General features: G+C 44.3%; 1 protein-coding gene across 3 annotated transcripts; it reads right to left on the bottom strand.

The window, feature by feature from the left end:
- Positions 1 to 5,915: 5,915 nt before the first annotated feature.
- On the bottom strand, positions 5,916 to 73,997 carry MGAT4A (alpha-1,3-mannosyl-glycoprotein 4-beta-N-acetylglucosaminyltransferase A). 3 transcript variants are annotated; one of them, XM_084900351.1, is made up of 17 exons: positions 73,895 to 73,997; positions 69,148 to 69,444; positions 49,742 to 49,909; positions 47,893 to 48,033; positions 41,292 to 41,383; positions 38,750 to 38,883; positions 29,016 to 29,062; positions 27,161 to 27,274; positions 25,663 to 25,738; positions 21,861 to 21,975; positions 19,162 to 19,292; positions 15,738 to 15,845; positions 15,423 to 15,616; positions 11,838 to 11,916; positions 10,864 to 10,930; positions 6,133 to 6,245; positions 5,916 to 6,004 (listed from the first exon to the last, which is right to left on the bottom strand). In XM_084900351.1, exons 5-17 carry the CDS (start codon positions 41,311 to 41,313, stop codon positions 5,978 to 5,980), a joined length of 1,227 nt encoding a protein of 408 aa, XP_084756477.1. In that variant the 5' UTR covers positions 41,314 to 41,383; positions 47,893 to 48,033; positions 49,742 to 49,909; positions 69,148 to 69,444; positions 73,895 to 73,997; the 3' UTR covers positions 5,916 to 5,977. The 3 variants fall into 3 exon arrangements, with proteins under 3 accessions (XP_084756477.1, XP_084756476.1, XP_084756478.1); XM_084900350.1 differs by lacking the exon at positions 41,292 to 41,383; XM_084900352.1 differs by lacking the exons at positions 38,750 to 38,883; positions 41,292 to 41,383.
- Positions 73,998 to 122,483: the final 48,486 nt, after the last annotated feature.

Below are 122,483 nucleotides of genomic sequence, written 5' to 3'. Positions count from 1 at the left end.
AGGCCCTAAATATCTTTAAGAGCATTTTCTCCGCTAAAGACACACACACTTCTCGAGTGAAGAGGCCCGTATTCATTGGAGCTGTATAGAGCACACGGTGCATGAGTGAGTATCTGCATCCTACAGAACCACCACCGGTTTCTTTCAAGGTCTTCTAAAACCCACAGAGAGGATCCACTGCTGTCTTCTAATTGAAAACAGTTCAAATCTATTATTATATCAGTGTTACAACCAATAAAATTTGCTTCATGAAGTCTTACCTTTTTTTTTTATTAGAAGGAATCTTGGATTCAGCATGGATTTTTAAACATCTTTATTTCAAATACACATGATTGGTGTGGCACAAACAGGGATGAAAGGCACAGTCAACAGGACCAGTTATTAAGTTATAGCAGCAAATTTGAAAATAATCTTCCTTTGAAAATTTAACAGGTACCTAAAATATTACTACAGGTGTTAACCCATTCAACCAATGCCGACATTGTCAGGAATATGTACAATACGTAAGGAGAATACAACTTGGGAAACCAGTTCCTCAGGCAGCTTCTCCAAGGGGAACATCCAGAAACATCCCGATGCAAACACCTTTCCCAGCAGTGTCCTCGGTGAGAAAACACTTCGTTTCTCATTCCATAATGAAGCATGATTATGTTTAATCAGCTGACTTCTAAATCTCCTAAAAAACACTACTGTCTATACTTAAATGAAGAGTATCAAATCTGCTGGCAGTGCATCTTACAGTACTGGCGATATCACCATTTTTAAGGCTCAGAAAATGTATTCAAAAGATGTTTTCATCCCATTTCAGCAAACACTGAGCATTACAAATAAATTGTGAAATGCTCATCACACGAGTACCGAACCTCTGATTCCAGGGCAGTTTGCTAGCTACTAAACCAGGAAGTGCTAGCAGCAGGGGACACGTGCAATAGCTTCCTGACATCTGAGGACTCCCCACAACAAACAGCCCAATTACACACAGACCACATTTTTACTGCGACAGGAACAACACTGGGAGTGGCACAAAGTACAGTTCATTCACACAGTTTATTTTCCTGAATGGTGTCTCATAAATTCTGAACTCATACACTGGGGAGTGCCAGGTTCATATCCGTCCCTTTGAAAATGACCTAGTTAGTGCCCACACTGGTGAGGGGACTGGTTCCAGTGAGAAGGGTTTATATATAGAGATTGATGTTACAGACACAGTAACAAATCCTCTTTTTTGAAAAATATACAGTGGAAAATAGTCTTGTCAGTATGGTATATCCACATGCATTAAAGAAAGCATACTAGTTATGGCATATATCTGTTAAGATTAAAATTTACAACAAACTTCTACACTATATACTGCTACATAGTTTGGAAAAGTTTTCTATAAAAGAAAGAGATGTGATATGTAAGTTCCCTCAAAACACTAAGATATGTTTATGACCCCAATTTCTGACCTCTGACAGTGTTAGCCTCTCATTTCCCCCCCCTTTATTTTACTTACATCAAAGGTAAGTATAGCATTATACTAAAAATAAGCACAAAAATTAATGGACAAACAAAAATAAAAAATTTCACTAGCAATTAACAGCTTGGAAGTAGAGATATTTTGGAACATATTTGCCAAGTACAAAAATTTGGTTGGCACTATAGGATTTGACCTGTGCTTAGTAAGTTTTGGTTTAAAAAAAAAAAGTACTTCAATACAAAGTAGAGTGATCATATGCTCTCTACATAAAGGCAGAAGGATTTTTCCTAATTTAGTATCTTATTTAAAATACTACTGTTCATTATTCTTAAATATACACTGACAGGCTCAGCAGAGTAAATCAGCATAAGGTAATACTTTTTCTAGGAGAAAGATTCCTTATACACTGCTGGATTCCTTCGACTCCTAGCAGTTCCTTTAGAAGTACTACTAAAATGCTGTAAGTTTTTGTCAAATTTCCAATGAAGCCAGAGCTCTGGCATAGAAATCCCAGATGAGGCCCAGGAGTAGGATTTCCTCATGCATTTGCCAAGAACCACCACTATACTAGTCTGAAGATTTTCCCTCTTCACCTTTTACTCATTGCTACCTAACACATCACCACAAATTGAGAAACTCATTTCGTATCTCAGAAGTCCAGGCAGCTGGACTGAGTGCTCAGCTCAGGGTCTCAGGCTGGAGTCAAGGTGTGGACAGGCTCTTCTCTGCTGGAGGACCCACCTGCCCACGTGGTCTGGCTGCTGGCTGTGCCCACTCCCTGGGCTATGCCAGTCCCTTCCCCTCGCTGCCAGCCGAGGCCTCTCCACTTAAGGCCACGTGCTTTTCTCCTAGGGTGCCTTCCATCCTAAACCAGCAAAAGATGCCTCCTCCTGTTTGGAATCTCTGACTTCATTAGCCTGAGAAAACTCTGCTTACGGAGTTCATGTGATAAATAATGTGATTAACAATGACACCTGATTATTGAATGGTGCAACCATTGCTTTGAAAAGCCACATCTTTGTTCAAAGACATCTCTACTGGCTGAGTTAATGTACATGTTCTTGTCTGTAACAGACGTGTCTGTGTGCTAAATAACCCACTGCATTCTCTTTCGCCAAAGCTTTTCAATCTCACGGCTTCACACCATTGCTCTTTCTGTCCACAGAGTATGGCACAGGACATGCTGTAAAGAACACTGAGGAGGAGGACAGAGAACACAGGAATCTTGGCTCTCAGAATGCTAGCAATAGGTCCTCGGCCCCTTACCCACAATAACCATTTGCACTATGATATATTCTGCATGTCTACTTTCAACCTAATTAACAAAACTCATTATTCTGGTCTCTACATTTCCTATTAGTGAGCTCAACTCAGTGCTGGGCAACAGGTTTCTGCAGGGCAGGAAATGTCGGTGCCCGTGCTGCCCCCCAGGGGCACCTGCCACAGGTGGCTCCTGAGCCAGGTGAGGGGGGAGCGAATGGCTTGTTGGTTTAAGGAGCCACCATGTGTCTAGTGGCCATTACTTGGAGAGTGACTGGTTCTGTGAAATACACACAGATGCCAGATCCGTGCCTCACTTATTTATGGAAGTCCTCTCTCACCAAAGTGGGTCCGTGTCCTCTCAAGGCCAATAGTCTACTCTCAGTTCCAGGACTCCTCACCGCTGATCTGTCCCAACCCCTCACTCATTAACACAGCTCTCAGGACTCCACTGTCACTTCCTGCTTGAGGAAAGCATGGCTGCTCTGTCCGGTGTAGGGCTCGGGGAAAGGAGAGAGCAACTAAAAATGAGACCAGGCGCAGCCAGCATGGCTTAGTGGTTGAGTGTTGACCTATGAACCAGAAGGTCACGGTTCAATTCTGGTAAGGGCACATGACTGTTGTGGGCTCGATCCCCAGTGTGGAGTTTGCAGGAAGCAGCTGATCAATGATTCTCATCACTGATGTTTCTTCCTCCCTCCCTATTCCTCTCCCTCCCTATCTGAAACCAATAAAAACAAAAATGAGCCTAGGAGCACCTGCTGCCGCAGAGCACATGTAACAAGTACGAGTTTCAGTATTGCCCTCAGGAGCTTGAATTTGGTCAGAGAAACACATGCACACACATATACATGCCCCATAAACAATCCAAACCTCCAGAGCTGAGTGAGCATGTGAATGTATGGCAAGGACAGTAGGTGCAGGGAGTTGAGAAGGAAGGGGCTGAAACAGCTGGTCCCTCATCCAGAAGCTGCCTGCGCACCTGCTGTGTGCCAGGCACTACTAGGCACAGCTGACGACTCAGGGAGGGGCACCAGAGAGGCCTGGGAAGAAGGACAGGAGGGATGAGCTAGTCCTGGAGGACAGTGAGCAGGAAAAGGCTCCGTCTGAAGGCTGAGACGTCTGCATAGGCCAGGGGTAACAGGAAGTGCCCCTCGGGACCTCCAGAGGCTTTTCCCTGCGATCGGAGTTGGCTTCTCGGGGAGCGGGGAACGAGGGGACTTCTAACCGCCCCTTAGATGCTCACCTCTGGGAATCTGCTCCGCAGTCATTAAGTATGGTAAGCTAGTGCCAAATTTTATAATGAAATATTATTTTCAAATGAAATCTGCCTGTAAGAAGTCAATAGTAAGATTTTTTAAATGTAAGACACAAAAAAATGTTAACTGTAGTTTGACATAAAAATCATTGGCAACATGTGACTTTTAAATAAAGAAAAGCCAACATTATCCAAATGCGGAGCAATGGACACTACTCACCAGCGCCTCCCAACCTCTGCCGCCTCAGACTGCAGGCTCCCTGGGGTCAGGCGCCAGTGCCTCCTGTGAGAGCTTGGAGCCATCCCCCCCAGCCGTCACCTGTTGGGAACTGATGTTGATAATTCAGAAAATCTTAAAAATAAAATACCCTTGTAAAGACCACTGATTGCTAAGGATGGTAAAATTTTTGTTATAGTATGTTTCAGAATTTGGAACTGCATGTTTAAGAATAATACTCTTTAGATATGAATTTACTTGTAAGTTCTAATACAATAGGAAAAATCATTTTGGAAAAACATACAACTGCTACAATATCTTTCATCAAAAACCAGTATCACAATTTTGTTTTTCTTTAATATTAAACCAGTTATGACACACAATAGCATTATCTAGAAAACATTTTGTCAAAACTCATGATTGCAGGTATATAAGGATCAATAAGAAAAGAGAGAATGGAATGAGTGAAATCCATGGTGATTTGAGTTGAAGGCATCATCCCTGCACATTGAAACTTATCAGACTGATTTTCTGTGGCTACACACCATACACAACATAGTAAAACAAGCCTCGAAAAGGACACTGGTTTACAAATCTTGGCTTTAAGGAATGACTAATGCCTTTGAAATATTTTGCTCAAGATCAGCAATTACAGTAGTCCCCTCCTTATCCACAGGGGATATGTTCCAAGATCCCCAGGGGATGTCTGAAGCCACGGCTAGTACCAAACCCTATACATATATGTATGTTATGTTTTTTCCTGTACATCCGTACCTATGATAAAATTTATAAATTAGGCACAGGAGGAGGTTAAAAATAACTAATAAAAGAACAATCATAACAATAGGCTGTAATGAGAGTTGTGTGACTGTGGTCCATCTCAGTGTCTTATTTGCTGTACTCGCCCTCCTTCTTGTGAGGCAAGATGACAATGCCGGCGTGACGGCATGAGGGGAGGTGCGGAACGGACACAGGGGTGATCCCCGTCCCAGGTGGGCCGGAGGGGCCGGGATGAGACTGCATCACCCCCTCAGGACGGCGCACAATTTAACACGTATGAATTATTTATTTCTGGAACTTTTCATTTAATATTTCTGGACCACAGCTGACTATGGGAACTGAAACCGTGGAAAGCCAAACTGCAGGTGCTACTGTCAAAAAGTACTTCTGTTAGGAAATCAGCCTAGAATCACTCTGAAATGGCAGTGAATTTGAAAAATGGCATTAACTTATGTTTGCATTTCCAAAGGAAAATACAGAAAGAACTTAAAAAAGCAAAGTAATTGTATTTCAAAAAAAGTATTGATTCAAAAATTTACTGCACAAAAATATGTACTTAAATTGTTTCTAATAAATTAACTCCATAACATTTTATGTATATTTATATATTTATATATAATCCCTGATAATCTATAAAAGAGGGTCTATAATAGTAAAATAAATGAATCTCAAAAGTACCCCCTTCATAAAATGTATTTAACATTTTTTCTCAAATTTAAGGAATGTAACAATATGTACAACTCTTATGTATTAGTATAATACCTAAGTAGTACAAGTCATATTATCAGGCTGTCGTAACTGGAAAATGTTTGAGTGGAGTTAAAATTGGAGGACAGCTTAGGTTTGAAGGAATATATCATCCGTGGAAGAGTCACTTTCCAAGTGGAAATGACAAGCGTCTACAGTAGGTTCACAAGAGGTAGTGTTCAGTAAAAAAAGTACATGGTTCACTATCTTTAATCAACAAACGTACAGAAAAACGTATTGGTCTCTCAGGAGATGCTCAGGTGGTGACTTTTTTAATGTGAATCTGAAATACAAAATTGTGAAGAGTACGGTGAGCAATTAATTTTCATTTCCAAAAAGGCCTTAAATATTAAATCAAATGTTAAAAAAAAAATGTAGACTAAGCTATTTCACTGATGTAGACTGCCTTACCTCATTGAGAATGGCCCAAACAGCAGAGTTCTGAATAACGGAAAGTCGGAAGGCTGCAATGGGGTTTAGGCTGGGATCCACCATCCCTTCTGCAACACCGTTCTCGAATTTCCCTTCAAAACAGAAACGGACACCGTGGGTGGCTGGAACAGGCACCGGCCTTCACTGCTAAAGCAGGAAAAGACAGCGCCCGCTTCCTTATCACTAAACCGGCAGCAGAGGCTTCGAGGGAAGTCTCCACCCCGGGCACGGGGGCATTTTTCCCTTCTTCCTGTTTTTATTCAACTTCAAATTTTTTCATGCGTAGAAGCAATTCATCTCAGGAGGCAGAGCTACATTTTTTCTTATTGTAAATTAAAAACAAAACAAAAGTATATTTTGGCATCATGTTTTAACACAGGTTTTTAGCAAAATGTGACTTACTCAACCCTTACCAAAATAGACTACCATCCTTTGGTCCAGCCACTCTGAGAGTTACGGCACTAACAACCAATTCCAGTGCTTCACACAGACATCCACACAGTGGCTGGCCTGGAGCAGGGGCTCAATCTATGTGGATTCTTCCCGAGGTCACATACAAAGGAATTAAGAAGTAATGCCTTCTCTAGAAATTACAATATAAAACCATTAAAGATAATAAACTAGAAAAGCTCTCCCATAAGAATAAGGACCAAGAAAGCCTATAAAAAGTCATTTGTACTCAATTTTTCTTGCCAAGAGGAATAATATTCTTTTTAAATAGAAAGCCAGAAAATGCTATTGAAAAAGTGGCAGGAAATGGTCTGCTCTGAGCCACATTTCTCTAAGCCAGGGATGCAAACTGTTTCTATAAAGGCAGCAGTCACTATGGGAGGAGGGAGACTGAGGATACCATGTAGGTACGTATGTAGAGAGAACACAAATATCCACAAATGTGTGTTGATGAAATTAGATGTAACAACAACAGAGAACCATTTTCTAATACAGGTGTGCTAAGGAGAATATAATTTGTTTTGGGGTGATAACATTTCAATGAACTAGAATTCAAAGTCAGTATCCTTATCATTAAAAATCAATTGCAAGTGGTCATCTGTTAATATGGATCAGTAAAATTTTACATATTTCATCCTGAATATTTCCTTTTACAACAGCCAAATACTGACATTAATCCACAAGCACATGATTTTAATGGAGCAGTCATCACTTGGAAGGTATGTATGGAATTCCACTATATTCTTCTCTATTTGACTTATGACATATCATTACTTTCAATGAAAGTGGCTTATGGAAGCTCCTCAAGTAGCTTGTTACCTGTCCTTCAAATAATGCTGTCATCAGTGACTTGACTACAATGTAAGTTTTGCATATAAGCACTGGTTTGTCTTGTAGTTTAAGGCTGGATTCATTACAAAATATCAAACCTGCAGCAAAAATTAACTTTCAGAGAGATAACATGGTGGAGGCAGTTCTCTCATGGAAAAACCCTGGTCCTGAGCTCAGGATTACACCTACAATCACTGCCAGGCCCCCGCCTGCTGTGTAGATGGGACACTGGTTCCCGTTTCTGAGAAGGTGCAGGGAATTATGAGGGAAGTCCATGAGTGAGTGAGTTAAGGAACTCACAGTTGGTAAATGTGTTTTACCTGCTTGCCTAATACGAGCTACTCAGAAATTCACTTCGGCTACAGCTTCCTCTGAATTTTTCTTTTGGGGAAGGAATTCTGCTGTGATGAAATATTCCATTTTGTTTTCTAATTTTTCTGGCCATTGCGTTCCCGTGAGCTGGGATATTGTCGTGAGGGCTTGGTATGGAGATGCATCCTTCAGCATAGCTACTGTGTCACTACACCATCACCACACTGCCACCTAACGTGGTGAAACAACCACGTTCCACGCCGTTAAAAAGCACTCAGAGTCGTCCTCTGTCCTGCCATGGTGGGTAAGCGCTGGCAGTCATTATTTCATGTCTCGTTACAGTGATGTGTGTGGCACTCGCAACACTGTCAAGTCAGAAATGCGACGCTGCTACGGCAGCGTGTCAGGCAGTGGGTCAGGCAGCGGGGCAGGCAGCGTGTCAGGCAGCGTGTCAGGCAGCGGGGCAGACAGCGTGTCAGGCAGTGGGTCAGGCAGTGGGTCAGGCAGCGTGTCAGGCAGTGGGTCAGGCAGCGTGTCAGGCAGCGGGGCAGGCAGCGGGACAGGCAGCGTGTCAGGCAGTAGGTCAGGCAGCGGGGCAGGCAGTGGGTCAGGCAGCGTGTCAGGCAGCGGGGCAGGCAGCGGGACAGGCAGCGGGTCAGGCAGTGGGGCAGGCAGCGGGGCAGGCAGTGGGTCAGGCAGTGGGTCAGGCAGTGGGTCAGGCAGCGTGTCAGGCAGCGGGGCAGGCAGTGGGTCAGGCAGCGTGTCAGGCAGTGGGTCAGGCAGCAGGTCAGGCAGCGGGTCAGGCAGCGGGGCAGGCAGTGGGTCAGGCAGCGTGTCAGGCAGCGGGGCAGGCAGCGGGACAGGCAGCGGGTCAGGCAGTGGGGCAGGCAGCGGGGCAGGCAGCGGGTCAGGCAGCGGGTCAGGCAGCGGGTCAGGCAGCGGGTCAGGCAGCGGGGCAGGCAGTGGGTCAGGCAGCGGGGCAGGCAGCGGGGCAGGCAGTGGGTCAGGCAGCGGGTCAGGCAGCGGGGCAGGCAGCGGGGCAGGCAGTGGGTCAGGCAGTGGGTCAGGCAGCGGGTCAGGCAGCGGGGCAGGCAGCGGGTCAGGCAGCGTGTCAGGCAGCGGGGCAGGCAGTGGGTCAGGCAGTGGGTCAGGCAGCGGGGCAGGCAGCGGGTCAGGCAGTATGTCAGGCAGCGGGGCAGGCAGCGGGTCAGGCAGCGGGACAGGCAGCGTGTCAGGCAGTGGGTCAGGCAGTGGGTCAGGCAGTGGGTCAGGCAGTGGGGCAGGCAGCGTGTCAGGCAGCGTGTCAGGCAGCGTGTCAGGCAGCGTGTCAGGCAGCGGGGCAGGCAGCGTGTCAGGCAGCGTGTCAGGCAGCGTGTCAGGCAGCGTGTCAGGCAGCGGGTCAGGCAGCGGGGCAGGCAGCGGGGCAGGCAGCGGGGCAGGCAGTGGGTCAGGCAGCGGGTCAGGCAGCGGGTCAGGCAGTGAGTCAGGCAGTGGGTCAGGCAGCGTGTCAGGCAGCGGGGCAGGCAGCGTGTCAGGCAGCGTGTCAGGCAGCGGGACAGGCAGCGGGTCAGGCAGCGGGTCAGGCAGCATGTCAGGCAGCGGGACAGGCAGCGTGTCAGGCAGCGGGGCAGGCAGCGGGGCAGGCAGCGGGGCAGGCAGCGGGTCAGGCAGCGGGTCAGGCAGCGTGTCAGGCAGCGTGTCAGGCAGCGGGTCAGGCAGCGGGGCAGGCAGCGGGGCAGGCAGCGTGTCAGGCAGCGTGTCAGGCAGCGTGTCAGGCAGCGTGTCAGGCAGCGGGTCAGGCAGCGTGTCAGGCAGCATGTCAGGCAGCGTGTCAGGCAGCGTGTCAGGCAGCGGGACAGGCAGCGTGTCAGGCAGCGGGTCAGGCAGCGGGGCAGGCAGCGTGTCAGGCAGCGGGACAGGCAGCGTGTCAGGCAGCGGGGCAGGCAGCGTGTCAGGCAGCGGGACAGGCAGCGTGTCAGGCAGCGTGTCAGGCAGCGGGGCAGGCAGCGGGTCAGGCAGCGTGTCAGGCAGCGGGTCAGGCAGCGTGTTAGGCAGTGGGTCAGGCAGCGGGGCAGGCAGCGGGGCAGGCAGTGGGTCAGGCAGCGGGTCAGGCAGTGGGTCAGGCAGCGGGTCAGGCAGCGGGGCAGGCAGTGGGTCAGGCAGTATGTCAGGCAGCGGGGCAGGCAGTGGGTCAGGCAGCGGGGCAGGCAGTGAGTCAGGCAGTGGGTCAGACACACTGCCTGACCCACTGCCTGGCACGTGTCACCGGGCTGACATGATTACAATGCCGGTGTTTAAAGCACAGCTGTGTGGCTCTGTGAGGAGCCAGAGGGACCCGCTCCCGCAGGGCCCAGAACGGAGCGCGTCCGGGCGGACATTCACACAGGCGGGCAGGGAGGGCGGCGCTCAGGCTGTCTCCCAGGTCAGGCTCAGCACCGCGGGAACGGGGACCGCAGAAGGCCCGGTGACCACACAGTCCGCGTCACAGATGCTCAGAGCGGGGCTGTGTCCGTGGGAGTCAGCACAGATCTGAAGCCCAAGGCGGGTCAGGGCGAAAGGCACAGGCTCCGGCAGGTGGTGCTGCCGAGACCAGGAGAGACGCTCGGCAGCCAGCCTGCAGCAGGCCGCCGGCCGCGTCTGCCAGTGAGTGCAACAGTGACACGGCAGGTGCAGGGACCAGTACCTGAACCTTTGATCTCAAATCCTAGTTGGGTCAGGATACTAAAACTCAAGAACAAATAAAACTTGGGGTGGACTGGTAACTGTAATCCTAAAGCTGTTAGACATTGGAAAGCGTTTACAATTACGTTAGGCACTCTGACAGGGCGGCTCAGTGAGCTGGAGCACTGTCCTGTACCTCACAGGGTTGCAGTTCGATTCCTAGTCAGGGCACCGACCTATGGTGTGGGTTCACTCCCCAGTCAAGTCATGTACAGGAGGCAATCGATCATTCTCTCTCTCTCACACCGATGTTTCTCTCCCTCCCTTCCTCTCTCTAAAACAAACAAACAAACAAAAATCAATAAACAGATTCTCAGGTGAGGATTTTTAAAAATTTACTTTAGGAATAAGTTCAAAATAAAGGACAATTTTTTGCAAGTTTAAAGTAGGTATTACCTATTCTGAAATAGCCATCTTCTAATCGTTTGTCTTTGGTTTCTTTGCTTATTTCCAAACCTTCACTCTAAAATAGAACAAAGACATTATTTTATTAATAATTTCTTCTATTTAAAACAAAGCTAAATTATTACTATATCTTAATAAGTGTAACAGCAGCATTTGTGGGACAGCTATCTCTAAAAATAGAAAGTGCCATTTCAATCTTGAACCTTTAAAGTTTATCAATGTGAGAGTTCTTTTTCTAACCATCTTCTTGAATCTGTATATAATATACCAGTGATTAGGAAACTTAAATTTCAAATAATTTTAAATTCCAAATCAATTTAATAGAACCCTATTTTCTATTAAAAATATGCACAAGAACTGTGTGTTAACCTGGAAGAAATTTAAGCATTAGAGAAATTTAAGACCAGTACATTAACTTTCTATGTAATCAACAAGCATTAAAACCACATGGTATTTGGGGACTCGATATAAACAGTAGGTCAATATTTAAGTAAAAGGCCGAAACCGGTTTGGCTCAGTGGTAGAGCGTTGGTCTGTGGACTGAAAGGTCGGTCCCAGATTCGATTCCGGTCAAGGGCATATACATTGGTTGCAGGCACATCCCCAGTAGGGGGTGTGCAGGAGGCAGCTGGTCAATGTCTCTCACTCATTGACGTTTCTAGCTCTCTATCTCTCTCCTTTCCTCTCTGTAAAAAAAATCAATAAAATATATTTTAAAATATTTAAGTAAAAGAATGATTTGTTTATTTTCCTGTACAGACTTCCCAGCACTTTCCAATGGGAAACAAAATAAGGCTCATTCTATAAATAAGGCACGAGGTGTTCTATATATTTTTTTTAATTAATATCACTCACCACTGAGGTTCTGCAATGGGAACTAACTTTAATCTCAAAAACCAGAACAGCCCGAACGAAGTCTATTGGTGTTGGCTCTTAAGGAAAATTAAGCGGCAAAGTAGTCCTACCTTAAAAGGCAAAACCTCCACAGAAGTGTTCAGCAGAATGTCTCCTGGATGTTCTTGGTTACCGCTATGGAACAAGTAACTGGAAAGACAAGAATGAAGTAAAAGTGCAGGTCAGACAGACTTCAGCCTCAGGAAGGCGGCTCTCCTCAGGCAGCTTTCTGCGCGGGCTGCAGCGCCAGGACTGTGGTCCCCGCCGCTATGTTCTGAGTGGTTGTAGGGAACTCAGAAACTGGACTGCTGCCTGAGGTGTATGTTAATTCCTCTGTCATAAGGCGCAGGTTTGCTGCTTTATGTACTTAACAGATTAAAAGTGATGACAGTTTTATATAGCTGTTCATACTGCTTCAGATATGTAAACCTGTGGACAGAATCATCAAAGTTGCATCACAATACTGTGTCTTTTGTCAGGAAATTTCCACTAGGACAGCCACTAGTTGTGGCAAGTTCAAAGACTAGTTTCCTGGAGTTGTTTTTTTACTGTCTTTTTTTTTTTGGGGGGGGGGGGAACATCAATTTGTTGTTCCACTTATTTATGCATTCATTGGTTGATTCTTGTATGTGCCCTTACTGGGAATGGAACCTGCAACCTTGAGATGTCACTCTAACCACTGAGGAACCCAGCCAGGACTCAAAGACCAGTTTTATCCAATACAAACTATTTCAGTATTAGTAGAGTAAAAATAAAGTAACTGATTCTAAATAACTGAATTCCATTTGTCAGTGTTAACAAATATTTGAATAATGAATAATTACATAATATATGATAAGTCAAACACTCTCTGGGTCTCAATATACTCTAGAAACTAGTGTGTGGGGTATGTGGAGGAGGGTGGAAACCACATAGGACATACAAAGCGTATCTAAATCTAAACCTAAAACTTAAGTTTAAGTTAAGTGGTTAAAATTTTCAGCTTAACAGTAAAAAGAAAAAACAAAAAACTGATCTAAGACCTGGTGTCTCATTTACTAGAATTTTCACTTTAGCAGGTTGCATTAGCTTTCTGCATCTTAGATGTTTTTTGTTTTGTTTTTTGTTTTTGTTCCTGTTAATCCTCACCCAAGGATATTTCTTTCCCCACTGATTTTTTGAGAGAGTGGAAGGAAGGAGGGGGGTGGGGGGAGGGAGGGAGAGGGAGAGGGAGAGGGAGAGGGAGAGGGAGAGGGAGAGGGAGAGGGAGAGGGAGAGGGGGAGAGGGAGGGAGGGAGGGAGGGAGGGAGGGAGGGAGAGAGAGAGAGAGAGAGAGAGAGAGAGAGAGAGAGAGAAAACATTGATGTGAGAGAGAGAGAAATTGATTGGTTGCCTCCTGCATGCACCCCAACCAGAGCCGGGGGATCAAGCCTGCAACCGAGATCTGTGCTCCTGACGGGAACATACAAAGCAGAAGTTCCCACCACACATGACTATACCAAGAAGTTTGCGAGAACTGACAAAAAGTATTTTACATATTAAGAATATTCAGCAAATAATAGTTATAACATGGTTCTAACAGTTAAGTATAATGTTTGTGGGCAGAGATCACATATGATAAGGTATTGATTTTCAAATGTTAAATGAGTTAGGAAACCCAAATAAGAAGCTTCTTCTAAGCTATACCAAAAATTACTTCCAGCCTTTTTGCGGAGACACTTTTTTTTTAAGACATCTCTGCTGTGGGATATTGTTTCATATAATAATGGGTCATTCAATACCTCAGCTATAGATACAAAAATATGGGTGGGAAGCCACTATAAAAAAAAAAAAGCCAGCAGTAGCTGGTGTGGCTCAGTTGGTTGGACGATGTCCTGTTCACGGAAGGGTTGCCGGTTCCATTCCCAGGGAGAGCACAGGCCCAGGCTGTGGGCTCCGGGATACAGGAGGCAGCCGATGGGTGTTCAGCTCTCACATCAATGTTTCTCTCTCTCTCCCCCTCTGTCTTCCTCTCCTTCTGAAAACCAATTTTTTTTAAAAATCTAAAAATAAAAAATAGAGCCCATGGATATAATCTGGAGTTTGGGTAGACTGATTCAGAGGCATTCGCTATGCAATTATCTATAGTGAAAAACTCAATACCACCTAAAAAGAGTTTAACATTAGAATAAGTAAATGATGATTGAGCCATGCAATGGAGTATTATGCAGCCATTAAAAGGTCTCTGAATCATATATGAGAGTATAATTGAAAATATAAGGTATAAAATTACATATACAACATGACCTCAAAGTATAAAGTATACAGAATTATCAAGAAACAAAAAGGTGCCAATATGGTCACATGGTGTCCTTGGGTTTTGATTTTTCCCTTATTCTTCATACATTTCAAGTTTTGTACAATTAACATATACCATGCTATACAGCTAGAAAACATTTTCCTAATACTTCAGGTCTGCATTGATAGCACAACTTCTACTTTTTCCCAGGTAGCATAGATTATTGTGAAAATGAAAGAGTCTTTGCTTTTTTTCTATCCTAAGACAGAAAATTCATACATGAGTTTCTACTAGAAAAATTCCTCAGTAGGAGCATGTAAATAATACTTCTCCGAGGTTAACTGCAAACGTTTTCGTTGTTAAGAAATTTGATCTCCAATATGAGTTCTCAGGCAGCTCTTCAATGGAATTATTTTTATTTGCTAAAAATAAACCAATAGACATGGCTTGAAGTTATTCTTATTTATCAAGAAGGTGAAAGAAAATTACTGTTTCTAATTCTGTGATGACTCTTTAAATGTGGCAAACGATAGTGCAGATTGCCACTATATAGTAGAAATGAGCATTAAATATTATAACAACAAATATTACATATTCATATAAGTGCAAAATATAATTTTAAAGTATTTTTTATATTTTCCCAGTGATATTTCCCTTGCTTAAAACATTTTCACACTTAAATTCCTCTTTAGAATCAGTTTAGAGCAAGAAAAGAATATGCCAAAAGTCATTTGGAATAATTCTGTTCAAGGACAAAAACAGTGCATATTCTAAAAACCGAATGGGCCTCTCATGAGAACGCCTAACATAACAAACCAGAGCCTAGAGAATTATTCTCTCCCGAGGGTCACATGTAAATAAAGCTACAGCCTGGGCAACACAACCAAAACAGCGAAGTCTGAAGGCCTCATGACTGCTAAATAAGAAACGGGAGAAAGAGCCCTAAACTTTGTATAGTGGACAGAGTGTTGGAACACAAAAAAGGGTTGTGAATTCTTCCATGCTGTATTAAAGGAATCCAGAATTTGCAAAGCCATTGATTAGAAATAGGCATAGTTTGTTAAACTTGTCATTTCAACCAACTGACTGCATAAAACCAACTCAAATCTTAGGAGATATTCCACGATAAGAATGTGAAAACAAATCAGAGATTTTGCAGCACAGTGCTACATAAAAGTATGGAAAAAACTATACTAAATGCATTTTCAGAAATACCAACAGAATTTATCAAATATGCTAAATGCTGCTATTATATCTGAAAACAACAAACCCATGTTATTACCAACTTGTGGGAAATGTATTCTATAACCCAACATCGGGGACCCACTGTCTCCTCACATCTGTTCTACACAAAACACTCCCATCACAGATCACCAAACACGTCTCACTCATCACCAACCTTTCCACACTGACGGGCTTGTCAAACTTAAACAGGATGTAGTCTCCTGCTGTCGGCGTGATGGCCCAGAAGAAGTCCTCTCCCATGTACGTCTTCTCCAGCGTGTGTCCTTGGTAGACCTTCAGCGAAGTAGAGACTTCTGCAGGCGGGTTTACATGGATTTTAAGAAGTAATGGTTTCATGTAATCTTTGTCCTAGGAGGAGAAACATATATGCAATTAAAACAACCATAGCTAATCCTTAAGAGGAAGAACAATGACAATGCACTGAACAACGATTCGAACGCTCATGAGAAAATCAAATGAAATCACCAACCGTAAGTTTCTGAAGTTTTCCTGTTAGCGAAGAATGCAGACCAACATGCTGAAAGAGGGAAGGTCTGAAACGAATTCGTAGATTTGCTTTCTGTCTATCACAATGTTTCTAAATATGAGGGGGGAAAATCATGTTAGTGTTACATTATAAAGTGAAATCTTGTCATCTGAAAACTGAGGAGTGCTTTAGTAAATATTGAAAATAAATTTCATATCATATTATAAATCACATTTTTTAGGTTGCTCATTGAGGCATTAGTATTGTAGAATCGCTCTCTATTTGATAAACAGACAAGATGCAGAAATTTAAAATAAGCACATCTCAGGGAAGAGTTAAGGATTTAATTTCAATCATTTCTCACACTATGTCAATATAGACTTGACTTTTAGTATTAAAATGCAGAGAGAGAAGAACCTAGATGGCAGCATAAATAAATACCTGTATTTGCTACCTTCCACAAAAAAATGGAAAAGGATCAGTCAGAAATTAAGCATACACTGACTGAACTAAAGAATAATATACAGGGATTCAACAGTAGACTAGAGGATCCCAAGAATCAAGTCTATGATTTGAAATACAAGGAAGCAAAAAAACAAACAAACAAACAAACAAAAAAAAAAAACCCAACCAGAAAAACAAAAAGAAAAAAGAATCCAGCCCTAACCAGTTTGGCTCAGTGGATAGAGCGTCGGCCTGTGGACTTAAGGGTTCCAGGTTCGATTCCAATCCAGGGCAAGTACCTTGGTTGTATGCACATCCCCAGTAGGAGGTGTGCAGGAGGCAGGTGATAGATGTTTCTCGATCATCAATGTTTCTAACTCTCTATCCCTCTCTGTAAAAAATCAATAAAATATATATATATTTTTAAAAAAGAATGAAAAAAGAATCCAAAAATATGAAGATAGTGCAAGGAGCCTCTGGGACAAGCATACCAATAATCTCAACAATAAAGATTTTTAAAAAAGATATAAAAAATGACAAATATGGATTATTAATAAAAATAAATTTCTAAAAAGCAAAAATATTAAAATGCCCAAATTATAAACTAGAGATTTGGGTCATATAGACAAAATATGTAAAAGGTAACATAATTAAGTTTTTGCAACTAATTAAAGGGACATTTGGTTGTGTGAAATGTAAGGCAATAACTTGGCTATAAGCAAGTAAACAGTATGAAAAGTGACACTGGCACATCATCTCAGCACAGTTAAGGAATCTGCTTCAACTCAAAGTGCCTCGGAGCTTAGACTTCAGATGCAACCTGACATCAGACTGATCAGAGCATGAGACACTCAAGGCCAGCAGGGCTCTCAATGGCTGTTCGTTTGGAGCCACGGCTAACTGGTCATGCTTTCATTAACTTCATTTTCAATGACTTTTTAAAATAAATTTTAGGTCAAGAACATATTAAAAACGACATTTATAAAATATTTCCATGCCCTAACCGGTTTGGCTCAGTGGATAGACTGTCAGCCTGCGGACTGAAAGGTCCCAGGTTCAATTCCGGTCAAGGGCATGTGCCTTGGTTGTGGGCACATCCCCAGTAGTAGGTGTGCAGGAGTCAGCTGATCTATGTCTCTCTCTCATCAATGTTTCAAACTCGCTATCCCTCTCCCTTCCTCTCTTTAAAAAAAAACAAACACAAAAAACAAACAAACAAATATATATATATATATACACACACACACACACACATATATATATATGTATATATATATGTATATATATATACATTAAAAAATAAAATATTTACACTTTGAAAGACCTCCAATAATTTGCTGGGTATTAAAAGGCCTGATTTTGGGGGGAACCACTGTTCCTCACATCTGTTATACACACACAAAAAATCCATTATAAATTGCATTATGAGTAAGGTGTGAATTGTAACACCAAATGTATTTCAAAAATCACCAGCCTTTCCACATTGATTGGCTTATTGAATTTAGACAAGAGGTGAACATTATTACTAATACTAGAACAGAAGTAAAGGAGCACATTTTATTCACACAAATTCAACTATTCAAGTGGAAGGAGAGAGAGAGGGAAGGGGCAGAACAAAGGGCCTGACGCTGAGGCAGGGGACACGTGTGGGCCAGAAAGGCCAGAGCGGTCAGTGAGCCTCTGGGAGAATGTGAGGTTGCTCTGAAGGCTTCCCAGACCACGCCAAAGAGGCCATTCCAGATACCCGCAAGTCTGTGCAGCAGGGTCTGACATCCGGTGGAAGCAGCTGAAGAGGTACAGACCTCAGAGAAATGTGGCCAGGGAGTGGAAGAACAGACACAACTGGACAACGGGCTGTGGACTTAAGTGCCCCGGTGATTTAAAGGTTTTCGTAGTTTCAATTTTTACTGCCAGAAATTTTAACCTCCAGGGCTCATTTTAGAACCTAGCCATACATTAGATTAAACTGCACAGGACAAAAAAAAATGCAAGCATATTTTAGGAGTGTAAAGATGATGTTAACTTTTTTATCCTATAATAAAAATTCCTGTAATTCACAAAGAAGACACAGGGAAGGCCTTACATCATGGAATGAATGCAGTGATAGCTACCGAAGATAATGTCCTAAAAGTGAATTGGAAGGTAGCATGATAAAACTATTCTAGGAAATATAAGGTCATAAAATCAAATTAAATTTAATGTCTATTTGTTAGAATGAATATTAAGTCAACCATATAACATATGCTTTTAATAAATAGTTCCTGTTATTATATGTCACAATTTATTTATACATTTTTCAGAATGTGTACACTCATATTTTATTTATGCTTACACCAAATAAATAAAAATTTGCTTTTTCAGAGGTACAATTCAAATTGGACAGGAAAAACATCAAATTAATTTTTGCAATAAGATTTCTAAGAAAGTAATTTGATGTTTGAATAATCAAAGCTAACGTCAACGTTCACTTATCCCACCTAAAAGGTCAGCATGTCAGTGTGAGTACTGGTTTCTTCCAAGTATTATAATAAACTGAAAGGTGCTTTTGTGACTTGCCATTGTTTTGGTATAAAATATGACTTCTATGTTATTCCTTATTTCTGGTGTGTAGGGGTCTGATATTGTCCCCAAAGTATCTGAAAAGGGAGAGCTGACAGAGAATCTGAAGGAAATTGAAATAGCCCACAGAGGACAGCTATGACTCACGGCTGCAGCCAAAAGCAATGAGAAAGCAGAGACTAAAGACACGAGAGACGCTGACAGAACTGAAAGGTGGGCTTTACTTATTCATTGGATTTTCCCGCTGCTGTTTAAAAGTCACTCTACTACTAAAACTTTTGTCAGTTCAAAAAAGCAGGCAAGCACTCAAAATGTTAAGTGGAAACACCTATTTAACTGTTCACTCATAAAATCTAGCCCCCTAACAGTCACTTTCATGAAATTCAGAAAAGAAGCTTCTTCGCCTCCTAAGAAATTAACTTACCGCATCTTTTTCAGGGTTGCAGACTTTCACCCAGAGAATGTGGTCCAAGAGCCAGTCAATGGGCTTCTCCTTATAGAACATGAAGATGAACTCCACAATCAGAGTGAGGTCTGGCGCTTGAAACATTTTACCTGAAAAGATATTCCAGCCAACAACTGTAATAGAGAAGACAAGCATCCATACGGCTCCGTCAGGGCAGCCCATACAACAAGTAAACTAAACCCTGTGCTCTTCCAGCCACGAGTCCTTATGAATAACATCCTCACTTGTCTGATCACAACAACAACCTTGCTTTGGGTCAACATGGAGCGACCATCCTTTTTAATAGACGTGTAATAGTCCATGCTATAGTTGTACAACAATTCATTCAACTTGTCTGGCTCACAGGCAGACATATAGCTTGTTTCTCACTGTCTGTGCCAACAACCCTGTACTGATATGCTTCTACTTACATACTTTTCATTTCTGTAGATTCCTGAAAGTTCCTCAAAGGAAGTAGTGAATTCCTGATTTTCTTTATTACAAAATCTATCATATAACTACTGGCTCAAAGGATTCAAGAAGCAAGTCAGAGATTTTTTTCCTTCATGTCTTAATAAGATTCTTCCCATTTAAAAAAAAAAAAAAAAAAAAAGGAATTTAAGAGGGTTAGGTAAAAACAAATTTTTAAAATAAATGCAAAAAACAAGGACTCCTACCCTGTTTCCCCGAAAATAAGACAGTGTCTTAGTATATTAATTTTTTCTCCCAAAGTTGCGCTAGGTCTTATTTTCAGGGGATGTCTTATCTTTCCATGCGCTAGGTCTTATTTTCGGAGGATGTCTTATTTTCGGGGAAACACGGTAGTCCTTCTGTCTTCACTTAAACTTTCACAAGATTTTTTTTTTTTTTAACTCAAATTAAGGTTGAGATAAGTGATCAGCAAAATCAAAGGCTCAGCCTCCAATATTTAAAGTTTTAAAGTACTATAGGAAGTGAAATGTTATCCTCTGGGTGTTTTTTTAAACCTGTAAATTTCCTTCAATTCTTTGATTTTCAACATATTCTCTTTAGTTGGATAATTTAGCAATGTTAGTAAAAAACTTTAAATGAGCATCCTGACTAGTAAAAAAATAAACAAATAAAATAAATAAAAACAAATTAATCACTGGACAGGAACTTCATGTACTACATCAAATATTAGGAATTCATATTATTAGGTCTAGTAATAATTAATGTCGTTTTCTAATACTTTTTAAAATCGAATTTATTTAAACAATACAACAAAATTTAATCAACAATATAGTTGCCGTTGTTTTCTACTACTTGTGCCCAACGCTCAGGAAGCATTTTAATCCCTCTGTTGTAAAATTCTTGTGATTTTGATGCAAAAAATTCGGTCAATGCATTTTTGAGGCATTCTTCATTATTAAATTTTTTTCCAAGAAGAAAGTTTTGCAAAGAACGAAACAAATGGTAATCGGAAGGGGCAATATCAGGAGAATATGCAGGTTGAGGGAGAACTTCCCATTCCAACTGGCGCAGTTTTTCAGCAGTGATTCTTGCAGTATGCGGTGGTGCGTTATCGTGGTGAAGAATTATGCCCTTCCGATTAATCAGCGCGGGTTCTTTTTCTCTTAAAGCTTGGGCTAACCTTTCCAATTGGGCACTATACACTGCACTTGTAATGGTTTGGGTAGATGGTAAAAGTTCATAATGAAGAATTCCTTTAAAATTCCACCAAACACACAACATCACTTTTTTCGCATGCAAGTCAGGTTTTGGCGTGGGCTGCGGAGCCTCATTTTTGTCCAACCATTGAGGCCGCCTTTTCAAATTAACATACAGCACCCATTCTTCATCTCCGGTAACAATTTGCTCTAAAAACGGCAAACGGTTTTGACGAGAGAGGAGCGAACTGCAAATTGTGACTCTTTGATTACGGTTGTTGTCGGTCAACTCATGAGGAACCCATTTTCCAAACTTTTGGACTTTGCCAAGTGCACACAATTGATTGGAAATTGTTTTTTGTGAACAATTTAAAGTTGTCGCAAGCTCTTGTTGGGTAATTTGAGGATTTTGCACCAAAAGAGCTTGAAGAGCTTCTTGATCAAAATTGGACACACGGCCTCGACCACTCTTGTCATCTAATGAAAAATTTCCCTCGCGAAATTTCTCAAACCAACGCTGGCATTTTCTGGTGCTAACTGCATCTTGACCAAGAGCACTACAGATGTTTTTTGCAGCCTCACTTGCTTTTCTTCCTAATTGGAACTCGTAAAGCATGCAGTGCCGAATATGCTCTTCATCCGCCATCTTCTTAGCCCTAGTTTTGCAACAAAAACCAAACCAAACACAAACTTTTTCAAGCAAAACTTGTTAATTGAACTTCACACGTTCTGTAGATACCACGTGTTTGAAGGTTATGTCAATACAAGTCAACGCCAAGCAAGATTTTAAACGAATGTTGAAAAACGACATTAAATATTACTAGACCCGATAGAAAACTGTAACTTGACAGTTTTAAAAGCCAATCTTGCAAAAGCAGTGGCTGTAGAAGAGGGTCAGAGTTCAGCATGCTCACCAGGACCATGGCTGGCTTTGCATGTGGACATGCGGAGGCTGCCTTGTAGAACTCTAGAGTAAATACCACAACCTTAGAAATCTCCAAATCCTATTTTGGGTTTCTGAAAAGTAGATAAATCCAACACTTTTCTTACCAATGAAGCCCAGTTGGGAGAACTCTAGTATCATCCATTCCTCAGAAGAAAGTTGAAGGGCAAAATTTTTGATAGTGTTAAAGTAATTCGGTTTGGCAATAATATCATCTTCAAGCTAAAGAGAGGAAAGATTTAGATAGACAGATCTTCTTTATTACGAAAAATAACCAAACATATTTTATCATGGAAGTCAAGTAAACAATGGTAAAAATGATGAAATTACAAAACTAAATTTTATTAAAAGAAAACAAGGAAAATTAAAAGGAAGATGCACATAGCAAGTCAACTAAACCATTCCCATACTCTGCGAAATAACACTACCAATCCATGGATGACTCCTTTTTGGTCGTTTTATACTGCCCAATCTGAGTTCACACTGCCTTTCATCTTCTCAAAGAAAAATAATTTTGTAGGCCTTTAATTTATTTTTCCTTTTTACATAACATGCATACTAAGTCAAAGAAAGAATCAAAGAAAAATCTCCTAGTTCCCCTTCTCTGCCCTCCACCCTGCTAGCTGGGGTGACCAGTGTTAAAAGTTGGTTGTGCATCAATTCAGCACCTTCTGTGTGGACATAAAGACCCATACACACTTCCTCCAGGCTCCCACCCAACTCTAGGATTTTATTTAAAAAGGAGGCCATACGTTTGTCTCTTCATATACCATGAATAGCTTTCAGGTTAATAAGTACATATTTAAATCATCCTTTTTAATAGACATGTAATAGTCCATGCTATAGTTGTACAACAATTCATTCAACTTGTCTGGCTCACAGGCAGACATACAGCTTGTTTCTCACTGTCTGTGCCAACAACCCTGTACTGATATGCTTCTACTTACATACTTTTCATTTCTGTAGATTCCTGAAAGTTCCTTTTTTACATATTGAAAGATATCTTCAAAATCCTTAAGAAGTTGCAGCAGCTCACAAGGTGCCAGCTAACCCCAGTGCTCTGCCAACACCAGCACTAACTATGCTCGGGACTGTTGCCAGCTCATAGGGCGTTGGCAGAGATCAGCCGTCATGGATGATGCAGACTCCCCCCTCAGAATCTTCTTTCATAGAACTTTAAAGTCACAAGATAATTTTAATATCCTAAGAAAACGTTTCCTTTTCTTAATTTCACATTATCATTTCTAGTTATCTAAAAATAAATAATTTTCATTTACTTTAGGATTTAAAGTTTTCATTTCTTTAAATCCTCTAAGATTTCTTCTCCCTCTACATAACAATAGTAGTATTTGGAAAGATATGATACTGACACAATAAAAGCTCAAATACTTATTGAGCTTTTATTATGTCCCAGACACTGTACTAAACCCTGGGAATACATCAGTGGCATATGGCATCTATGATATGGAAAGTAACAGCAAATAGGCTATAAAACAATACATAGTATGATTCTGCTCTTACGAAAAAGGGTTGTGTTAAATGAATTTATGTGTGCAAAGCATAAATTGTAAAGAGCAATGCCTGACATACGGTAAGCAAGCAATAGATGCTAATTCACAGTTGCTACTGTTACTAAATACTGACCTCTGCTGTTACATACTGACTCTGTTTAGGGGAGTGTTCCTTATTATCCTCTTTCCAAACTCCAACTTTTCCTTAATTTCCTAAACATTTACTTTTCCTATACTTCACGAAAAATCTTTTAAGGTTGCATTAATCCTCTCCTTGGAAAGCAAATTAAAAAACAAACAAACAGTAACTATACTTTTAAGTTCTCTCTAAAATTTCTTGACCATAATGTGTTTATATAGTGGCCCTAGAATAAATAGCAAGGTTCAACTATAGTAATATTTGGGATATGTTAAAACAAAACATTTTGAAATTATAAGACTTCTCTAAGGTATTTCAAGGAAATGTACTCTCCAAATTTAGGATATTGCCTTTTATATGCTCAAATGTTGTATACTGTTATATATTATACAACTAGAGACCCAGCACACAAATTCGTGCATGGATGGGGTCCCCCAGCCTGGCTGGCAAATGAGGCCTATCAGGGGGAGAGACCCCGGGGGGTTGGCTGGCCGGCCCCCCAATCGGGGCCTATGGGGGGAGGGCAGGCTGGCAGGGGGAGGGATCGCAGGAGGTTGGCTATGGGAGCACATTGACCACCAGGGGGAAACTCTTGCATTGAGCATCTGCCCTGTGGTGGTCAGTGCATGTCATAGCGACTGGTTAACTGGTTGGTCTGGTCATTAACAGTCACTTAGGTTTATATACACTGAGTGGCCAGATTACTATGATCTCTGAACACATAATAATCTGGCTACTCATTATATTTGTATCTCAAATGGGTACCAAAAGTATTCTAGCCTTTTGCTGGAGATCAACCACCTATTTGCCCGGAGCTTTCTTTCTATCAACCAATGCAAAAGGGAAAACTGATCAGATGCACGATTATAGTATCTTTGATATCAAATTAATGAGGTACTCAAGTACAGAGTGGCCAGATTATTATGCGTTCAGAGATCATAATAATCTGGCCACTCAGTATATATATAGAGAGATGTTAAGTTCTGACCCTACCATTATTTACATCTCCCTTTCTGTGAACCAAGTAAGAATTCATGCCCATTTGTCTTGTGGATTTTTTTTTATCCTCACCTGAGGGATGAGGACATTTTTTCCCATTGATTTTTAAAGAAAGTGGATGGGAGGAGGAAGGGGAAGAGAGAGAGAAACATCGATTGGTGCCTCCCACACACCCACGACTGGAGGTGGAGAATTGAACCTGCAACCCAGGTATATGCCCTTGACTGGGAATGTTGAACCCCAGACCCTCAGTGCACAGGCCAGCAGGGTCATGCCCATTTGAACAGCTGGCCCAAGGTATAATGTCAAGGGAGACAAAGTCTGACCTTAGTTAAGTCCAACTACCCATGTGATGTGATGCCAGGATTTTTCCTTCTTTCCTCTCCTCCAAAGTCCCTTCCCATCTCTCCCAACTCCCGGGAGCTGCCCACCATTTCCTTTCTGATTCAGGGACCAGAATACCTTTTCTTAACACTTTCATCAAAACTTCATGACCTAATAAACTTTTCATACAAAAAACCCTGACAATCTTAGTGGCTCAGGGGTATTTGCATTTCAAACAAGGAATAATGACCTTTAGTGAAAGAAATGAATTGGGAAACTAAAGCTTAAGTCACTGAGGAAAATGAAATTTGAAAGAAATAAGAGCTTCTTATATTAGTAAGATGTTACCTACCTGGCTAACTTAAAACCCATATCACTATAGATTTACTATTCTAGCCATGCTAATAAAACTAAAATGTCAGTTTTATTACCTAAATGTAAATACACCTTAGCATACAAAAAAAATTCCAACTATACTAATAGAACCACTAAAAAAATGACATGGAAATCCTTCCTTAAATTTTTCATATAATTATTTCTTAGTTCTTTTTAATAGTGGAAAAGGTAGGATGAGAGAGGAGGGGGAGAATGAGAGAGGAGATGGAGGATGAGAAAGGAGAGGGAGATGAGAGAAGGGGGTGAGGGATGAGAGGAGGTGGAGGGATGGGAGGAAAGGAAAGAAGAGGTGAGTGACCTGCCCGCTGTCATACCACTAAGTGGAGAGCTAGTGTTTGTGCAAAACCAGAGAATGGAACTTCAGAGCCCACATTCTCAGTGACTATGAGAGTTGCTTCTGCCCTCAATACAGTGTTATGACCTTAAAGATCTGAGAGGGCTTATGCTTTTAACACACCCTATTTTAATGAAAATAAACCTTTGATGTTATTACTTTTTCTTTAAAAAGGTGAAAAACATTAAAGAAATAACCACACTTACCTGAATGTAATAAGTGCCTTTATCCTGAGCATACATCATTAGAAAACAATAATCTAGGTTTTGCTTTGTTCTCCATCTGAAACAAAAATTTTCAAAAATAAGTTAAGAATCACTCAAAATAGGATTAAATGTATTACATTTTGATATATATTATATGACATTATAATATTCTATAATATGTAATATACTACAGATACAATATGTATATATTTTACATACATGATGTATACACAATATATGTCCATATAGACATACAGATATCTAGGTACACATACATGCATAATATATGCACTTAGAGGAGAGAGTGAAAGCGCATTCACTTTTCTCTAATGAGGCCATTGTCAAAATGTATTCCCCAAAGGACTAATTCCCAAGATGCCATAAGGAAAAATGAAGTCTAATACCAAGAAAGCTTTGGAAGCATACGTATTTCCCCTCGGGAGGTACATTAGTATGCATATAGAGGCACTGAAACATCCAGCAGTAATACATTTGTTGAAAAAAATTGTAATCCAGTATTTTCCCAACTTCCTTGACCACTGGCCCTTTTTTCAGTGACCTCTTGATGTCCCTGGGGACTGGTGCTTCGACAACTGCACTTTGGGGAGCACTGCTCTGGTGCCTAGGACTGTGCTCCACGCAGGTAGCAATTAATAAATAGGCAGGGACGCTTGAAACACCCAAAACATCCTATTACAATTTACAACAGTAAGTTCTCTCAGTGAATCCTGGCAGTCTATAGAAACTGGCTCATTTTAAATAAGAGAGTGGTCCTAAAAGTCAGGTTTTAAAAAAACGCACAACCAGTAAAATGAAAGCTTTAAATCATATTAAGCAAACTTCTCCATGATACAGCTAATAAGACTACCTAGAAATTTTTACTAAATTCAAAGCTAATTTTTGAAAAATAAAAGTGTATTTATTGAGAGACAATTAACCAATTATGGGGACATATCTGTCTTTGGGACAAATGAATAATTCAAGATATACAAATCTCTTCCCAAAATACCGTTTTCCTTTTCTCTAGTTACAGAAAGTCCAAAACTAATACAAATATCTCTTACTTTGTTTTTAGTAACACAATGAAAGTTAAGTCCTTCAGTTTTAGAGAGCCAGAGACAAACCCAATAGACTAATTACTTCATTATAATATAATTTTGCAGAAGAGTATTATTGTTTTTGCCTCTTTATGGAGTCAGCTCTCATTTATGCTGCATACAAATCTGAGATTTCTCTCCGGACTAACTTCTGAGTTATATTGATAGATAATGTGCTCTTAAGAAAACTCGTTAACATCAGAGCAGCAGTAATAAAAATTATAAAGTTTACCAAATTCAACCTCTCATTAGAAACTCCATAGAATTTCCAATAAAGCACTCCAAAATTCATTGGCTCTCATTAATTGGCTAAATCCTAAAACATGTGAAGCTTGATAAGTAAGAACTGCGTTTATCACACATCACACTCACGGGGAGAGTCCTGAGAAGCCCGGGCTCACCTGGCTCTTTCTTTGGAGTCTCCAAACGTGGTCTTTAAGTTTGTCAGGTCAGGGTAATAGCTTCCTGGAGGTGATATGATTTCCACTAGGCCAGAGCTGATTTCTTTAGAAAATCTATCATGAGAAAGGTTAGTTGAGTTATTTTAGCTCTGTGGGATTTTATTTATCTTGATGCTCAACTTACTGTGTTATCATCAGAAATGAACATACTGTGTTCAGTGAAGTAGCTCATCGATAATTTTCCAGAAAAATACAGATTTTTTCTAATAGCACACATTTTTTAAAAATAATGCTTTCAAAAAGTGTAAAGTGCCACTATTCTTAGAGCAGGATGGAAATCCTAGGCCAAATGCAGGTATTACTTTCCTAAAAAGTATAAACTTTTAACAAATCAAATCAAGGTGTCACAGAAAATGGAAATTGAAAAAAAAAAGTAATGAATGAATGTGTGTGCGCATGTGTGCATGTGCGTGTGTGTGTGTGTGTGTGTACAAAAATCAAAGTTCTTTAATTCTCAGGAAGGTTTATTGTAGGTTATGCACTATATGTCATTCCAAACTAGTGTTTCTCACTGAGAGCACTCCTGCCCCTGAAGGGTACACGGAGCAATGTCCAGACATTTGGTTGTCATCATTACGGACAGGACTGACATCTAGTAGAGAGACAGACATTAGGGAGACCGTAAACATACTCCAATGCATGTGAGGACAGTCCTCACAATAAAGAATTATCTAGCCCAAGATGCAAACAGTGCCAAGGTTGAGAAACTGTTCTCAAGTTTTTTAAACCAATCTTACTCAACTGCAATTTCCTTCTCATTTGCATTCTCCATTCTCATTTTTGCATATCTCCACAAAATGGTTGTCTAATTCCCTGTCTTTGCACAAACATTCTTAGTGCTTAATTTGTATTTTTTTCTGGGCATGGTTTTCCTACACATCGAAGAAGAAAGGAATCAATGGGATCATTGCACGTGCCCCACAGACGTGCCCACGGGGCCCCTCTGAAGGGGACTAGTGGTTATTGCTCTGGTCCTATTAAGGAATCGATGCTATATGATAGTACTTATATGAAGGCTGCCAAGTTGTACTTATATGAAGGATAACAAGAAATTGAGCACTTGGGAAAAAATCTAACAAATACAGAGATTAACCCAAAATTATACATATTTTTTTAAGTCTCTGGCTTTAGAACTGATAGACAAATATAAAGCCACATTATTTGTTGGCAAATAATTGTTGCTTCTCTTTTGTCTTTTTAAGTAGAAGATAAGTGTTTAGGGGGCAAAAACAGACAGAATTCAATGAAGACACCATATCAAGACTGATTTCTTAATGTTACTATTAAGACTACCACCAAAGCAGTACTTTAAAAATTAATGATACCTGAAATTCATTAAGCTTTCCATCTGTTGTTACCTGCGATGTGCCTTGCTCACAGTAAACTCACAGTTACTCAACCTTCGCAAAATAGATTAGATTTAGACATAGTTTAGCACTGAGGTTTGAAACTGCTAAATGAATATCTGCCAAAACAGCAGAAAATTTTTGCTTGGTAAACACAGGGTGAACAATTTAAGAAACCTTATATGACTCCATGTTCACTGTACTACAGATTAAAGACTGTTATTTGATAATGTTACATACATATAACATTCAAGTCTTTTCCAAATATACCCATTTACCCCATCAGATAACTGGATGTGCACCTTCTATATGACAATGCAAACTATAGGTGGTCTAATATACACTGAACTCCAGAAAAATGAAATATAAAAGAAGGCAGCATCTTTTAGCAAAAAGCAAAGAGATAATAGTAATGAACATTTTCACTTCCATAATTAAGAAGAACTTACTCTTTTTCCAGGATGGCTATAACACCGTGTACATAATCAATATCTGTCTGGGAAAGAAAAGAAAATTGTACCTACGTTCATTGTTTTTATTTTTTTATTTTACTTTTAATACTGAACTCAAAATCAAATAAGTGAATAAAACATTCATTGAAAACATTACATTAGATTTTCAGGTAAGTTATGGGACTTGCATTTATGTATTCTACTTTATTGCACCACTATATATCACTGAGTATTTACTAATACAGTAAGCAGATAACTAAGGTTTCATTATTTTCAATTGTCTATGTCCAATTTAATAGAAAAAATTAAGCACAAAAACTATTTCTGCTTCTTCTGAAACATCCACACTGTAAGTAATGAGTGAACAGAGTCTGTAAGCAGGCTTCAGGGAACCGTGTGTCCACCAGGAATCATAAAATCTGGCTTCAAGACTCGCTCTGCGCTCACTGACCTGTGTGACTTACAGTAAGCCACTTCTCTGAGCCTCAGTTTCCTACCCTATTTTAAAAATAAAAAGTGGGAGGAAAAATTACCTCAGAGACTGTGACAGTAAGTGATAAAAATGTAACAAAAAGCTGCATTATTATTAAGTTGATAGTAACAACCAAAGTCAAGAGCACTTTAACCAGAGTTAGAAGTAAATATTTATCAGGCCTGTGTACTTAAATATTATATACTGCAAGCACAGATCCAATACCCCTATCAATTTTAAATTCAGTGGCAGCTACATTAAAATGCTCAATTGTTAAATAAATGACACATCAAATCTGATCTATGTTATAAAGACTACCAAAACACTTTAAAATTGAGGGAGGGAAACATAAAGCTTAACCCTGGAAATTACAAAACTTTTATAAGAGTTTATAAGAGTTGTTTTATAAGAGTTTATTTGTTTAACTGGTCTTTATTGTGGATAGTATAACAGGTGTCCTTTTTCCCCCATTGACCTCCTCCACCCAGCTTCAGGCCTTCCCAGCACTATCGTCTGTGTCTATGGCATATCCTATATAATAAAAGCCTAATATGCAAACTGTCCCCTCGGGCAGTCATTGACCTGGAGTTTGACCGCTTACTATGACGTGCACTGACCACCAGGGGTGGCGTGGAATATGGCGGGCGCCAGCGGCACAGTGCTGGCAGTGGAGGTGCTGCCAGCCCTGATGGGCCCTGACGACAGTGGGACTGCAGGGGGATGGTGAAGCAGTTGAGCGGGCGGTGCCAGGTCACGGTGGGTGCAAGCAGGGGCTCAATCGCACTGCCAATCACCCCACAGATGGCAACCAGAAGGCGGCAGGGGGCAGGGCAAGCAGGCAGCGCCAGGCCAAGGCGGGGTGCCAGGCAGGGCTGCAGGGCTGTGAGGCTGGGGGCGCAAGCTAGGGCCTGATCTCCGCAGACCACCTGAATTTTGTGCACTGGGCCTCTAATATTCATATTTTTTTGGTTAATCTCTTCCCATCCACCCCCTTTTCCTCTGACATATGTCAGCCTGTTGCATTGTTTCAATGTCTCTGGATCTATTGTGGACGTCAGTTTGTTTTGTTCATTAGAATGTTCTAATTTTAATTTGTCATTGAAAGTAATTTCTATTTTTATTGTTAAATTTAAAGACTTAGGAGAAGATACAGCCAGAACACAGCCCACAATCCTCTGTACTTCCCCTTCATAAACACAAACAGTAGTGAGCTCATTTTCAATAAATTATCACCCAGTGAGTATCTTACTAACTCATCGGGCTCTAATTTTGGAAACATGATCAAGCCTGGTTTATATGAACTTAAATAAGTTTAGCAACAACCTGAACCTCAAATTGATTACCACTTACTGTGTGCCAGTAACTTGCCTATCCGAGGAAACAGAAGATGAATAGGGCCAGCTCCCTATATCCAGGAGACTCTTCAAAAGGGGGCCAAGAAGAACAAATGTATGTGGATATAGATTTAATATGTCATGTGTCATGAAATTTATGAAGTGCAAGTGCTCCATATCTAATACCATACGTGATATCCTTATGTTGAAAAAATATATTTTTTGCTGACTTGACAGGAAAAAAAAATAGGTACAGCTTCATTCATTCACATCAGACAGCTATTATTTGTGTTGGCTGTTGTCTTTTTATCTTTTTACAATCTAAGGGGAAAGTATTCAGTCCCCAGACTAAATAGTCAGTTATTGCACGTTTTAAACATTCTTGTGGCACACCAGCTGAAAATTGCTGTACCATATATTTGTTTTCTCATCTGTGCTGCTCTCTGATGTAGGTTTTCATTGGGCAGAGGCTTTGTTTTATTCAGTAATAGGACTAGCTTATCACTATGTCAATAAATATTTGTTGAATTACAAGCAAATTTTATATCTCTTCAATTTCTTCCCCATTATATTTGTATAACATTTAAACTAATGCATAAGTGAACATCTTAAAATCTAGCTGAAAAATTACAAGCGAAAATACCACTGATGCACCAACACAGTAATCTGTAGTTTAAAATCAAGAATAGAAACAACAAACAACTATTGTAGAAAGGACTGGTAATTGTGAGAGCTGAAGATAACATAACTATGGATAGGGCTACTACTTATTTCTGAGGCGACTGTACTCCTCAGGTGTGTTGGGTGTAAAAGTTCCAAAGCACTCAGGTAACTAACCCTGCCTGAAAACACTAAATTGTCTCATGAGAAAAGGCTAAGCCACTTAATCAGAGTTCACCCAGTAACACAACATTGACATTATATGCAATTACCAATGAAAATCAGATACAAATCTAGAATACAGAACCTATGGAATACAGCTAACACAGTGTTCAGAAGAAAATTCATAGTAATTCTTATATTAACAAAAAGAAATAATGGAGGAGAAACCAAGACAGCGGCACAGGTAAACATCTGAAATTGCTGCCTCGCACAACAATTTCAAAACGACAACTGAAAACAAAACAGACATCATCCAGAACCACAGGAAGGCTGGCTGAGTGGAAATTCTACAGCTAGAAGAGAAAAGCAACTGAGACTCAGAGGAGGTGCGGAAGTGAAGTGCAGAGGTACGCGGGTACACGCATGGAAAGGGCTGGAAAATGAGCACGCAATTGTCTCTCTCAATCGGGAGGGAGACACAAGCTCCTGACCGCTCTGAACTCCAGTTCCAGGCAAGAATCTGGGGACCCAGACTCCTACGGGGAGAAACTGGTCTATCTGGCATCAGGCGGAACTCAAGGGTGGCTTTCTCTCAGAGGTTCTTGCAGCAATTACCGAGGAACACTGAGACCCAGGGCCTCTTAGGTCAGGGCTGAGGATCAGCCATTGCTGTTTGCTCCGCCCTGTGGATTTCCTGAGACTCTTCCCCACCCAAGCTTTGAGCAGAGGCTTTTGCATATGAATGGCTTGGCCCTTTGCAATCTAAAATTACCTAACAAACTGCAGCTGGGTCAGAGAGGCCCAGAACATCCAAAAGAAGGGCCAAGGCCCATAGCAACTCGCACTGCTTCACAGCTGGGCCTCATCTGGGCACCTCCAAAGCCCAAACAAAGAAGAGGAATCTGCAGATCTCTCAGTAGCTTCTGCTGGGTTACATCAGGCAGAGGCTAAATTAGCACCTCCTTAGAGATCCATGAGCCAGTGTACCCAATGGTCAGAGTGGGACCATCCATATTACAACTCCTCAGATCCATAAGGGACACACTCAGAAGAAAAAGGTAAAGGTAAAAACTATGAACAACAAAAAGACATCATATACATACCTACCAACAAGTGAATCTAAAAATCAAGTGAATAAAAAATCTGAGGAACAAATGGACTGGTGAACATAATAGAATCAGGGACATAGAAAGGGAGCGGACTGATAATTTTCAGGGGGAACAGGGTCTGACAGGTGCGGGAAGAGACTGGACAAAAGTCTTACACCTATGGATGAAGGCAGTGCGGGGTAAGGGCATGGGGTTGGGTGGGGAATCTGGTGGAGGGGAGTTATGGGGGAGGGGGGAAGAGGAACACCTGTAATAATCTGAACAATAAAGATTTATTATATAATTAAAAAAAATAAAGTGCAAGCCTTTGACCAGAAAAAAAAAAAAAAGAAAGAATTAGAAATCAGAGGGAAATAACCCCCAAAACAACAAAAGTCAACTTTGCTCCACTTTGTATAAAGCAAATTTTAAAACTTAAGTAAAATGGATAAATTTCTAGAAAAATATTTTACAAGAAGTCTATATAGGTCTTTATGTTCTAATATAAAAAGTTAATATTATACCATCTATATAGAAATAGTGCGAAAAGAATATATCCACATATGTACACATTAAATATCTCTGAATGGAGATATCTCTGAATGAACAACTATTAACAGTTGTTGCCTGTAGAGAGATAATAGTGACTAATGAATAGCACTACAGAGGAGACTTTTCAAAGTATACAACACACATATTTATAATTTTTTAAGCATGAGATCATATTACCTATCCAAAGAATTAATAAACAGGAAACAATGTTTCCTAGCAAATAAACTATATAAAAGTAAAAAAACAATTTGATCAATTTGATCAATTCTCTGGTTATTCAACTTCTATATTCATTTATAAATTTACTGCTTTGCATATTTCTACCCATAAGCCAACTAACAAGCACTATTAGCCCAATTTAAATAAAAGAATTTTAACGAAGGCATAGTAATGGCCTCAGGCACAGTGACTACAAAATGAAAACTAAAATATGTACAATAGTAAAAAGCACAAAACTAAATAAAAAGCAAACCTTTTTTTATGCTGTATCCTAAACCACTGTGCGCTGGAAACCCTGGGAACTCAGTTTTTCAGACTGCCTTTGGGTGCTTTTCTAACATGATGAAATTTTTATTTCATTAAAGAATCTCAACTTGAATTCTTCGGTTTAGGACCTTAAAATTTAAATATGCCTTTGGAATGTTTTCAGGCAAATTACAGAAACAATGTGAATAATCATCTATAATAAAAGCGAAATATGCTGATTAAACCGGATGTTCTTCTGGACAACCTTCCTGATGAAGCCAGGCGGGAGCCCAGGCAGAGGCAGCTGCCATGGTGGATGGGCGGGGAGGGGGGGGCAAGCCCCTTACACGAATTTCGTGCAATGGACCTCTAGTAATGACATAAAAGATATGCTATGAAAAGATATGCTACCTAAAGTTCTCTTACCAGTCCTAGCCAGTTTCTCAGAGGTTAGAGCACTGGCTCTCAGAAAGAATGCAGGTTAGATTCTGGTTAAGGGCATGTACCTTGGTTGCAAGCTGAATCCCCTGCGCCCGTTGGGGCGCATGCAGGAGGCAACCAATCAATGTGTCCCTCCCACATCAATGTTTCTCTCTCTGTCTCTCCCCTACCCTTCCACTCTCTAAAAATCAATGGAAATATATATATTTGTATGTGAGTGTGTGTGTGTGTGTGTGTGTGTGTGTGTGTGTATAATTTCCCCTTTGGTGAGGATTAACAAAAATAAATAAATAAATAAATAAATAAATAAATAAATAAATAAAGCTCTCTTTCCAAATTCTCAGCAATTTTTATGGTCAACATAATATGGCTGTTATAAATTTGGCAATATTCAATCTGAAAAGTACCTTAAAAATTGATTTCACTTCTTCCACTGGAATAGCATTTAGCCACCTAGCACTGCACATCCATGCTGATTTCATGTTCTGTTTATAGTAATTGAGGTGTTTTTGATAAGTTGTAAGCTGTACCAGTCAGGACCTTCATAGCACTAGAAACTGACTGGCAGAATAGTCAGACACTGAAAGATGATGGGTAGGACTCACAGGACCTCCAGTGAGGCAGAGGAACCAGGCTTGGAAGGTGGCAGAAATAAAGCTGGACACAGCCAGAAATCACAGAATGCTCCCAATGCTACAACTTGCAAAGTCCTCATCAGCTTTCAGTGCCTCTGAATCCTGCCCTTGTGACCCTGGGGAAGACACCCCCCTGCCACCATCTATCACCAGAATGGACTGTCCACAATCTCTGCTTCTTTAGAAAAAGATTTACCTAAATGTTATTTTCTTATTGTTATTGGCATTTAGAAATATAAGTTGATCCTATATTCCACTACCCTGATAAATTCCCATTATTTCTAATCTATATATATAAAAGCCTAAGAGACCATTGCAACTGAATGTACAACTTAACAGGCTGTGTGGGGCAACCAGCTGGCAGGGGTGTTAGTGAAAGGCGACCAAATGACTGAACAGCAGGCTATATATATATATATATATATATATATATATATATGTGTGTGTGTGTGTGTGTGTGTGTGTGTGTGTATACACACACACACACACACACACACACACACACACACACATATATATTTCCATTGATTTTTAGAGAGTGAAAGAGATGTCTGACTGCCAGTTTAGATCCGATCCCCAGGTTCAAACCTAAACCGGGAGTTAGACACTCCCCCCCCCCCCCGCCTCCCCGAGGCATCCAGGATTGGGAAGGGTACAGGCTGGGCAAGGGGATCTCCCTGCCCTGCACATAAATTTCATGCACTGGGCCTCTAGTAATTTAATAATTTGGGTTTTCTGTGTGAACTGGAAATAATAAATCTCCACTTCAAATCCAGGGCAGGAATAACCAAGTGGCTGAGCCCAGGTCACATGCCTGAACTAGTAAAGGAAACACCTGACATTTTTAGTTTCAATGGTGGGTGGGAGGAAGTTCCTTCCTCTTACCAAGATTCATAAAATAGGGAATTCTCCAAATATAAGAATGGGACAGGAAAAATAACTTTTGCTAAAACATTGTAGGAAAATGTTTTGTCAGAAATAATCATGAATGATATAATACTATAAGAAATAATATAAACAATGATATAATGCTATAAGAAATCTTATACAGACTATCACTTGCTACTGGTGTTAATGAGACCCAAGCTACCAGACATTTAGGTTAAAACTACTAATTAAGGTAGAATTAAATATAAGAATTCAAAATCTTAAATTGCCTAAAAGCAATTCAATCAACTCTGTAAATTAATTCTTCTTTCAGTACAGATTTTCTTCCAAATATTAAAATTCTATACAGATACATATATAAACACTGTAATTCAGGGGGAGGAGTCTTCAGAGATCAGAATACTGCCCACACCTGAATTTACAACACCTCTCCTTCTGTGATCTGTGCTCCCCTGTACCAACACTGAGTTCAAAAGGCTCAATAACATTATTTTCATGTTAGAGATGAAGAAACTGAGACTGAAGAAAGAAAAAGGACCTGCTCAAGTGGCAGAATCCAGGCCCTGACCTCAGGTCATCCAACTCCAAACCTATTGTTACTACATCTTAGTATCAGATATATGGCTATGGCAAGAGAGTCTTAAATTTTTCTGTACACAAATTTGTCTATATACTGAACACTATTTTTCAAGTGTATAAGGATAGTTTTCTTCTTTTACAGTAATAAGACTTTTTTTCTGAGAAAAAAATCAATATATGTTCATTGTAAAAAAAAAAAAAATTCCAGTTTTTGTATGCAACAGACAGTGGCATGTTCCCATAATTCCAACTCTCAAGATATCTGACTACTAATAGTTGACAGGGTATTACACAAGACCATTTTCTGTACTTATTTTATTAATGCATGTAGGAGCTATTTCCATATGTGTTTACGCTTGAGTAGATTTTCACACTTACAAATGTTACTAGTGAATCAATTTTAGAATCAGAAAGTTGGGTCACAGAGTATACTTTAAATTTTAATAGCTATTGCCAAAATGCTTTATAAGGAGGTTGTATCAATTTCTACTGTATACAATATGCAATTGGCAAATTTAATTACTTAAGATGTAAAATTTCTATAACAGACAAAAATACAAAGTTCATGCAAAAGACAAACATCTAAATATTTCAAATAATTTATTCCTCTCGTATATGAAATTTTCTTACAAATAAAAAAGAGCAAAGTTTATAAAAATAATTTTAAATACAAATGGTGTAAAAACAACTTATAAATCAGCATTTAAACCCATCAGTAAAGAAATCCAAATAAGCAAAGCCATGTATTATTTTTTATCCATCAAGCTGACAAAAAATTTAAAAGCTGATATTATCTAGTAGAGCATGGAATGGGGAAAAAGCTTTCTCGCAGAATGTTGGAAGAGGGATAAACTGGCTCTACTTCTGTTGGGCATTTTGCCACGCACGAACATTTTAATGTGTGTGGACTCTGACCAAACCATTCCACAGTTAGGAATTTATCATACCTCAGTAACTATACAAAGGACACAAAAATTTATGCCATGCTGAAAATAACACAAAAAACTTGGAAACAGTCTAAATGTCTAGCAATCAGAAATTAAATAAAATGTGTTAAAACCATACAATGGAATATTTTATAGCCAGAAAAAAATGATGCTATGATATCTATTCTTAACATAAAAAAAGGCTGTGAGCCCAGCTAGCTTGGCTCATTGGTTGAGTGTCAACCTATGAAGCAGGAAGTCATGGTTCGATTCCCAGTCAGGGCACTTGCTTGGGTTGTGGGCTCAATCCCCAATGTGGGGCATGCAGGAGGAAGCCAATCAATGATTCTCTCTCATCATTATGTTTCTATCACTCTCTCCCTCTAACTTCTTCTCTGAAATAAATAATATATTTTTAAATGCACATATTAAAATATAAAAATACACACACACACACACACACACACACGCCACAGGAAATATTTCTTTTCTTTCTTTTCTTTTTTTAAATAGTAGCTCATTTTTATATTTGATTTCTGAGAAGAAGGGAGAGAATCATTGATTGGCTGTCTCCTGATAGCCCTCCACTGGGGATCAAGTCTACAACCAAGGCATATGTCCTTGACCAGAATCAAACCCAGGACCCTTTAGTCCACAGACCAGCACTCTATCCACTGAGCCAAACCTGCTAAGGCAGGAAATATTTCTTAAGATATATTTCAGAATTATCTAATTATTATATCTGTATGAAGGAATAGCAGCTACTTTGTCATTACACATTTCTGTAATTGTTTTAAATCCTATTATTCTAGAGAACAATTCTTAAGAATTGTTCTATTTTTGTATTAAGAAACACATTAAGAACATTTTCATTTAGAAAGATGGGGAAACACTTGAAAAGTTGGGAATCAATGGGCCAGAACCAACTGATGTCCTAAATCCTTTCACAATCTGAAATTCTATATAATAATTAAGAAAATAATTACTTCAGGGTGATTTTTCTCATTATTTATGAAAAACTTGCTCAAGGTTTATTCTTTCCCTAGAACTTTTGAGGAAATTAAAATACAATAAATATAATATTCCTCATTCTTGTGATATTTTGACCTTTTCAATAATGGATGATGGTTGCATCTTGAGAGTACAGACTCAAGGGGTTGAGAGAATAACAAGATGATAAAACCCATGTCTGAGCTAAACTTTTCTCAGCTTCCTATACTCCCAAAGAACACCAGTGCAAATCTCCAAATTTAGGTCCTGTAACTAGAAAGAGAAACTCTCTGCTCTGAAAGACTTGTGTGTGTGATATTATCCTGAACTATAGCTGCAGTAAAAAAGTTAAGGCAAACATTAAGTTAAGACTTAAATTTAATTATTGGATAGAATATATTACCTAAACTTTACTCACATTTTTTTAAATGCTCATAAAAGTATATTCAAATATTCAATTATAGTTTTAACTCTTATAGATTATAGGTAATAGATTATATAGATTATAGGTGTAAAAATCACAACAATTAAATAATTACCTCTCCTATGAAGACTACTATTACACAATCCAATTTCTCTTCAGGATACAGATTATCAATAAGGGAATGAAGAGTTTCTACGAGGTAAGATTTAACTTCTCTCTTCACAGTAGGAATTCCCATTACTACTGAAACTGAAACAAAATTATAATTACATAAGATTTTACAAAGACAATATATAAAAATACTATTACTTCAAAAATATTATACCTTTCAAACTGATGAAAATAATTTGAGGTATCAAAATATACTACATTTCAGAAAGAAAAATAACCAAAGGATAGAAAGGCATTACCCATAATATTGTAATTCTTTTTCACAGAACTTAAGAAATAGTCCATAAGAAAAAAGAAATAATGTGAAAGAACCGATAAAAATGAACGATATTAAAACTCATATTAAAAAGTGACTGTAAAGTATAAACAACAAGTTTAATTATACAACTAAACCTTAGAAACACTAAGCATATCTTAAAAATCAATGTTCCAGCCCAGCTGACGTGGCTCAGTAGTTGAGCATCAACTCATGAACCAGGAAGTCACAGTTTGATTACCAGTGAGGGCACATGCCTGGGTTGCAGGCGCAATGCCTAGTGGGAGGCAGCCAATCAATGATTCTCTCTCATCATTGATGTTTCTATCTCTCTCTCTCCCTCTCCCTTCCTCTCTAAAATAAAAAAAGAATGTATTTTTAAAAATTAATGTCCCAAATCTCATATATATGATGCACAGGGAAGGCCACATTTTTTCTGTGGTTTCCTTGCCCAAAATGAATAACCTCAATTTAACCATGAAGAAACAAACACAAATTAGGGACTACATACAAAATAATTCATTGGTCAGTACTCTCTAAAAAGTATCATGATCAGGAAAAATAAGAAAGAATGAGGAACTGTCCATGACTGAAGAAGACTAAGATATGATAATTGAGCAAAATATGGGATCCTGGCCGAAACTGGTTTGGCTCAGTGGTAGAGCGGTCTGCGGACTGAAAGGTCCCAGGTTCGATTCCAGTCAAGGGCATGTACATTGGTTGCGAGCACATCCCCGGTAGGGGGTGTGCAAGAGGCAGCTGGTCGATGACTCTCTCTCATCGATGTTTCTAGCTCTCTATCCCTCTCTCCTCCTCTCTGTAAAAAATCAATAAAATATATATATTTTTTAAAAGTGTATGTATATATATATATATATATATATATATATATATATATATATATATGATCCTGAGCTGGATCCAGAAACAAACAAACAAACAAAAAAATACTAATTAAAAAAATGGCAAAATGTGAACACGATTGAAGGTTAAATAACAGTATAACATCAATGTTTATTTTCTGGTTTTGAGCATGGTACTATGGTTATATAAGATGTAAATGTTTAGAGGAACTATATGGAAGTTGTACTATTCATGTAATTGTTTTTAAGTCTAAAATTTCATGTCTACTATTATGCCTGTTTTGAAATGCAAACTTGTCCCTATGTGTGATTAGTATATTAAGGAGCCATTTCAGCATAACACTGATTTCACATTTGTTTATGTGCAACTTCTCCTCTGGAACAAGCACTCACAGGAAGTTGCACCTATTGGAACAGAACTCAGGAAACTGAAAGGAGCATTGTGGGGACGCACAAAATGCACACACTGCCCCAGCTCACTGCCCGCTATGACCACACCTAACCTCTCCTGGTGTGGCCACTTCCTGTCAGGCCTCAGAGCACTCCCTTTGCACCATTTCTCAGAGCTTCCCAGCTGCAGGCCTTCTGAAACCCATTTTAACACACAAACCTGAGGTCCATTACAAGGCAGATACCACATTTATTGTAGCAATTTTCTATTTATTAATCACTTAACAAGTGTAGAATTATGCTACCATTTTTAAGTCTTATATTTTTAAATGTGTAACAGGCAAAATTGTTGAGTGTTGTGAACCTAATCCCATTTTTCTCAGTTTACTGCACAATTCTGCACAGAGCAGTAATTTTTAGGAATGCATATATTGTGTTACAGTAGGACTGTATGTCCCAGAAAGTTTTTAAAAACATCACCTCTTAAGAAGTCTTAGTATACTGCATATTATATATCAGTAGAAAAATACTCTATATATTTTTAAATAATTAAGTATTATCAATTAATTGGAGATACTATAAAATACTTAAAATTCACAGAATTCTAAAGCTAAAAGGAAAGTAAAAGATCATGGATCTACAAGTCTATCACCATGATTCTACAGATAAGAATTGTAAGATCCAAATAATTCAAGAAACTTGCCCAAGTCTCACATTCCTCTCTTCATTTTGGGACAAAGAGTTTACAAGAGCTCAAAAAGAGATTTGCTACATTTTCCTGAACATATTTACTAAACACCTATTAAATGTAAGGCATTATATTAGTGACTGTAATAGAACAGTGAAGAGCATGGAAAAGGCCCCTACCCTCATGGAACTTACATTCTAGAAGAGAAGATAAAATAAAATAAGGTAATATGTACTATACAAATTAAAACATGGCAGTATTAGAAAGAGAGGGGGTTAAGAGGAGGTACCTTTATAGACAGTGAGGGTCATGGAGGGCCGCTCTGGTAATTAATGATGAGAAAGAGCAGAGGAAAAACATTCCAGAAGAAACAGCAAGGCCCTGAAGAGACAATGATCTTAAGATAACTGAGAAAGAGCCAAGATTCAGAGCAGCAGCTAGGGGTCATTTCACATGAAACCTTAAGTTTAGTTTTTAATTCAGAGAAAGCAATTATAAAGCTATAAATAGGGGAGTGACATTATCCAATTTGTTAATTTTAAGTTTACCAAATTTTGTGGAGAACAGAAACAAAAGTGCTAAGAGTAAAAGCATTTTGGGAGAAATCAGGAAGCTATTGCAGTAATTAAAGGAAAAGATGGTAGTTTGAATTAGGGCATTAAAAATGGAGATGAGTGGCTGGATTAGTGGGTGGATATATGGTATCCTCACTAGAGGATACACTTATTGATTTTTAGAGAGAGGAAGAGAGAGACAGAAAGAGAAAGAAAGAGAGGAAGGGAGGGAAAGAGGGAGGGAGGGAGGGAGGGAGGGAGGGAGGGAGGGAGAGACCAAACCCACAACCAAGGTATGTGCCCAGACTGGGAATTGAACTCACAACCTTTTTGTGTACGAGACGAGACAATGCTCCAACCAACTGAGCTACAAGGCCAGGGCTAGGACATATTTTGAAGACCCCTTTCCCCTGGGACTTAGAGACAAAGGAAGAGGAGAACTGAAGGATGACTTAAGTGGATGGAGGATCTTTTATTGAGAACAACACACTGTTTTGAGCATGTTACTCTGAAATGCCTCAAGGCAGGATGAGTTACCCTGGAAGCAAATTTCCATATACTTCAACCTACCTCAAAATTTAAATTAAAAACATTTTAAATATTTAGAACACAGATTAAAAATATATCATCTGCCGGGACCGGTTTGGCTCAATGGATAGAGTGTCGGCCTGGGGACTGAAGGGTCCCGGGCTCGATTCCGGTCAGGGGCATGTACCTTGGTTGCGGGCATATCCCCAGCAGGGGGTGTGCAAGAAGCAGCTGATCGATGACTCTCTCTCATCGATGTTTCTCACTCTATCTCTCCCTTCCTCTCTGTACAAAATCAATAAAATATATTTTAAAAAATATATATGTATCATCTATGATACAAAACATTCCTAAGAAATGTTAACTCATATGGAGTTCAAAAATTCTGTGTATGGAAAAAGCAAAAATATATGCTGACCCAAAGTATGCAAACACAAACGGTATTAAAGTTATAATGCAAACTCTATTCCCTACCACTGTCTTGAGTTGTTTTGTTTCTGTTTTAAGTTTAGATGGCATGTTTAGAGAAGCACCTGATATACTGTTTTGGAGCTGAAATTTAAATTCTTTAGTTTAAAACAAGGCACTCAAAGACTCCAAAAACACTAAAAATGAAAGTACTAATTTCAGCTAAGCTTTCAGAATTAGAGTATCCACGCTTGTGGTATTTCTCAAAATTACCACACACACACAAAAAGACAGTTTTTCCTGCCTTCTGGTCACAGGTAGGATTGCACTTCCTGTCCCTTAGGGTTGGGGAGAACAGTGGGAGGGGGTGTGCCTAGTAACAGTGAGTCATCCCACAGGTAAGTCAGGGGCTGAGCCCCTGGTACTGCAGAGTGAGGGTTTTCAGAGCTGTCCTCTCTCCTCAGCAGAGCAACCAGTAAAGTTCAAGATGCTGACTGCTCTGTCTGCCTGGATCTCTGAGTGACCAATGATGCACAAAGCCCTGCCAACCCTGGTGGACATACTTTGAGCAGTAAATAAACAAATAACTGTATTACTTTACCCACTGAGATTTGAAGTTGTTAATTGCCCTGGTCCTGTTTGATGAAATGTCCTTCTATGGCTTACAATCTAAAAATGTATGCATACTAAGGGATAAGTAAGAGTTCAGAACTAACACGGAAGCAATGAGAACAATACAGACATATCGTCCTTTTGTGGAGGAGCAAGGCGGACCAAGGAACAGAACAGGAAGGGAGACAAAGGGTTGTTCTAAGTTCTTTGTCCCAGTAATTCATCATCCAATATTTCCTATTCAAGTATTAACTGCACCTATAATACATCGATTATGTAATAGACTATCTAAAATATAGTCATAAGATAGGTAAAGCTGTTGCCTCATGGTGTTTATAATTTGACAGAGATAGCAACTGATATTATTTCCGTTTTCTTCAACTTTTCTGGGAAGTTTACAAATTCTGGTATTTATTTCCTTTGTGATAAAAAAAACTAAGGACAATCTTTATTTGGCATTCTGAATCTTCAATTACTAGTCTACCTTCAGTTATAACTAAATTGCTTTTCTTTTTCAATATTCATTGCTAATCAAACATTTTTATCCTATCTTGTTTCCTCTGGTTTGATTTTAGTCATTTATTCCCATTTCTTTCCTTATAGTCCATGACAACAGTTTTATCTCTATTGTCCAGTTGCACTTTCTCTGTCTTTGTTGGCTTCATCTTTCTTTTTCCTGAAAACTAACTGTTCTATAATAGGTCCTCAGTTCTAGGTCTTGGGTGATATCATCCACCCTTGTATCTTCAAAAACCAGTTATTTGCAAATGATAAATCATAAAATTAAACCCAAATTTAATGTATGGTCTTGCTTCGAAACTAATATTACAAAACATTTGTTGTCCTTTACCACATGAATAGTACCAGCAACCCAGTTATATAATCCATAAATCTAGGTCCTATCCCTGATTACTTACTCCCTTACCTTAGCCCACAAAACCGTCCGCCACTATGTCCTCCCATGCATATATCCCCATACATCCCAAACAATTCGTAAATCTTCTTCTTTCCATCCCTACTACTACCACCACCTGACCCAAGCTCACCCTCTCTCAAGTGGATCACTACGATAGTCTGTTACTGAGTCCTTTCACATCTACTCTTCTTCCCACATTTTCAATCATTTTTCTCATTGCATCAAATGTGAGCTTTGCAAAATTTAAATCTTATGAAGTCATCCAAAGTAAGTCCTGCTTAAAACCCATCAGTGGCTTCTTTCTGCTTTTAGGATAAAAATCCAAAACCCTACAATTGGTCTGCAAGGTCCTGCATGGTAGGGTCTCAACACCTCTCTAGTCTCATCTTGTTCCATAATTCCCATTACTCTATAATTCATCTACAGTGCTGTCTCCATTTTCTAGACTATTCCATGCTCCCTTCCTTCAAGGCTTTTGTAGTGCTTTTCTCATTTTCTGGAATACTGTATCCTTTTCTCACATGTGGTGGAATACTGCCCCGTTCCCCAAGAAACCCATGCCAATTCCTGGGATCTGTGAACATATTGCCTTATGTGGCAAAAGGGGCTTTCCAGAGATGATTAAGAGTCTTCAGATGGGAAGATTATCCTGTATGGCCCACGTGAGCCTAATGTACTCACAGGGGTCCTTATGAGAGGAAGGCGGGAGAGTCAGAATGAGAGGTAATGTGACAATGGAAGCAAGGGAGTCAGAAAGTGTGTTGAAGGTGCTGTGCTTTGAAGATGCAGGAGGGGCATGAACTGATGGATGCAGGTGATCTCTAGGAGCTGACAAAGGCAAGGATATGGGCTCTTCCCTAAAGTTTCCCGAAGAGACACGTCCTTGTCAACACACTTACTTTCTGGACTTTTGACCCCCAAAGCTATAAGATCATAGACTTGTATTGTATTAAGTCATTGGGTTTGTGGTAATTTGTTATAGCAGAAATACAAAGCAAATACACCCATCTGTAGCAGGAACTACATATTCTACTGATCTCAGTTCAAATGTATTTTTAAAAACTTCCCCACAGTCCTTACTTAAATCAAATGCCCTTTATGTACATACTCAACACATCCTTTATGTCACCAATTAAAGCTGTAACTATGCAACTGTTTATATAATTGATTATTTAACTAATGCATTTCCTTTGAATTGAAGTTCCACAAGATTAGGGACCCTGTCTAATTTTTTATACCAAAGTTCCTGGCTAAATGCCTGGCACACAGCAGGTGCTCATGGGTTTTTTTATTTCAGCAATTACGTGAAGAATGGCCTGCTGACCTCTACCAGCCAATATGCCATTGTGGCAGGTATCTAAGGAGGGTCTTTCTCAGCCATCCTGCTCAGCACTGAATAGGCCCTTCATCTGAAGACCTGTGTGTTTAACTCAAAGAACTGTTCCTCAATTATGTATTTGATTATTTCTTCTCTGTTCCTCAATTATGTATTTGATTATTTCTTCTCTTCACTCTCTTCATTCTCTCCTGAAATTCCTATTAGACAGATGTTCAAACTTTTGTCTGCCCCAATTCTTTGCTGCAGTCTGGAAGAACTACACAGCTCAATTTTTCTGATCACTAATTTGACCTTCAGTTGTGTCTACTTTGATTATCAATCCATTTATGTGAAAATTTAAAATATAACCATTCAAGTAAAAACACAAAGATTTCTAGCTAATCCTTTTATAAAAATCAGTTATGAGTTGACTTCTCTCTTCCCTCTAAAAATATATTATTTTTGGCCCTAGCCAAGTAGCTCTATTGTTTAGAGTGTTCGATTCCCAGTCAGGACTCATACAATGAATGCATAAATAAGTGAAAGAACAAATTGATATCTCTATCTATCTCTCTCTTCCTCTTTATCTCTCTCTAAAATTAATCAATAAATAAAAATTAAGAATATACATTATTTTTATTTTTAAACTACATTGTAATTACAAATTCATTTCCTTGAGTATTAGGTCATTCATGATGTCAATTTTCTGAACTACTTGGAAAACCTAGTTTACAAGATGGCCTTTTACCCACCTGTACTTGCTTGTTCTGTGTACTGCAGCCTGCCTCTGCAAATGCTGTGGGAGGACTGAATGTGGTGGGGGAGGGCTGTGAGAATTCTAGAGGAGGAGGAGCTGCCTGGAGCACTATTCTCCCTCTTCACTCCTCGAAGGCTTAGCTAAGCTGGTGTGAGTATTGTTCCTTATCAGTCTGACCACTGAAGAACAGGATCTTTAGCAAGAAGCACTTTTTCTTTCATCTAAAAACTAACTTCTTAGTATAAAGTCCCTAACTAGGTTTTTGGGTTCCACAAAATCCCAGAAGTTATACACAAATTTACTTTTTCTATGTGCATTTTTAAAGTAGAAGTCTTGACAGCTTTCCTAGGCTATCCAAAGGGTTCTGTGACTATAAAAGTGTTAATAACTATTGCCTAAGGGATTAGGAGGGAGGTTTGTTTTTTTAAAGTAAATGTGAGAATTTTCTTTTTTATCTTTGAGTTGTCTTATTTTTCTATTTCCCAAAAATAGAGTTAGCTTGATAAGAATGTTAACTGGCCCTCCCTGGTTTGGCTCAGTGGATAGAGTGTTGGTCTGTGGACCAAAGGGTCCCAGGTTCGATTCCGGTCAAGTGCACTACCTTGGATGCAGGTTCCTTGGGCCCTAGCCCTGGTCTGAAGCAACCAATCAATGTGTTTCTCTCACATCGATGTTTCTCTTTGTCTTTCCCTCTCTCTTCCACTTTCCCTAAAAAATCAATGGAAAAATATCCTCAGGTGAGGATTAACAACAACAACAAAAAAGAATGTTAACTACAGGAAAGCTGGTTGGCCAAGATTTCATTTTATTTAAGATGGATAAAATTATAAGCAAATGGGATGGAATAAGTATCTTCAAAAGGAACAGAATGTCACATTTATAAAATAAAAACAGACTACTACAAAAGAATATATTTGTGATTCTATAGTTTTAAATTACTTTAAAAACACTTGTACTTTCCTTCAGTATTTTTATTAATGATTAATGAAGTCTAAACCAACAGGTTCACTAAATGGCTTAAGGCATCTACCTAAATAGTGATTATTAAAGGGAGAGATACAATTATCAGCTTCAGAAATAATGATCAATGTTCTAAAAAAATACTTTTGAGTATGCTACACATCTCTTTAGTCTTTGTTTATCTAGTACCTTCTAAAAAATATTTCTTAAATTGTAAATATTTCTTAAATCATAGTCTGAACACATTCTTTTAAGATTTATCATCTCCTCTGGAAGACAGCAGCCTGCCTCTGCAAATACCGTGGGAGGGTCAGGATATGGATTAATTTTAATATTCAAAATAAAAAATGACAAAGATTTTACCATAGCTGGTTTGGTTTAATGGTTAGAGTCTTGGGTTTAGTTCCGGTCAAGGGCATGTACCTAGTTGCAGACTCCATTCCCAGTCCTGGTCAGGGTGCATGCAAGAGGCAACCAAACCATGTGTCTGTCACATCAATGTTTCTCTCTCTACTCTTTCCATTCTCTCTAAAAATCAATGAAGAAAAAATATCCTCGGGTGAGGATTAACAACAAAAAGACAAAGGTTTAAACATTTTTCTGCCCAGAGATGGAGCTTGAACTAGATTTCTCATGTTCCTTTTCAGCTCTACTAATCTTGTCTATGGATAAAAATGTCCAACTCCTCTTAGCATAAACTTTAGAATGAGTCCTAAGTTACTGTGCCCAGAAAAATAATTTTTATTCTTTGACCTGCCAAACTTCTGACAATGTAATACTCCAATACACACATTAAGACTAGCAGTACAACTACAGTAAGAAACCAAATGAACATACCTCCTGTTCTTCCATTACCAATCTGCACAGCAGGTTGAAGGCTTCCTTCATTTTGCAATAAATGAGGCAAATGATAATAAATACTTGGCACGCGGAGAGATTTTTTGCCTGTTAACTCCTTTAATAGCTTTAGGGTATTATCTGAAACACAGAAGTGTAATTATTGCACAAGACACCTTACCTACAGAAGTTTCAGTTTTTACAAACACAGCAGTAAAATTTATGAAAACTAGAACTAAAGAATTTTCTTTCCTAATTTTATACTTTGGTGAATGGGATCTCCATTTGAAGTGAAAAAGATGCTTTTGCAATAAAATTAAATATTAACATTAAATTTTGGTGATAATGTGATAAATGTTTCAGCTATTCAGAAAAAATCAAAAACCCTGAAACATCTCTGTCCTGTTATTCAATAACTTCCCTTTTAGGAATTTAACTTTTATGCATTCAATGAATATTTAGTGATTATCTATTTTGTTCCAGCCACTGTGCTGTGTTGTTAAAATTCAATGGTCATCAAAACATAGATCTTGTTTTTAAGAAAGGCATAATCTAATGAAAATAACATAAGAGCTACCAGAAGTGTGATTGATTAGTATGCAAAGATGTTTATCACAGAGCTATAAACTGGGACAGAAAAATCTATTTGCCTAATTATTAGAAAGTGTTTAATATATTACAGTAAGTAATTATCTGATAAGTTATACAGCCATTAGAAATGGTATTTTTGGAGAATATTCAATGACATAGTAAGTTCTAATACATAATTTCAAGAGTAAAAATCAGGCTATAACAACAACAATTTTGAAGAAAAATATTCATAAAAAAAGACTAGACAGAAACAAAAAAACAGTTAACTGAAATCATTTGGCAGAAAACTTTATTACTTTATTTTTATTACTTATACCATTCCATATTTTTATTTATTTTTAATATTATTATTTTTTTAATCCTCACACGAACATGCTTAGAGAGAAGAAGGAAGGGAGTGAGAGACTGATGTGAGAAACATCAATTGGTGCCTTCCGTATGTGCCCGAAAAGGAATCGAGCTTTGCAACCCAGGTATATGCCTTGACCAGGTATCGAACCGGCAATCACTCAGTACACAGGATGACGCTCAACCAACTGAGCCACTTTAGCTAGGTTACCATTCCATAATTTACATGTTACTGTGCCATATACAATTTCAAAATCAGATGGGAAAATGATTAAGCAGGAAAATTTTAAAGTAAGGTAAGGTAGCGAATCTTAAGACAAGAGAAATTAATGGTAAAGGATTAGAACGGATTATGCTAAAAGTACATTAATCTTGAAATAGTATGTAAATTTTAAAGCAACTGATCATACACATATATCAATTTGATTATTAGAAGAATGGTACAGAAACAGAGAGATTATTGGCACTCATCATATTCTAACCAGAAGTTCTCAGAGAAAAAAGTCAAATATCTCTAAAAGTACCCTTTATAAAACTTAATATTTTTTTTTCTTATAAGGCAGATCAAAGCTCAAAAAGATTCTCCAGAGTTCATGTGAGGTCCACACAAGTCACAACATAAGCATGTATAAATACAAAATTACATTTTTATCTCATTTTGAATATGATTTTAAAAACACTATTATCAATGAAACCTACACAATTAAATTTTAACCCATTAATTACTCTCTTAAATTAATAAAAACTGCTTTATAATTTACCATAATAGAAAATTTTCTGTGATGATTAATCTCTCTAAAAAGGGTAACAAATGTTAGCTGATAAGCTACTCTATAACTTTCAAATAAAGTATTTCACAGAACCCTCTAAAAATATAATCTTCTTATGAAACTAAAAATATACTTTTTACCTGAAAATGTATTCAATGTGTCCTTACTTCCATTTGTCTCTGCTCCTACGCGCCTGAACTGCTGTACAATGGCATTTAATTCAGAAGAGCGCTGTGAGATTCTGTGTTCAGCTATCCGAAGACGTTCTTTCAAAGCAAGAAATTCTCGTTGATAAGCAACCAGTTTTTCTAGAAGCAAACCCAAAAGTTATTAGTGTATTTCTAAAAAAAAATACAACAAACAACATAAAACAGAACTGAAAATAAAAAGGATCCCTGATGAGTTATATAACAAAGCACCATTAAGTGTGCTCTTAGTATCTGTCAGAATGTGAACATTTTAGAAATTAAAAGATAGGGAGAAAAAGACAAAGTTTTTAAAATTAACACTTCAAGAATAATATTAACATCCTTTCTCAAAAGGCATAAACAACTGTAAAGATGTAAAAAGACAGGGATGAGGGATTGAAACTGATGATAATATATCTCATGGATATATTATCTAGAAGCCCAGTGCATGGGCTCGTGCACTGGTTGGGTCCCTCAGCTTGGCCTGAAGGGATCGGGCCGAAGCCAGCTCTCTGACATCCCCCAAGGGGTGCCGGATTGCAAGAAGGTGGTTCTCGGGTGACACACCCTGGAATTGGGCTCCCTCCACTCTGGTTCCGGTGTGTAACCCAAGAACCGAAACTGACAAGCCACCGCAGCTCAGAAGTTCCTGCACTGAGCATCTGCCCCCTGGTGGTCAGTGCAAATCATAGCTACCAGACGGACAGTTGAATAGTTGGACAATCACTTAGGCTTCTATATATGTAGATGGCATAATAAATATATCCTCTTATAGCACTACCCTGAACTCACCTGATCTCGTCTGATATAGCACAATTATTAATTTCCACAGGCTAAATGTTTCCTCTGTACTTCCTATTCTGCAAAGATTTCCCTAGGCCAGACTTTAGTCACATTCCTGATCCCTAAAAACTTAATCAGGTAATGTAAGATGATCCTAGTTGAAACCCATTTATTTTATTTGATTTTTATTTTTTAATCTCTAGCTAGCTGGCTTCACTCTTGTCTAGCTCAATACACTATCATAATAGTTAGTCTTTTTTAAAGAAATCTTTACTGTTGAAATACACTAACCCTCAATATTCTCTAATAGGTCTAGTCTTTTAAAAAAATATTTATTGTTGAAAATATTACTTATGTCCCGTTTTCTCCCACTGCCCCTTATAGCCTGCCCTTACACCCCACTCCAGGCCTCCACCACCCTATTGTCTATGTCCATATATGCATACAAGCTCTTTCATTGATCACTTCCCACCCCCCCCCCCCCACTTCCACCTTCCCTCTGAGATTCAACAGTTTTATTCCATGCTTCTGTGTCTCTAGATCTAATTTGTTCAACAGTTTATTTTGTTCCCTACATTGCACAAATAAGTGAGATGATGAGATACTTGTCTTTCGCTGACTGCTGACTGGCTTATTTCACTTAGTATAATACTCTCCAGTTCCCTCCATGCTGTCTCAAAGAGATCTTTCTTTTCTATGCTACATATACCATGGTATAAATGTACCACAGCTTTTCTATCTGCTCATTTACTAATGGGCACTTGGGCTGACTCCAGATCTCAACTATTACAAATTGTGCTGCTATGAAGATAAGGGTGCATACATTCTTTCTGGTTGATGTTTTGGGTTTCTTAGGATATATGCCTACAAGTGGGATCACTGGGCCACATGGCAGTTCCATATTTAATTTTTTTTATGAAACTCCATATTGTTTTTATAATGGCTGCAAGTCTGCATTCCCACCAGCAGTGTACTAGGGTTCCCTTTTCTCCACATCCTCGCCAGCACTTGCCATTTGTTGATTTGTTGATGGTAGCCATTCTGTCAGATGTGAGGTGATACCTCATTGTCATTTTATTTTGCATAGTGACTGCAAGTATTTTTTCATATGTCTCTTGGCCATCTCTATGTTCTCTTTGGAGAAGTGTCTATATAGGTCCTTTGCCCATTTTTTAACTGGATTGTTTATCTTCCTTTTGTTAATTTGTTTGAGTTTCTTATATATGAGTTATAAATTTCGGAAATTAACACTTTATCAGATGGATCATTGCCAAACCTCTTCTCCCATACAGTGGATTCCCTTTTCATTTTGTTGATGGTTTCTTTTGCTGTGCAAAAGGTTTTTATTTTGCAGTCCCATTTGTTCATTTTTTCCTTTGTTTCCTCTGCCCTAGGAGATGTATCCGCAAACACATAGCTATGAGAGATGTCTGAGATTTTGCTGCCTATAGTTTCTTCTGGGATTTTTATGGTTTCATATCTTACATTTAAATATTTTATCCATTTTGAGTTTATTTTGTGTGTGGTGTAAGTTGGTAGTCTAGTTTCATTTTTGTGCATGTACCTGTCCAAATTTCCCCACACCATTTACTGAAGATACTGTCTTGAGGCCATTGTATACCTTTGCCTCCTTTATCAAGTATTGATTGAGCATAATGGTTTGTGTGATTTCTGAGGTCTCTGTTCTGTCCCATTGAAATATATGTCAGCTCTTGTGCCAGTATCAGGCTGTTTTGACTATAGTGACTTTGTAGTATAAGGTCATATCTGATATTGTGATCCCTGCAACTTTGTTCTTCTTTTTCAACATTGCTGAAGCTATTAGGGATCTTTTTGGTATCCATATAAATTTTTGGAGTATTTGTTCTAGATCTGTGAAATATACTATTGTTAATTTAATAGGTGTTGCACTGAATATATAAATTGCTTAGAATAATATGGACATTTAAATGATGTTAATTCTACCAATCCATGAACACAGTATATTCTTCCTCTTGTTTATATCTTCCTCTGTCTAATTTTATCATCATCCGGTAGTTTTCCAAGTATAATTCTTTTACCTCCTTGGTAAAGTTTATTATTAGGTATCTTAATTTTGATGTTGCTATGGCAAGTAGAATTGTTTATTTAGTTTCTGAGCATTCATTACTGGTGTATAAAAATGCCATCTATTCCTGGCTGTTAATTTTATATCCTGCTACATTGCCAGATTCCTTCATTAAATACAATACTAATGGCCCGGTGCATGAAATTCATGCACTTGGGCAGGGGCACACGCCTTGAGGTACCCAGTTGAGCCCCACTGGGCGGGAGCCGCAGGCTCAGGTCCTCTGCCCCAGCCCAGCAGAGCCTCAGGTCCCTGCTGATTGCTCCTTAAGGCTCATTACAGGAACTCAGACTCTGCTGTGGGTGCAGCCATCTTGTGTTACAGAGACCCCGCCTCCTCTGTGGGCACCGCCATTTTGTGATGGTTTAATGGTCAATTTGCATATTCCCTTTTTATTATATAGGACTAGAGGCCTGGTGCACAAAATTTGTGCATGGGTGAGGGGTCCCTCAGCCCAGCCTGCACCCTCCCCAATCTGGGACCCCTAGGGTGATGTCCAACTGCCGGTTTAGGTCCCTCTCACAATCAAGGACTGCTGGCTCCTAACCACTCACCTGCCTGCCAGTCTGATTGCCTGTAACTGCCCCTCGTGCCAGCCTAGTTGCCCCTCACTGCCCCCCCTTGCTGAACTGGTCACCCTATGCAGCCTGCTTTTCGATCATTTGGTCACCCCTCACTGCCCCCCCCAGCTGGCCTAGTCATCCCACACAGCTTGCTGTTCAGTCGCTTGATCACCCCTCACTGCCTCCGCTGCCGGCCTCATAACCCCACGCATCCTGCTGTTCGGTCCTTTGATCGCACCTCACTGGCCTTCCTGCTGGCCTGGTCACCCCATGCAGCCTGCTGTTTGGTCGTTGTGTGAGGGCATCCCCACCAATTTGCATATTACCCTTTTATTAGTACAGATAGCTAGAGACCTCGATATACCACTTTCAATAATGGATGGAACAACTTCACATAAAGTTAACACAGAGAAGACTTGAAAAGTACTATAAACGAGCTGGAGCTGACATTCATCTATAGAACACTCTACCCACAACAGAACATACATGCTTCTCGCTCTGGCTGGTGTGGCTCAGAGCACCGACCTGTGCACTGAAAGTTTAACACTTTGATCTTAGGTCTGGGCATGTCAGGGAGGCAACTTCTTGATGTTTCTCTCTTACGTCGATATTTCCTCTCTTCCTCTTCCTTCCTATTTCTCTAAAATCAAGAAAAACATTTTTAAAAAGAAACAATAGAAAAGATCAATAAAACTAAGAGCTAGTTCTTTAAAAAGATAAACAGAATTGACAAACCTTTAGCTAGACTCGCCAAGAAAAAAGAGAGGGCTCAAATAAAATGAGAAATGAAAGAAAAGTCACAACTAATACTACAGAAAAACAAAAGATCATAAGATATTACAATGAACAATTACATGGCAATGAATTGGACAACCTAAAAGAAATAAATTCCTAGAAAAATACAATCTTCCAGACTGAACCAAGAAAAAAATACAAAATCTAAATAGACCAATTGAATTAAAAAGATTGAATCAACAATAAAATAGAAACCTTCCAACAAACAAAAGTCCAGGACTAGAAGGCTGCAGTGATGAGATCTACCAAAAGTTAAAGAAGATTTAATACCTGTCCTTCTCAAATTCTTTAAAGAAAAAAACTGAAGAGAGGGGATGCTTCAAAACTCATTCTCCAAGGACAGCATTTTGCTAATACCAATACTAGAAAAAAGATACTATCAAAACAGAAGAAAATCACAACCCAATATCCCTGATAAACAGAGATGCAAAAACTCTCAACAAAGTATTAGCAAACCTAATTCAACTAACTGTACATTATGAGGATCATATACCATGATCAAGTAGGATTTATTCCAGGAATACGAAGATTATTCAACATTTGCAAATCAATCAACGTGATACACCACATAAACAAAAGGAAGGATATAAACTCATCTGATCCTCAATAGATGCAGAAAAAGCATCTGGCAAAATTCAACATCCATTCATAATTAAAAAAATCTCAATGAGTGAGTATAAGAGACATACTTCATTATAATAAAGGCCATCTATGACAAACCCACAGCTAACATCACAGTCAATGGCAAAAAGTTGAAAGCTTTTCCTCTAAGATCAGGAATAAGACAAAGATGCCCACTCTCGCCACTTTTATCCATCATAATACAACAATTAGTATAGCAAGAAAAAGAAATTTTAAAAAATCCAAAATTTTTAAAAAAGGAAATAAAACTGTCATTATTTTCAGATGCCCTGATACTATATATTGAAAACTCCACCAAAACAACAACAACCTGTTAGAATTATTTTATTCCAAAAAATTATACAGGTACAAAATCAATATAAAGAAATCTGTAGCATTTCTGTTGGGAGGTTTTTATTTATAAACCAATAATGAACTACCAGGGAGAAAAATTAAAAACAATCTCATTTACAATTGTGCCAAAAAAGAATAAAATACCTAAAAATACCTTTAACCAAGGAGATGAAAGACTAGTACAGAAAACTATCCTATATAATAAATGGGTAATATGCAAATAGACAAAAGAGCAGAACAATCAAACAACCAATCAAAGTGTAATATGCTAATGATATGCTAAGGCTGCTAAATCGATCCCTATGATGTGCACTGACCACCAGGGAGCAGACAGTCGAACGGTTGACCAGTCACTATGATGTGCATTGACCACCAGAGGGCAGATGCTCCCACTGGTAGGTTAGCCTGCTGCTGGAGTCCAGCTGATTGGGACTGAGTGGGATGGGCCAGACATCCCTGGAGCCCTCCCACTGTCCCTCCACAACCCGATCATGCACCGGTGGGGGTCCCTCAGCCTGGCCTGCACCCTCTAGCAATCCAGAAGCCCTCGAGGGATGATGCACAGCTACTTTCAACCTGATCTCGCAGGCCACTCCCTTGAAAGGGTGCCAGAGGCAGGGCTGATGGAGTGCTGCTGCAGCAGTGTGAGCCTCTCCTGATCGCAACCGATTGGGTGCGAGCCTGTGGCAGGCACAGTGGGGCCGGGATGAACGAGAGCAGCAGGTAGGAGCTGCAGGCAGCATTGGACTGCGGGTTTCAGTCTGATCCCTGCAGGCCACCCAGAGGGACCCCACCCGTGCAAGAATTCATGCACCAGGCCTTTAGTAAGACATAATGAAAATTGATGACACAAATAAATGGAAAGAGATTCTGTGATCATGGATTGTAAGAATTAATATTAAAATGTCTATACTACCCACAGCATTCTATAGATTTAGAGCAAATCCTACCAAAATTCCAAAGGCATTTTTCACAGAATTAGAACAAATGATCATAAAATTTGCATGGAACCACAAAGATCCCAAATTCCCACAGTAATCTTGAGGGGGGGAAAAAAAACACAAAACCATCATGCTCCCTGTTTCAAACTATTTTACAAAGCTATAGTAATCAAAATAGTATGACATTGGGTTCAGTGGTAGAAGCAATGACTCATGCATCAAGAGGTCACTGTTTTGATTTCTAGTCAGGGCACATGCCTGGGTTGCAGGTTCAGTCCCCAGTGGGGGGGATGCAGGAGGCAATCGATGATGTTTCTCTCTCATTAATATTTCTACCTCTCCCTCTCCCTCTCCCTTTCTCTCTCTCTCAAATCAATAAAAACATATTTTTTTAAAAACAGTATGACAATGGCATAAAAACAGATACATAATACTATGAAACAGAATAGCCCCCCAAAAAACTATACACACACACACACACACAAATTTGTAATATATACATACATACATATATATATATATATGTATATGTATATGTATATATTACAAATTTATGTTGTAAATTAATTTACAAAAAAGAAGCCAGAACATATAATGAAGAAAGAACAGTCTCTTTAGTAACGAAAATTAAAAATAGAATTTCAGCCGAAACCGGTTTGGCTCAGTGGATAGAGCATCAGCCTGCGGACTGAAAGGTCATGGGTTCAATTCCGATCAAGGGCATGTACCTGGGTTGTGGGAACATCCCCAGGAGGGGGTGTGCAAGAGGCAGCTGATCCAGGATTCTCTCTCATCGATGTTTCTAACTCTCTATCTCTCTCCCTTCCTCTTTGTAAAAAAAGCAATAAAATATATTTAAAAAAAAAGAAAGAAAGAAAAAAAGATGCACACAGCCAGAAAGAAAGAAAGAAAGAAAGAAAGAAAGAAAGAAAGAAAGAAAGAAAGAAAGAAAGAAAGAAAGAAAGAAAAAAAGAAAGAAAGAAAGATAGATAGATGCGGGTTTCAGCCTGAGGGTGAAGGGATGGAAAAAGGTTTTTCAGGAGAATGGAAATTAAAAAAAGCTGGGATAACAATATTTATATCTGAAAAATTAGATCTCAAAGTGAAGGACATAAAAAGAGATAAGGAAGGTTACTTCATAATACTAAATGGAGCAATCCAACAAAAAGAAATAACTCTGGTAAACATATACACACCCAATACAGGCACACCCAAATACATTTAAAAAACAAAACAAACAACAAAAAAAAAACTCCTGGAGGATATTAAGGGAGAGATTGACAGCAATACAATCATAGTAGGAGACCTTAATACCCCACTATCACCATTGGACAAATCCTCTAAATAAAAAAATCAGCTAAGAAACATCAACCCTAAATGACTCACTAGACCAGATGGAATTAATTGACATCTTCAGAACATTTCACCCCAAATCCACAGAATAAACATTATTCTCAAGTGCAGTGGATCATTTTCAAAGATAGACCATATACTGGGTCACAAGCAAAGTCTCTTCAAATTCAAGAGGACAGAAATCATACCAAGTATCTTAGATCACAGTGGCATAAAACTGGAAATCAACTACAACAAAAACAATCCAAAGAAATCAAACACCTGGAGACTAAACAGGATGCTATTAAACAATGACTGGGTTACCAGAGAGATCAAAGAAGAAATAAAAAACATCATGGCAACAAACAACAATGAAAACACAACAATAAAAAAATCTATGGGACACAGCAAAAGCAGTCTTGAGAGGGAAGTTCATAGCTCTACAAGCCTACTACAAAAAACAATTAACAATGCTAATAAATTACCTAACCCTACAACTCAAAGAGTTAGAAAAAGAGCAACAAAGAAAAGCCCAGTGGAAACAGAAGGAATTAAATAATAAAGATCAGAGCAGAGATAAAGGACAGAGAAAAAAAAATACAAAAGATCAACAGAACCAAGAGCTGGTTCTTTGAAAGGATAAACAAGATTGATGGACCTCTAGCAAGGCTCACCAAGAAGCAAAGAGAGAGGACCCAAATAAACAAAATCAGAGATGAAAGAGGAGAAATAACAACAGAAAACACCAAAAAACAAAGGATTGTTAAAAGTATACAATGACCAGCTCCATTCCAACAAAATGGACAACCTGGAGGAAATGGACATATTCCTAGAAAAATACAACCTTCCAAAACTCAATCAGGAAGAATCTAAGCAGCTCAACAGGTCAATAACTATGGAAGAAGTTGAAGCAGTCATCAAAAAGCTTCCATCAAACAAAAGCCCAGGGCCAGACGGCTTCACAGGGGAGTTTTACCAAATATTCCAAGGAAGAAATGAAACCTATCCTCCTCAGACTACTTCAAAAAATTAAAGAGGAAGGAACACTTGCAAGTTCACCCTAATACCAAAACCAGATAAAGACAACACAATGAAAGAGAATTACAGGCTAATATCCCACATGAACACGGATGCCAAAATCCTCAACAAAATTCTAGCTAATCTCCAAGATCTACAGGGAACTTGTACAACTTAATAAAAGGAAGATAAATGATTTAATAAAAAAAAATGGGCAACAGACCTAAATAGAATCTTTTTGAAAGAAGACAGAAGGAAGGCCAAGAGACATATAAAAACATGCTCAAAGTCACTAATTATCTGAGAGATGCAAATCAAAACGACAATGCGGTACCATCTCACACCTGTCAGAATGGCCAACATCAACAAATCAACAGATGACAAGTGCTGGGGAGGATCCAAGAAAAAGGAACCCTCGTGCACTGCTGGTGGGAATGCAGACTGGTGCAGCCACTGTGGAGAACAGTATGGAGTTTGCTCAAAAAACTGAAAATGGAGCTCCCATTTGACCCAGTGATCCCACTGCCAGGAATATATCCCAAGAAACTAGAAACACCAGTCAGAAAGGATATGTGCACCCCTATGTATAGCAGCACAATTCACCATAGCTAAGATTTGGAAACAACCTAAGTGCCCATTAGCAGATGAGTGGATTAGAAAACTATGGTACATCTACACAATGGAATATTATGCTGCCATAAAAAAGAAGGAATTCTTATCATTTGCAGCAGCATGGATGGACCTGGAGAGCATGTTAAGTGAAATAAGCCAGGCAATGATAGAAAAATACCACATGATCTCACACATTTATGGAAAATAAAGAACATTATAACCTGATGAAACAAAAGATAGGTACAGAGGCAGAAAAGCACCGAAGAGACTGTCAGATTACAGCGGGAAGGCTGGGGAGTGTTGGGTAGAGGGGGAAAGAGATCAACCATAGGACTTGTATGCCCCATATAAGCCCAACCAATGGACACAAGACACTGGGGAGATGGGATGAGGGCATGAAACAAGGGGTAGGGGAGGCCGGGGGAAGGTCAGTGGGGGGAAAGAGAGACATATGTACTATTATATGTAATACTTTAAAAAAATAAAAAATAATAAATGTTAAAAATGTAAAGAAATAAAAACTCTCATACCCTGCTGGAGGAAATGCATAATGGTCCAGCTGCTTTGGAAAATTGTCTGGCAGCTCTTCAAATGAATAAGCGCAAGTTATAATATGGCCAAGCATTTCCACTCTTGGGTAAAAAATACCCAAGGAAAATGAAAGCATATGTCCATATAAAAACATGTACATGAATGTTGTATGTTCCCATGGACAGGGATCTACAACTTCTTGCTCAGTCTTGCCCAGTTTTGGGATTGTGTCTGACCCAAGGAGGAAGGTCATTAGGAGTCCTACCCCATCAGCAAGTAAGACATGTAAATCACTCCTGTTCCATTTTCACAATACCTGCTTTCAACCTTTTTAACTTGTCCATGCCAAATACTTGGAATTCTGCTCGTTTTTATATGGGAATCCTGTATGCCCTGGAACTGGTACTCTGGTCAAAACTCCAGCTTCCCTGGTTGGGCTCCTAACATCCTCCCAAATTCATACCAATCCCATGGACCAGCTCTCATATTGTGGTAAAGGAAGACCTATGACAACCTAGATACACCCCTGGGAACTGTGATGACCAGCTAAAATCTGAGACAGTCTAGGAATCCCATTTGCCAATCACAATGAGCATCTCACAATTCCGAAGCAAATACTCTGCACCCGTGCCCAACTCCATGGCGGCACTTGCAGCTGTCTACCTGACATACTCACTGCCCCTCCTCTACCTGAACCGCCTTCACATTTACTCCTCCTCTGTGACTGTCTCAAAAATCAGTCTAATCTATTTTGGTCAATAGACCAGTAGCAAGACACATTATTTCTGGAATCTTCAGAGATTAAACTTCAAACTTCATTCTATCACTTAATGTCTGACCATGCCAAGTTTCTCAGCCACTCTCCATTGCTTTCTTCACTACAGAAAGGAGGTAACAATAGTGCTTCCCAGGGTTATTATGAGGATTAAAAGAGAGAATATACAACATGTGGCATGTGTGTAACTGTACAAGCACAGCGTTGTTTATTGCTTCTTTCTCAATCTGATGGTACATATTTTTTGCAGGCATTTTCCCTACCAACCCTTTAGCTTGTCAAAGGTGTGAAGTTTCTTATTCCTTCTCGTATCCATAACATAAAATATTACAGTGCTAGGCATAGGATAGATACATAAAAGAAACCAATAAATAAATGAAAAATAAAAACTACTAGTCCAGCAATCTCAATGAGTAAGAAAACAATACTTTCAAATATAAAAATCAGAGCACATGGTTAATAGGTATACTGGAATATCTGAAATTAGGTCTGCTCAGGAAAATCCAAGTTGTTTGACTGCTAGAACAATCTAGAAAGAATACAATGCTCAGAGGTTGGGTAGTTACATAAACAATAGCATTACAACACAGGAGATTTTATATACCTATAACAGGTCCCTGCTGATACCTGAAAGAGTCTGAACAAAACACTAAGCAGCCAAACAGAGCAGAAGAGTATGCGTGGAAGAGTTACAGAGCTGTTCAAGGAGTGAACATAAAGGAGCAGAGACTTTGTGTGTGTGTATCTAAACCACATGGTGAAAATATCCTATGTTTTTAAAATTAATTTTGAGTCTAAAAATAGCTTAATAAAAAAACTGCCTATAATAGCTTTATATAAGAAACAAAACCAATGGAACAGAGATTCAAAAACTTTTAATCCTTTAAATAACACAGTGATAAGAAGGGTCAAGTTTCTCCATTACTGTAACTCTCTGAATAGGTAAGTTTTATGATTCAAAAAAATATCTATAAGCCCTTCTATGGTTTCTTTATTTCATAATTAGACCTAAAAGAGTAGTCATCTGTTTTGTTTATATCAGAAACAATCAACAGCTGAATTAACCACCATTCTCCCTACATAAACATTCTTCCTTTAGTACAATAAAAAAAATATTTAATACATAAATTAGATTATGCAGGGAAATAAATTGGTGGCCAAATAGGCAGATGTGCCCTGAGCCTTATTCCAAAAGGAGCATCTAAATCAAATAACAGCCACCCAAAACTGGTGAAGTAGACACAGCCGGCAGACAATTAGCAGCTAGGAAGGGCAGAGGACGCCTGGAGAATGGCAGGATCGAGGATCTGGGCTGGAGAGAGTTGCAAGGCCTCTGAGCCAAGAGGATCAGAAGAAAGCTGCCCAGCACCAAGTCCGTGTCCCTTGGGTAAATGCGTAACATCTGACTGTGGAAAGGATGTCCACAAGGCTGCTAGTGATGGGGGATTCTAGATGTAAGGCCAAGCCAGGAGATGTTGAGCCCAGAGTGGCGGCCAGTACTGGGACAGTCCTGATCTGCCGGACCAACCAGCCATTTTTCTCCTGAAAACCAGCCCCTCCCAGTGGCCTCCAGAAAGGTAATACAGTCACACCCAAACTCACTCTGAGTGGTACAAAGGACACAAAAACTCTGAATGGCACCAAAGAGCCCTCAGGAACTGGGCTGAAGAGAGGCAGTTCAGTCCCAGAAAGCAGTACAGCACCACCCCCACCTAAAGCCCCGTCAGAAACAGCACTTGAGAGATTAAGATTGAAAGCAGGCATCAGGCTAAGTGGGCAGACTGGTCCCACCTGCTTGCAGTCTAGGCTGCAGAGATAAGACACAAACAGAAGAGCAGTGGTTTTCTTGGAACTTCAACATGTTACTGGCTACCTAACAGGAAACTGACAAGTGGCAGACAGAGAGTGGGATCTTAAACCAGCCTTCATGGGGCATTAAAACTTGGCCAAAAGGAACGATACTTCACTTTTTTTTTTAACCTTTTATTTAAAAATTTTTCCTTAATTTTCTTTTTTATGGCATTATTTTTTCTTCATTCAATTTGTATTTTTATGTTTATTTTATTTTATCTTATTTTATTATATTTAAAAAAAAATTTTTTTCTTCTTACCCACTCATTCTCTTCCTACCTCCTCTATACTGAACTGAGGTTCTCCCATACTCATTCAATTCCTTACCTTACTTTCTGTATATAAACTCTGCTTCTACAGATTCTGCCCCTCCCCACTTTTTTTCTGGGTGTTCGTTGTTTGCATTTTTTGGTTTACCTGTTTATTCTGTCATTTTTTTCTCCCCATATGTTTATTTTCTTCCTTTTTCTTTTCTTTCTTTTCTCTCTTATTGATTTTTATTTTCTTGATATTCTTTTTTCTTTCTTTTCTCTCTAATTCTCTTTTCTTCAGTGGTCACTTATATTGGGGTTATCAGTGTTGTGAGTATATTTGTGTTTTGTTCCCTTTGTGTCGTGTCTTATAGAATATGTGGTAGAGAGTGAGCCACATAACCAGACACCCTGAGAGGAGACTCCATCCACAAACGGACAATAACACTCAAGACCCAACTACACCGAGAGAAACTAAATATCCCAAATAGGGGGCATCCCTACATTACCAGCCCAGAAGATCAGAGAGATTGCACCACTGGGTCCCTTAAAACATTTACTATCGATACATAAGACAAAAAATCTGGGTGGCATAGCAGTTTAATCTAATACATAGAAACAATCACAAAGGAACAGCAAAAATAGGGAGGCAAAGAAACAACCCCCATTTGAAAGAAAGGAGGAATCATCAGAAAAGAAAATAAAACAAAATGGAGACAAGCAATTTGTAAGAGAAAGAATTCAGAGCAATGGTTATAAAGATGCTGAAAAGGATGGAAGACAAAGTCAACATGTCTAAGAATCAAGAGAAAATGAAGACTGATAAAAGCTGCAATAAAGAAGACAATGGAAAGTTTCAACAGACTAGAACAGGGGTCTTCAAACTACGGCCCGCAGGCCACATGCGGCCCGCAGAGGAGTCTGATCCGGCCTGCCAGGTTTTTTGGGCAGTGAGCGCAGCCGAGGTGTTACAGTAGGAATTAGTAGTTCATATAGTCCGGCCCTCCAGCTCTCTGAGGAACCGTGATCTGGCCCCCACTTTAAAAAGTTTGAGGACCCCTGGACTAGAAGAAGATGAGGACTGCATCAGCAAATTAGAAAACAAGGTAGAAAAACCACCAAAGAACAGCAGCATCTGGAGAGAAAATTTAAAAAGCAGGAACAGAGTCTAAGGGAGCTTTTGGACAACACGAAACAAAATAACACCTGCATAATATGGGTGCCAGAGGAGAGGAAACTGAGCAAGGAATAGAAAACATGTTTGAAGAAATAATGACAGAAAACTTCCATGATGCTAGGAAGAAAAAAGCCATACAAGTCCAAGGAGCACACAAAGTTCCAAACAAGATGAACCCAAAAAGACCAACACCAGTTGGCAAACACCAACAACAAAGAATCTTAAAAGCTGCCAAAGAGAGACCGAAAGTTACACAAGAGATCTCCCATTACACTATCAACTGATTTCTCAACAGAAACACATCAGGTCAGAAGGGAATGGAATGAAATATACAAAGTCATGGAAAGGAAGTGGCTGAATCCAAGAATACTATACCCAGCAAGACTATCAATCAAAATGGAGGGTGAAATCAGGAGCTTCACAGACTAAAAAAGACTAAGGGAGTTTATCACCACCAAACCATCAATGCAAGAAATGCTAAAGGGTCTGCTGTAAAAAGAAGAAATAGAAAACAAAGAAGAAACACTGGCATAAAAAATTAAAATGGTGACAAACAAGTACCTATCAATAATAACCGTAAACATAAATGGATTAAATACTCCAATCAAAAGGCACAGTGTAGAAAACATGACCCATATATTTGTTGTCTACAGGAAACCCATCTCAGATCAAAGGACTCACACAGACTGACAGTGAAGGAATGGAAAATATTTTTCAGGCAAATGGAAATGACAAAAAAGTAGGGGTAGCAATATTTATATCTGACAAAACAGACCTCAAAGTGAAGGCCATAACTAGAGCTAAGGAGAGCCACATCATAATCCTAAAGAAAGACAATTCAACAAGATGATATAACTGAGGGACTTTTAATAACCCATTGATACCACTGGATAAATCCTTCAAACAATAAATCAGCAAACAACAATTCTAAGTGACTCACTATATCAAATGGAACTATTTGACATCTTCAGAACATTTCTCCCAAAGCTATGAAATATACATTAGTCTCAAGTAAATCCGCCACCTATTAGGACATAGGCAAAGTCCTTCAAATTCAAGAAGATAGAAATCATATCAAGCATCTTCTTAGATCACAATGGCATACACTTAGAAACCAACTACAATAAAAAAAAAAAAGCAAACATTTGGAGGCTAAATAGCATGTGCTTAAACAATGATTGTGTTACTAAGATATCAAAGAAGAAATAAAAAACATTCTCGAAACAAATGACAATAAAAATATGATAATCCAAAATCTATGGGACACAGTGAAAGCAGTCCTGAGAAGGAAGTTCATAGCTCTACAGACCTACCTCAAAAATAACGAGAAAAAATGGTAATAAATTATCTAACCTTACAACTTAAGTTAGAAAGAGAGAAGAAACAAACAAACAAACAAAAAAAAGGCCCAAAGTGAGTAGAAGGAAGAAAATAATAAAGATCAGAGCGGAAATATATGACATAGAGACAAAAAAAAAAAAAAAAAAAAAAAAAAAAAAAAAAGCAAACACACAATACAAAAGATCAATGAAACCAAGAGCTGGTTTTTTAAAGGATAAAAAACATTGATGAATCCCTAGCCAGGCTCACTAAAAAACAAAGAGAGAGGACTCAAATAAAATCAGAAATGAAAGAGGTGAAATAACAACCAACCCAACAGACATACAAAGGTTTATAAAAACAAACTGGGCAACCTAGATTAAATGGACATATTCCTAGAAAAGTACAAGTTTCCAAAACTCAATCAGGAAGAATCAAAAAATCTGAATAGGCCGTTAACTACTAATGAAATTGAAACTGTAATAAAAAACAAAAACAAAACTTCCAGCAAACAAAAACCCTGGACAGGACAGCTTCACAGGGGAATTTTACCAAACATTTAAAGAAGAACTAACACTTATCCTTCTCTATTCCAAAAAATTCAAGAGGAAGGCATACTTCCAAACTCTAGGAACCCGGCATAACCCTAATCCCAAAACTAGACAAAGAAAATTGCAGGCCAATACCCCTGATGAACATAAATGCTAAAATCCTCAACAAAATTCTAGCAAATAAGATCCAGAATTACATTAGAAAGATCATACACCATGATCAAGTGGGATGTATTCCAGGGATGCAAGGATGGTACAATATCTACAAATCAATAAACATTATACATCACATAAACAAATCAAGAGGGGAAAAATCATATGATCTTATCAATTGATGCAGAAAAAACATTTGACAAAATCCAACACCCTTTCCTGATAAAAAAAACTCTCAACAAAGTGGGAATAGAGAGATCATACCTCAACATAATAAAAACCTTATATGACAAACCTATAACCAACATCATACTCAATGGGCAAAAACTAAAACCATTTTCCATAAGAACAGGAACAAGGCAGGGATGCCCACTTTCACCACTCCTGTTCAACATAGTACTGGAAGTACTACCCACAGCAATCAGACAAGAAGAAGAAATAAAAGGCATCCAAATTGAAAAAGAATAAGTAAAACTGTCATTATTTACAGATGACATGATACTGTACATAGAAAATCCTAAAGATTCCATCAAAAAACTACTAGACTTAATAAATGAATTTGGCAATGTAGCAGGATACAAAATTAACACACAGAAATCCATGGCTTTTTTATTCACCAATAATGAACTCACAGAAATAGAAACTAAAAAATAATCCCATTTACCATTGCACCAAAAAAATTAAGATACCTAGAAATAAACTTAACTGAGGAGGTAAAAGACCTGTACTCAGAAAACTACAGGACGTTGAAAAAAGAGATAGAGGAAGACATAACCAACTGGAAGATCATACCATGTTTATGATATTGATAGAGTCAACATCCCTAAAATGTCCATTCTCCAAAAAGCAATCTATAGGTTCAATGCAATTCCCATTAGAAACCAACAGCATATTTCAAAGACCTAGAACAAACTCTACAAAAAATTGATACGGAATTAAAAAAAAGACCCCAAACAGCCCCAGTAATCCTGAGAAAGAACAAAGTTGGAAGGATCACAATACCAGATATTGAGCTATGTTACAAAGCCACTGTCCTCAAAACTGCCTGATACTGGCACAAGAACAATGGACCAATGGAACAGAACAAAGAACCCAGAAATTGACCCAAGCCATTATCCAGGGGTCTTCAAACTACGGCCCGCGGGCCACATGCGGCCCGCAGAGGAGTCTGATCCGGCCCACCAGGTTTTTGGGCAGTGAGCGCAGCCGAGGTGTTACAGTAGGAATTAGTAGTTCATATAGTCCGGCCCTCCAGCTCTCTGAGGAACCGTGATCTGGCCCCCACTTTAAAAAGTTTGAGGACCCCTGCATTATACTCAATTAATATTTGACAAAGGAGACAATAAACATACAATGGAGTCAATGGTGTTGGAAAAATTGGACAGATACATGCAAAAAAACAAAACTAGACCACCAACTTACACCATACACAAAAATAAACTCCAAATGGATAAAGGATTTAAACGTAAAACAGGAAACCATAAAAACCGTAGAGGAATCCACATGCAGCAAAATGAGACGTATGTGGTAGCAATATCTTTACTCATACACCTCCTAGGACAATGGAAACTAAGGGGAAAATAAACAAAAAATAAACAAAAAAACATCAAAATAAAAAGTTTCTGCACAGCAAAAGAAACCATCAACAAAACAAGAAAGCCCACTGCATGTGAGAACATATTTACCAATTTTACCTCAGATAAGGATCTAATCTCCAAAATTTACAGGAAACTCATACAATTTAACAAAAGGAAGGTAAACAATCCAATCAGAAAATGAGCAAACTATATACAGAAGAGGACATACAGAAGGCCAGGAGACATATGAAAACATGCTAATTATCTAAGAGATGCAAATCAAAATACCTGTCAGAATGGCTATCATCAACAAATAACAAGTGCTGGCAAGGATGTGGAGAAAAAGGAACCCCTGTGCACTGCTGGTGGGAATGCAGAATGGTGCAGCCACTGCGGAGAACTGAAAATGGAACTCCCATTTGAGCCAGTAATCCCACTTCTAGGACTATATTCCAAGAAATCATAAAGGATATATGCACCCCTATGTTCACAGCATCACAATTTACAATAGCTAAGATTTAGAAATAGCCTAAGTGCATAGCAGCAGATGAATGAGTTAAAAAACTGTGGTACATCTACACAATGGAATACTATGCTGCTGTGAAAAAAAGATGGAACTCTTACCATTTGCAACAACGTAGATGGACCTGGAGAGCATTATGCTAAGCGAAATAAGCCAGTCAGAGAAAGATAAATATCACATGACCTCACTCATTTGTGGAATATAATGAACAACATAAACTAATGAACAAAAATAGAGCCTGAGTCATAGCAGCACCAAACAGATTGTCCAACCTAAGAGCGAAGGCAGAGCTGGAGGTAGGGGGTGTGGGTGAGGGGGTGTTGGTAAGAGATCGGACAAAGGACTTGTATTCATGTATATGAGCATAACCAATGGGCACAGACAGTAGGGGGGTGAGGCATGTGCTGGGGATGGGACGGCTGGGGAGAGGTCAATGGAGGGAAAAGGAGACTTACATAATACTTAAACAATAAAGAATTTAAATAAATAAAATAAAAAATACATAAATTAGTTCACAAAGGTCTTCAAGTTTTTCATTCATTTGTCCCCAAAGAGTTCCCCCCAAATTAGAACCCAATACACAGAAGAGAAAAACAACACATTTGCTCAAGCACAGAGCATATGTTCTTCATTTATATTAGCTTGTTTTAAACATATCTCACAGAGGTGTATAAGTATCTAAATATGCATATCTATATACACACATCAGAAAAAAAATAAGTCATGAACCCATCGTTTCAGTTATCTTTGTAAAAGTCAATAAAATAACACCAGCAACAGCATTATCAAATAACCAGGTGATGATGACTGCTATCACTGGACTCTAACAAACCAAATATGCACTCAACACGTCCATCTTTCTTGCCATCAGCATTCTTTAGATTATTATAAGGTAAAAAGTATGGGTAGAAATTCACTCAAATAATTTCTCTTAAAAAATTTAATTATCTCTGAATATAGTTCCACTCACTGAACAGATAACCTTCCTTTAAAACACAGTTCAAAAGTCTAACACAATTAATTTAAAAAAAATTTTTGTTTTCTAATCAGAATTTCTCATCTACTGCATACTTTTGTCTAAAGAGCAATCCGTCAACACGTGCACTTTAAATCATTAACTATACAGCACAAAATAATTAGTACAATCAGCATGTAAATTTCATGGAGTTGCTGATTGAGTTCTCTTAGGCATTTTATAAAACACCCAGTACAAGGATGCTTATTAAACATTTATGATGTTTAGTAATAAAAAGTGTGCCAAAACAAAAAGTATTTGTTATACAACTTGGCTGTCATGTATAACATAAACCACTGATCAGTATCTGTTTTTCCAAGTGCAAGAAACCAAAAACAAAACAAACCCCATTCAAATTAGAAAGTCTGTCTCTTCTGTCCAAGAATACTGTTTCATTTTTATGTCAGAAAGAAACTGTCAGACAGCAAGCAATATGCAGACTGTTGGGGCATTAAACCTAAGTATTTATGTATCATAAACAAAGCACAAAGCCTAAAATACTTCCTTACCTTTCCCATTTTGCCATGTAGAATACCAAGATAAAGTAAGGAATGAAGTGATAAATGCTAAAATGGTGGCTACAGTTCCATTTCGGAGCCTCATCTCATTTCACCATCACACTGGTTCATACATTTACGAAGTCAACTGAATCCACTGCTACTCCTGGCTCCGGGCCAATGAGAACAATCAATGAGAGAGGCTCATTTCAGACGCTCTGCAGAGTAAGTTTGACAGCAACACCAGTCACACCCGCTCTTCAGAATTGTCTTCACGGTCTTCTTAGGTTGATGTCTCAGGTCTTCTTCCTACCCAAGAGGAAATCAGGAAGAAAAAACTTGTTCAGAATCGCAAAATATTGGTTTCTTCATTTATTGGTCCCACCATTACAAACAGACTGTTGGCGGGGCTAACCTGTATCTATCAATAGGAAGATTATTCCCGCACCCTCATTAATATAGTACGGGTGACAGGCTTCTCTTCCTCAGGGGGGGAAAGCATCAAACTATTCCCTCCTTGTTGGTTTGGTTTTGTCCGAGAAAAGAAAGTTATGATTACTCATTTAAGAAGGGAAGTTGTGGGGCTCATTAAATATACAATAAACCAGATTCCATGCTGAGAACACTAATGATCACACAATGGTTCCTGAGTAACATAACCTTCACTACCCTCAGTTTTCCTACAGCACAACAGCTGTTCTAAAAAACATTAAGAAAGTGACAGACTACAACGTACACAATCCCTGGGTCCTGGCTCTGGCTCCATCATTATTCACATGGCAAGGTATGTCCCTTATATAGGCCTTACCTCTCCATTCACAAAATGTAACCTGTCCCGGCTCCTCTTTCACATGTTACCATATCATAAAAAGGTTACAATTATTATTGTCATGTATCATCATCAGAGAACAAATGTAGTATTTTCTGTGATTAATCTACTTCCAGGATGTAAATTGGGACTGTTTAGGGGTTAAAAAAAAAAAAAAAAAAAAAAAAAAAAAGGCAGCCATCCACCCAGGATACTGAATGACAGAGAAAGAACCCATTACTTATCATTGCTTTAACTCTGGAAAACCAGGTGATCTAATGAAACTGTAGAAAAAAAAAATGGAATCAAATGAAGTCCTTAAAAGTACTTGAGCATAACTGCCTAGCACAAATAGGTTCTCAATAAATGTTAACTGTATTAAAAATAAGACCAAACAAACAAACAAACAAACAAACTCCAGCCAGCACTGGTTCAATCCACTCTGCATAGCAGGTCTCATTCCCTGGGGGCCTGTCAGGCACTCAGATGTGCATTGATTCCTGGTGGCCTCCAGGGGACCAACCACAAGATGCACTTCACAATATATCAAATGACACTCTGGCGGGTGAGTTAATGCATCTCCAAAAAGGCCTACCAAGCCCAAGGGACATTCCCTCAGTAGAAGGACATGGTTGGTTAACGTGGCCATTTATAGGCAATTCTGAAACAACCATCTCAGCTACTTTGTAAAAGTGAACATTGCTAGCAATCTCTTCTAGTGAAAAAAGGTCACTAGGGCATTGTATTAGTAATAATAATAGACACTACAACTCACTGAGTGTTTCCTATATGCTTGGGCCATTTTATGTTTTAAATCTTCACAAAATCCTATGAGGCAGGCATTATAAACCCTATTTTACATCAAGAAAATGAGCCCAAAGACAGCCCTCATTTGTAAGACTCCAAAGTCTATGCTTTCTTACCTACCAGACCCTCTGCCTCTCAGACTCAGCCACCTGCACCTAGACAGGAGCCTCCCAAGTCTCAGGTTACAGAAGAATGTCCCCAAGGTGTTAATTTTTACCCAACAGTTTAAATGTGAAAGTAAAAATATTTTATATTCTATAACAAACATGGATCTATTATGAAATAAGCTGCAAAATTAATAAGAAACCTCAACGTTTTAACTCAAAACTTTAAAGAAACTTCTTCCTGTAGTCTTGGCTAACCCCTTCCCTATCGGGTGCATAAACCCGTGCCCGCCCACACCCTCAGGCATGCCTGTTAACCCTCCTCGCCAGCAGCTCTAACTGTGGTATAATATTCTAGAAGCAAAGAACTACCCCACCCCCACCACTATCACTACCACCACAACCACTTCCTTGCTTACTCTTACTATCTGAAAACGAGAACTCCAAAGATATTCTCACAAGTTATCACTGTTTTGGAAACTCAGTTGTCACCTTCTACGGTAAGACAAGTTAACATTAAATGACCCCATGTCTACAGTCCAGAATTTAAAATCTTCATGGTGATATTCTATATTTTCAACTAAATTCCATCAAATGTCTAATATCTTGTTTTATATCAATAAGCACTCAATAATGAATTCTCATGATAAAAAGAGAAGTGAATTATATAACTTCTAACTTTAATCCTGCTATGACATTATATAAAAATGTGTATAACTTTCTGTTGCTATATACTTAGTTCTACCTAAGTGCAGAAAGGATCTGTCCTGGTAAAAGATTTAAAAATGTATAGGTTAGAGTAAACATTCAATTAATAATTATGGGGAAGTAGAGAAGCAGAAAAATCACAAAATAAAGGATAATTAAAAATAGTTTTATTAAATACAAATAAAGCTCCTATGATAAAATTCAGTATAAGTAGGTAGGGACAATTTAAAGTGAATGAATTCTAAAAGCAAAGTATTGATAGATTACAGATATACTCTTGAAAAACATAAGGAATATAATTTATTGTTTCCGGGAAGTTATTAAGCTCCGGTTTAAAGATGATATTTATAATGAATTCTAATAAATACTAAGACCTGGGATTCCGGAAGAGAACTACCAGAGCATTTTACTCAGGAAGAGTGTAGTCGCACATTTTTACTTAGGGTTTACAAACTAGTGAAGTTGAACTGCACAGTGTTAAATGAAGCAAAACTAATTATCTCCGAACTCTTTTTTTTTTTTTTTAATGTATTTTATTGACTTTGAACAGAGAGGAAGGGAGAGAGAGAGTTAGAAACATCTATGAGAGAGAGTCATCGATAAGCCGCCTCTTGCACACCCCCTACTGGGGATGTGCCCGCAACCAAGGTACATGCCCTTGACCAGAATGGAACCCGGGACCCTTCAGTCCCCAAGCAGACGCTCTATCCACTGAGCCAAACCGGTTTCGGCATGATCTCCGAACTCTTAACCAGAGGAGGCAGTTCATAAACTGGCCAAACCCCCAGGACTGACTACGTCAAATAAGAGACAATGTGACCCTAATATTTTAAAATGTCCACATTCACAAAAATTTTATTCTGAGACGATCCCTTTACACATATGAATCCTTAACAACAAAAAAGGGGTGGCTAAAACTACTAATCATTTTCTCCATCCTGACCAAAATGAATGGAACTTTCAACTGTAGATCTTAGGCTGGGGGAAAAAAAAGTGTTTTATTAACAGATCTCCAAGGACTGCAGTCCTGTATTTTATTATTAGATGATAAATTACTTTAAAGTGTTCTCTGAAATGTTCAATGTCCCATGGCTGAGTATACGTCTGCTGAACATGACTGCTTGAAGAAAAAGGCACAATCGTGAAATCTAAGATGTAAAACTCACAGCAATGACGTTGAAATTCATGTATTTTACTTTTTATAAAAAGATTAGCATTTTTTCAATATAGCTTATGTACTTTCATCATCCAATGCGTTTTCAGACTTACACGTGTGAGCTAAAGAAACCAATGCCACGATACATACCCTGGTTAGTAAAACTAGTTTTTAAAACCTTCAGAAAAGGAAGCATAAAGCACACAACGCATATTATTTGATTCTAAATTTAGGTCCTACGTTCAAACGAACAGCGTTGTCATTAGAGCAGAATTCGTCCAACAGCAAAAGCACAACAGCAAAATACAGGGAAAGCATCGAGCACGGACACCGTGCCCGCTCCTATTTCGCAACCCGGGCTGTAGGCAACGGCACGGGCTCCGGGGAGCACACGCCGCGCGAGGAAGCAGCGCGGGCGCCGAGGGAGGGAGCGCCGGTCGCGCACACCTGGCGCACCGGGCATCACCTGGCGCGGCCGCCGGGTCCCGCAGCTCCACCCTGAGCGGGGCTGAGGCCGGGGTGGGGGCTGAGGCCGGGGTGGGGGCTGAGGCCGGGTCGGGGGACGGGGACCAGGCTGCTCCCTGACACCGGACATGACTTTGTAGAGAAATTCGCTGCCCCGGCTGCACGCCTCCACTCCCCGGCGGGAGCAGCCGCTCCTCGGGCCCCGGACCGCCGCCCCCACCCCACCTGCTCCGCCGCCCCGCGGAAGCGCCGGGCGCGGGTCCTCGGGAAGCCCCGCTCCGTCCGCAGACAACTCTCGCCCCCTCTCCGCACCCCCAAAACCACTCTTTCCTCCACTTTACCCCGAAGTCGACCCACCTCCCGCGCCGGACGGTGCCGGGGACGCCCCGGGAGCCCGGCCCGCCGCCCGGGAGCGCGCAGCGCCGAGGGGCCGCGGGGGCGGCGGCGCGGGGCTGACAGAGCGGCCCGGGCGCCCGGCCCCGCGCCCCGCGCGGCCCAGCCCGCCCCGCCGGCCCCGCAGCAGCCCCGGCGCGCGAGCTCCCGGCCGGGCCGCGGCGCGGCGGTTCCGTTACCAGCAGGTGGATCTCCGCGACCCCGCGCCTCGGAGCCCAGCCGCCGACGCCGCCCCTCCGCCCCGCGCCTCTGCGCGCAGCCGCCCTGCGCCGCCGGCGCCAGGCCCCCCGCACCCCGCGGCCGCCGCGAGCCCCTCACCTTGGCCGCTCCATCCGCGGCCGCCGCCGAGGCTGCTGTGGCCGCCGCTGCCGCCGCCGCCGCTGCCGCCGGGCGCCCCGCCTTCCGCCGAGGCCCCGCCCCCGCCGCCGGAGCGCCGCCGCCCCGCCCGCGACCCCGCCAGCCATTGGCCGCCGGGGCTGCGCACCGTCCACTGGGCGCCCCCCGGCGGCCGAGACGCGCGCGTCAGTGGCCCACGCGGCTGTCACTTAGGGGCGCGGTCTCGCAGCCTATATAACTCTCGTGAGATCTGCACGCCCCCCCCTTCATTATTGTCGCCGCGGGGTGCGGAGCGGCATCCCGTGCTCTGGTCCCAGACTCAGAGCGCCTGGGGTCTCCCGCCACCACATCTGGCTTTAATCCTCCTCCGGTGTGTGAGAGGCAGCTCCGAAGGCCAACAAAAGGCCTCGGAGCCCTCGGCGGCCCCAGCCCGGCCCCTGCCCCCGCCGCGAGCTCTCGGCCGTCCCGCCCGGGTAGTGATCCCGGTGACGGGTCCGGGGTGGATCGCGCCCTGAACCAACCATAGCCTCCGGGGCCCTGGGGTCCCAGGCACCTCACCTCTGTCTCTGACCATTGCGACACCCCAGCCAGCCACAGGCATCGTTATCCCCAATTTACCAACGAGGAGACCGGTCCCCAGGGAGAAGGACTGGCTTAATCCACTGGGAAAGAACAAGAAATATAACTAGAATTTAATTGCAGGTCATGGAGGTGATAAAGCCTGTGGCTTTTACACACCACGCCATTCTGCCCCTCTCGCCTGAGTCCCATTTCCTTAATCGAAAACGGTTTCGCAAGGTTTGAGGTTAACTTCGGAACCAAATAGTCATCTATAGAAAGCCTGAGTGGTCTTCCCTGTTTTTCCTTAGTATCCGTATGTGCTATGACTTGCGTAATAGTAACTACCACTGGGTACATCATATTTGGATACTTACCATAAACCAGGCAAGATGCTAAGATTTTAATGAGCTCAGAGAGTTTGCCCAAGGCCACACAGCTGGTCTTAGGTCTGGATTCAAACACCAGAGATGTGTTATTTTAACCAACTATAATAATCCTTACAACAACCCTGCCAGTTAATATTTACGGGGAGGTAGGGAACCAAGATCAACAAAACATCCTTGCTCCTGCCAAGCTCCCAAAGTAATAAATAGGCTCTTTTCAGAAAACGGTAATTCAAAGGTTCAAAACGCTAAGAGACAACCATCCATCAGAATGGTTTTTTTCCCCAGCAAAGTTCCTTCATTTTGTCTCATGATGAAAGTAATTAATAAGACATGCATGGGTTTCTCAACTCTCCCATGGTGAGATTTCTCTCCACGACTGTCGAACCGTTTTAAAGGTTCAAGAACGGATTCTCCTGTCATTCCCCTCTGATTCAGGGGAGCAGACAAAAAAAGGTTTAACCATTATTCAGGACCATGAACATGACAGCCATGACATCAAATGACAACTTTTCTGCCTGTTTTGAGAGCCTGGGAGCCAGATTTCCGGTATTCTATGATGAGGACATTTCCTAGTGGCAAGCTGGCAACGGATTTCATGAGCAGATGTAAGCCATAAAGATTGAGACCATTCCAGGATACAACCTTTGATCCATTGTTTGACATACCTTGCCTAAAATATCTCTTGGGAATGGACAATCCTAGATCTTGTTATACCATGCTCTTACCAAACAAGCAAACAGCCTTCTTGCTGAGGAAGAAAGTGCTGCCATTTGAGTGATGGAGAAGGCCACCAGCCTTGGCCACGGGACTGGCCAGAAGGCCCGATAGCACAGGTAGCTACTATCCCTCTTTTACAAGGGCAGAAAGTAAGGGATTAATTCCAGCAGGTACACATGGTAATTTAGGCAGCTAGTAAGTGATCCAACTGAATTCAAACCCAGGGCTGTTTGATTTCAAAGCCCCTACACCATCCACCACACTGCCTCCCTGCCCCCACCTTCAGCGACTGACAAGCTTTTGTTGAGTGAATGAATATTAAAATATATATTTCCACCATTTCCATTTTTTTTCTTTTAGTGAGGGAAGGAAATGAAAGCATTCACAAACATGCTAAAACAGGGGTACGTGTCAGAGGAGAAAGGAAGCCTGGAAAGACAGGCTTCAAATACACTTGCACTGGGATCATTCAGGAAGACAGCAGGAATTCCCTCTGGATGCTGATTATGGCAAAGCCCACAGCAGGAGACAAAAAAAGGCAGAAAAAAGCTGTAACTGCCTTCCTTTTGGGGCCTTTTTAATAATTTGTTTCTACTCTATCTGGCAGCAGGCGGGCAGGTTTTGGAAGAAATCAGGCTACACAGCTACACTTGTCACAAAACATTCACGTTTTAGCTCAGGAAAGTCTGGGCTTCAGTTTGTTGTCCTGAAACTGGAACGGCCTGGAATACAAGCCTCCGAGGGTGAGTTAGAATTGGTTGATCATTCATCCTATCTTTGCAGGTTACACAATCCTGGATTTTCCAACCAAGTGTAGAGCCTGTTTAATAAACCATCAAAGGCAATCGTTTCAAACCCCACTGAATCTAATCTACTTCTTTTTCTCTTTTTTCCTTTTCCACAAGGATTTTCCTTTTCTATTATTCTCTTTTTGTTTCTTCTCTACTCTTGCAGTTTCTCATTTTGTCTTCTCCAGGCCTTTAATTCACAGCATCAGTGGAAATGGGGGAAGTGGAAATGGAAGAAGTTCTGTACCTGCATCCTATATTCTGCCCATGCTCTGTGGTCACCACAAACATTTTCTGAGTGTGTATGATGTGCAGAGGCAGCTGGTGCCTGACCATGGCATGCTCACAGAGGAGTGAGAGAGGCAGGTAAGGAATTAAGCCATAAGAGTGGTCCTCGGACAGACGATGGGATGGGGCTGTCATTCCGATGCCGGGGCAGGAGTGTTTCCTGGAGGTGACATCTGAGCTAAAAGCAGAGCACACACAGAAGCTTCCCTGTTCCTTTTGTCGCTTGTGATGGTGAGTAGTTGTTGGTGGGGCCATGGTTCCAGCAGTCAGCTTCTAAGAAATCAAGCCCAAGATCTTTAGTTCTCTTCCACTGCTGCCCCCTCTGGGGGTTAACACCCCAACTTGCATCATCCATGAGTGTTTCTACATGTTGTGATTTGGGTTTCTTGGCTACTATCTCAAGTGGATCTTTCTCAATCATACAGGCTTCAAGACATCAGGAGGTTCTTCCTGGCTCTTTAGAATTGCTTGTTTAGAGGCAGCAAACCCTCTCACTTTACATGAACAATGTACTCTATCTCTGTAAGCCAGCAGCCATAGCAAAACTAAGATCAGGATGGGAAGTAACTCTTCATGCACACTTTGTTAGCTGCAGGGTGTTTCAGATACAGTGTTCAAACTATTTCTGTTGTATAGTAGACAGGACGCATGTAGTCCAAGAAATTAATGAGTGAATTCAAATAGAACCAACCACCACATTTAATATTCAACTCTAGGTGGAAAGTAAGATTCCTTCAGAGGAAGGACAGCAGACAGCTGCATTATTTTTACTTTTTATGTTTACGCTTCCCCACCTTTGCTCATCTCTATGTGAGAGAACTCTTGAAAGGTGACTTTCCCATTCGTTCACAGGCACACTTTGGGGGTAGATGTGCCTATCTGGCTATGCAGACAAAAGCCAGGCTATGTGGCTAGAAATTATGGATTAACTAGAGGCCTGGTGCAGGAAATTTGTGCATTTGAGTGGGGGTGCCCTCTCACAGTCCGGGATCCCTTTTGGGATGTCCAACTGTTAGTTGGATCAAGTAGCACAATTGAAATGCTCAGATTGGTTTTATGCATGGATGGATTTCAGATGCAGGTCTGTTGATCTAATGTCTTCTACAAGCACCAAATTCATCGAAAAGAAAAAGAAAAGAAAAAGGTCTGCTACCTGCGTGAGCCTAAGCCATCAGTCAGATCTCCTCAGCACTGCCGCGGAGGCGAGAGGCTCCCACCGCCGCCGCTGCGCTTGCAGCTGTGAGCCTGGCTTCTGGCTGAGCAGCCGCTCCTCCTGTGGGAGCGCACTGACCACCGGGGACAGCTCCTGTGCTGAGCGTTTGCCCCTAGTGGTCAGAGCACATCATAGTAACCGGTCATTCTGGTTGTTCCACCATAACGGCCACTTAGGCTCTTATTGTACAGATGTATACGCTGAAGGCACAGTGGGAGGGAATTGTGTGCCTGAGAATCACAGATCTTGGGAGACCTTTTCTTTTTCTTTTCGGTGAATTTGGTGCTTGTAGAAGACATTAGATCAACAGACCTGCATCTGAAATCCATCCATGCATAAAACCAATCTGAGCATTTCAATTGTGCTACTCGATCAGTACGTTTCAAGCAGGATAAAAACTTTTGCTCAAATAAAGCACCCAGGACCATGACTGCCAAATATTAGGCCATTTGGAGTTATAGGTATCTGGACAACATAATATATGTCACCATTTTTATAGCCACCATATTTCTTTACTCTCTTTTATAGCAACTGAACATACCTCTCCAAGTAGATGCCTGTATCAGCTAGGGACTAGTGTGGGGAGGGGGAGGGGGAGAGAGGAGAGAGGAGAGAGAGAAAGGGAGGAAGGAAGGAGAGGAAAAAAGAAGGTATTGTAGGTATTATGGACAGAAGGAGTATTATATAATATACAGGAGATTGGTTGCAAAGATGCCAGAGGGCTGAAAGAAGAAAGACAGGGATGAAGAGCAAAGAGGAAGCTGGACAGAAACCCGAAGATCAGAGCTGTCAGCGGCCCTGGATGCACCCCTTGCGCCTGCGCCTGCTGAGGCACATTATGGAAGGACAGTTGCTCTTGGTTCTGGATCCCCAAAAAGATGCTGCCTGGGCCTGGGTGGCTGGAGCCCGGAATCCCCAGTCCCTCTTCACCTGCACCTATTGCCAACAACCTCCAGCAACTGCCACGCTGTTGGAGGCAGAAGCCAGAAGCTTCTCTCCTTCCTATGCCTTCTAATCTCCAACCAGCACCCAATTGGCAGATGCCAACAAAAAGCCAGCGCCAGGAAGCCCAGGAACTGGCTCCAGGCAGCTCCATCCCCGAGCAGACCATAGAAAGGCAGCAACACTTGGGGCTAGAGACATGAGTTAGTAACCAGCCCAGTGTCGGAACAAAAACCATTTTAGGCATTCTCTCAAGTGAAACCAGAAGCTTGTCCTAGAAACGTGAGGAAAGGGAGCAGGGTAAGCCACCCAGTGGAACCACCTTCTAGAGCACACCTTTCACATTCCCATCGCTCTTAGAGAAACTGTCCATAGGAGGGTGGCCGCCATCACGGCATTGCTAACAGCAAATAGAGATTTTCCATCCATGATGCTGTACTGAGCCCTTACGTAATCAGCGGGTTAGAAGGCACATTATAAAACGTGGCCTCAGCCCTCAAAGAGTCCACCGCCTGAGTGGAGGAACCCCTGAGACCTCCTCATCTCATGCCTGCTCGCCAGTGGAGCCACATTCTTTTCTCTGCCCCCAGCGTGGAGCAGGCCATGCGGAACCTCTCCCTCCCTTCCCTGCGGTGAAGACGACCCCCCGTCCCCACGCCACAGTCCCCTTGGCTGGCTAAGGTCCTTCAAGACCCAGCTTGATGCCACTTTCCCCAGGAAGCCTTCCCTCAGCAAACTGGAGAAGGACCCACCGCCCTCTGTCCCTACTCTGACAGGATTTATCACACTGTACCATCACCTTGAGCAGCAAAGTTGCTGCTGATTAGAGGAAGGATACCTCTCTGCACCTCTCCGCCTTCGGCGTGGCTGGGTCTGATCTGAGGCAGCAGGAACCCTGTAGCTACAAGCAGCCTTGAGGACCATGATGGATACTATCATTTTCTCTGTGTTTTATTAAGTGAATAAGGTGGATAGCACCAATATAATTGCCTGCTGGTTTCCCTGCCTCATTCACTCAGCTGTCCTGCTGCTTGAGCAGGGACCACCTTACTCATCACCGTGGGGCAGTCCACCGGGCTCTGCACGTGTTGGGTGACGGAAAGGAGGAGGACTTGGTAAAGGAGGACACACTTGCTCTGAGCCTGGAAGGACAGGGGCCGGATTGGGCAGGTGGAGGGAGAGGGAAGTCAGGTTACCAGAGAAGGAGCGCACACACACCCACACAGAGGGAAATGCTCGCTCAGTGTTCACAGCCCCGGGCAGCAGGCCCTGCACAGGGGCACCATGGGAAATATGGTAGAACATGAGAACCAGGAGAGATTGGACCTCAGGCTCTGGCGAGAGGAAAGCACTGAAGATTTATGAATAGAAAAACAATGTTATAACAAAAGAAAATTCAGGGGTAGAAGAGTCCTGCCCTCGCCAGTTTGGCTCAGTAGATGGAGCGTCAGCCTGCGGACCAAAGGGTTCGATTCTGGTCAAGGGCATATACCTCGACTGCAGGCTCCTCCCTGGCCTGGGCCCTGGTTGGGGCTTGTGAAGGAGGCAACCAATCAATGTGTTTCTCTCACATTGATGTTTCTCTTTGTCTTTCCCTCTTCCTTCTCCTCTCCCTAAAAGTCAATGAAAAAATATTCTTGGGCGAGGATTAATAACAACAAAAAGAGTAGAGTAGTCCTCATTCATTGACACGAACCAGAGTTGCTGTAATATTTTCACCTGAATGCAAAAGAAAGGGGAGGGGTGTATTATGATTATTTAAAAAATTTAACTGAACCCTAGCCAGTTTGACTCAGTGATTAGAAGGTGAGCCAGCAGACTAAAGGGTCATGGCTTCAATTCTGGGATCCCCAGTCAGTACGAGTGCAGGAGGCAACCAAACAATGGAAAAATATCCTCGGATGAGGATTAACAAAAATAAGTTTAACTGAGTTGCTTCTATAAGCCCCAGCTGCATACCTCTACAAAGGGTGCTTAGCAAATATTTGCTGATTGCTTTGGTTTTTCTTTCTACTTTAAATGGTACATCATCTAGGATCAGATCACAAGGCTTCAGAGAAAGGAGAGAAAGACAGTTCTCTTCATCAGATGAAGGTTCTAACATTAGTGTCTCAGATGCAACTGAAAATGCCTTATCACTTCAGAAATGAGCTGTACTGAAAACCGAGGTGTCCCTTCAGAGCAAAGATCTTCCGGAATGCTGAACACTCAGTTCAGTAGACTTGTTCGAGTCAGCCTCTATGTTGGAGTTTGGGATGGTAGAAATGGCAGAAGAGACCTGAATAACCTCTGAGTGTACAATCTCAGACACGTCAGTAAAACGTTCCAGCCCTGGCCAGTGGCTGAGTTGGTTACAGCATCGTCCCTTCAGGGCACATACAAGAATCATAAATAAGAGAAACAACAAATCGTTTCTCTAACTCAGTACATTTTTAAAAGATTTTCATATGTAGTCCAAGACAATCTCCACAGAATTACTTATAAAATTATTATTTTTAATTCTCCAAAAAGTTTTTGGACAGCAATTTGCTGCTTCCTTAAGAAATGCTTGTTGAAAGGTACACACTGTGAGACTGACCTACCTCTGGTTCTATATGGGAAGGGACTGGAGGGTAAAATCCAAATCTTATCCTGGAGGTAAGGGGGATATCAGCAAGTTATTCCCAGGACGGGGTGGGGGCGCAAGAGCAATCTTAAGGGAGTGCAAAGAGCCTGAGCACAGAGCCTCAGTTAGAGGAGCTAGTCTGGTGCCAGCTGGGTTCCTTTCCTCTTCCTGTGGGCCTGCGGCCCAGTTCACAGCCTCGAGCCGTCCTCCAGCCAGCCGGCTTTCCTCCGATGCTGACTTCTTTCACCAGCTGAACAGTTGCCCCATCCTTTCATTTCTGGCAACCTTTCTGGTTCCTGGTGGTTTTTCTCCTAAGGACTCTATGCTACTTAAAATTCTTGCATACCCAGCAAGTTAAATGTCTTGCATAATCCTCTTTCTGTTATTAAGCAAGTGATACATACATAGACAGATTGACAGACAGTTAATCAAAAGTTCTGATTCACAGCCACAAGCTTTCCCACTCAAAGATGGTAGCCACTTACAGACTGGCTGGCATGCCTTCCCCCAGGGGCATGACTTAACCTGGAGTGGGGCCAACAGAACTCAAGAAATCTCTTCTCTGAAACAAAGACAGGTCATCTCATTCCGTGTCAGGTCAGAAGCAGAAAGACAGAGACTGGACTAGGCAGAAGCCATAAGCAAAGAGGAAGGCACAGCGGAGAGCAAAGTAGAGGGAAGTGAGCCATGAGAGGGTGAGCAGCAGCGGCTGGGGGAGAGGCAGAGACCCGGCTGAGGCTCCAGTGAGGCAGTAGCTGGAGCTGCTCTTGGGGCTGAGCTGCTATGGGACCAGGCACAGACAGGCTGACTTGTCCATGAGGCTGCAAGAGTGGATTCCTGCTGGTCTCAAAACTTACCATGAAGTGACTCTGTACACAGGGCAGAGCAGGGGGTCAGGGATTTGAAGAAGGCTGCCAGGTCTTCATAAATAGAACTGGAATATTTTTATAATATTTTTATAACAGACCATGAGCTCTTACAAGATCACATATGCAGATTCAAAGACAAAACTTAAACATTCTAGAGTCAAAGACATATACACGCTTTTTAGATTATCTATGGTTCATGTTATGTATTCTATTATTCCACACTCCTGTCATCCATTAGTTGAAAAAAAAAAAAAAAGAAGTAGGGAATTATACTTATTTTCGTTTTGAAACTTGAATTTAAGACAATTTGGGCACGGATTGAAGGGATAGAGAGGCCAAACTCCCTGGCCTCATCAGGGTAGCCAGCGACCCAGCCAGGCCAAGGTTTAATAAATGTCTGACATTGATGCAGATTCTAAAAGGGGGGGGGGGGGGAGGTCTATTTCTAATAATGATCATAATTTAATAGTTCCATTCATTTTCCCCAAACCCAAAACATGAGCTCACACAGGTAAGTCATCTTGCATTTTGGCATTTATTGGAACTGCCTGTGAGATACTACTTTTTAGCAGCTTCCTAACTTCCCAACGTGAATCCTAGCTCATTAGCCACATTCTGCTGCCATTTCACAATGACACAGAGAGCGACGACCAGAAACTTCTAGCAGGATGTGGATTTGGCACCAGGGCTTGAAATGGGGGGAAAAAAATTAAAAACTGCTCGCAGCAAATAGAAAAATAAATTGGCATTGTGCTGGGAAAGTGCCCACAGAACTCTCCTGAGATGAGAATTGAGTCTTTATTAGAAAACTCTGATAAGAGTAAAAAAAAATAAAAGTCCCCTTTCGTCATCCAGCTGTGCTTACCGTTTATCATTCCGTCGCTCTCCCAGAGGGGACATGCCATTTCTGTGTCTGTCACATGTCTTTGTAATAATGAAAGCACCGTCTGCCCAGCAACAGGAGAGAATTCTCCTTTCAAGTGAAAGTGCCAACCTTGCGATGAACACACACGTGCCAACGTCCTCCCCTCACAAACGCTAACGGGAAGTCTTCCTCAGACTCTGCTGAGGAGAGCAAATATTTAGCACACGTGAAAGTTCTTTCTCGCGAATTTCAGCACAGTTGCTACGTGACTATATGTCATTTCTTTCCTGTTCAACAAATAGGCACTGAGTGCTTACCGTTTTCTGGTGACACGCACAGTGGGACACGGATCTTCAGTGTATGTGGAGCGCACGGGAAAGGGCAGACGTGGAACAGGAAATGAGGCTGCACAGCGATGGGGCTGAGTAGCAGTTTGCTCAGGTGTGTCAGGGAGGCTCTGCTGGCAGGATGAGGAGTCTGGACTGTCTCACAGACCGTGTGAGGTCATCGCACATTTTGGGGTGAAAGGCCAGAGCTGCACAATGGGTGGAAGGAAGGAGAGTGGGTCATTTGAGTATGAGCCAATCAGCTCCATGAGGGTGGCTGAGGGGGCAGGCGAGAGGAGGGCACAGTGGCTTTGGGATTGGAGGGCCGGGAGGGGGCTGACAGCATTCCAAGCCAAATCACAGCGATGGAGAGGGAGGAAGATGACTTCATGTTGGCTCTACTAATTAGGGTTGTTAAGAGATATGGAGACGTTACTCTTTGACTGGAGAGGGAAAGGAGAGAAAGGTCAGGTGACACAGAAGGTGGACAGGGATGAGAGGCGGGTAGAAGCTGTGGGGTTTATGGACCAGGTCCTGCGACCTCCTCGAGGGCCCCTCAGCAGAGAGGTCCTGGAGACAGACCATGTGGCCATTTGCGAAGGCAGAGTGGGTGGGAAGGCAGTGAAGACGGGGCGCTGGCTATGCTTGTGCAGAGTGGAAGGAATGAGGGCTGTCTAGCTTTATTTTTAAGATCGCAAACATTCGAAGATTGAGAAAAAGGGAATCTAATGGATGAAGCCCACATCCCTCCCCCCAATTGGCTCCATCCTTCCAAGCACTGCCCCTTGGGTTTGCCAGCGTGGTATTTCTAATCGTTCAGTGTGCTTCTGCTATTTTTATTTTTTAAAATATTTTTAAAAAATATATTTTATTGATTTTTTACAGAGAGGAAGGGAGAGAGATAGAGAGCCAGAAACATCGATGGGAGAGAAACATCGACCAGCTGCCTCCTGCACAGCCCCCCACCGGGGATGTGCTTGCAACCAAGGCGCATGCTTTTGACCGGAATTGAACCTGGGACACTTCAGTCCACAGGCCGACGCTCTGTCCACTGAGCCAAACCAGTTTCAGCTACTTTTATTTTTTATCATTGCAAACAAGAATGAAATAAGGATCACTATAGCTAGCATTCCCAGAATATTGGCACTCTGCCAGCATCATACTATGAACTTTATACATATTAATGTAACCTTCACAAAGGCCCTAAAAGGTTGAGCCCCTCAATTTGCCCGTTTTACAGAGACATTCAATGACGTGCCTGCATTCGCACAGAGAGGCAGTACCTGAGGACCCTGCCTGGGCCACTTGCCGGCGTCTGTGCTCTGAGGCACGATGCAGAGATACAAAAGGAGCCCTGGGAATTTTGCAGAAATGAACCACAACCGTAGAGCACCTTCCTTGGTTTATAGACGGGGTCGTTGTAGAGAATGACACAGGCTAAGCTCAACATCACTCACTTCAAACAGTTCTGTGGGAGAGCTGAGCCAGCTGCCGACACCCTCCACAAGCCCCGGATGGAGGGCTTGGACGAGAGGAACCCCAACGCCCCTCTGGGCAAACGCTTTCTTTCACATTAAAGGAACCACCGTCAGGAGCAGCAGTGGCTTGGCCAAGGTAAGTCTGAGGTGACTCATACCCTGAGTCTTTGCACCTCAGACACCCAACAGAGCTCCAGGGGAGGAGGCAGGTGGTGAGCTGCGGGAAGCTCACCCTGGAGCCCAGTTCAGGGTGAGGGAGAGGGAAACTCACCGGCCCACAGGCTGCAGCCCACCTCAGGCCTTTTCCCGAGGGGTCATCCTGAGGGTGCAGATTCCTTTCTGCCATCATACGATGAGCACGTGACTCATTTCCTTTCTCTCCCCACCCCCACCTCCTACTCCCTCCTCCTTACACAGTCTGCACCCAGAAGCAAGTGCTGATGAGGTCTAGCGCACAGGCGATTAAGGAATGTGTTTAAGTGAACGCATGGATCCACACATGAGTGGCAGTTAAAGGAGCAACATCCAAAAGAAAAGTAGCGCCACAGACCTCCTTGTGATTCACTAGGAAAGCAAGAAAACAGCCTCAGGAGAAGCCTCTTGGGTCCGCTGTGGGCGGCAGGAACCGTGCCAGCAGTCACCTGACCCGTGGGGTCAGACCAAGCCTGGGTCCAGCCACCTTGGCACTTGGGTTCTGGCTAGGAAAGAATTCAGAGCAAGACCCAAACTGTAAGAGAACATTTACTGGGTAAATCACAGAGGCAGGAAAAGTAATTCCTCGAAGAAATGGGCTTAGGAGACAAGTTATGGAGGGAAAAGAAGGGCCCTGGAGCTTGGGAGTGAGGAAGCTGATGGTAACTGTGCCTGAGGGAGTGTGTGTGTGTGGGGGGGGGGGGGGGGGCGGGGGGAAGGGGAAGAAACGGTGGTGCTCCCCGGAGGGTGAGTGTGCTGGGTCCTCCATCCTATGGGGCGGAGATGTTAGGGGAGGCCCCAGGGAAATATCTCCATAGAATCGCCAGCAGACCTCCGGCGGGGTGGTTCAGGGTGTGGTCTTCACTGACTGGCTGGCCAGCACCAGGGCAGGTCATTGTTCAGGCAGTGGTGCCGCTGGTGCTGTTGCTTGTCCAGGCCTGGAGCTGGAGCTCCCCTGAGGCCCAGATGTTATCTCTGGGGAGGAAGGTCAGGGCTCCGAGCTGCATGAACAGTGATGTGCTGGGAGGGGAAATGGCGCCCTGGGGGGAGGTCCCGCCCTGCGGTGGTTTGTGGGTTGCTAGGCACCCGGGGCTTTCCACCCCGGCTGCCTTCCGCAGCTGGGCCTCGCTCTGCTCACGTCTGTCTGCCTACAGCGGACCCCACAAAACAGCGCATGTCTGTTCCGTGACACGGCTGGTCTGGTCCTTTCCAGGGTCCGTCCACTTCTTTTTACCCCTGACGCTCAGCTGTGAGCGCAGCCGGTAACCACCCCGTCTTCACACGTCCCGTCTCGCTGCCAACAGGAGTGCGGGGATGGGAAACACCAGAGGGATGTCTCCTGCAGAAATAACTTCCCACAAAATACTTACTGTGCGGAGCTCGGCCGCGCCTCAATGGCCCTACACACAGGCCAGGAAACAAAAAGCACATTTTGCAAAATAACGGTCTCTCCCCAAACTGTTCAAGGCTTTTTGGGTGGTATTAGATGTCATAAGCAAGAGAGAGAGAGAAGTTCTTTCTACCCAGGAATCATCTTTTGCATTTGGCTTGGAGCTATATTATGTTTGAGGCCACTTTATTTGTATAATTAAATTGAACGACTTAAGGAAAATACAAAAACATTTACTTTTTTTTTTTTTTTTTTTTTTTTTTTTTTTTTTTTTTTTTTACATAAAAATATACAGTATTACTCAGCCATAAAAAAGAAGAAGGCATTCTTGCCATTTGGGACAATCCAGTTGAACTTAGAAGCTATTCTGCTAAGTGAAATAAGTCAGACAGAGAAAGACAAATGCCATATGATTTCTCTTATATGTGGAATTTAAAAAACAAAATAAGTGGACAGACCAGGCAGAAATGAACTCATAAGTACAAAGAACATTTTGGTAGTTGCCGGAAGGCAAGGAGAAGGCGGTGGGCGAAAAGTGTGAAGGGTTAAGAGGTACAAATTGGTGGCTACGGAACAGGGATGAGGATGTGAAGTGCAGCTCAGGGATGCAGTCAACAATATTGTAACAACTATGGATGTGTCCTTTGGGCACGAGATTTACTGGGGATCACTCTGTGAGTTACACAATGTCTAATCTCTGCGTTGTGCCCCTGAAACTAACATAATATTGAATGTTAACTGTCACTGAAAAGTCCACAGCCTGTCTTTTTCACAAAGTCTGCCTTTCCTCACAAGCCCGCTTTGCCCAGCGCCTCACCGCGCAGCCAGCCAGGTCCCGGCCTCCCCCCAGCCTCTCCTCTGCGCTGCCCCCCGGTGCTCAGGCACAGGCCACAGAGACCTGCCGGACAGTCCTGGGGGCTTCCTCTAGTTCTCTCTCGGGAACCCAGGAACCGAGTGCTGTACCAACGGGAGACCCAGTGAGTGTGGAGGCCATGGTCCCAGAGGAGCAGTTTTCCCAGGAACTCCCAGCCCAGGCGTCCTTCTCAGCCTGCACCCCTGCCCTGCCCTGCTCTGCCCGGCTCCGAAAGGCCCCCCCGTATCCTCCCCCCCCCCCCCCCCCCCCCCCCCCCACTGCTGGGCCTGCCCTCGCTGCTCTGAGCCTGCAGGTCTGCAGTGATGCCTCCTCCTGCACTGACAGTAGTGGCCTGAGGTCCAGTCCTTTGTCCCAGGTGCTCCACCCTTCCTACCCCCCTCCCTAACCCCCCCCCACCCTCCCTCCCGAGTCCTTTGTCCCAGATACTCCACCCTTCCTACAGCAGGTCCTCCAAAACCTCCGCCCAGCAGCCCTCTCAGTGAGCCACATAGCAGCCACACCGGGGCGGCTTTCAGATCGTCCTGAGATTGGACCTCCACGGAGACTGTCCCCCACAGAGATTGTGCCCCCCGGAGACTGTCCCCCCCGGAGACTGTCCCCCCCGGAGACTGTCCCCCATGAAGACTGTCCCCCATGGAGACTGTCCCCCACGGAGACTGTGCCCCATGGAGACTGTCCCCCATGGAGACTGTCCCCCCCGGGAGACTGTGCCCCACGGAGACTGTGCCCCACGGAGACTGTGCCCCACGGAGACTGTCCTCCACGGGAGACTGTCCCCACGGAGACTGTCCCCCATGGAAACTGTCCCCCCCGGGAGACTGTGCCCCACGGAGACTGTCCCCACGGAGACTGTGCCCCACGGAGACTGTGCCCCACAAAGACTGTCCTCCAAGGGAGACTGTCCCCACGGAGACTGTCCCCCATGGAAACTGACCCCCCCGGGAGACTGTGCCCCACGGAGACTGTCCCCACGGAGACTGTCTCCACGGAGACTGTCCCCCACGGAGACTGTGCCCCACAGAGACTGTGCCCCACGGAGATTGTGCCCCACTGAGACTGTCCCCCATGGAGACTGTGCCCCACGGAGACTGTTCCCCACGGAGACTGTCCCCCCGGAGACTGTGCCCCACGGAGACTGTCCCCCACGGAGACTGTCCCCACGGAGACTGTCCTTCCCGGAGACTGTCCCCCATGGAGACTGTCCCCACGGAGACTGTCCCCACGGAGACTGTGCCCCACGGAGACTGTCCCCACGAAGACTGTCTCCCACGGAGACTGTCCCCCACGGAGACTGTGCCCCCCGGAGGCTGTCCCCACCCGGAGACTGTCCCCCACGGAGACTGTGCCCCACGGAGACTGTCCTCCCCGGAGACTGTCCCCCACGGAGACTGTCCCCACGAAGACTGTCCCCCACAGAGACTGTCCCCCCCGAAGACTGTCCCCCACGGAGACTGTGCCCCACGGAGACTGTCCTCCCCGGAGACTGTCCCCCACAGAGACTGTCCCCCACGGAGACTGTCCCCCACAGAGACTGTCCCCCACGGAGACTGTCCCCCACGGAGACTGTCCCCACGGAGACTGTCCCCCACAGAGACTGTCCCCATGGAGACTGTCCCCCATGGAGGCTGTCCCCACGGAGACTGTCCCCACGGAGACTGTCCCCCACAGAGACTGTGCCCCCCAGAGGCTGTCCCCACGGAAACTGTCCCCCACAGAGACTGTGCCCCCCGGAGACTGTCCCCCACGGAGACTGTGCCCCACGGAGGCTATCCCCACGGAGACTGTGCTCCACGGAGACTGTCCCCACGGAGACTGTCCCCCACGGCTACTGTCCCCCATGGAGACTGTCCCCCACGGAGACTGTGCCCCACGGAGGCTATCCCCACGGAGACTGTGCCCCACGGAGACTGTGCCCCACGGAGACTGTCCCCCATGGAGACTGTGCCCCACGGAGACTGTCCTCCCCGGAGACTGTGCTCCACGGCGACTGTCCCCCATGGAGACTGTCCCCCACAGAGACTGTCCCCACAGAGACTGTCCCCCACGGAGACTGTGCCCCACGGAGACTGTCCCCCATGGAGACTGTCCTCCCCGAAGACTGTCCCCCACGGAGACTGTCCCCCACGGAGACTGTCCCCACGGAGACTGTTCCCCACGGAGAGTGTCCCCCACGGAGACTGTGCCCCACGGAGACTGTCCCCCATGGAGACTGTCCTCCCCGAAGACTGTCCCCCACGGAGACTGTCCCCCATGGAGACTGTCCTCCCCGAAGACTGTCCCCCACAAAGACTGTCCCCCACGGAGACTGTCCCCACGGAGACTGTTCCCCACTGAGACTGTCCCCCATGGAGACTGTCCTCCCCGAAGACTGTCCCCCACGGAGACTGTCCCCCACCGGAGACTGTGCCCCATGGGAGACTGTCCCCAGGGAGACTGTGCCCCACGGAGACTGTCCCCCACGGAGACTGTCTCCCACGGAGGCTGTCCCCCACGGAGACTGTCCCCCATGGAGACTGTCCTCCCCGGAGACTGTCCCCCATGGAGACTGTCCCCCACGGAGACTGTCCCCCACCGGAGACTGTGCCCCATGGGAGACTGTCCCCACGGAGACTGTGCCCACGGAGACTGTCCCCACGGAGACTGTCCCTCACGGAGACTGTCCCCACGGAGACTGTCCCCACGGAGACTGTGCCCACGGAGACTGTCCCCACGGAGACTGTCCCCCATGGAAACTGTCCCCCCCGGGAGACTGTGCCCCACGGAGACTGTCCCCACGGAGACTGTCCCCACGGAGACTGTGCCCCCTGGAGACTGTCCTCCCAGAAGACTGTCCCCACGGAGACTGTCCTTCCCGGAGACTGTCCCCCATGGAGACTGTCCCCACGGAGACTGTCCCCACGGAGACTGTGCCCCACGGAGACTGTCCCCACGGAGACTGTCTCCCACGGAGGCTGTCCCCCACAAAGACTGTCCCCCACAGAGACTGTCCTCCCCGGAGACTGTCCCCCATGGAGACTGTCCCCATGGAGACTGTCCCCCACAGAGACTGTCCCCCACGGAGACTGTGCCCCCCGGAGGCTGTCCCCCCCAGAGACTGTCCCCCACGGAGACTGTGCCCCACGGAGACTGTCCTCCCCGGAGACTGTCCCCCACAAAGGCTGTCCCCACGGAGACTGTCCTCCCACAGAGACTGTCCCCCACGGAGACTGTCCCCCACGGAGACTGTGCCCCCCGGAGACTGTCCCCCACGGAGACTGTCCCCCACGGAGACTGTCCCCCACGGAGACTGTCCCCCACAGAGACTGTCCCCCCCGGAGACTGTCCCCCACAGAGACTGTCCCCCACGGAGACTGTCCCCCACGGAGACTGTCCTCCACGGCTACTGTCCCCCACGGAGACTGTGCCCCACGGAGGCTATCCCCACGGAGACTGTGCTCCACGGAGACTGTCCCCACGGAGACTGTCCCCCACGGAGACTGTGCCCCACGGAGACTGTGCCCCACGGAGACTGTCCCCCATGGAGACTGTCCCCACGGAGACTGTCCCCCATGGAGACTGTCCTCCCCGGAGACTGTCCCCCATGGAGACTGTCCCCCACAGAGACTGTCTCCACAGAGACTGTCCCCCACGGAGACTGTCCCCCATGGAGACTGTCCTCCCCGAAGACTGTCCCCCACGGAGACTGTCCCCCACCGGAGACTGTGCCCCATGGGAGACTGTCCCCAGGGAGACTGTGCCCCACGGAGACTGTCCCCCACGGAGACTGTGCCCACGGAGACTGTCCCCCACGGAGACTGTCTCCCACGGAGGCTGTCCCCCACGGAGACTGTCCCCATGGAGACTGTCCTCCCCGGAGACTGTCCCCCATGGAGACTGTCCCCCACGGAGACTGTCCCTTACCGGAGACTGTGCCCCATGGGAGACTGTCCCCAGGGAGACTGTCCTCCCCGGAGACTGTCCCCCATGGAGACTGTCCCCCACGGAGACTGTCCCCCACGGAGACTGTGCCCACAGAGACTGTCCCCCACGGAGACTGTCCCCCATGGAGACTGTCCTCCCCGGAGACTGTCCCCCACGGAGACTGTCCCCCACGGAGACTGTCCCCCACGGAGACTGTGCCCACAGAGACTGTCCCCACGGAGACTGTGCCCACGGAGACTGTCCCCACGGAGACTGTCCCTCACGGAGACTGTCCCCACGGAGACTGTCCCCACGGAGACTGTGCCCACGGAGACTGTCCCCATGGAGACTGTGCCCCACTGAGACTGTCTCCCACGGAGGCTGTCCCCCACGGAGACTGTCCCCCACGGAGACTGTCCCCACGGAGACTGTGCCCCACGGAGACTGTCCCCCACGGAGACTGTCCCCACGGAGACTGTCCCCCACGGAGACTGTCCCCCACAGAGACTGTCCCCACGGAGACTGTCCCCCATGGAGACTGTCCCCCACGGAGACTTGCCCACGGAGACTGTCCCCACGGAGACTGTCCCCACGGAGACTGTCCCCCATGGAGACTGTCCCCACGGAGACTGTCCCCACGGAGACTGTGCCCACGGAGACTGTCCCCATGGAGACTGTGCCCCACGGAGACTGTCTCCCAGGGAGGCTGTCCCCCATGGAGACTGTCCCCCACGGAGACTGTCCCCACGGAGACTGTCCCCACGGAGACTGTCCCCCACGGAGACTGTCCCCACGGAGACTGTGCCCCACGGAGACTGTCCCCCACGAAGACTGTCCCCCACGGAGACTGTCCCCCACAGAGACTGTCCCCACGGAGACTATGCCCCACGGAGACTGTCCCCACGGAGACTGTCCCCCACGGAGACTGTGCCCCACGGAGACTGTCCCCACGGAGACTGTGCCCCACGGAGACTGTCCCCCACGGAGACTGTCCCCACGGAGACTTTTTCCACGGAGACTGTCCCCCACGGAGACTGTGCCCCACGGGAGACTGTCCCCCACGGAGACTGTCCCCCCCGGAGACTGTCCCCACAGAGACTGTCCCCCACGGAGACTGTGCCCCACGGAGACTGTCCCCCACGGAGACTGTCCCCACGGAGACTGTCCCCCACGGAGACTGTCCCCCACGGAGACTGTCCCCCACGGAGACTGTGCCCCACAGGAGACTGTCCCCCCTGGAGACTGCCCCACGGAGACTGTGCCCACGGGAGACAGGGGCTCCCTCTGGGTGAATATTAGGACTCATTTCCCCTCCTTTCCCCTTCTAAAATGGAACTCATCATCGTTCTCCAATATCGTTCTTCCCCTCCCCATTTTCCCCTGAAAGTTAGTATCCTCTAGTTCACAGTGACTGAGCCTCTGCCCCTGCCTCAGCCTCAGCCTCTGCCTCTGCCTCTGCCTCAGCCTCAGCCTCTGCTTCAGCTTCTCCCTCAGCCTCAGCCTCAGCCTCTGCCTCAGCCTCAGCCTCTGCCTCAGCCTCTGCCTCAGCCTCAGCCTCTGCCTCTGCCTCTGCCTCTGCCTCTGCCTCAGCCTCTGCCTCTGCCTCACCCTCTGCCTCTGCCTCTGCCTCTGCCTCAGCCTCAGCCTCAGCCTCACCCTCTGCCTCTGCCTCAGCCTCTGCCTCTGCCTCTGCCTCAGCCTCACCCTCTGCCTCTGCCTCAGCCTCAGCCTCAGCCTCACCCTCTGCCTCAGCCTCAGCCTCAGCCTCAGCCTCAGCCTCTGCCTTTCTGCCTCTGCCTCAGCCTCTGCCCCTCCCCGGCACAGAGTCAGCAGCTATGCCTAGCCCTGCCTGTCACTAACTGTACGGATTTCCCACCTCTCTCCTGTCCCCTCATTAGGACAAGCCCTCATGTCTCAGCCCTCGGCAAAGTGTTACAGAAACCCCGCAATCTAGCTGAAGCACAGACAGGGGATACTGCTGGGCTTCCTGAGAAATGGAAACCAAAAAACAGGCACACACCGGGCGTCACCCAGCACCACAGGTAGAGGACCTGAGGGAAGGGCTGGGAGGGGGTGGGAGCACTCATCACCGCACAGGAGGGGGCCCAGGACATGCAGCTCCTGCCTCACCACCATTACCTCCCTCATGTTTCCCCTCAAAACACCTGCTGCTTTTTCCTCCGACGACTTGGAAAAATACAATTTTAAATCCCAGGGCCTGTGCAATAAAAGTGTCCGGGAAAAGAAATGTCTTTTTAAGCGGAAGCCCTCTTTTCAACAAGGCATGTGCAAAACATGAAACCCACTATCTGTCTAATCTTTTTATTTTCTTTATAATCAGATTGTGTGGCACAGACGTTCCTTCCTCCGTGCACCGGAGGGCTCCGGGGTCGCGAAGGGGCCTCGAGGGTCACTGCTGGTGTCTGTGTAACACGCACTCTGAGCAGAAACAGAGCTGCCTGTCCGCCTGCAGTTCTCGTTCTTCCGACGGAGCGGACACGCTTCCAGCCCCCTTACAACGTGGGCAGCCGTCTGAGGAAGTTCCTGCCATCGAAGTTACGCGGAAATTGTGAAGCAAGCTTTCCCTCAGCTATTCCCCCTCCCCGCTGTGTGGAGTGTGGACAGATGGCCGAGCCTGTGCAGTCACTCACTCTGTGGCCCTGCGGACGGGGCCTCACCGGGGCAGCAGAGCGAAGGGCTCGGGCCTGAGCCCCTGAGGCTGGGGAGCTGCCACGCCGGCCTGGACGTGCCCCCCTCAGATTTCCCGCCATGTGAGCGGGCAGCCCCCCTCGCAGGGCAGGGTTCCCAGTGGGCTGCCCACTGCACTCACCAGAGGAGCTTTAAACCTGATTCCTGCCTGGATCTCACCCCAACAGAGTCTGGTGTCATCAAGGGGGGGGGTAGCCGGCATCCTGTTTTTAAAACTTCCGAACGCTGAGAGGCACTGCCCTACTGTGTTTAAGCACCCCTTTTCCAGGTTTTGTCCCTCGCAGCTGAATGCCGCAGCTCACAGACACAGCCTCCTCCCCTGGGCCGGCCGCCCTCAGCCCCCGGTGCGCTTCCCGAGGGTGGGGGGGTGGGGGGATGGGGGGGGTGATGGGAGCTGTCCCGGCCGGCACCCGGGGCTCACAGAACACTGGGTGTCTGACTGACCAGGGCCTAAAACAAGCAGACATAGGAGCACACCTGCATGAATTCAGGGAGATTTCTTAAACCAAACATAAAGAGCACAAGACAACACGCGACCGGCAGAATTAGAGTTTGGCCCACTCCAGCCTGTGGCGGGCAGGAACAGAAAGAGCCACCGGGAAGCAGCGCCGGGGCCAGCAGAGCCTCCCGTTTCCCGCAGGACCCCCCGGGGGAGTTTATCCCGAGAACAACAGCGGATTGTAAAAAGCAGGCTCTCTGGAATATTATGCGTTAGTTACTAAAAATAACTTTGTAGGCTATACATAGTAAAAGAAAATGACATGGGAAGATGCCCAGGATATGTTCAGTTTTATTTCTTTTAAATACACATTTTCTTTTTTTAATATATTTTTTATTGATTTCTCAGAGGAAGGGAAAAGGAGAGAGAGAGAAACATCAATGATGAGAGAGAATTATTGATCAGCTGCCTCCTGTATACCCCACACTGTGGACTGAGCTCACCACCTGGGCATGTGCCCTGACCGGGAATTGAACCGCGATCCATAGGTTAGTAGCTCCATCTGATCCACACCAGCCAGGCTGATATGTTCAGTTTTAAAAAGTTATCCAATAGTGTGTACTGCATGATCTCCTATGAGTGTATACAATGCACTGAGATAGAGAAATACATCAAGCAACCAATAGATAGATAGACGTATAGGGGTAGATGTAGCTATACTTGCAGATATATGTAGGTGAGTGTATACTGCCCAAAACAAAATATGGAGGCAGAGTGGGTGCCCTCAGATATAAAACTCAGTCTCTGAATATCCCATATTCTCAAAGTGGGTGTCTCCTTCCCCTACAGACAACTTCGAAATGTCTGTGTCCGCATCTGAGCTGCAGAAATCCAAATTAGTCCACAAGCTCCAAGCCTGGGTGGGCACAACTCTTGAAAAGCAGCTGCCGTGTGCTGGGTCTCTCTGACAGCAGACAATGCTGGCTCTGCACCCAACGCTTCCCCTACCAGTGAGAGGACTTTACAGGAAGCCGTCCTTCCTGTGTTTTTACCAGTAAAGCAGATGCACTTGGCAGAACAGTCTGACCCCTGCCACCAGCCACGTTGCATCTCCTCGCGGTGAGGCCTCGAGTACACAAACACTTCCGCTGCATGTCCAGGTTTTTGCACAAGTGGAAGCAAGTCTTCCTCACTGAGTGTTTCTCCACTCATTTCCTGAACATACAGCTGTCTTCTTTCAATTCCTTAAAAAGTATGTTGACATCTTTCATAGCTACTTTGTAGTTCTCAAAATGTTGGCTCCAGAGCATGAATTGAAGAGGTGGCCAGGATCTGTTTCCTATGGACAGAAGTCGATCTATGGCTTTCTCAGAGACAAATTCTCAAACACCGAAACCAAACAGGCTTTTTCTCTCCACCTGGCCAGTTACCCACCCGTTAAGGCTCTGTGTACCAGGGCAGAAGCAGTCTCGGATTCTCCCGGACCTCAGCGCGTGTCGCCGGAGACGAGTGCCTGGCTGAATGGGGAGGGCACGAGGGGGCAGCGGGCCCTCCTCCCAGAAAGGGCACGAGCTTCCAAAGACAGCGGGCACGGGAGAGCTGGGAGCAGGGCGGGAGAGGGGGGCAGTGTGTGGAAATGGGTGGAGCATGCCCTAACTGCTCTGGCACTGCCTTAGCTCAAAAGAGAGGCCTTCTGGACCCTAACGCGAGGTTCCTCCCCTCTTTACTCCTAAGCCGCTGGCACCTTGGCAAAGCCCTGGCAACGCGAAAGGTAAAGCACGGGAAGGGGGTTTTATCCGCCTGGTCTTCCAGATAACGGGGAAGTGTGGTCAGAAAAGAGCCATGACTGACTCCTGTTCTTGCTTCCTCTTCCCTCTTGCTGTCTGGAGAATGTCAAGGAACAGGAGAAGGACACAAGGGAATAACAGGAAGAAAAAGAACGCGGGACGACTATTAAGGAGGTAAACTGGTGTCTAACTTTGAAAAACAAAACTGATATCAATGCTCTGCACTGTGCAAGGAGAGGTGAAAGGCAGAGAGAGCACAGACATTGAAGTCCCTTCGCACAGAAGCTGCCATCTATGGAGGTCAGCACCCAGGGTCAGAGGCTGCGAGCAGCCTGGTTGACCTGGGCCAATGGAAGGCTTCATTCAGCTTCAAAATTTAAAAATCAGGAGATTTCCACATTAAAACCTGGGCATCTGGCTTCTTGTGAAAAATCAGAGTATGCCCCCAGCCCAGATGTGTCTTCACGCTGGTCTGCCGTCTCACCCGGGCTGTGGGGAGTGTAGGAGCGGTGTATTCTCTGACGCCTCTGGTTCCAGCCAGGCAGTTCCAGGATCCTGACTCGAATTTGCAATTTCTGACTCGCCATTTATAAACTGTACATCACAAGATTTCAAATAACACATGACTAGAAAAATGCCCTTTCTAAAGAGGAATCTGGATGGAAATAGAGGAACAAAAGTTCTTTTGAAGTCTCTGGACATCCTTGCACATGGAAGTCAGGAGGCTTGGACGTTCTTCATAAAAAGTGGTGGGGGCGGCGCACACAGGGATGGAGTGCGCACTGACTCAGGCACCTCCCCTGTGTTCTCCTTGTGAACTTTGTTGGGCAGGTAAAGAAACAGGCTCCGTGACAACACCGTCCAATACAAACATACTGTGAGTCACATATGAGATATTTCACACTAGAGGCCTGGTGCACGAAATTCGTGTGTGTGTGGGTGTCCCTCAGCCCAGCCTGCACCCCCTCCAATCTGGGACCACTTGAAGGATGCCCAACTGCCTGTTTAGGCCCAATCCTGGTAGAATCAGGTCTAAACAGGCAGACAGACATCCTTCTCACAATTCAGGACTGCTGGCTTCCAACTACTCACCTGCCTGCCTGCCTGATTGTTCCTAACTGCTTCTGCCTGGCAGCCTGATCACTCCCTAACTACTCCCCTGCCAGCCTGATCGATGCCTAACTGCTCCCCTGTCAGCCCAATTGCTCCTCACTGCCCTCCCCTGCTGGCCTGGTCACCCCTAACTGCCCTCCCATGCAGTTCTGGTCACCCCTAACAGCCTTTCCTTACCAGCCTGGTCACTCCTAACTGCACTCCCCTGCAGGTATGCTCCCCTCCAACTGCCCTGCCTTGCAGGCCTGGTCCCTCCCAACTGCCCTCCCCTGCAGGCCTGGTCCCTCCCAACTGCCCTCCCCTGCAGGCCTGGTCCCTCCCAACTGCCCTCCCCTGCAGGCCTGGTCCCTCCCAACTGCCCTCCCCTACAGGCCTGGTTCTCCCCACCCCCCCACCCCTACCCAACTGACCTCCCTTGCAGGCTTGGTCACTCACAACTGCCCTCCCCTGCAGGCCTTGTCCCTCCCAACTACCCTCCATTACAGGCCTGGTTGCCCACACCTGCCCTCCCCTGCTGGCCATCTTGTGGTGGCCATATTGTGTCCACATGGGGGCAGCCATCTTGTATGTTGAAGTGACAATCAATTTGCATATTACCCTTTTATTAGATAGGATTCTTTTTTTCCAGATTGTCTTCAAAGTCCAAGGTCAACTTTACACTTATAATGCATTAGAATTTGAACTAGCCACACTTCAGGTGCTCAATAGCCACATAGGGCAGCTGCCACACACCTACTGAACAGCACAGCTCAGAGACTGATGCACTCAGGGCTGCATGACCTTGGCACACTGCTTCACTTCTCTGGTCCCCCAGGTCCTTATTGTAAAATGTGAAGAATAGCAGTGGGACTTTGCCCAACTTATGCATGCCTGCTCACTCTCCTAGGTCTGACGGTAACAGATTCGTAGTGATCATTGCTACACGGTGGCTGGGTAACTACAGGGGAAGGCAAATGGCAAAATGACACAAGTGACATAATTACAGGTTGTATCTCAACTCCAGGGAACAGGGGTGATTATTGACACCTTTCACAACCATATGGACTTTGGGGTGACACGCAGGAGTATTCGAACCCTGATAGTCCCCATGTAGGGCTTCCTGCAACCTGTCAGGGCAGAATGCTCATGCTGCCAGCCCCAAGCATATTCTGTTGGGAACTAGGGAGACGACAGTTTCTTCAGCCTTCACTTCTGTGAGAGTATGTGTTGCACATTTGTTTACTATTCTTATTGTACTGAAATAATAAGACACATGCGAAAATGCTGTATCCAGCTCATTTGACCATTTAGTTGTGCAATTTTATTCAGATCAACTAGGGTGTCTTTTTAATATAACAATTCAAAGAATTTACACTCTTTGGGTTAAAATCTTAGCTAAAGAAAGTTAGCTAAAATGAGACTTTTACAGAAAGTAGAATATCTTTCTTACCGAAGGGAAGTTTATTATGATAAAATCAGGAAGCTTGGGAACAGAGTAAAATGCAACTTAAAAATATTACAAGTAGGTATGGAAAAAACACACCTGAATATTCAAGGTAATCTTGAAAAAAAAAAAAAAAGAATAAAGCCAGAGTCACCACACTTCCTGATTTCAAACCATATTATAAGTACATAGTAATCAAAACAGTATGGAATTAGCATAAAAATAGACTCATAGATGCATGGAACAGAACAGAGAGCCAAAAATAAAGTAACATATATATAATAGAATCAGTTAATCTATGACAAAGGTGCCAAGAATAGACAAAGGGAAGAAAGTCTCATCAATAAATGATGCTGGGAAAATCAACAGCCACTGGAAAATAATAAAACTGGGCTACTACCTTACACCATGTACAAAAAAATAATTCAAAGTGGGTTAAAGACTTGAATCTGAGGCCTGAAACCATAAAACTTCTAGAAGTTAAACACAGAAGTTAAGTTCTTTGGCATAGGTCCTGAAGATGATTATTTGAATTGATACCAAAAGCAAAGACAACAGAAGTAAAAGTAAACATGTGGGACTATGTCAAACTAAAAAAAAAAAGCTTCTGGCAAAGGAAATCATCAACGAAGTTAAAAGGCAACCTACGGAATGGGAAAAGGCATTTGCAAATCATCTATCCAGTAAGGGGTTAATATCCAAAACATAAAGAACTCGTACAGCTCAACAGCAACAAAAAAACAAACAACTCAACTAAAAAATGGGCAGAAGACCTGAGTAGATATTTTTCCAAAGAAGACAGACAGGTGGTCAACAGGTGCATGAAAAAGTGCTCAACATCACTAATTATCATGGCAATGCAAATCAAAACCTCAATTACCTCACTCTGGTCCGAGTGCCTATTGTAAGAAAGATAAGAAATAATAAGTGTTGGTGAGAATGTGGGATAAAAGGAACCTTTGTGCCCTGCTGGTGGGATTGTAAATTGGTGCAGCCACCATAGAAAACAGTGTAGTGATTCTTCAAAAAATTAAATATAGAACTACCACATGAGCCAGCAATTTTAGTTCTGGGTATTTATTGGAAGCAAATGAAAACACTAACTTGAAAAGATAAATGCACCCCCATGTTCATATTTATAACATCCAGAATATGGAAACAGCCTAACTATTCATCAATGAATGAATGGGATAAAGAAAGTGTGATACAAAATACAATGGAATATTATTCAACCACAAAAAAGAATGAAATCTTGTCATTTGTGACAAGACAGATAAACCTCCAGGGCATTATGCTAATGAAATAAGTCATAGAACTTCACATACCATATGATCTCACTTATACTTGGAATCTAGAAAAACACACAAACAAAACTGAGCGCACAGATACAGAGAAGATTGTTGGTTGTTTGAGGCAGGGAATGCGGTGTGGCCACCATGGGTGAAGGGGTCAAAGGTACAAACCTCCAGCTATGAGATACATAAGTCATGGAGATGGAATGGAGAGCACGGTGGCTATCGTGATTAATCCTGGATTGCATATTTGAAAGTAGCTAGGAAGATTGATCTTAAAAGTTCTCAACACGAGAAAATAATTGGAACTATGAATTGTGATGGATGTTAACTGGACTAATTGTGATGGTCATTTTGCAACTATACAAATATTGCAACATATACAAATATTGAATCATTATGTCATATAATTGAAACTAATGTAACATTGTATATCAATTATAACTCAAAAAAACCCACAGAAACCACAAACGGGGACAACATAGAAGTGAAAGAACCAATGGACCCTGTTCACGCTGCGGTTTTCCCACCCCTTTCTCTGTCATTTGTTTCCTTTCCTTTAAAATGAGACAAATATGTGCATCTCAGAGCCATCAGAAGGAAACAGGTTCCCTCATCATAGTTTTTAGTTCCCCTTTTCCTATGTGGACAAGAAAGGATGGGATCCAACAGTTGAGGATAAAAAGACAAGTAAGAGGTCCTCTGTGTTTTTGCATGTTTTTGCCTTCTTTTGTGTGGCCTAATTTCTTCAGTAAATAACATTAATTGTTTCCTGAAATAGTATATATATTGTAGAAGATTTGAAAATTACAGAAAAAAATATTTTAGAAATCACCTGCAACCATTTTTCTTTAAACAATTGGGGTAGTATTATAGAAAGTATCATATCTCACTTTTCAATTACATACTCTTATTTTTTTTTTTTTAAATATTCTTCAAGTTTTGGAATTTCTCTTATTTTAAGAATATTGTTCCAAAACATGACTGAGTGGTTGTAGAACATTTTGCTATATTGGTGTGCCATATTTTATTTAGTCCTATTTTGGGGCAGTTAGACTCTTTCCAAGTTTTCTCAATATAGATATGCCACATGATATCCTTGTACACAAATTTTCATACACATCTGTTGATGTCTTTAGAATAAATTCCTAGGAGTGGGATGACTAATTTCCAGAGCTTTGAAGTGGTCCTAACACATAATATGAAACCATACTTCTCAAAGATTATAACAATTGATGATGTCTTCTATTACCATAGTGAATAATTTTTGTACCATCTGGTCTCAGAACCAAAAGATCACCTACGATTTTGAAAGTAATGGATTGAGAGTGGATGGATTTTAGGTACATATTTTTATGAAACTCTATGTGATTTTCTAATTTTTGCATTTAGAATGCTGGGCTACAGAAAATTGGGAGTGGGCTGGGTGGTTTCCAGAGACGAGAAGCGCACCAACAGCGGGAACCATTCATCATCCCGGGGGCTCAGATACAATGAAGGATCAAGAATTAGAAAATTCCCTGAAAGTGTCAGGTGCTGGTCAGCCCACACAGGGAAACCTGATTGAGCCCTTGAAGGATGAGGCGTCTGGCTGCCTGCCCATTGTAATCAGCTACACACAGAACAGATCTGAAGCAGCAGTGACCTAAGATTGGGGGTGGGTGAAGGCACGTGGCGGAAGGAGCCAGGACAGGACTGAGAGCCCAGGAAAGGCTGCAGCAGGCGGCCGGGTCTGCGATGCTGGGTGAGCTATCCCGCTGCAGCTGCAGCTGCTGGAGACAACCAATCACAAGCTTTCCAGAAAGGCCAAGGTTCTAAGTGGAGCCTCTGAGAACAGTCCTGCAAGTCCCTAGAGCTGTCTGGAGGGCACCACTGAGGGTGTGGGGAGAAACAGGCAGGCAGTCCCTCCTCAGGTTGGCCTGGGCCAGCTTCTAGGTCATGTGAAAATTCAACATTACAATTCAATTAGGAATTTGGAGAAGATCGTCTGGAAGTAAAAAATTAATATTCAGCCCTTGCTGGTTTGGCTCAGTGGATAGAGCCTCAACTTGCAGACTTGAAGGGTCCCAGGTTCGATTCCGGTCAAGGGCACATGCCCAGGTTGCAGGCTTGATCCCCAATAGGGGGCATGCAGGAGGCAGCCAATCAGTGATTCTTTCTCATCACTGATGTTTCTATCTCTCTTTCTCTCCCCCTTCCTCTCTGAAATCAATAAAAATATTTTAAAAAGAGAATTAATATACATGTATTTAAATTAGAGATATGCACAAACCAAAAGCCCCGGAGATTGACAGCACCTAAACAATTGCCATTGATTTTAGTAACTTTGGCAGATTAGCAATGTGAGGAATTATAAGAAACTAATGAAAATAATTCTCAAAATCATCACAAAGGAAAACACCCAATCCTACTCAACCCTCCCCAGGAATAAATACAAAGTATTACTTAATGTGGCTTTGGCACTAACAAACCCTGTCAGACTGGTCACTGGTTCTAAGCTTGGTAAGCCAAAGGCTGCTGTTTACATGTGGTATACATGATGTATCTTAGCGTTGAAAGGTTAAACTTGTTCCACGTAAGTCACCCAACGAACCAGAAAACTGTGGTCAAAGTGTGAGTGTTAGAAAACAGGGAGTGCTCTCAGAGGCTGGCCGGCCGGTGTATCTGCCATTCTCTCAGTAACGAGGGAAGATGCTGCATGAATAGTGAACAAAAGAGATGACCTAGCGTGCAGTTAGAACTTCCTAGCACACTAACTCACCCCCGAGCCGGGAGACGGAAACTGAGGAACCCGTCGTCACGGATCTGTAGAATGAAGTCTGATGGCATCAGGCACCTCACTGACAGACGAATAGTGCAAATAAAAACATGGGGTGAACACAGTATAGTGCAACATGCACCCCCTGGCGTCCCCGAGAGGCGTCCCTCCAGAGAGCCGAGTTTCCAGCAACTGAGACACCTTGAAGCACTATGTTCTGTGTTTATCTGTTCCCAATGGACAGTTTTCAAACAGGCGTCACCCATTTCCCTGCCTTCCTGAGGAAGGTGCCGGGCAGAAGACTGTAGCCTCTTCCTGCCGGCTCAGGGCGACCAGGAAGGACTAATTGCAATTCAATGAGCACTTATGGAGCACCTCGACTTCGCGCCAAGCGTTGTACGTTGAACTTTAACCGTTTTTTATTGACTTTAAAACCAGGTCTTGATGGTAAGTGAAAGAAGCCAGTCCAGAACGGGAAATCTGTAAAGACAGAAAGTAGACTGCTGTCCTAGGACTGGGCCAGGGTAAGCTGAGGGGTGTGGTTTTTTGTTGTTGTTGTTGTTTTTTGGGGGGAGGGGCTAGGGAGGAGAATGACATTGTTCTAATAATTGTGGTGGTGGATTCACAACTCTTTGACTATATTAAAAGCCATTGGATTGTACACTTTAAATGGGTAGATTTTGTGGAATGAGAAATAAATCTCGATAAAGCCACATTTTTTAAAAAATCAATCTTTATTGTTCATATTATTACAAAGGTTCCTCTTTTCTTGCCCCCTCCACCAGGTTCCCACCCCACCCTCCGCCCCCTCTCCACCCCCCATTGTCCTCATCCATAGGTGCTAAAGCCACATTTTTTTTAAAAAAAAAACACAGAGTTGCAGAAGAGAAAGAACTCCTGGACAAGGGTGAGGACGGTTTTGGCACAGCGGCCTGGGGAGGAGCTGAGCAGCTCTGATTCGTCCCTGAAGGATTCTCGGCTCCTCTTCACCCTGGCCGCTCTGCCGTATCCTCCCCCTCTCGTCCGGGGCCTGTCTGTGCCAGGCTCTATAGCATCAGCTGCTTCCAATCAGCTCTGATTCTGGAAACCAGAGGTTCAAGGTCAGGCTCAGGAGTCAGATAGACCTTACTATTCCAAAGTCTGCGTTCCTGCTGCTCGGAAAGGCCAAACATCAAAATGTCCAAGTCTGGAGTGAGGCATGGTTTATCCATCGCGAGGTGCCAACCAAGAGGATGAGGGACCTAATCCTCAGACCCATCGTACCAGAGTTCAGGCTTCTATGTCCAGGGGAGGGGAAAGAGGAGGGGCAAGAGGAGATCTCTGGGCACAAGCAGGGGTTCCAGGAAGATTGTGCTGGTTGATGTGAGTTTTGTTCCTGCAATCCTTGGATATTATTTTTATTTGTACATACTTCCCTTATCTCCTCAGGAAATGCACCTCTGGTAAGGGGCTGCTTTTGTAAAACTCAAGCCTCATTAGAATTCCTCCAGTGGTTAGCAGGCCTCTGTGTGAGGCCACGCAGAAGCTATCGGCCTGGAGGCCATGGGCACAATGCAGACCCGGACAAGATGGAGTCAGAGGCTGAGCACTCCACTCCGGTAGACACCTGGGTTTGATGGCTACGCTGAGACACCCACTGTGACCTCGGGCAACTTCCTTACTCTCTCTAAGCCCCAGTTTCCTCATCTGTAAGACCAGAATGATGCCATTGACCTCACAGTGTTGTGATAAGGATTAAATGAGATGGAGCTCTTGGCTCACTTTGTATGACTCACAGTAAGTGTTCAAAAGAACTTTGTGTCTGGGAAGGGCAGAACACAGAGTCCTCGGAGCGTGGCATTTATTTCGGCTGGTTCAGATGGATAAAGACAAGTGTCAATGGATGTTCCTGCCAGATAACATGTGACTACATTATTAGCCTTCCCTAAAATAGTAGAAAGAAAAAGAGAAAAACATTAGGTGAGCATTTCCTGTGTGCCAGGAGTCTGACATTCAGTACCTCGTTTAATTATTTTAACAACAGCCCCATGCTGTAGATGAGGAAACCGAGGTTCACCCAGCTAATCACTATGACAATACCACCAAACACTCCCGCAATGTGCTGTGTTTAATCCTCATAACCCTGTGAGATAGTGTGACATTGTGATTTATAAGAAATAGAAACTAGCCAAAACCGGTTTGGCTCAGTGGATAGAGCGTTGGCCTGTGGACTGAAAGGTCCCGGGTTTGATTCCAGTCAGGGCATGCACCTTGGTTGCGGGCATATCCCCGGTGGGGGGTGTGCAGGAGGCAGCTGATTGATGTTTCTCTCTCATCGATATTTCTAGCTCTCTATTCCTCTCCCTTTCTCTCTGTAAAAAAATCAATAAAATATATTAAAAAAAAAAAAAAAGAAATAGAAACTTGGTTTTCATCTAGTTCCTGGCTCCCAGCTCCCAGCAACCCCTGGAATTTCCCAAGTGTTGAGACTGATAAAGGTGTCTCTTTTATGTTAATGAGGCAGCTTTTGGACCCCAATTAAGGACCCCAGTGACCAAGAAAGCCAAATGTGATTTTCGGGTTGGAACTTTTAGTCCCACCCCCTGACCTCCTAGAGGGAAGAGGGGCTGAAGATCAGACCCGCCACCAATCTCCAACGGCCAATGATTTAATCAGTCGTGAGAAGTAAAGTGAGGAGGCCTCCTTAACACCCCAAAGAGAGAGCTGGAGGAGCTCCTGGGCTGCTGAACGTGGAGTGCAGGGAGGGGGCGTGTCTGGAATGGGCAGGAGGCTCCCTGCCTTCCCCCCATACCCTAGCCCAGGGGTCCTCAAACTTTTTAAAGTGGGGGCCAGATCACGGTCCCTCAGAGAGCTGGAGGGCCGGACTATATGAACTACTAATTCCTACTGTAACACCTCGGCTGCGCTCACTGCCCAAAAAACCTGGTGGGCCGGATCAGACTCCTCTGCGGGCCGCATGTGGCCCGCGGGCCGTAGTTTGAAGACCCCTGCCATGCGCTTCTTCCCTCCAGCTATTACATACAGCCTTTTACGACAAACAGGTGACCTGGTACGTAAACGTTTCTCTGAGCTCTGGGAGCCGCGCCAGCCGGTGGGACCCAGGGAGGAGGGGGTGGGAACGAACCTCCAATCTGCAGCGTGTCCGTCCTAAGCTCAGGTAACAGCCTGGCCTTGTGACGGGCCTCTGAAGGTGGTGGTGGGGGCAGTCTTGTAGAACTGAGCCCTTAACCTCGGACCTGGTGCTGTCTGTGGGGAGACAGTGAGAGTTAAGTTGAATTGTAGGACACCCCGCTGGTGTTGCTGCATTACCTGTTGTTGGTGTGGGGGAACACACCCTCACACACATTGAAAATGGTCTCAGAACACCAAAAGAAGGGGTATTATTATTATTATTCCACTTTGTACACAAGGAAACTGAGGCACAGAAGTAATGAACTCACCCTCTATATTAAATTGCAGATCTGGGATACAAATACAAATCTGATTTCAAAGCCTGTCTCTCTTGCATTTTCTATGCTGTCCACTGAGAACAGAGCAGAGGGTCCTAGCAGCCCCCACGTCCAACAGAAAGACAGGCTGCAAACGGCACAGTGTGCGAGGCTGGGCCAATGCCAGGGAGGTGCCATCAGGGAGCCGGCTCTTTGGGGATGCCTGAGGGCACTGAGACGGCTTCATCCTGTTCTTCTCAGCCGTCCTGCCTGAGAACACAGAGTGCCGCTCTGTAGCGGAGGGTTATTTGTGGTTTCGTGTTTTTCAAAACAGCTATAACTTTCTCTGATACATACATCTATGTATACACATCTCTATATGTATAGACACAGAAGTGGCTTTTCTCACATCATTGATAGCAGAGCAGGGAGAAGATCTCAAAGGCTCAGGGGTTGTGAGAGAGGGCTGGAGAGCTCAGAATCATGGGCCTCGCCCACCTTTTCCTTCTACCCAGGCGGTTCCGAAAGGTTTGCGTGCAGAACACCTGGGGGGAGGCCATGCTCTGGCGAGACCCAATCATCTCCTTCTCTCCAAGGCGGACCTGACGGGGAAGCAGCCGCCCTCCGTCTGTGCCCCTCCCCCACTCGGCTAATCCCGTCCTGGGAACTGGACACCTGGTCAGGGGAGCCAGCTTCCTCACAGACGCCCTGTGTTCAGGCGAACAATAACCAGCTGTTCCCGCCCTCTGCAGAGCCAGTAATCTGGGCAAACCGTGGGTCCCTTCTTCCTGCTCCTTCAGCCTCACTCCCCCCTGCCTCCAGAACAGGCCCCTTTGACACGGCTCTACAACCGATTAGTTTGCTCCACCAAACTAATGATTTGTTGAAATTCAGTGGCCCCAGTGAGAGGAAGAAATACCTAAACAGCAACAAACTGTCAGAGCTCCATTTCCTGTGCTCTTTCCAACCACCGATGTGGGATGTTTTATTAAAAAAAAAAAAAAATCACGATACTTGCTCAGGTGAAAAGAGTTCCCCAGCCAATTCCAGTCCAGGTGGGGGGGTTGGTCTCCTACCCTCCTCCAGAGGCATCCCCACTGCAAGGGGAGACCCCAGTTTCTTTAACGAGGACGGGAAACAGCTGGGGGAAGCCTGAGGGGGCGCCTGGCACCCGTTAATGTTCGATTCCTTAATCACAGGCCCAAATCCCAGGGCTTCCCGAGAGGACCAGCGTCCAGGTGGGGCTGGGAACGGCGGTTGGAAACGCCCCGGAAACAAGGCCGGTGCAAGGTGTGGCCTTAGGCAGGGGTGGGGACAGAGCGGAAGGAAGGGCTCTTCTGCTCCCACAACCCACTCTCTGTTGGAAGATCGTTGATGAGGTTCAAAGTTTCTCTCAACTTTTTTTTTTTTTTTTAATTTATTTATTTATTTTTTACATATTTTCTTGATTTTTTTTATTTTATTGCCCCCCTCCCTCCCTCCCACACATCCCCTCCCTCCCCATAGTTTTATGTCCATTGGTTGTACTTATATGCATTTATACAAGTCCTTCGGTTGATCTATTATCTCCCCCTGATATCCCTACCCTCCCCACTGTAATTTGACAGTCTGCCTGTTGCTTTACTTTCTCTATATCTGTCTCTTGGTTCATCAGTTTATAAAGATCTTTATCATCCACCGATGTGTGAGGTCATGTGGTGTTTCTCTTTCGTTGATTGGCTTATTTCACTCAGCATGATGCTCTCCAATTCCATCCAGGTTGCTGCAAATGATGAGAATTTCTTCTTCTTTATGGCAGCATAGTATTCCATTGTGTAGATGTACCACAGTTTTTTGATCCAATCATCTGCTGACGGGCACCTAGGCTGTTTCCAAATTCTGGCTATTGTAGATTGTGCTGCTATGAACATAGGGGTGCATATATCCTTTCTGATTGGTGTTTCTAGTTTCTTGGGATATATTCCTAGAAGTGGGATTACTGGGTCAAATGGGAGTTCCATTTTCAGTTTTTTGAGGAAACTCCACACTGTTCTCCACAGTGGTTGCACCAGTCTGCATTCCCACCAGCAGTGCACGAGGGTTCCTTTTTCTCCGCAACCTCGCCAACACTTGTCGTTTGTTGATTTGTTGATGTTGGCCATTCTGACAGGTGTGAGATGGTACCACATTGTTGTTTTGATTTGCACCTCTCGGATAATTAGTGACTTTGAGCATGTTTTCATGTGCCTTTTGGCCTTCCTTCTGTCTTCTTTTGAAAATATTCTGTTTAGGTCCATTGCCCATTTTTTAATTGGATCATTCATCTTCCTTTTATTTAGTTGTATAAGCTGTCTGTAAATGTTGGAGATTAAACCTTTATCAGTGGTAATATTTGCAAATATGATCTCCCACACCGTGGGCTTTCTTGTTGTTTTATTGATGGTTTCTTTTGCTGTAAAAAAGCTTTTTATTTTGAAGTAGTCCCATTTGTTTATTTTCTCTTTAGCTTCCATTGCCCTAGGGGCAGTATCAGTGAAGAAGTTATTTTGGCATACGTCTGAGATTTTGCTACCTGTGGATGCTTCTAGTATTTTTATGGTTTCCCGTCTGATGTTTAAGTCCTGTATCCATTTTGAGTTTATCCTTGTGAATGGTGTAAGTTGGTGATCTAGTTTCATTCTTTTGCATGTGTCTGTCCAATTTTCCCAACACCATTTATTGAAGAGACTGTCTTGACTCCATTGTATATTCGTGCCTCCTTTGTCAAATATTAATTGAGCATAGTGATTTGGGTTGATATCTGGGTTCTCAATTCTATTCCATTGATCTATTTGTCTGTTCTTGTGCCAGTACCAGGCTGTTTTGAGAACAGTGGCTTTGTAGTATAGTTTGAAGTCTGGTATTGAGATCTCTCCTACTTTACTCTTCTTTCTCAGAATTGCTGTGGCTATTCGGGGTCTTTTATTGTTGTTTCTCTCAACTTGGTTTCTCATTTTCTGGGTGGGTCACTATCACGATCAGGGCGATATATTAAGTTATTCCCAATTCTTTACACTTTAGGAGTCATCAGAGCACAGCTTCCCAGATCATGTTTTAGAAGGGAGATAGGAGGGAAATCTACCCAGGGTGAGGCTGGCTGGGACCGCCTTGGGGGCAGAGTTGGACAGAGGGACACTCATAAGGACACCAGGCCTGACAGAAGGGTGGGACACAGGTGGTGTGTTAGTTTGCTTCGGCTGCTACAACAAACACCACAGACTAGGCCGCTTACACAACAGAAACTCATTTTCTCACAGCACTGGAGGCTGGACGTCCAAGACGAAGGTGTCAGCAGGCCTCTCCTGGGGCCTCTCTCCTTGCCTTGCAGGTGGTTGTCCTTCTGTTTGTGAAGTCTGTTTCCTAATTTCTTCTGTAAGGACATCAGTCAGGTTGGATTAGAGCCACTCTAATGAACCCATTTTACCGTCATTACCTCTCTAAAGGGCCTGTCTCCACACACAGTCATAGTCTGGGGTATGGAGGGCTAGGACTCAACATATGAATGGGGGGGGGGGCACACATCAATACATAACAGATAACAGAAGTCAAGGAAGACACAGTCCAAACACAGCCCCGTCTCCGGCTTGTGGAGAACATTGGGGTCACATGTCCCTGCAGGAATTCCCTGGAATATGGGCTCATTCTTCCCTCCAAGAGGCTGTCCTAGGCCCGGGTGCCTGCAGAGCAGGGGCCGTCGCTGTGGGCTCAGGGACTGGCCCGCCAGGAGCCCAGGAGCTGGACAGGCTTCGCTTTTCTGAGCAGGAGAGCCAAGGGGGAGCACGCCCTCTCCCTGCTCCTCGGTTATGAAACATACTTAGGCTGAAGCTCCATGCTAATTTAATCGTTATTAATAATTGATAACACCATCCCACAAGGATTATTTGCATAGTGCTTGGAGGCTGGAAAATTAGTGGCAATAAAATTTCAGCATTAAGATAAAACTGGGTTAAGAGTTTTCCTGCCTCTGCCTTAAATGTTTCCGTATATAAAATATTCATCTTTAAGTTATAATCTAATCATCAAAGATGTCCCCTGCAGGCTCCCATGTGTAAAAATAGAATGTGATCATGTAAATCAATAAACAAACAGCAATGAACAAACTATGAGGAAATGATCCCTGGGGACGCAGTGACAGCGTTGTTGGAGTAACAGGCCCGCATACAGAGTACGAACGGGACAGGAAGGCGTGGGGTGCCTCTGATATGTGGCTGCAGGTTCAGCCTTTATCCGCCACTGGCAGCGATGATCTGACATGTTACAGAGAACCGGAATAAATCGAGCAATGCTCAGAGAGTTTGGAGTCATGCTTTATTCACCGAGGCGGGCTTAGGGAAAATGAGTTCAAATTCTAAGCAAAGCTGCAACTTCCCTTTGTATTAAAGAGCCAGCCCTCTGTGTGCTTAGTGGTTATCTGGCTGCTGGCCTTGAAAATAGCACAGTTCAATCCAATTAAAAAATACACCTGGCATGGCCGTGAGAGCATGGGTGGATCTAGTCTCTGGCCTACAAGGTCAGATGGCTAAGTTTATCTTCCTCATTATGCAAGCAGGCTAAAGCAGGCTACAAAGCAAAGTTATTTTTTTTTAGAATAAGAGGTCATCTAAAAAATAGCAGAGAATTCCAAACAGTGGTTTTACAAAGCAGGGGTTAGCCTTCTCAGACAGATGCTGGGTTGGTCTCCTCAGAGCCCCGGGGAGGGGCTCCCACGTGTCCTCAGAATGATGCCGTGCACGGCAGCGGTAAAGAAGGTGAAATCAAATGGTTCAGTTCCTGGGACTGCCCAGCGTTCCCATTGCGAACGTGGATGCCTGCAGTGTCCTGCTCTCCAGTCCGGTTGCCGTTCTTTGCTCCCAGTCTCTGAACACTGGTGTCCCTGGGGGTTTGTCTTCTCCGTCCACACCCCTCTCCCAGGGGGTTTACCGTTCTCAGAGCCTTAAAAAGGTTGGTGCTGACAACTCCACATTCACATCTCAGGCCGAGGTCCCCTGAGCTCCAGACTCACTGAGCTCTCTCTATCTCCTCGGCATCTCCGCTTCGAGGTGCGCATCCCCTCCCTTCACTGCTCCTCCTTCCATCTTACTCAGCGGCAACCCAGCCATTCACTTGCTCAAGAAATAATCCCAAGAGGAGTCCTTGATCCCTCCCTTCCCTTCACTCCCCACGGCCAACTCCTCAGAGAGTTCTTTTAGTTCTACCTTCAAAACATGCCTGGAGTCTGTCTACTTCCACCCATCTTCTCTCTCACCACACCAGTCCAGTCACCACCATCTCCAGGGGAGCCTCCCAGGGGGCTCCCCACTGACACTCTGCCCACTCACCCGGCAGCCAGAGGGATTTAGAAGCAAAAATTAGATCACCACGCCACTTCCACCCCGTCTGCGTCACACCCTTCAGCAGGTGTCCACTGCGCTTAGATGAACACCCAAGGCCAGGACCGAGCTTGCTCCCCGCACCTCGCCAGCCCCATCTCGAACAATCACCCCTCTTTCAAGACATCTGGCTGGACGGGCCTCTCAGGGTCTAGGACTGTCCTCCTCCAGTGAGGCCTCAGGGGCAGTGGCTCAGCATCCCCCAAAGGCCGTCAGAACTCTCCAGACCCCCGAGCCCTACTGAGATGGGCCAGGATTCCCACAGGCCCGCAAAGGAGGGCCTCCTGGCTGCCGGCGCTGGGGCTGAAGCCTCCAATCCCTCTGGAAGGCCCATTTCTCGGGCAGCAGCTCCCGTCCTCCCGAAGTCACCTGCAGGGCGAGCCCTGCTGGAGTGGAAAGAGGCTCATTGTGAGTAAGAAAAGATGCTCCGCTCACCCCCAACAAGCAATCAGCAGGGCTTTGTGCCAGGATCTCTGAACGCATAATAACCTGGCCACTCAGTGTATATCCTTCATAATAAAAGCCTAAGATGCAAATTGTTCCCTTAACCAGGAGTTTGACCAGCAGGCAGGCCAGCCAACCACCCATGTCCCCTCCCCTGGCCAGGCTGGCCGACCCCACCCATGCATGAATTCATGCACTGGGCCTCTAATACACACACACACACACACACACACACACACAAACTGAGTGGCCAGGTTATTATGCATTCAGAGATCATAATAATCTGGCCACTCAATATATATATGTGTGTGTGTGTGTGTGTGTATATACACACACACACACACACACACATGTATATATGTATATGTGTACATGTATCACACACATGTATATATGCATATATGTATATATATATACATGTATATGTATGTGTATGTATGTATGCTTGTGTGAATATATATATATATATATTTTTTTTCTTTTCTTTTTTATTCCATCACAGTGGCACAGGGACCACAACGGGAACAGCAGCTCTGTGCAGAGGAAGGTGGAGAAGAAGCCAGGCAGGCAGGGGGAGCTCAGAGCCAAGGTCGGGATGGAGACATTATGCTGGGAATTGTTAGCATGTGGATGACAGGAATGTCACAGATTAAATACTTCAGTGATTTTTCCTGAATTTTAGCATCAACTCTAAACTCCTGCATACTCTCCCCTGGGCTCCCTCCTCCCTCCACTGCTCCTCCTCGTTCAGGTGGCAGTGCAGACACCACAGGCAGGGCACCCCGCTTCCCCTGCCCTGCCTCTGGCTGCCCCTACCCCTGCCTCTGGCTGCCCCTGCCCCTGCCTCTGGCTGCCCCTGCCCCTGCCTCTGGCTGCCCTTGCCCCTGCCTCTGGCTGCCCTGCCTCTGGCTGCCCCTGCCCGTCTCCCACAGGCCGTCCCAGAGTCATTGTGCCCGAGGCCGCACTGTCCTTGCCCGCACTGACTCACTCTTCCCTGTGCGTCCCAGCACGCATCCGGTGCCTGGCTCGGTGGAAGGTCAGTCAATATTTGTCAGAAGGAGGTGGGGGGGGGTGTGAGCTTCCTGAGACCCGTGAGCAGCCCCAGAGCGCGGGTCCCTGCGGTGCTGGTGCCGGGTCATGGCATCAGGCCCCTCCCAGATGCTGTGAGGGAGGCCCCAGTGGCAGGAGCACCGGCAGGGATGCCAGGCTCGCAGGGTGCCAGGAGCACGTGCTGTTTGCCCCTTTCGTGTCGGACTCCCCTTTTCTGGCCACATTTCAGCCCGGTCTCTGAGCCTGGCCACGCCAGAGACCTTCCTCAGACCCGCCCTGGTAAGTACACAGCCGATGCTGTCTGTCCCTCTGCAGTCCCTTCGCAAGTTCTCGGCGTGCAAGCTCTGACTCAGTATTTCCACACTGGACCTCTGCTTACGGCCATCACACACAGCAAGGTGCTGACCCCCCTTTACACGCGTGCCAGCTTTCCGAGTGTCACTGCTCTGGCAAGGGGCCACGGTCACCGGTTGGGATCACGGGTGGCATGAGGCTCCCTGGGGTGAGCCAAGGGCCCCTCAGGGATGCTGCAGCAGTGAGGACAGCAACGAGCCCTGGCAGGCTCCGGGAGCCACGCATCACCTGTGCAAGCCAAAAAGGAAATGTCTGATGAGACTGGATCCCCCCTCAGAGTCAGGGTGTCTCCGAGCACCCCGGATGAGAATGGCCTTGGGAAGCAGGAAGAGGACCAGGAACCCTGCCCGCCCTCCTGCCCAGCCAGGCCCACGCTGGGCAGTCACCTGGAAGTGGCTGCAGGGAGCAATCAGGATGTCTCTTTGGCATGGGCGGGTGTGCATGTCCTCAGAGCTGGCTGGGACAGAGCCAATGCACACGGCCTTGCTCCTGCCTCTGGTTCGTAGGGGAAAACATGGCAACAGTCTCCCCAGCCTCCTCCTGCCCACAGCCCCGCTCCCGGCTGGCTTCCCCCTCAGGGAACGCACTTTATCCTCCACCAGCCTGTTTGTGAAGGGGGAAATCACAGCAGGTGGATCATCAGTCTAGACCCGTGGTTGGCAAACTGCGGCTCGAGAGCCACATGCGGCTCTTTGGCCCTTGAGTGTGGCTCTTCCACAAAATACCGCGCCCTGGGCCAGTCTATTTTGAAGAAGTGGCGTTAGAAGAAGTTTTAAAAATTTGGCTCTCAAAAGAAATTTGAATCTTTATTCTGTTGATATTTGGCTCTGTTGCCTAATGAGTTTGCCGACCACTGGTCTAGACAACCATGTCCCAGTGCCACTCCAGACTAAGATGTGTGTGGGCAGCAGAAACAGTTACTGTCCTTGAAATATGACATTAGAGATCACTGTCAGGTGGTGCATTAGTCAGGGTTCTCCAGAGCAACATCACCAATAGGAATCGTATGAAGAGGTTTATTACAAGGTATTGGCTCACGGACAGGACGCTGAACGCTCAATGATCTGCTATGTGTAAGTGGGAGACGCAGGAGGCCTGTGGAGCTGGAAGGCTGCAGAACAGAGTCCAGTCCGAGTGTGAAGGCCTGAGAACCAGGGGGCTGGAGTGAGAGGAGACCGCCAAACCAGCTGGGCCTCCACAGAGAGAGAGAGAGAGAGCAAGCCCAGCCTTCCCCTGCCTCCGCGTTCTATGTGGGCCTTCAACAGATGGGATGACGCCCACACTGGGGAGGGCCAGCTGCTTCCCTTAGTCTACCTGTTTCAATGCGAAGCCCTTCTCAATGCACCTCACAGGCCCACCCAGAGAGCGTTCGGCCAGCTCTCCAGGCGTCCAGCAGCGGTGACACACAGCATCCGCCGTCGTGGTAGTCATGGTGGCTGTCCCCTCCAGGCGTCTGAAATAAGGTCAGAGCGTGTCCACTTTGCACCATCACAAATGCAAACGAAAGGCACCTACGTGCTTCGGCGTTTTCAAAACCAAGGCCACCGTGGCGTGTCCCCGTGCTGCCCAGGCCGCGGTCCGACGCTGTCCTAACCGTGCAAGCTGAGTGGTTACAGTCTGCAGGTGATATTTCAGTGGTGCGTTACAGAAGAAAGAAAAAAAAATGCTTTTTGATTCTCGCCTATTTTAAGTAACATTCTCGGTAACACACTTACGCTTCCCGTGCAGAGGCCGTAAGTAAATATTGTGAAAGCACATCTGCGAGCCTCCAGGGCCTCAGTCCCCGTGGAGGGCATCAAAGGCCCCGGGCCTCCGCGCTGAATCACACAGCCAGAAACGCATCCCTAAATCTGTAGTCAAGGCTTTCCAGGAGAAATGTGAACTGCAAATCAACTGGCCTCAGACCGTTCATTTATTTAATTTGTCCTTTGGATTTGGTAGGGAGCCAGCTCATTTAAAGATGCGTTCATTCGGTGCTGGCTGCTCTAGAAGGCCCTTCGTTGAGAACACTCAGTTCCTGGAACCAATGACTCACATCTTACACCTCACACCTCTGTGCACGGTGTTCAGCCCCTGAACCAAGCCTTTTCCACTTCAGAAGCTCAGGGATTAACCCTTCACACCTCCGAGGGGACGCTACCTGGACTGAGGTGCGAAAAGGACTTTTCTGCCGAGGGAGAACCCGTCAAGCTGACAGACCTGGCTCAGAAAATACCCACCCAATCACCGCGTGCCACCGGGCCTCAAAGAGCATTTCTGGAACGTTTGCTGGGAGCACGGAGCCCGCCGGGAGCCTGTGAGCCAGAGCGTAAACGCACCCCCTCCCCGCCCCCAGGACGCATGCATTCCTTACTGAGTGCAGCTTAGGCCGCTGGCCTCCCTCCTGGCCTTCCAGGCTGATGAAACGAGAAATAATATGAAGACACAGGGAGGACTGAGAAAACAGCCCTACTTAACGGATTAATAATATTCTTTCAAATATCCCTCGTATGAAGAACTGGCGCCTATCACCTCTTTGGAGAAGGGTAAATTCAGGTTAAAACCCTGCTTTGGAGAATTTTACAAGCTAGTAAATCTCTTTTAAAAATGGTTATTACTTGTATTCAAACAATGGAAAAATATAAGCAATTGTTTGATATGAAACTAAAACTTTCCATGTTGCATGAATTATTTGGTTTGGACTTTTGACAAAGGCAATTCTACCTCGTGTATTTCCACTCGAGGGGAAATGTACACGTGGCTTCATGTTTTCTAGGTTGCCAGCTAATGGATACGAGAGAAGACTGACATACACATTTACCTTGCCTCCTGCCCATCATTACTCCATTTTATACTCTACTAGAGGCCTGGTGCACGAAATTTGTGAAGTTGGGGGCATTGGGTCCTCAGTCGGGCCTGTGCTCTTTTGCAATCTGGGAGCCCTTAGGGAATGCCTGACTGCCATGGAGCCCGGCTTCTGGCTGAGCAACGCTCCCCCTGTGGGAGCACCCTGACCACCAGGGGGAAGTTCCTGTGTTGAGCATCTGCCCCCTGGTGGTCAGTGCGCATCATAGCAACTAGTAGTTCCACTGTTCGGTTGATTTACATACTAGCCTTTTATTGTATAGGATAAGTGGACTAATTTCACAAGAAAGCTGAGAACAGAAGGGAAACCAGCAGCAGAGCAGGTAGCAAGAGGATCCTGGAAGGTGAGAGGTGGGTGTGATGGCATTGCTGAGTCTGCACAGCAAAGTGAGCCGCAGCTCAGAAGATGCAGAAGAGAAAGCTGCCTGGAAACAGAACCCTGCCTGGCTTCCCCGTAGCTCCTAGCTCAGAATCCACAGGCACAAAGCATGCCCGTGGGGAGAGAGGCCAAGATTAGACTGGTTAGGTATCTGAAGGACTGTGTCCCCGTGGGCAGTTACCTCACAGTGCCAACTCCAAATAGGCTCCCCGCTAAATAAGCCAGGATGGCTGCCCTCTCATGAAATGGCCTGGTAAGGGCAGGCCGGGTGCTGGGTTAGGTCCCAGGGTGAATGCTTGTGCCCCATCCCAGAGGAAAGTCCTCCTTATTTGGGGCCTTGTGGGATGGGAAGGAGTGGTTAGCTCCCTGTTTCCTGCCTATGCACTTTGTTTTTAAAAATATATATTTTTATTGATTTCAGAGAGGAAGGGAGGAGAGAGAGAGAGAGAAACATCAATGATGAGAGAGAATCATTCATCAGTTGCCTCCTGCATGCCCTCTACTGGGGATTAAATCAGCAACCTGGGCATGTGCCCTGACCAGGAATTGAACCATGACCTTTTGGCTCATAGGTCGGTGCTCAGCCACCGAGCCATACCGGCCAGGCCTGCCTATGCACGTTAAAGCTGAGCCTGTCAGATGATCTTCCCATCCATGGACTCGGGCCTCCCATTCCGGAATGGGACTTTTGGGAGAAAAGGGCTACTGGACCCACAGCGCACTCCCCAAATCAACCAGCCTGGCTTTTGTCAGTACAGACGGACAACCAATAGAGCCCCGAGGAAAAGCAACAGCTTCAAAGAGAAGGACCGAGAAGGCAGCCCACGGCTGGCTCCCAGGGGAAGGAGAGAGAAGGGCAGAAAGAGAAGACTCGGAGCTCGGTGTGAGGGTTCACCTCCATGTAATATGAACAGGTTCCTCCGAAAAAGGGGCAGAGAACAAGAATCCCTGAAGATTAATGACAGGATTTCCAGGATAAGACTGTGAACTAAAGTGCAGCATGATTTTGAGGATTTGGTGGAGAATAAGAAGGAGACAATCCAGGTGGCTTTGATGGGTAGGATGCTCTCTGTGGAGAGATGCATTTAGTACCAGGGGCTTGTATTTATTTTTCCAATCACGTGACTTGGTTCTGTGTGATAATATTTACATAATTAAAACACTGCAAATACCATGTCTTAGTTTGCAGCTTTTAGGACCAACTTCTGGCAGAGCACCAAAGGCCTAGTTCGCTTACAAAATGGAATGTAAACATCAGAACGTGGGGACTGGGAACCAGCGGTGGGACTGGCAGCGGCCGGCTGGGAAGGGGGCACCGCCAGTGGGCGGGATAATGAGACCCTCACCTCAGGGCGGGAGGGGCGGGAGGGACGGTCCTGCTAATGGAAAAGGAAACAGCCAAGTTATAAGGTAAACGAAAGGAAAAGCGGTAAATAAGATGTTTATAAAAGACAAGTCTTGGGGACTGGTGGGGAGAGGAGGTAATATGAGTCAGGCAGGTTTTCCTGTTTCACCGGGGGGACTCAGTAGATGCCAGGTGAAATGAATAAACCAAACAAGCATAGTATCTAGAATGATGGGTACAGGAACTCTCAGGACAGAAACTGTTACTCCGGAGAGCGGACTGCCTCTGGGGGTGCAAGGCTTTGATTTCTCATTTCATATTGTTCTACGGCTCAGAAGTCAGCAAAGTATGGCCACAGGCTGGCTGCCTGTCTCTGTAAATCAAGTTTTACCGGAACACGATCGCACGCACTTGAGCAGAAAGCATGCCTCGGCTCGGTGCTATCTAGTGAGCCCGCTCCGAGGGTGAGGGTGCACTGGGTCTAAAGTGAAAGGCCGGGAAAGCTACCCCGGGCAAACATTAACCGAGCGGAAGGTGGGGCAGCTCTGTCAATCTTAAAGCAAACCCCAGAACCAGGGAGATTAACAGGGCTGGAGAGGGGCGGCCGATAAGAGGGCAAGTCCCCAGGAAGCCGTAATTCTGCATGCTGGCACCTGAGGACAGAGCTGAGGGCATCCGAGGCCAGACCCACAGGCCCGAGAGGAGGCGCGGGCAGCGGCGGAGCGGCCGGCTCCCTCTTTCAGTAAGTGACGGAACAAGAGGCACAGATTGAAAGGACACAGAGGGCTCGGCACGCCTGATTTAAGCAGCGTCCCCGAGTGCCGCGGAACACTGATCTGGGATAAAGCCGCGTTCCGTGCCACTGACGGCCAACGCCAACGCTGCCCCAGGTCCCCGTGGTCTCGGTCTGAGACACCAGAGAAGAGCGGGGGTGGGGAACTTGGAAAAGGCTCCACAGGCATTTCTGCTTCTTTTTCCTTCTGCTGCCTCGTTTTCCTCTGCCCCTCCCCGCCCCCTGCTTCCCGCCCTCTCCTTCCCCTCCGCCCCCCCCAGGAAAACCTCTGGGCTGGACTGGGACAAGCAGGGAATGAAGGAGGGTGAGGTGTATGGGACTGGAATGATGTTTTCTTGTAGACTGTTCCTGTGTGGAAACATCTAAACACCTTATTTAAGCATCCGTTCGGCAGATGTTAACTGAGCATCTACTGTGTCCCGGGATGCCACTGCGCTGGAGCCTGGCGCGGGCATCGAGGCAGCAGAGAAAGACAGGCTGCCAGGCTGACGGGAGCTGCCAGCGGAGCCTGCAGCCTTCTCCACACGGAGCCAAAGGCCTGTCCTGACCCCCGTGAGGGGTTCAGAGGCTGAAGTTACCAGAAGCCGGAGAGAGCGTTAAGCACTGGGGATTGTTCTCTTTTCCTCAATAAACAGTTACCGGCCGGAAGTATCAAAGCTTTTGTTCAAGAAAAGAAGCTGACCTTCCTGTGTCTCAGCACAGGGCTCCACGTTAGGGGGGCCCAGAGGCCATCTCTCCCGGGCCAGAATGAGAGGCAGCCCCGCCCTGCCGAGACCACACCAGACCTGTGCCTCACCGGCAGCTTGCTCCGGCTGCCGTACCCAAGCACTGCGGCCTGCGTGGCTGAAATAACAGAAACCTACGTTCTGTCACTCTGGAGGAGAGAAGCTCAAGATCAGGGTCCGGCACAGCTGGTTCCTCCCGGCCTCTCTCCCTGGCCTGTGGATAGTCGTCTTCTCCGTCTGTCCCCACAGGGTCTTCCCTTGTGTGTGTCTGTGCCCCACTCCCCTATGAGGGCGCCATCACAAGACCACCACCCACCTCAGGGACCTCATTTACCTTCGTCACCCCCAAAGGCCCTCTCTCAAAACAGCCACCTTCTGAGGCCCTGGGGTCAGGCCCTCAACATGTGAATCTGGGGGACAGTGGCCTGTGAGCGCCTGAAGGCCCAGCCTCCGGGGACAGGACCCTAAGTGGAAGAGAGCTGCGGGAACCGGCTGTGCCCAGCGCCCCGGGGTGACGCACAGAACCGCAGCAGGAGGGCAGGAGCTTCCGGGACGGCCAAGGTGCCCAGGACGTCTGGCTGCAGCCGCTGCCAGGAGAGCCGCTGCCAAGTTGGCCACAGTTAATGCAGTGCCTCGCCCACAGCCGTCACCAACACGTGCTGTGCTGAGTGCAGCACGGAGGACAGTGCTCCCCAGACGGGGCCGCCAGCGTGCGGCTGGGGCTCTGGGGGGGCGGGGGGGGGGCGGGGGGGGGCTGCCTGCCATGAGGGGTGGTGGTAGCCACCCTGGGCCTCCTGCTTGGCTGGGGAGCCTGGGCAGTGCCCCCAGGGGACAGGCCCATCCTCCCAGAGGACCTGACAGTGTGGGGTGGGCACAGGGAAAGGAACCATCTGGGCATCTCTCCCCGGCCTCCCTCGGGGAGGGAGACGGAGAGCCCGAGTTTAACGGCTCCAGCTTTTGAAAGACTGAGTTTATGTTTGTCCAAAGGACTCCCTCGTGAACTGCCCCTCCCTTCCTTTGTCCCGGGAGCGGTTCTGCTCGTTCGGACATTGAACACCAGGATCCCTTTTCCTGCGGGAAAACCCTATAGGGGCCTCTGCGGGGGTGGTGTGGGGGTTGGGAGGGAGGTTCACACCCAAACTGGAGCGCTGACACCCAGCCGGTGCTGTTGTGGTTAATGATCCGGGGTCACAACACCGGCTCCCTGGCCCACGCCCACGGTCAGTCCCCCGGAGCCGGCAGGAAGGGAGCGACAGAGCCAGCCAGCAGCTGCCCCACACCTGTGCGCCTCCCAAAAGGCAGGTGGCTGGCTCAGGGGTTCTGCTATTTGATCCTGATACACCCACTCAGTGCAGGCTGTTTGCACCGCCCAGGGGATAAGTCACTGTTCCCGCTGCGGAGCTCGGAGGGTGCCAGGAGATGCAGATGCAGGGGTGGAGGAAGCAGGACGGCACCCCTCCCCCGACACGGCCGAGGACGGAGGGGGCTGGGCAGGCCCATCTGCTGAGTGGCTGCTTCTGCCCGGCTCCCTTCTGGTATAAGGAGCTTTCAAAGCACTCTGAGCAGCCACATCCCGCATAAAAGGCCATTTGGATCATTTTCTGGCTGGTTACTTCTCGGTTATAATTAGCATTAAGAGCCGTGTAATGTGATTACATTACAGAGTGAAAGGGAAAGGCCTGCCTTCCGATCTAGCGCAGCTCCTGGCTGGCCGGCCAGCCATCCTCCCTGTGAGCGTCTGGAGCTCACTCCGGGCCAGCATCCTGTCTGGCCCACGCTGGGTAACTCCGGCAGGGAAACCTGTCTGTCCTCCGGGGGCGGCCCTTCTGGTCCTGGCTGTTCCCGGTGGAGCTACGCAGGGAAAGTCAATTCTCTGCTCATCCTTCAGACGCCGAAGGCCCCTCTCCCGCTCCCCATGGCCTCTGAGCCGAACACCCCCTCTCTGAAATCTCCTCCACAGGACACTTCCTGGTCCTCTGGCTGCCGCCCTGGGCCCCTCCTGGACAGAACTGTGCATACGGGATGCCCATCGCTCCTGCTCTCAGCCCATCAGCCAGAGCTCGGCCACAGGGTCCTGCGTGTACGGTGTGCGGGTTGGCGGGAGTGGGTGCAGCTGGAGACAGCGTCTCCGGTTGGACATCTTCTTCCAGACTAGGCGAGGCGTTGACAGGTCTTTGGTGTCTCTCTCCCCCCGCCTCCCCCAGCTATCTGCTCCACAACCTAAGACAGATTGCTGTTTGGGAGGTATTAAATACATTTCTCTCAGACTGTGCATATGGTTATGCTCTTAACCCCAACTAAAATATTAATGTGAAAACAAGTAAGGCCTTTTCACTTTATGACCCAGAAAAAGAACATAAAACTGCCCTGTTAGATACTTGTTGCTAAGTGACAAATTACTCCAAAACTTAGTGGCTTAAAGCAATAACAAACACTTGTTGCCTAATATTTTCAGTGGGTCAGGATTTCGGAGGGGCCTGGCTGGGCAGTCTGGCCTGGGATTGGCCATGAGGTCACAGTCAGTGTGTCAGCTGGGCGGGCTGCACTCATCTGAAGGCTTGCCTGGGGCTGGAGGAGCCAGTTCCAAGGGGCTCATTCCCATGGCTGGCAAGCTGGTGCTGGTGACTGGCAGGAATGTGTTAGTGTGCTCCCACTGCCATAACAAAGTGCCACAGGTGGGGCTTAAACAACAGAGATGTGTTGTCTCAGTTCTGGAGGCGGAAAGTCTGAGCTCAAGATATTGACGGGATTGATTTCTTGAGGCCTCTGTCCTTGGCTGGTACAGGGCTGCATTTTCCTCGTATCTTCCCTTTGTGAGTATCTGTGCCAAATTCCTTCTCGTAAGAGCTCCAGTCATATTGGATTAGGGTCCATCCTAAGGACCTATTTAACTTAATTTCCTCTTGA

This window comes from Pipistrellus hanaki (assembly GCF_964339955.1).
Source record: "Pipistrellus hanaki genome assembly, chromosome: 12".
In the NCBI taxonomy this organism is placed as follows: domain Eukaryota; kingdom Metazoa; phylum Chordata; class Mammalia; order Chiroptera; family Vespertilionidae; genus Pipistrellus; species Pipistrellus hanaki.
The sequence above is the reverse complement of the archived record's forward strand: the minus strand, read 5'-3'. Positions and strand labels throughout refer to the sequence as shown.

What these genes read in the sequence shown, in the direction of transcription:
- MGAT4A (XM_084900350.1), bottom strand. Translation starts at nt 69,241, where the DNA reads ATGAGGCTCCGAAATGGAACTGTAGCCACCATTTTAGCATTTATCACT. An exon ending in CTCCCAACTGGGCTTCATTG is followed by an intron (nt 19,293 to 21,860) that starts GTAAGAAAAGTG and finishes ATATCTTTTCAG; the next exon opens with GTAAAATGTTTCAAGCGCCA. An exon ending in AGATGGCTATTTCAGAATAG is followed by an intron (nt 6,246 to 10,863) that starts GTAATACCTACT and finishes TCTGTTTTGAAG; the next exon opens with GGAAATTCGAGAACGGTGTT.